At 45.6% G+C, this 125,772-nt stretch overlaps 1 long non-coding RNA gene across 2 annotated transcripts; it reads left to right on the top strand.

Annotated features, from left to right (window-relative positions):
* Nucleotides 1-15,648: 15,648 nt before the first annotated feature.
* Nucleotides 15,649-118,486, top strand: LOC131808041 (uncharacterized). 2 transcript variants are annotated; one of them, XR_009344657.1, is made up of 5 exons: nucleotides 15,649-15,948; nucleotides 18,308-18,441; nucleotides 26,093-26,152; nucleotides 26,829-26,894; nucleotides 117,013-118,486. It is a non-coding gene; the product is annotated as an uncharacterized LOC131808041 (long non-coding RNA). The 2 variants fall into 2 exon arrangements; XR_009344658.1 differs by lacking the exon at nucleotides 117,013-118,486 and adding an exon at nucleotides 63,560-63,766.
* Nucleotides 118,487-125,772: the final 7,286 nt, after the last annotated feature.

Genomic DNA, 125,772 nt, shown 5'->3' with positions numbered 1-125,772 from the left:
TCGATCTGCAGGGATATTCCAGGATGTGAATGTCTTCAGGGATCCTGGGAAAACATTTGTGACCCCATCTTAAATCTGAGGCTGAACTTAAAGAAGTCCAGTTATAGGGCTCTTGGGTGAAGCATGTGACTCATGATTTTGACTTAGATCATAATCTCAGGGTTGGGAGATCAGGTCCTCATTGGATTTCCGTGCTCAGTGTGGGGTTTGCTTAGGATTCTCCCTGTCCCTCTGCCTTTCCCCTGTTTCTCTCTCTCTCTCTCAATAAATAAATGAATGAATAAATAAATTGATTAACTTAAAGAATCTCAAAAAAAATAAGTCCAGTTATATGGGTAACGTTGTTGAGAATTTTTTTTCCCCAAATATACCATAAGCCTTAAAAATGTCAGTGCCCTTTGACCTAAAAAGACTATACCTAGGGAGCTCAACTGAAGGAGTTAATCAGAGATGTAGATAAAGATGGAGAATAATGTTCATTACATGGTCGTTCGTAATAGGGAGACAACGGACTTGTGAGCGCAAACTCTTTGGTGACGTGTCAGTTACTATGGGGGCTGTCAACTGTACTCCGTCATCTGTCTTCAGAGATGCAGACCCAGTTAATTCAAAGAGGCCAGGACTGGGAAGGAGGACAGGGAGAGGGAGAGAGAGTCGGGTCCAGGTAGAAAGAGGGGAAGGGGGAGGACAGAGGTGGGAATGGTGTCAGGGAAAGAGACAAACACCAGAAAAGGGATGGGGAGAGAACAAAGATATCAGTTCCTCGGGAGTAGCAGGTGGTGAATAAATGTTTGTGGAATGGGGTGCCTGGGTGGCTCAGTGGATTAAGCCGCTGCCTTTGGCTCAGGTCATGATCTCAGGGTTCTGAGATGGAGAGCCCGGATTGGGCTCTCTGCTCAACAGGGAGCCTGCTTCCCTTCCCCCCCCCCCCCCCCCCCCGCCTACTTGTGATCTCTCTGTCAAATAAATAAATAAAATCTTTAAAAAAATGTTTGTGGAATAAAGACTTAGAAGGAGAAAAGAGTTAGAGATAGGAATGAATTCAGAGGCAGGTTCCCAGCTCCTTGATTGCATCAGACCTCGGTGAACTTGGAGCACCCACCGTGAAGACCTTGGCGGTGTAGGAAGGAGCTGGCAGCAGGGCCAGTGGAGGGGAGGCAGGGCTACTTGCACAGGCTGCTGGGTGAGTCCCTGGGTGAGCAGGGCAGGGGGAGGAAGTCCCGGGACTGCCCTGGCTCTGTCATGGACTAAAAGCAGCAGCCACCGGGCTCAGGTCATAGGAGGGAGGAGCATGTGCTGATTACATCCCCCACCTTCTGTGAATTCCTGTTTGCTGTGGGAGTCACCTTACAATTTTAACTGAGAAATGCTGTCCCGATGTTGAAGATGCCTTTGTATATCCTTGGGATGATTTTAGAACTTATCCTTCAGTTACTTCAAGTTTGTCATTTCATGTATGATTCAGATCTCAGGGGAGACGGTGTCTTATGCTTCTCCACCGCTTGTGTGTGTAGGTGCATATGTACACATGTGTGTGTGGCGGGGAGGGGAATGTGGTGCATATTTGATGGATTATGTTTTTCTTAGTCTTCTCCGGCTCAGAGATCCTGCTTCCACTGTGTTCATCTCCGAGAGCGCCTCGTCTTCCCCTCCTGGTCTTCTGGTCTGCACTGCAGCATCGCTTTCCAAACAGCATTTTTTTTTTTTTTCCCCACTGGATCGCCTGCTCCAGACATCACACCCACGGGGGTGGGAGGAAGCGGCGTGCGGAGCCTTCGTGGAAGGCTTGGTGCAACAGAGGTTTCCTATGGCTGTGCAGTTTGGGCCCTGCTGCTCAGGGCCTGCTGTGCCTCAAGCTCCCAGCCTCCTGTCCTCCTTGCCCTTCCGAAGCCCAGTTCTCTCGCTTCAACGTAAAGAAACAATTCTACAGCCTTCCCTCATCTAAGGTTTACCTTTCCACAACTGCGGCACCGCCACTGTGCTTTCTAAACAAAGGGCTACCCCGTCTTTCCATTTTTAGTAGCGAACAAACAGTGAGGACTCTGAAATATGAGAAACTCTCAGCTTGAGTTTCCAGAAGCAGACTTGGAGAAGAGGATTCATAGGAAAAATTTTTTTTTTAAGATTTTATTTATTTATTTGAGAGAGATCACGAGTCGGCAGAGAGGCAGGCAGAGAGAGAGAGAGAGGGAAGCAGGCTCCCTGCTGAGCAGAGAGCCCTATGCAGGTCTGGACCCCAGGACTCTGGGATCATGACCTGAGCTGAAAGCAGAGGCTTTAACCCACTGAGCCACCCAGGCGCACCTCATAGGAAAAATTATTTATTTAAGCATTCTCAGAAAAAACCGGGTGGTGGGGGGGGGGTGCAGGCCTGGAAAGGAAGCCGAGCCATGACGTGACAGCAAGCAACCTCTAAGGAGGGTGGTCCTGGCTCGGTCCCTCACTCTGGGGACACCTTAACATTGCCCCCACCAGGGAGCTGGAGAGCAGGAGGACTATTCCCTGAGTTTGTCAGTCCGTGGGTGACGGCCGGGCCTAGGGGCACATGCATTCTCTGGCTCTCTACCAAGAGCTGCAGGTGCAGACGTGGGGAGAGAAAGCACAGGAGCGGGAGAGCCAGCCTGCATCAAACACAGCCCAGGGGCGCAGGCTCAGCGGGCAGAGCACCAGCAGCAGCTGCTGCCCAGCCTCTCCGCCCCTCCCTCACCCACCTGCATGCAGGGAGTTGTGTGGAGAATAATCTCCTCGCTGATGTGAGTCACCGCACCCGGTGGAAAGCGGAAGCAGCTATCCCTGCAGATGAGGGATCAGCCCACATGCTGCCGTAAAAAATACATTTGGTCTCCATCCGCAGTTCCTTGCCCAGAGCTCCTAAAACTCTTGTAATTTCCTAAGAGATAGGTGTACCTTTTGTTATTTATAACAAGGCCTTTTTTTTTCAAAAAAGATTTTATTTATTTATTTGAGAGAGAGAGACTGGGAGTGTGAGAGAGAGGGGGGGAGAGAGAGAGAGAGAGAGACCAAACACGAGCAGGGTGGGGGAAGGGCAGAGGAAAAAGGAGAAGCAGGTTCCCTGCCAAACAGAGAGCCCCACACAGGGCTGGATCCTAGACTCCAGGATCATGACCCAAGCCTATGGCAGGTGATTAACTGGCTGAGCCATCTGGGTGCCCCTATGACAAGGCCTTTTAATCACAGCTGAGTTTATGCTAATAAGGTGACTTAGGGTGGGGCCTGTCCCTAGTGAACTTGTCACCGGAAAGACTGTGGATTACAGGACTGAAACTTTCAGCTCCGCCCACCGATTCAAGGAATGGGGTCGCTGCAAATTAAGTTTCATAAAAACTCTTCAACAGGGAGATTTGATGAGCTTCTGGGCTGGCGAACACATCCATGTGCCAGGAGGGTGTTGAACCCTAGATCCATGAGGACAGGAGTTCCTGAGCTCTGGAGGTTTCCTCAACTTGGCCCCGTGTACCTGTTCATGTGTATCCTTTGTCACATCCTTTACCATAAACTGGGAGACGTAAGTAGCTGTTCCCGGAGCTTTATGAGCTGTTCTAGCAAACCAGTCACACCCGGGGAGGAGGTTGTGGAAACTTTCAATTTATAGTCAGTTGGCCAGGAGTCCAGGTGACAGCCTGGACTTACAGTGTCTGAACTGGGGGACGTGTTGTCGGACTGAGCCGCTAGCCTGTGGGATCTGCTGCTCTCTCCACGTAGACAGCGTCAGAATTGAGTTCAAGGGTGGGAGGCCCAGTTAGTGTCCACTAAGTGGAGAACTGCTTGGTGGTGTTGGAAAACGGTCCAGAGCATGCTTTTTCTTCCAGGCCCTTCTCCCATTTTCCCACCTCTTTTAGGCCTTTCTTCACTTCAGCCTAACTGCAGGGCACTCACAGCCAGAAGACTAGAGTGAGCAATCACACCTTGTCCCGGGATCTGCCTGTTGGAATTTGCACCGGCAACTACTCAGCTGTCTCTGAGACAATGTCCCCACCCCAGGCTGCTGAGCCTGGGCCACAGGGGAGAGCTGCAATCCCCTCTTTCAGACTCACCCCCATCTGAATGCAAGGGGCAGGTTAGCATCTCTCTGGTCTGTGGCCATTTGTTTCATGTGGGAAGCAAGGTAGCCAGTGTTGTTACCCAGGTTCTGGGGTTCAGGGGTGTTCTGGGGATGAGAAAGGTGCTGTTTTCCCACTTTAGGGATCTGGCCTTGGGTGCTGGAGTCATACCAGTATTCCTTGGGTCTGAGCAGGGGCTGCTAGTGGCCTCGGCTCTCCTGGGCCATTCCTTACGAGCACCAAGTATTGCCTCCCCTGGAATGAACGCTCCTAACACGGAGCACGGGATGGGGGAGATTCATCCAGATCTGGCCGTCTGTACTTTTCCAGTGGACTTTTGCTCCTGCTGAGTCTGATTCCATGTCTTCAGTTCAGCATCTCCTTTCTCTGCGGCCCTTTGCAAGAAATGCCACTGGTCTGAACACACCTGTGGAGAATTCCTCTCTATTCATCATACAACTGAATATTGCGTCTGGCAGTCAGCTAGCCATGGGGAGGCCTCTGAAACCCAGAGTCTCGTATCTAAGAAAACAGAAGAGTAAGCTATAAAAAGAAACATCCAGAGAATAAGAACTTTTAAAAATTCAGAATATGAGGGGTGCCTAGGTGGCTCAGTGGGTTAAAGCCTCTGCCTTCAGCTCAGGTCATGATCTCAGGGTCCTGGGATTGAGCCCCCGAGTTGGGCTCTCTGCTCAGCAGGGAGCCTGCTTCCCCCTCTCTCTCTGCCTGCCTCTCTGCCTACTTGTGATCTCCGTCTGTCAAATAAATAAATAAAATCTTTTTTAAAAAATTCAGAATATGATAGTAGAAATGTAAGAAGTTCGATAGATGAATTAGGATACAATTTGAAGAATTCTCTGAGACTGTGTAAAAGAAAAATACAAAGCAACAGAAAACAGGAAAGAAGAGGTAAAAATATTTAAGGCTCAGCCCAGAGGATCCCACAATTAATGTAAATTTCAGAGAGAAAATGAGGGAAAGAAATGATCACACCAGAGACATGATAGAAAATAAAAACAAACACAAATAAACCAACAAAAGGAAATAACCTAATGTCTATACCTGGAGAAGAGAGAAAGAAACTGGGGTATCTTCACTCAAGAGAATGCTAGATTACAATGTCAAGTCAATGAACAATAGCCATGTGCATAAATGGCTCTTAGGAACAATGTTGAATGAGATGCAAGCCACAGAAGAATGTCATTTCTGTGTGTGACGTCATTTCTACGGTGTTCCAAAGTCAGCAAAAGTAAGCAAGGTGTAGTTTAGCAACACATACATATACAGTAAACAATAAAGAAAAGTGAATTAGAAAAAAAAGCACATGAGATTGGTTCTGTGGTTGGTGAGCAGTGAGAGCATGGGGGCGGCAGAGGAAGGTAGGGACTGGCATCAGAGGAGAACATCCTCTATGCTCTCTTCTGAGGTTCAAAAAAGTGGGAATATTCTATTTCCTGAATTGGATGGTGAGTTTATGGGTATTCTTTTTCACTACTATGTTTCATGGTTTATATCAGTCATATTCTTTTATATAGTTCTCTTTTTCATAGGCGCACACACACACACAAGATATGAGAAAATTTCCCTGAACTAACGATATGAGTTTCCCAATTAAAAGGCCTAACAGTCCAGGGACACCTGGCCATCTAAGCATCCAGATGTTGGTTTCAGCTCAGGTCATGATCTTGGGGTGGCAAGGTCGAACCTTGTGTCAGGCTCCCTGCTCAGCGAGGAGTCTGCTTTTCTCCCTCTCCCTCTGCCCCTCCCCACCTTGTGCTCTCTCTCTCACTCTCTCTAAAATAAATAAACAAAATTTTTTTAAAGGCCCTTGCAGTCCAATGCAACAAGGGGAATAATCTATATCAAAGCATGTTTTTATGAAATTTCAGAGCATCAGAAGTGAAGAGACTATCACAAAAGCAGTAAGACAGGGAAAAACACCTCATGTACAAAAAAACTGAGAATCAGAACTGTTTGGTCTTCTCATTGACAAGACTGAAAGTAAAAGACTACGTAGCTTCTAGCTTCTGAAGGAAGATGATTCCTATTTAGAATTCCACACCAATCCATGCAAGAAAAGAGAGAGCAGAATTAAGATAAACTCAGACAAGTTAGGCCTCAAAAGTTTATCTTCCATGTACCCCATCTCTAAATGAAAGACTGTGTTCCACCAAAATGAGCCAGTAAATCAAGAAAGAGGAAACCTTGGAAACCAGGACACAGGATTCTATTTTATTTTATTTACTTTTTTAAAAGTAGGCTTCATTCCCAGGAAGAATCCCAGTATGGGGTTTGAACTCACGATCCTAAGATTAAGAGACCTGAGCCAAGATCGAGAGTTGGATGCTTAATCACCTGAGCCACTCAGGCGCCCCCAGGATACAAGGATTCTAATACAGAAATAAGACAAAAAGAGTATAAAGGGGGTTAGTCCCCAAAACAACCGGGAGCAGGCACAGAGGACAGGACAGTTTAGAGCAAAAGAATAAGAGAACTCCAGGAGATCTCCAGGAGAACAAAAAACATGCAATTGTTCACTTACCTAATATTTAGGTGAATTGAGAGATTTGCAGTACTATGCAATAGTTTCGGGAAGGATTATTGATTGGCACATAGAAAACTAAGCCAAAACAAACAAACAGGCAAAAAGAAGCCATTTATTTACTCTAGGGAAAACAAAAAGTTGTATAGGAAAGGATAAGTAAATATAATCTACACAGCTCATTAGTATATAATATTTACATAATCCTGATAATGCTGAATATTGACTGAACCAAAAATTATGATATAATTATATAGGGAGGATGAGGGCAGTAGAAGTGTTTTTGTAGGCAAGCGTGTATGGAATTTAAGAAAAGTGAATCTCTATCTTTTGTAGTTGTACATAAATGCTTGATTTCCAAAATAAAAAGAATCAACCAAAATAAGAGGATAGGGAACATTCCCAACTCAATTTGTGAGCATATCGAACCCTGAACCAAAACCAGACAAGGATAGCAGAAGGTAGGAATTTAAAGCCAATTTCACTCATAAGCATAGATGCAAAAATTTTGGTTAAAATGTTGGCAATGGATGGGAACCAAGCTGGTTCTGTTTCAGTAAAGCGAAGTTGATCTAACTTAAAAAAAAAAAAAAAAAAAGTGTTCAAGTGTTCATCTAAATCATCACAATAATAGATTAAGGAGAAAATCTACATGATTACCTTGATAGGCACAGAAAAAACACTTGATAACATTTGGCACTCATTTATGTTAAAGATAATCTTAGCCAAGGGTCCCTGGGTGGCTCAGTTGGTTAAGTGTTCATCTCATGATGTCAGCTCAGGTCTTGACCTCAGGGTAGTGAGTTCAAGGCCCACACTGGGTTCCACAGTAAGTGCGGCGCCTACTTAAAAAATAATAATCTTAGGGCGCCTGGGTGGCTCAGTGGGTTAGGCCGCTGCCTTCGGCTCAGGTCATGATCTCAGGATCCTGGGATCGAGTCCCGCATGGGGCTCTCTGCTCGGCGGGGAGCCTGCTTCCTCCTCTCTCTCTCTCTGTCTGCCTCTCCAACTACTTGTGATTTCTCTCTGTCAAATAAATAAATAAAATCTTTAAAAAAAATAATCTTAGCCAATGGGGAGAAGGAAATGTCTTTAATTTGATGAAACTCTCTACCAATATTTTATAGCAAATACTTTTTTCCCCCAATAGAATACTTTTATGGTGAAGTATTAGAAATATTCCCTTTAAAATCAGCAAGATGTGGGGCATGTGGCTGGCACAGTCAGTGGAGCCTGCTATTCTTGATCTCAGGGTCATGAGTTTGAGCCCCATGTTAGGTGTAGAGATTACTTTAAAAAATATATCATTTAGGGGCGCCTGGTGGCTCAGTTGGTTAAATGTCTGCCTTCAGCTCAGGTCATCATCTCAGGGTCCTGGGATCAAGTCCCACATTGGACTTCCCTACTCAGTGGGGAGTCTGCTTGTCCCTCCTCCTCTGTCCCTTGCCCTACTCATGCTCTCTTCTCTCTCTCAAATAAATAGAATCTTTAAAAATATATTATTTAAAATCAGGAAGATGACAAGGGGGTCCTCTAACACCTTTCTGTTCAGCATTGTATCTGGGGAGACTTCCCAGGCAGAAAAGGAAGAAAAGAGAAAGAAATAAATGATACAAAGATTGTAAAGGGAGAAAAGAGCTTCTGTCTTGTTCTGAGGAACCAAGATTCCTGTTTACAGGTCTAAAACCACCAAACTCACACATGACAGAACAGAATTAGAATGAGTTCAGACCAGATAGGTCTCATAAAGTTTATCTCTGACACGTCTGTATTAGTTTCTCTGTTGCTGCTGTAACAAATTGCCGTAAACATTGAAGCTTGAAACAACACAGATTTATTCTCTTGCAGTCTGGATATCTGAAGTTAGTCTTAGGGGGTTAAAAATCAAGGTGTCAGAGGGGCTGTGTTCCCTCTGGAGGCTCTAGAGAGTCTGTTTCTTTGTTTTTTCAGCTTCTGGGCACAGCCCACATTTTTTTTTTTTTTTTTTTTGGCCAGGGGCCCCGTCCTCCATCATCAAGGTGCATCACTGCAACATTTGTTTCCACCGTCACATGGTCTCTCTCCACCACTGTCATCACATAGCCTTCACCTTCCTTCTGCCTCCCTCTCAGAAGGACCCTTGTGAGGACTTTGGGCCCACCTGGGTAATTCAGGCAACTCTCCCATCTCAAGACACTTACTTCAGTCACCTTTACGAAGTACATTTTGTCATGTGAGGTAGTATATTCACAGGTTTGGGGGGTTGGGATGTGGACAGCTTTGCGAGCTCAATATTCTGTCAATTGCATATCACTTCCATATAATCATTTGCAGGTTATGTGATTGTTTACATTGAAAAAGCCAAGATAATTTACAGATCATTAGGATTAATATGAGACTTTAGCAAGGCAGTTCTATGGTTTTACTATGGTTTAGACACAAAGAGTTGGAAAGTATAATTTTAAAAAGATGTCATTTACCAAAAAAAAAAAAAGATGTCATTTACAACTTTAAAAAAGAAATTATACCTCAACAAATCTAGAAAAAATTGAATTCTAAAGAAAATAACATTTAAAAGGACTCTAATAAAAAGTATAAAATACTTTCCAATAAATCTACAAAATGTTTAAAACCTTATGAAGAAAATTATAAAAATGATAGAAAAAAATCTTAAAGATGAATTAAATAAACAGGAAAATATATTGGGACATGGGCAGAAAAAGTGAATATGATAAAGAGGTCAATTCTCCACAGGAACATGTGGATTTTCTTGAACTCCAGTAGAAATCCTGACACGTTTCTTCGGGAATGGGATAGGACAAGCTGAATCTAAAACGGGAGCGGAGGGGCGCCTGGGTGTCTCAGTTGGTTGAGCACCTGCCTTCAGCTCAGGTCATGATCTTGGACTCCTGGGATCAAGTCCCGCATCAGGCTCCCTGCTTGGCGGGGAATCTGCTTCTCCCTCTGACCTCTCGCCTCTCATTCTCTCTCTCAAGTAAATGAATAAAATCTTTAAAGAAAATAAATAAAATGGGAATGGAAGGGTCCAAGAATAGTAAAACACACAAACACACATGAAAAAGCAGCAGAGGATGGCAGACTCATTGTAGCACACAAGACTTATAACATGTGGCCATTAAGACTGTGGCATTGAAACTGGGGCAGAAATTGAGACCACTGGAGCAGAACAGAGCTCAGGAACACAGCCATAGATGGACCGCAGATACAAATGACAGAGTGGCTTTGCAGATCAGTGGAGAAAAGACAGTTAAAACAATGGTAATGAGTGATTGGTTATTCACAGAGGAAAGAATAAAACAAAATTGGAACTCTTGGGGCACCTGGGTGGCTCGGTTGGGTGTCTGCTTTTGGCTTGGGTCTTGGTCCCAGGGTCCCGGGATTGGGACCCACGTTGGGCTGCCTGCTGGGGGTGGGTTGCTGCTTCTCCCTCTCCCTCTGTCCCTCTCTGCATTCATTCTCTGTATCTCTCTGTCTCTCAAGTAAATAAATGGAATCTTTACAAATAAAATAAAATAAAATTGGAGCTCTTTTTGAGTGAAATTAAGAAAAAGAAAAAAAAAAACCCAAGTGGAATTCAAGAACCTAGAAAGAAAGGAAAACTTCTAGAAGAAAATATGAGAGCATATCATATGATCTTTGGCTACAGCACAGATGTAATAAAATACAAAAGGCACAACCTTAAAAAAAAAAAAAAAGAAGCACAACCTAGGGAAGGAAAAATAAAATAAGATGAAAACAGAAAGGGACAGGACGGGAGGCAAACCATAAGAGACTCTTAAGCCTCAGAAACAAACTGAGGGTTGCTGGAGGGGAGGCAGGTGAGGGGATTGGGTGATAGGCATTAAGGAGGGCACTTGAAGTAATGAGCACCGGGTGTCGTATGCAACTGATGAGTCACTAAATTCTATCTCTGAAACTAATAATACAGTATATGCTAATTAAATTGAATTTTTAAAAAAAGTACAACCTATACAGAAAAAAGCCGATAAAGTCAACATTATTTAAAATTAAAAATGTCCGAGTTTGAGAGGGAAAGTGGGGGTTTGGGGGGATAGGGAAGGAAAAAATGAAACAAGATGGGATTGGGAGGGAGACAAACCATAAGAGACTCCTCATCTCACAAAACAAACTGAGGGTTGCTGGTGGGGCAGAGGGAGAGGGTGGTTGGGTTATGGACATTGGGGAGGGTATGTGCTATGGTGAGTGCTACGAAGTGTGTAAGCCTGATGATTCACAGACCTGTACCCCTGGGGCTAATAATACATTATATGTTAATAAACGTAAGTCCTTATACAAGCAGAAAAAAAATTAAAAATGCCCAGGTATCAAAAGACATTATGAAAAAGGTGAAAAGACAAAGTGCAGACTGGGGGGAAATTTTTTGCAAAAATACATAATTGACAAAGGATTCAAATACAGAATATAAAAATAGCTAATAAGTCAATAATTTAAAAATTCAATAGAAAAATGAATAAAAAATAAACAGGTAAATCACAGAATAAGACACCAGAATGGCTAATACATGCATGAAAGGTTGCTCAACCTCATCATTAATCAGAGAAATGCAAACAAAACCATAATGAGGTACCATTTCAAATCCATCAGGTTGGGAAATTAAAGTCGACAGTTTCAAATATCGGTGGTCTTATGGAGAAATGGGAACTCTCCGACCCTGATGAAATAAGTGTGAATTGGACAAGCACTTCAGAGACCAAGTAGACAATATTTAAAGGTGGAGATGTATAAAGATGCATATACCCTTCGACTCAGGATTTCACTCACCAGTATATGAATCACATAGGTTGACATAGGTCTATATCCTAGGTTCCTGCACTTGTGTTTGAGGAGATATTTATAAGAATGTTCATTGCAACCCTGTAATGATGAAAATGGGAAACAATCTAAATTTCTATCAACAAGAACAGGGGTAGATACATTTAGGTATAATCAAATAATGAGCTCCAGGACATCAGAAGAAATTAATGAACTGCAGCAATGCATGTTATTGTGGACGATTTTTTAAAAAGAATTTTTAAAATTTTTATTTATTTGACAGAGAGAGATCACAAGTAGGCAGAGAGGCAGGCAGAGAGAAAGGGGGAATCAGGCTCCCCGCTGAGCGGAGAGCCAGATACAGGGCTTGCTCACAGGACCCCGAGGTTATGACCTGAGCAGAAGGCAGAGGCTTTAACCTACTAAGCCAACCCAGGCGCCCCTGTGGATGATTTCCAAAAACATAATCTTACGAAAAAAAGTTTTAGGAAGTATTGTGCCATTTTTATAAAACTTAAAAACATGAGAAGGCAATATATTTGGGAATACTAGATATGTCTATATCTAGTAACAATATTAAAAAATGCATGGGAATAATAAACACTGATAAAAAACACATATGTTGGGGTGCCTAAGTGGCTCAGTGGGTTAAAGCCTCTGCCTTCGGCTCAGGTCATGATTCCAGAGTCCTGGGATTGAGCCCCCCATTGGGCTCTCTGCTCAGCAGGGAGCCTGCTTCCCTTCCTCTCTCTCTGCCTGCCTCTCTGCCTACTTGGGATCTCTGTCTGTCAAATAAATAAATAAATAAATAATCTTTAAAAAAATGTTTTTTCTCTGGCAGGGGAAGTGAAATCAGGGAAGGTAACACAGAGCTTCAGCTGTAAATGCGATGCTTTATTTCTTAAGGTGGGTGATGGCTATTCACTATCAGTTATCTTAGATTGAAATACATCACTTAAGTAGCACTGTATGCTTACTGTTCAGAAATATGGACAAAGAGGGAACAGGAATTGGGAGGAGGAGGTGAAGGAAGGTACAGAAGACTTTTTTTTTTTTTTTAAACCTTGCACTCCTGGTTGACCTTTTAAACCATACACAGTTGTGGCTTCTATAAGAGTTGACATTAAAAAATAAAAACAGTTTGAGTCAGGGAGTGATATGTGATATATCTCTGTAAGATTTTCATTTGTAGATGCTTTATCTCAGTGCTATTCAAATATGGTCCTTAGACAAGTGTGGGTTGGTGATCTAGTCTGCCATGAACTAAATATAAAATCAAGCCTAAGTATTTGGAAGCTATTACAGCAATTTTATTTTGTTTTATTTTTATTTTTTATTTTGTTTCATTTTTTAAAGTAGGCTCCATACTCAGTGTGGAGCCCAATGTGGGGCTTGAACTCATGACCCTGAGATCAAAACCTGAGCTGAGATCAAGTGTCAGATACTTAACTGACTGAGCTACCCAGGTGCCAGCTTTTACATCAATTTTACGGAGATTTTATGTATGTTAAATATAATGATTAAAAATGGGATTATATTCTATATTGCACTATAATTTCTTTTTTTATTTCTAGAAATAAACTCTTATTTTACAGAAGTGTTGGAGGGCAGTGAAGTGAAAACAAACCGGTCCTGCACAAATAATTGAAGATCCATTGCTCTGCCTTAATGAAAATTGATATCTACATGATTTCTTTTTCTATAATGTGTAACTTTTCTTGTTCATTGGGGATCTTGTGCTCTCCTCGTGAAATATTAATGTTCAGTGTGGGAGTCCAGAATTGTTTGGTTTGGTTCTGGATATGTGCCTTGCATATAAAGATGTGGCTATTCTCTGCATGCATTTCCCCCAGAGGCACACATATATATAGTTGTAACTTCCTGTTAGTAAACTGTAAGTCTTTAAATTTAGAATTAGGTGGGGAGGCTGGCAGGCAGAAGGGTAACAAACTGGATGGCTTTCAAAGTCGTGTCTTTTCTGGTTAATTGTTAACTCCCCCCTGGGCTGCTTTTCTTTTATCAAATATCACACGGTGTGTGAAAACACTACAGATAGGGTTTATGGCAGTTCATGGAGTTTTTGCATGACAAATGGACCTTATACTACAGGGGAATGAAAGATATACATTAATAAAACATTATCAGAAGAGAACAACACGAAACCAAATCTCTTCACCAGTGCTTGACAGCAAACCTCCAGAGAACTTTCAGGCTGTGTGTGGCCTCTAGCCTGGGATCCAAAATCTGCATAATGGCTTGTGTAGACAATAGGAATCCAGTCTCCATGGGATTCTGTCTGCAAGGTGCGGCTGGGAGTCAGGGGTGGGGTTGTGAAATGTCCAAATATACCTGGTTTAGATCTCCTTTTCCCCTCAAGAAAGACTCCTTTTTTAAAAAATTACTTTTTCTGAAGCCAGATTACTCACTTCCAGGGTTCTCTTACACCTGCCACTTTCCAAGGGAATTTTTTGGGTATAAGCCCTTAATCTTTCTGGAAGGCTAACAAAACATTGCATACAACTGACTTTCGCCTCCGAAACACCCTATTCTTTTCCATCATAAGGGTTTTTAAAGGACTTTATTGTTCTGAGTTCATTTAACTCTATTAACATATCCATTTAGCATCTTTGCTCTGTTTTCTTGTTATTTCTCATTGCATTCTTTACATGTTACTTAGGACTTCAGTGTGAGTATAATATCTTCCACTCTCATACCAAAGTGCCATTCTAGGATTCTCATAATTAATATTTAGCTTGGCTTTGCATTTCATTCTCATGCTCTCTTAATTTTTTCCTAAAGCTCATTTGTTTGTTCCTACACCCAAGGTGGGACTTAAACTTGGGACCCCAGCTCAAGAGTCGCATGCTCCACGGACTGAGCCAGCCAGGCACCCCTTTCTCCCCCTTTTAGAAGGAGGAAAATAAGGTGGAAATCAACAAAGATAGACCTTCGAAAGCTTTGTACTACCAGAGGTCTCGGCAGCAGATTCCCTGCTTCTGCTTTTTCAAAGCCTCCTCCCCTCAGGGCTATCCCAACCCACGGAGTTTAGAGTTTAACTGAGATGGGAGACGTTGATGATGGTGTCACCAACCCGAAAGGTTAGGGGATGTAGCCCCCCTCCCACATCATGTTTCTGAGGCGACACGGTCATGGGTGAGGACCAGGTGGCAGAGGGAGAACAGGTAGTGGAAAACGTTCCCAAAGATGATGAGTTCCAATAGCCGATTCATGGCTTATTCACTAAAGCTCTGGAGCAACTCGAGTGGCTCAGCTGGGCGGCTGCAGAGGCCAGGGTAGAAGAGCAGGATGACGTCCTACAGCGCCTGCAAGTTGACACGAGGTCACGGAGAGCCAGGACGAGTTTAAGTATATGCAAACATGCTGGCGGCGCCGCGTCGGGCCAACGGGGACAGCTCAGGACCTGAGGAAGCCAGTCCAGAGGTCGAGACCAGGCGCTAGCAGGAAAGCCTGCCCACAGCTCGGAATCCCTCCTCGAGCAGGTGAGAAACGAAGCTCCAGAACGGCTGACAGCAAAGGTCACGTGACGGACCCCAGTTCGACTCTAATTGGCTGTAGTGGCTCACGGCCTCTCCCGCGGCTGTCAGGGTCCCTTCGGAAACTACATTTCCCAGAAGGCCCCGCAGGGCTTAGCTCTTCCTAGCTGGTTAGATGCGGGCCGTACCCGGTTTGCCCAGCCTCTACCGGGCTTTGAGAGGCAAGGAAGAAGGAGCCCGGGGGGCGAAACCTTTTGGATTAGAAGAGCCCGCACGCTGGAGGCAGGGAGCAGAGTCGCGGCTCGGCCCCCCTCCTTTTGCGCACAGACCTTTGGGAAATGTAGTAACACCTAGGTTTCTGGGGCTTGTGGCTTTCCCCTCTCCCCGGGGTCGTTCCTAATGGAGCGGAAACCAGTGGGGAGGCGGAGGGTCGGGGCGAGCCTTCCACACTGGCTCTTCCTTCTCCACCAGGTGGCACAGCGCGCGAACGTCTGCGCATCCACCTCCTGGTTATCCCATGCTGGGATACCCTTCTACACTATCGCCCTGAGAATTCTGCAAGCTTAGATTTCCACGAAGTACTGTTTAGAGGGATCTGCTGAGCAATGGGAAGACTATTTTAAAAAGAAACAAATGATGGCGGCCCTACATTACCCCCCCGCCCTGTGTTGCTCCCCGGACGCTTTATGAGGGGACGCTGAACCATGGCGCTACGCGTATGGGGGATCCATTTTATGTTTGGACTTCCCATCGGGCGCTGATTTCCGCTCCCCGGGGAGGGTCAGCTGGTCCTGCCGGTGTTCTCAACTCCGGGCTGCCCTCTTTTGGGCCACCACGACCGTCGGCTGTAGCCCAAGCCTGCCTTGGAGGGCATTCGTTCTGCCAGCTGCGGGGGTGACGGTCTTATTTTACAGAAGGGAAGCCTGAGGGTGTGGTGGGTAAAAGGTCGTTGACGGGTCGGTACGGCGAGTCGTGCCGTCCGCTCGCTGCGGCTGGAACGAATTCTGACTCCTGCCTCACGCCTGTCCTGTCCGCCTCGCGTGGTGGTGATCCCCTTTTCTCGGTTTTGCTGCCTCAGGTTAAGTCATAATCACGCCGGCCATTCGAACGGTCCCATCCCGCCAGTGTTTATTGGGAGTGTGCTTAGTGCCGGGCATTGCGCCTGGGGACCCGGGGTTGAAAGGGGGTGGGGTGGGGGGTCGCGGCCCCACCGGTGGGGGAGGGGGACACGCGGCCCCACCCTCACGGAGTTTACCGTCTAATGGGGAAGACACTGGTCACAGCACACAGATAGGAGTAAAATGTCAAATTGTGGTAAGTAGAAAAAAGAAACAGGGTGCTACAAGAGAGAATGATGGAGGGAGCCCTAAGTCAGACTGGGAGATTCCGGAGAGGAAGAAATACCCGATCTGAGACCTGGAAGCCGAGAAACAGGAAGCTCTGTGACACCCAAGAGACGAGTAATGTAGGCGGAGGGAACTGCAAGTGCAAAGGCCCTGGGGTAGAACTTAGTGTTTTGTGATTTGGGGACCTGAGAGGGGGGCACCTCTCAGTTGGCTTAGTTGGTTAAGCATCTGCCTTTGGCTCAGGTCATGATCCCAGGGTCCAGGGATGGGGCCACGGGGGGCTGGGTGTGGGGTCTCTGCTCAGGGAGGAGCCCATTTCTTCCCTATTTTTGCCCCTCCCTCCTTTCCCCCCTCCTCCTGCTCTCTCTCGCTCTCTCAAATAAATTATAAAAATAAAATCTTTTTAAAAAGGGACGAGAGAAGCCTTTTGTGACTGGAGCACCGTGAAGTAGGGAGCGAGTAGAGCAAATAAAGGCTGGCCTCCCTTCCTCTAGTCTTGCCTCTTTGAAGGCAAGCATTGGCAATACAGAAAAATTCTCAAAATTCAAATACGATTTTACTCCCTTTTGGAGGCTTCATTTTCCCTGCAAGTCAAACTCCTTGGGCCCGGTGCTCAAGGACCCGCATCACTGGATCTACCTTGCTCTCCAGTCTCCCTTTTTTGTCTCTGCTTGGTATGCGTTCTCCCACGTGCTTGCTGAGCAGGCTGACTTCCATTCGCCCTTCCTGTCCTGGTCACAGAATTGCTTCCTCCATGCTCTTCTCTGGTGCGTGCCCCACACTAGCTATCTAGTGACTGGTTTGCCTACTAATCTCTAAGCTGCTGCTCTCAGGAACTTGTTTTCTTTGTCTGTATGAAGCAGAAGATGAGGCCAAGCAGTTGGCATTTTTATAACAAATTTCCACGGAGAGACTGAGTGGGACAGGTAGCCATCACTAGCCTCCACGTGATACCCGATGAGAAGGTGATGTGGGGCTCCTGTCCACAGCAGAGTAGAAAGCATCCAAAGGGGGCAGAAGACATGAGTAAGAAATCTGCACGTTTCATGGCCAGGCACTGTCTCATCCACTGTCTCATTTAACCCTCAGACAATTGTGGGTCTTAGATTCTTTTTGCAGGCAAGAAAGCCGGTGAGCAGAGGCTTGCCCAGAGTTCACCCAACTGGTAATGAGGAACCTTGGATAGCACCCTAGATCTTTCTGACCTCAAAACTTGAGGCCCTTCATGCTCCCTTTTCTTCTTTTGCCCCTATTCTGGGTCCTTTCACCAGCACAGGAGCCTGAGAAGTTTTTTTTTTTTTTTTTTTAAGATTTTATTTATTTATTTGACAGATAGAGATTGCAAGTAGGCAGAGAGGCAGGCATAGAGAGAGAGAGAGAAGGAAGCAGGCTCCCAGCTGAGCAGAGAGCCCGATGTGGGGGGCTCGATCCCAGGACCTCGGGATCATGACTCGAGCTGAAGGCAGAGGCATTAACCCACTGAGCCACCCAGGTGCCCCTAGGAGCCTGAGAAGTTCAAGGAACTGACCTCCAGGTGTCTTCTATCTTAAGTAAGTCATTTTCCCCCAAGAATATCAGATCTGGAACAGTCATTGCAGTGGGGCTCCAGCCCTTCCAGAAACCAGTGACTCATTTCAGTCTCTGCTTTTATTAGTATTTACAGGGCTTAGAAGAACTGGTAAGACTCAGATGCAGAAAATCCAGGAAAGAACACTCTTGGATTTGCTATCCTGTAGAATTCTGCCCTGTGGAATTCTCTGAGATGATTAAAATGTTCTACAACTATGCTGTCCAGTGTGATAGGGTTCCTACTTAGATAGTAGCTCGATGTCCTCACTCCCCTGGAAGTCTCTGACTCCAGGGTGTCCGAGACAGCTCAGTCTGAGACTACAGACCCATGGGCTAGATCTCCAAGGGCTCTCCAGATCCAAGCTCTCTACCTTAGCTGTCATGTCTAAGAACACACATCGGGGTAAAAATGGATATGGCCAGTGCATTGTTGATCTCGCCACTGCAGCATCCTCCAAGAGACTGGCCCAGAGCGGATGCCAGGTTTACACTGGATGAATGAATTTACTTTCTCTGCCCCAGGCTTCTACAATCCCTCCCTATTATGTGGACGAAGGGCTTCTGCCTTCCAGGGAAGGTGAATGAAACCAGTGTTTCATCACCATCTCCTCCATCCTGACTTCCTGGGGTGTGTGCCAAGGTGCAGCTGAAAACCAGTGAGTAATAATTCCTTGGAAACCTGCTGGATGCAGCATTTTTATGTGACCATCTGATTTTTATTTTGAAACTATGCAAAATGAAAGCCCATATAAGCATCTGCTTTGTATGATTAGAGGCAGTGTGGTTCTGGGGAAAGAGGGCTAATCTCAGAATCACCCAGGACCTAACAGGCTCTGTTGAACAAGGGGCTCAGTGCCTCTTGAGCCCCAGTTTTCTCATGAGTAAAACCAAAACATCAGACTTGACTCTTCTTCCTACTGTTAATGTGAAGGCTTAAAAAATGGCTCACGCCCGCAGTGAGCCCACATGAAGTACCTTTCAAGTGATCATTTGCCTGAATCCGGTCTATTTTCATGGTTTCGTTTTTCTAACACCTTTCGCTTAACCCTTCTACCACCGGTGCCTTTCTCATTTGTAACGTTTTCACTAGTTTTTGGCTTCTTTGGATTCCAGTAGATCGTATTGGATGCTAGCCATTGAGTCACCTGCTCCTTTGCCCTACCTGGAGCCTCTTAAATGCCCAGCATTCTGAACTCCCTGACAAAGCACTGAGAGAGGTTTCCGGTTTCCTTCCTCTTCCATTCCTCCCATTCCTACTTCCCCGGAAAAAAACCCAACAAATCAGGAAAAATCCCGGTTTCTATTTTGGCAGTTAGCACTCTTACCACTAGATGGCGCATGTGTGCAAGTCATCAGTCTTAAGACAAAGACTTTTTTTTTTTTTTTTTTTTTTTAATGTTTTTATACTCCACCTCAATCCACAAAAGCTTTGAGAGGAATTATACAAGTACAAAATATGCAAAAGGATAAAATGAAAAGTTGAAGGGATTGGAGAAAACAGAGAAGAAGTGGGAGAGGTAACTCCAGGATGGGTCCTCGGAGGAAGGAGGACACTGAACAGCGAAACAAAACCCAGGGACTTCCCTGGATCTGTTTCCGTGGGTCCTTCCATGCAGGCCTATGATGGGATGGTACATGAGGGAACACAGTTCTCTGCGACGCGGACACCAGGTTACCAGGACCCGGTGAATTGACTGCTGCATGCCTTTGTATTTTCCAAAAGTGAAATTTGTACTTGTCCCCCACTGAGGTTTGGGTGGAGTTTGGGACCAGGAGGCTCTCCTTGAGGCTGTGGTCACAGTCCCCAGGATGGCACCCCATGACCACCCTGGCCTCCTGGTTTTCCTCTTCCCCTCCGCCGGCCACATACCAGGGGGTGGTTTGTGTGACCAAAAGAATATAAGAGGAGTGATGGCATGTTGTTTCTGAGGTTGGGTTATAGAAGACATCAGACATCTCTTGGTGTCTCTGTGTCTTCCTTTGTCTCTGTCTTTCTATCAGATCATTTGCTCTGGGGAAAGCTAGCTGGCATGTCATGAGGAGCTCTCTGGAGAGACCCACGCAGCAAAGAACTGAGGCCTTCTGGCAATAGCCAGCATTCATTCGCTAGTCATGTGTGCAAGCCACCTTGGAAGCAGATCCTTCAGCCCAACAGACACCTTGACTGAAATCCTATGAGAGACCCCGAGCCAGACCATCTGGCTAAATCCATCCTTAGTTCTGCGAGATCTTAAGTGTCCTTTTCAAGGGCTAAGTTTTAGTGGTAGTTTGTTACACAGCAATAGCTAACTAATGCAGAGGCCCATGGAAACCCAAGGTTGCACTGGAGGTAATTTTGCATGGGTGGGTCAACTTGGTTTTAGAGGCAAGGAAATATTTCAGAAGCAATGTGTATGGGCTTTAAATCCGATAGACGTGGGCACCAATTCAGGCTGTGTCTGTGGAAAGACAGAAGTAGAAGTCCCCACGAGAAATGTCTGCAAAGGTTTCTTTGCAGGGTGGTAAGGGCAAGGACCTCAATTGTCTTATTCACTGGGGCACCCTCATGGCCTAGTGCAGGGCCTGGCACGTGATGGTCATCCTACAAAGAAATTTTTTTTAAGATTTTATTTATTTATCAGAGAGAGAGACAGAGAGGGCATATGTGCAGAGGGAGAGGGAGAAGCGGATTCCCTGCCAAGCCGGGAGCCTGATATGGGGCTCAATCCCAGAACACTGGGATCATGACCTGGGCCGAAGGCAGACGCTTAACAACTGAGCCACCCAGGTGCCCCTCTATGACTCTTTCTTTAATGGATACATGAATGGTGAGCTATAACTCTGACTGAGCCATTTAATTTTCTGGAAGACTCATTCATTAAGCTCCTACTGTGTGCAAAGTACATAATGTTGGTTAAGCTTCCATGGAACTTTTGTGTCCTCTGCAGATGACATGCACTTTTCCCTCCATCATGTCTCCCCTCACTCTGTATTTTCTCCTCGGAATTCTTTATTATTTTTGTAGAGCCTTGCATGGGCTTTGGATTGCACTCTGAAAACATTCTCATGAGAGTAGTGTTCTTAGGCCGTCATGACAAGTAATTTCTGGTTAGGAGAAATTTTTCCAACAGGAGATATATCAACCCAGGTTACTGGATTTATTTTGTGTAGTTGTGTTTTAGGGCCTGCCCTAATTTTTTTCTTCTTCCTTTCACCCCTTTCTTAAAAAAAAAAAGGATCTGAAATGGCTAATGCTAAGTTATAGTAGTTCAGTTTCCCTGTAATAACTTTCTAGAGTCTATTTTCCCCCTTTCATCTGACTTGGGCACTGATTTTAACCGGATCTTCCCGTAACAGAAACATTCTGGGGGTGAAGGAGTATCAGTGATTTGCCTCAGACCCGTGTCCACCCTGCCCCCTCCCAAGTATAAACAGTCCTTCCTCGGTAGCTAGCTCTGCAGGACTTCCCTGTGCCCCCTCCGCCGCCCCCGCCCTGTCCCCACACAGCTATTATTTATTGAGTGCCCGCCACATGCCCATTCCTGTGTCATGCAGGTGTTACACGCCTTATTGAATCTGTGCTGGAGACTGTAAATTGCCTTGCCGGTTTTGTTAGTCCAGGTCCTTCGAGGAGCAGACACCAGGATAGGATTAATTGTGTAAGGATTTTACTAGGGGAAAAAAATGCCTTTCAAAGGAAATAGCGAGACGGCTTAAAGGCCAGGAGAGCCATCAGACCCCAAAGGAAGGGGGCACAGGGAGACAGTTGGGTACAAGTGTCCCAGTGTACCCTGCATTTTCAGGAAAATTCGGTCTCACGAAGTTTTGGGAAAGCTGTCAGGGAGTCCTTGAGCCAAAGCCAGTCAGCAAAGGAGTCGGGGCCTTGTGTCTCGAGACTGGGTCTGACTTTGCCGCCAACCATATTCAGTCACCGGTGGGGTACAGTGCATGGGAGGTGTGGCCAATGAATGTCAAAGCACAGCAGCTGGTGTCCTCAGCTCCAAGCAGTAGAAGTCTGTGGGAGCCCACTTCTGTGGCTGCCCCCTCTCCCTGCACTTATTCTCCTTTCTTTTTAAGTAACAGAAGCCTGATTTGTTTGGGTGGCCAAGATGTGATGCCGAACTGGGAGATCTTAGGTCTCTGCCTTCCTTGCAACAGGTTGTGGCTCTATGAGTGTATATACGAGCAGCAGTGTTGGTATGACCTACCAGTAACGCTCCTCGAGGGGATCTGAGTCAGCCGGGAGGTGCCTGCCATCTCCCCTTCTCTCTGCCAGGACTAATGACAGAATGGCTGCTGCCTCGGCGGTCATTTTGTGCCAAGAGGCAGTTTGTTAATAATGGAAGGACAAATACACAAATAGCAAGAGTCTATGTCGCTAACGAATAGAGACCTCACGCGCACTCTGGATGGCCTGGTTCCAGACTTTAGCCTGAGAGAAACACCCCCCTTTTTAAAGGTCATTGTTACCTTGTGTTATAAGCAGGTAAATCTAATCCCAGTTGGTACAGTATCTAATCTTCACCATGCCTCTTCCATGCAGGCATATTTATGCCCATTTTACAGATGAGGAAAATGAAGTTTAGAATGAGTCAGTGTTAGATTTAGAGCCTGGGGTGGTATTGAGAATCCTTTGAGCTGCGAATAACAGAACAGTGTTGGTCGGTCTTTCCGGAAGACAAGAACTGCCTGGGAACTTGCTGAACACACAGATAGCCAGTCCTCTCCCCTGGACGTCCTCGTTCGACAGGTCCAGGTTAAGGTCTGAGAAGCTATTTTATCTGCGATGGACAGCCCGGCCCATCATTACCCTCTGGCAACAGGGTGAATCCCCTTGTGGGTGAGGACCGACACCAGGTAGCTCAAACAGCGAGGAGGCAAACGCTTCCTGTAAGAAGACTTCTGTGAGCCCAAGAGTTGTGTGGGGAGCTTGACAGAAATACAGATTCTGGGTTTTCCTTTCATAGGCTGGGAATCAGTAGATCTTTGTGGAACCTGGGAGCTGGCCCTTTTCAGATGCTTCCCCAGGGGATCCTGATGCTTCTGGTCCAGGGACTCTGGTTTCACTGCCGGGAGCACAGCCCTGGAGTAGGATGGGGCTGGGTTTGAGTCCTGAGGCTGCCCTTTATTGGCTGGGTGACCTGTGTGTCATTGGTTTTGTCATTTTGGATTTGAAGAAAATGGTAAGGGGTACCTCACCGGCTGGTTGTGAGGACTCAGTGACACTGAATTCCAGTCTGTTAACTTGCAGTGTTATAGAAATTGACAGAGGGTTCAGTTATGGTGGGCAAGTTACACAAATCCCCAGGGAACCAAGGTTCCCAGGAGGGTGATCCTGGAGCTGGGACTCCCCCTTTCTCTGTGCAGCTACTTCTGGCCTTGAGAGCGACCGTTGTGCCTGTGTATGAAGAAGCTGAGTAAAGGTCTTCTAGAACATGCTCCTGTGTTCCCCCGGCTGCCACCTCCCTCCCTCTGGTTCCCTTCTCTGCAAGTCTGCCCAAGAGTCGTCTGCACTCAATGGATCTGTCTTCTCCCCTCTGGCTCCCTCCTCAGCCCACTTCAATCCAGATGCTGACATCACTGCTCTGCTGAAGTGATTCTCAGGGCTTCTGTGTTGCCAAATCGGAAGACAATTTTCATTAATTTTTTTTTAAAGATTTGTTTATTTATTTTAGAGAGAGCAAGCGAGCACACCTGTGAGTCAGGGAGGGGGCAGAGGGACAAGAAGAGAATCTCAAGCAGACTCTGCACTGAGCACCAGAGTCTGAAGTGGGGCTCCACCCCATGACTCCGAGATCACGACCTGAGCCAAAACCAAGAGTCGGCCGCTCAGCCCTCCCAGCCACCTGGGCACCCCCACCAGTGGACATTTTAAAGTCCTCATGTCATTTGAGCATTTATTGCTGCTGTGTCCTTGTTCCTTCTTGGAACTTTGCTTTCTTGGCTCCTGGCACTTTCTTGTTCTATTTCTCCTTCTGTTTTGTGGTTAGTGCTTCTAGCTTCTGGGGAGCTCTGCCTCAGTCTTTGTCTTACACGCTCTACTCTTTGCTCTTTTAATCCTCTATTTGCCTCTAATTCTTTCCCTGGTATTCTTTCCCTGATCAGAGCCCAGTCATTGAGTTCTTCTAAGTCCCAGTGAATCATCTCCCTTCATGGTCTCATGTAACCGTTTCCTTCCTTTCTCCACGGGATGGCTAAAATCAGGCCCAAAGAGTGCTCCCAGGTCTCCTTCACATATCATCCTACAAGGCCTAGTAATATCCTGGAAAATGGAAAAATGAGACCGGATTTGTTGTGGATCAGGACCCAGGAGGACCCTGAGATACACTTAATTGTTCCAACTTATACTGGTATTAGAGACAGAATCACTCTGCAGGCTGAGTACATAACCCTTCATGGCCTTAGCTGGGATTCTGAGGCTTTCTGTCCAGGTCATTACTCCTTTCAGGAATGGGAGCCATTCCTCCTTCTATCAGGGACTTGTTTGACTTTGGACCTAGCTTGTACCTTTCTGGTTTCAGTTTTCTCATCAAAGAAATGCAGGAGATGGACTAATTTTCTCTGAGGTTTCTTCCAACCACTAGCACCATCACAACCAGCTTTTTGATTTCACTCCCAGGAATCTATACAGAAACAGTCTTCCAAGGGCTTAAAGACGTATGTATGCTCCCTTGTAATAACCCAAGGGCCTATCAAGAAGGGATTGTTTGGGGGCGCCTGGGTGGCTCAGTCTGTTGAGCGTCTGTCTTTTGATTTCGGCTCAGGTCATCATCTAGGGTCGTGAGATCCAGCCTCTCTTTGGGCCCTCTGCTCTTTCCCTCTTTTCCCTCCCCGACTTGTGCTCTCTCTCTCTCTCTCTCTCAAAGTAAATAAATGAATCTTTCAAAAAACCAAGGGATTGGTTAAATAACTTATGGTGTATACACTCAACGATGGCATTGCTCAAAGTAGGCATTCTGTTTGTTATTAGTCTCCTGGGAGATAAGGCGTGTGAGCCATAATGTCAAGCAATGACTATCAAGAAGGTCTTACTAACAATAACAATATGTAAAGGCAGCTGAAGTGAATAGTGTGTTTAGAGACATAGTTGCTTTGCATTCTGGTACAAGCTCTCCCTTACTTTTCTCAGGCCAGAACACATAGGTCCTGGATTAGCACTGGTACACAGACCACACACTGAGTAGTGCTGGGGAGAAAAAAAAAATTCCCCTCAAGTCTTCTAAGTTCTTTGACTGGTTTACTAATTAAATCGACACAGGGCAGACTAACAGAGCAAAATGAACCAAAAAGTGTTATAATGTGCATACCTCCTCTATCCCTGGAAGAGACTCAGCAAGACTGAGTAATCTGCTGAAATGTCCAAAGCCATCGTCTTAAATACCATCTTCAGTTAGAGACAAAAGAAGATGATGGGGTTGGGGAGTCAGATATGGGAGGTCACCAAGAGAAGTAGAGTGAGTAAGGGTAGGGTTGTCATCCAGATTTAAATCCATGTCTTCTCCATTGATAAGAGCTTCTAGAGATCTAGACTCACTGCCTGCCCCCCACCCCCCATTTCTTGGTACAGCTAGGGAGCCATCCTTACAAAAGGAGGTTTCCCTTATACAAAAAGGTAACTTCTATTTGGTTTCAGAACTTCTCTTGTGTCTGCATTTTCTTAAAAATAACCAGTTTAGGGCACCTGGGTGGCTCAGTGGGTTAAGCCTCTGCCTTTAGCTCGGGTCATGATCTCGGGGTCCTGGGATCGAGCCCCGCATTGGGCTCTCTGCTCAGCGGGGAGCCTGCTTCCTCCTCTCCCTCTGCCTGCCTCTCTGCCTACTTGTGATCTATCTCTGTCAAATAAATAAATAAATAAATAAACAAATCTTTAGAAAAAATAACTGGCTTAAAATAATCAGTATGCTAAAGAGACAGTTCTTGGGGTGACAAAATTTGCTCCCCTTCAGCATCATCACTCAAGCTTCACAAAAATAAAGTAGCCCCACGTTTGCAGGTACATAAAGATGTCTCAGACGCATTGTTTAAAAAAATATGCTGCAGAACAGTATGGTGTTTTCAGAAACAGGGATCTATACAAAAAGGGATACCTAAGTGCACAGATGGGCCGATAGATGCATAAAGCATTTCTGAAACAAGTTTTGAGAAATTAACTGTACTTCCATCTGAGGAGTGAAGCTGTGACAAAAAATCTCTTTTTTGTCATATATCCAGACTGCTCTTCAGTGGGTCGTCTCTGGTACAGTGTCTAGAATCTGTTCCAATTGTTCTGTGCCCTTCTTGACACAGTTGTTAAACATTTTTGTCTTTTATCTTTTTTTTTTTTTTAAGTGAAATCTACACCCAGCGTGGGGCTCAAACTTACAAACCTGAGATCAAGCTTTCTACCAAGTGAGTCAGCCAGCCACCCCAGTTGTCAAACATTTTGAATGTAAATCCTCTTTTACCCTTTTTTTTAACCTATGTGTGTATCACTATCATATTTTTAAAAGATTTTATTTATTTATTTACGTATTTATGTCTTTATTGAGAGAGTGTGTGCATGAGTGGGGGGAGGGGCAGAGGAAGAGGGAGCGAGAATCTCAAGCAGACTCCTTGCTGACCATGGAGCCCCATGTGGGACTTGATCTCATAACCCCAAGATCATGACCTGAGCCAAAATCAAGAGTTGGTCCCTTAACCGAGCCTCCCAAGTACCCTTCACTTTCACATATTTTTTTTTATTTTTATAGATTGATTTATTTATTTTGTGTGAGAGAGAAAGAGCACATGGTGAGGGAGTGTGGAGAGAGAAAGTGAGAGAATCTCGAGCAGACCCCCCCGACCCCCGCCACTGAGTGTGGCGCTCAGCTCGGGGTTCATCCTCATGACCCTGACATCATGACCTGACCTGAAAGCAAGAGTCGGTGCTTTAACCAACTAAGCCACCCAGGTGCCCCCCTCACTTTTGTACTTTTAAAACAAATTAGTTACAGAGCAAATCCAGATGCTTCTTGAGTCTCTATTTGCTGATGACAAATCTCCATTTTTCATTTTTTATGAACATTCTATCTGTTCTCACCACTAGGCCCGTGAACAAGGCAGTTCTCTCCGTCCTGTGCCTCGGAGCTCTTCTCCCACAGCTATGTTCACAGTAAGTCATTTTGGTTCACAGCTTAGAGATGAAGAAGGCCCAGGGGCCAGAGGACTGATTACAGTTCTAATTTACAATTATACAGTGATTTTTCACACTGCTCATGGAAGTCTTACTTCCTCCCTGTTTGCGTTGGATAGTTAGAAGGGTCCGATTTGATTGAAGTAGTCTAGGCTGTGATTAGCGCAAGACTGTGGCAGCTTCAGTTGAACTGGGAAGGATGGGGCAACAAATGCAAATTATTTCCTCAACCCACACAACTGTGTACTTACTGTGTGCAGCCGACCCTGTGTGGAAAAGGGAACTGACTTTTCCTTTCCTTTGGAATGGGAACTGTTGGGACATCTAAGTGGCCTCATTAAACTCAAGATGCAAACAGCTGGTGCCGCTGTAGGAGTCTGGGGGGACCTGAGACAATGTCCCTGGAGTCTGAGAGTTTTTGATTCAAATGCTCAAGGCCTGTTTACTGTGGTTTTTGATGGAATTAAAAAAAAAAAAAAAGGTTTGCTTTTAAATATATTTTGTCTTATTTCTGTGTTAGAGAGAATGTGGTTGGCTCTTGCCCCTGGTTCCTGGGGAACAACCTCTCAATCCTTAGAAAGTCCTCTGAGTAATGAAAGACCCTTTGTTATCTGTTGTAGGTCCTGGGAATTTATACTTGTAAGGTGACTCAGAGTGGGGACGGGCCAACCCAGAAAGACCAATGCTGTGATTAGAGGGTGGGGCTTTGAGCCCTGTGATATCAGCTTGACCCAGGGAAGAAAAAAGGGGTGTGGCCAATGAGCCAAAGAATCATGGCTACGTAATGGAACAGGACACTGAATTTTGGCTGAACGTCCCTGGTGGAAATGCTCTGTGTATGGTCACACATACACAGAGTGTAGGAGAGGGTAACGGGTCCTGACTCCAGGGGGAGAGAACATGCGATCCTCCCAGAGGCACCCCCTCTCCTGTATGTTTCTTCCTTTGGCTGGTTCTGATTTATCCTTCTCCTGTATAAAACTACTTATAACTATGGAAGTTTCCCGAGTTTTGTGAGATGTTCTAGTGAGTTATCAGATCTGAGGGTGTAGTGGGAGCTCCTGAATTTGTAGCCAGCAGGTTAAGATGTGAGGGTGGCCTGAGGACCCCCAAACTTGTGGTTGGTTCTGAAGTGAAGGCAGTCTTATGGAGCGCTGTGCCCTTGTAAATTCTGGCCCAAGTCTGGTAGTGGGCCTTAGAAGTCATTGCAATTTTTCTATGTATTTTAAGAAATTTAAAAATTAAGATTTGTAAGAGTAGTGCAATGAATACTCATAAAGCCTTCACTTAGAGTCTCCAGTTGGTTTTTCATTCCAATATTTGCTTTATTTCTCTCCCTTCTTACATTAAACTTACCCTCCCATCAACCAGTAAAAAGTTATAGACATAACATCCCCAGACACTTCGTGGCATATACTTCCTGAGAACCAGGATATTGTCCCACATAACTCCAGTGTCATGATCACACTTAAGAAATTTAGCATTGATATCATAAATACTCTCTAATATATCGTATTTGTTTCCCTATTGTCCCCCAAATATTATAATAATGCTTTTTCTCCAGACTTATGATCCTATCAAGGGTACATATATTTGATTGTCATTTTTCCCTCCTTTAATCTAGATTCTAGAACTGCCCTCTAGATGTATTTTATTTTTGTCTTTCAGGACATATTTTTGAAGGGGCCAGGCTACTTGTCTTGTATATTATCCCATGATCTTGATCAGTCTGACTGTTTCCTCATGATTAGACTCAGACTATATATCCTTGGCAAGAATACAAACTTGGTGCGGGCCGGGTGTGCCCAACGACCCAGAGGGTGTCCCATAGGATGAGCCAAGAGGGTCCTTGGCTTTGCACAGGATAGAAAGCAAACATGAGCCAAGAGGAAGTGGGAGCAGAGTTTACTGAAGATTGAGAGAGAGAGCAGATACAGACAAAGCATCTGGGAGACTTGGAAAGGATAGAAGAGTGGGTGTCATCTTTGCTTGGGACCTGGGGTTTTTGTTGAGGATGGTGGTCTGATACACCTGTCCTTTCAGGCATCTAGGAACTGGTCAAAACACAGACAAGTGCTCGGATGTCCTCCTTAACTCACACCCTGCAACCAGGAGTTGTAGTGTCTGGAGTTGGTGGTAGAATGTTCAGGATGACCTCAACCAGTTGCTCCTTAGTTGTTATCTACTGTGCTGGAAGACTCCAAAGAGATCGGTAACTCCTTGACCTTTCTGAGGAGAACCTACATCATAGGTGTGATAAGGCATGTGTGAGATGCGGGTGCATGTCCTGGCAAGAATAGAGGCAGGAAAACGAGCAAGAAGTAGTCCTTTGTGGGGTCCCTTCAGTTTTCCTGTCTCAAAGTTACGTAGATGATGAAAGGTTTGGGCTGGAAAAGGGATAAAGTACATCAGCAGTGAAGTACAGATATGCCCCACCGGGCACGTGGGAGAGCTGCGTGGGCCCAGTGGTGTGGATGTCATGGAGCAGGAATGTTGGGCGGTCGCCGGAAGCTCCTCCTGTCTTCTCACTCTTCTGACATCATCTCATCCCTGCCCACCCCACGGTTTAGCAGGTTCTTACATGTCCACCTCCAGCACAGACCGCCTCCCCAAACCCAGTCCCCTGTGTTCATCTCAAAGCTGTCTCTAAGGTCCCTCAAACCCAACATGTTCAACACCGAACTCTAGAGTTTGTACACCAGCCCCTCACTACGTGTGCTCCTTCTCTGCTCTCCGCTGTCTCCAGGAACGGCCGCACCCCCACTCAGTTACCTGAGGTGGAAACCTGAGCCTTGTCCATGACGCACGCTTCTCTTTCCCCTCCTCCTGTAGCCAGCCCAGCGCCCACTCCTGCTGTTTTGGCCACTTAAATTCCTGTCTGATCCATCCACTCTCTCTGTCTTCTGTGCCACTGCCTTAGTCTGAGCCCCTACCCCCCTACAGTCCCCTAACTGCTTCTCAGGTTTCCACTGAGGCTCCCTTCTGAATTTGCTCTCCACAGAGCAGCCAGAGTATCTTATTAAAATGTAAATTAAAAAAAAGACTTTATTTATTTGAGAGAGAGAGAGGTAGAGAGAGAGCATGAGAGCGCACGCACAAGCGCACAAGTGCGTGGGGGCGAGGGAGAACTAGAATCCCCACTGAGCGGGGGGCACCCTTGGGGCTCCATCCCAGGACCCCAAGATCATGATCTGACCCGAAGTCAGATGCCTAACCCACTGAGCCACCCAGGCGCCCCAAAATGTAAATTTTCTGATTCATTCCCTTGCTTAGAATCCTTCATTGTGTTGAAGAACAAAAATTCAACCCAGTGAATTTGAAGATGTAATTGGCTTTATTAAGTGGTTCATGAACGATCTCCTCTAGCAAGTACGGCCTTGTTTCGAGTCGTACAAAAGGAACCTTTTCATAGATAGGAGGATGGGGCAAGAAGGTTATTAGCCAAAGAAAAGAAAGGATTATTTCTGATGAGCACATCTTTTGGGGGAGAGGGGAAGGGCATGACCGGGTTGTTTATCCTGCAGTTGACCTCACTGGTACTGATCAGGAAATTTCCCATTGAGGCTAGAAGGTCTCATTCCTGGGATGGGTTGAAACTATAATGAAGTCTTGGCTTGCTTTTGGGAGGTGGGGGCCGGGGTGGGCACAGATGAACCCACTTGAGCTTGTTTCTTTTTTGAACCAAATGGATCCTCATTGCTCTTTCAACAAAGACCGAAATCTTTGCTAAGCCCTCTGGCCTCTATGTGCCCTGTTCTTCCTGGTGCTCTCTGCTCTGTGGCTGTACTGCCCCCCTTTTCAGTCTCTTTGACCCCAAACAACTTGTCTCCTGTTCCCTGGGATGCACGCCCATGTGTCTCACATGTGTTTTCCCTTCACATCTTGTCTCATTAGCCCTTTCCCTCTGGGAGTCTTCCCTGTTATACAATCTTAGAGCACTCTGTTTTTCTCCCCTTTTAGCCCGCATTATAGATCGTGTTTCTGCGGTCCTTCCGTGTTTCTTTAGGATCTGTCTTCCCCACTGCCAAGTGCTCACGGGCAATGCCCATATCTGACCTCTCGGTCGCCCCAGCATGGAGGGCACAGTGCTGCAGTCGATAAACACCTGGGTGTGCGGGTGTGCAACCGGCCTGCCAGTGGGCCTCCCGAGAATTCCAAAGGGTATGCGTGCTCATGCAAATGCGAGAGAATTCATTCCACACTCTCTTACAGTCTTGGTAAGTTTGATAAAATATTATCTATTTTATCTGCTCAGCCTGACTTCAAATGTCCATGGGGAAATTTTTATTTCAAAGCAGTTCCTATATTTAAACTTTGAAAAGGAAGAACGAAGAGCGTTTCTCCCATCTTCCCACTACGTCTTGAGCCATCTAAGCTCGGAGGGGGGCCAAGGCAGCAAACGAAGTAAGAGGCCATTGATATGCAAATATGCCATTAAGATCGGAGGCCCCACCCCAGAACTCCATCTCTGTTCTTTCCAAGTCAAAGCCAATTTGCATTTAAAAAAATGAATCTCCCAAATTTGAAATTATTCTTCAAAGCTAAAATGCATGGAAATTAAACTATTGAAAATATTGAGCTTTCAATATAACACATTGCTATTTTGGGGGGAGAAAGCTGACTGTCTTTCAGAAATTAGGTTCTCTGTTGGCTTGTGATGGGCTACTGGGTTAGGGATGGACACTCTTGACCTAGGACGGCCCACAGTTTCTCTGGAGCATAGACACACCGAGCAGTTAAGGGAGGGGCTGCTGGAGACATGGTCACACTGGACTCTTCTCTTTCGAGTTATGGAAACTGAGACTCAGAAGATCACTTGATGTATTTGAAATACAATCTAGTCTTCAGATCACACGTACCGAGCACCTCTCTCAACGCTTCTTAAGCTGTCAAAGGGCTGTCATTCTCTGTAGAGCAGAGACCAGACCTGCCAAGGCTACTCAGGCCCGCTCTGCCCAGCAGATTTCACAGGAGCTTTGGAATGTATTTCTAATCTCATAGAAAGGAAGCAAAGCAAATTCCTTCCAGGTAATAGCAAGAAGGTGGGGGAGCCCTTCATCTGTCCGGGTGCCGAAACCGGGCTTCACACAAAAGCCCCCAGGTGCCATAAAATCACTCCGGTGGCTGGACGCCAGGGTCAGAATTGATGACTTGAGAGTCAGAGGAGTACAGCTGCTGTGATGAGCTTAGAAAAATGGGATGTGGCCGCGGAAGCCCAGAGCCTGCTCACTGCAAACCTCCGCTCTGGTCGCCAGCACTTTCCCCTCCTGCTGACGGATGATGGGCCGGGGGCTCCCACACCAGCGGACAGCTCCCATCTCTGCTTTGAGCTTGAAGCCATGTCACTTTTGGGATTAGAATGTTGTTCTCTGATTCAAATGATTGCTTTCTTCTCTGCAACAGGCTCACGGCAAGGAAGCATGTGGTAGGCAGGACAGTAAGTTATGCTGTGCACCAGCTCTGTGGTCTTTAGCAAAAGACTCCTCTGACCCTCAGTTTCCCCATCTGTAACCACAGACCCTATCTCATAGGGTTCCCATGAGAATCAAAATGAAATACTGTAATGGGAAATCTTTAGCTTGGTGCCTGGTGTCAAAGATGAACAAAGCTGGGCACTGGTTGAAAGTGGTGGGCGCCTGGGTGACTCAGTGGGTTAAGCCTCTGCCTTCAGCTCAGGTCATGATCTCAGGGTCCTGGGATCGAGCCCCGCATCGGGCTCTCTGCTCATCAGGGAGTCTGTTTCTCTCTCTCTCTGCCTGCCTCTCTGCCTACTTGTGATCTCTCTCTCTCTCTGTCAAATAAATAAATAAAATCTAAAAAAAAAAAAAAAAAAGTGGTAAGGACTGATTTTAATCAGTAACATACTATTGCAAAAGAGAAGAGTCCAGTGTGACCTAAACTCAAACTTTGGTTTGTGCAACCATGACTGGGTGTTTTCAAGGGAGAATGAGGGGTTAAGGAGAGGGATAAGCAGGGGTGGGGTGGGGGGCTCAGTAGAGTAAAGACAGTGAAAATTTACAAAAAGTTGGGGGTGGGGTTGATCCATGTGAAACCTGTTTGCTCCTCCACTCCAACCAAGGCTGGAGACCAGAGCCCTGTCTTCAGGTGTCCTCTGGAAGAAAGGGTCATTTCTTTTTGAAGCCTTGGATTTTCTCAGGCAGGCAGTTTAAGGGGATCTAGGGTCATCTCAGGGCTGCAGCCCTGATGGTGTTAGTGTTTGCTCAAGTCTTTATAGGCCCAGCCAAGGGCCTCGCCGACAAGAGGGCTCAGCTGGAGTTGGGTCGGGGAGAGAGTCTGTCACTGCTGGGCAGCGGTAAAGAGAGAAGGTAGTTATTATTCATCTGTAAGTAAGTTAGAAGAGGGACCACGTGCGGGAACACTGAATGGGGACACTGCATGGGACAGGGTCTGGAGATGCTGTGTGAGTCACTGCATGTCGCTGTGGGGGACACCGCGTGGAGACACAGTGTGGACTTTTGCCCGAGGGTGCTGTGCGGGGAACGCTGCCTAGGGATGGTTTGTGGCAAACAGCACCTTGAAAGTAGAAGCCCAAGAAGCTGAGGCCGACTCTGCTTTTGTAACCTCGGGGAAAATGTTCAAGCAAAAATATGAAAGGGACCAACGTTACAGGACAGCTTCTGATGGCCTGTCCACATCCTGGCTGAGCGGGCTCTCGGATCCAGGTGTGGCTGACTCCAGGGCTAGTGAGCGACCCATCGCCGCAGTCCTGCGGGACGTCCTTCACAGTGGAAGGTGGGAAGTCCTGGGCAGTCCAGGGATACACTTCCTGATTTAGCGGAGGAGTGGGCAGGGGAGAGTTAAGGTGAAGGAGTTCTGGCCCAAGCTATGGCAGTAGCTCTGAAGGCACATGCCGCTTCCCGGGAGTGGCTCTGACTCTTCACTGTGCCCAGGCTACCAAGCACTGGGACCCAGGAAAGCCTGCATTCGAGCTTTAGAAATAAATAGATGCACACATTGTCCTACCCAAAATCTTTCTACCCCATGGTCAGCAATTTTCGGCCACTGCTTCTAGTCCTTCTTCGGAAAGCCTGATATCCTCTGGGAGGAGCATAATGAAGTCCTTTTATAGCTCTTTCCATGTCCCAGGCCCTGTTCCAAGAGAATTATATTTATTAACCCATTAACTCCCCCCAGGAGTCCCAGAGCTGAGAGCGGTTGGTATCTTTGTCTTAAGAGTGTGGCAACAGAGGCACAGGGAGGCCTACTAACCTGGCCAGGGTCACACCTTTGTGACAGGAAGTCAGCTCCTTATCCCTGCTTTAGGCCATGGTGTGCATGACGGCTGTTGTTCTCCCCATCATGAAGTCGAAGGGTCCCAGCCCTTCTGTGAGCCAAACCCTGCCCCTCGAATCCCTGTAGAGCCAGAGAGTGGGCAGGTGGTGCCAGTTAGCCAAGGGACTCTAACCTAGGATGCGGGGCAGAGAGGATGTGAGGTTGCGGCCACGGGCTGCCCTCTTGGAACCCGGAGGGTCAGGTGTGCCTGGGAAGGCAGCTGGAAGGGGCAGGTGAATAGAGCCCAGCAGGGGTGACCATGAGAGGTGGGTCCTGACTGTATTCTTTCCCTGTGGGTCCAGGTGTGGCTGACTCCAGGGCTAGTGAGCGACCATCGCCGCAATCCTGCGGGACATCTTTCACAGTGGAAGGTGGGAAGTCCTTGTAACCAGTCTCCATAAGCTTCGTGGCTTTAATCAACACGAATCCATGGTCTGAGAGTCGTGGAGATCAGAAGTCCAAAATGAGTTTCACGTCGCTGAAACTGAGGTGTTGGCAGGGTTATACTCCCTCTGGAGGCTCTGGGGAGGGTGACCCTTTCAGCTTCTAGAATTCCATGCCAGGGCTCCTGGCTCCTTCTTCTGTCTTCAAAGCCAGAAGCGTAGCATCTTCAGCTCTCTCTCTGCTTCCCCCTGTGCCCTGCTTTCTTCTCTGACTCAGAGCCTCCCATGAACCTCTTTCTGAGGTCTGTTGTGATTACCCTGGGCCCACCCAGCTAACCCCGAATAACCTCCCCATCTCAAGAGCTTACACTCAGTCCCAGCTCTATCAGGTAACATCCATAGGTTCCAGGGTTTGGGATGCAGATGCATTTGGGGGGGCCCTTATTCAGCCTCCCACACTGACTGTCTCCTTGGTGGGCCATGCCCGGCTGGCAGGGCGGCCGCCCTGGGGAGGAGACGTTCTCATCCAGCGTCCCCTCCTTGTGCTGGGGCCATGCGGTGGAACACACAGCAGGGATGACAGTGATGCAATTGACTACAAATTCTGGAGTCCTGGCTACCGTTCAAGGACAGGCGTTGCCCTGAGAGCCACCTCCATCTGCTGGAGTCATCGTGTTGCCACATTCCCAGCCCCTCTAAGCCTAACCTCACACCTTCTCCTGAGAGGCGGTCCGGGCTATGCTGGCTTGCAGACTGTGGCCAGGTGGAACTGTTTTTGTTGCACAGAATTGAAAACGGGAATTTGGTCTCCACAGTTTCCTGATTCTCCTGCTCCTTACAGAAATGGGGTGAGGGCAAGGAGGTAGGATACAGGCTTTTCAAGGGAGCCAGAGGCAGAAAACTGGTTAGCCCAAAGAAATCAGTACTAATGCATTACAATAACATTCTCCACAACGACATAATACTGAACACTCATTGGTATTGAGTGATAAGCCCTTTATTTACATTGTTACTTATTTTCTCAAAACTGATGAACGTAAAATTGAAACAGAACAAGAAAATATACAGTAAAATATAAGTTCCTCTCCCACCTGTCTTTGTTCCCTTCCTTAGAAGCAAACGTTGTTTCTTATATGTTGGGTCTAGAATTTTTTTAAATCCGGGAGCAACCACACGTGGGCACGCCCTTCAAATAACAAAAAATGGTTGCATCTCATATATTTTCTACAGCTCCTTGCTTTTTTGCATGTAACAGTGTATCTTGGTGATTTGTCCATGTTAGCCCAAATAGATTTATTTTATTTATTTATTTTTAGAGCTGCATGGCATTCCGTTTTATGGATGCGTCATAATTTCTTAAACCACTTTCCTTTTAAGGGATTTTTATGTCGTTCCCAAGTCTTTTGTTCTTACAGAGAACAGGGCAATGAAAACCTTTCTGTGTATTTCTTTGGGTGCAAGTGTGAGTTTATCTGTAGAAGAAATTCCTTAAAGTAAAATTGCGACGTCTTGTCTCTTTAGTCCTCACAGCAACCCTGGGAAGCAGGCACTCTTGTTATTTGCACTTAATATACAGGGAATCAGACATACAGAGAAGTTAAGTAACTTGTTCAATAAATTACTAGCAGAGATCAGATTAAAACTAATTCTTTTGAGCACTGTGGAGACTACAAAAGGTATCAAGAACCTGAGTCTTCTAGAGACTCTAGACTTTTCTCTCCTTTTTTTAAAAGTAAGCTCAACACCCATCGTGGGACTTGAACTCACAACCCTGATTTGCATGCTCTACTGACTAAGCCAGTCAGGCGTCCCTAGACTTCTTGATATTAGAAATTTGTCTTTTTTTTTTCTTTATTTTTTTTAAAAAAGATTTATTTATTTGACACAGAGAGAAAGAGATCACAAGTAGGCAGAGAGGCAGGCAGAAGGAGAGGGGGAAGCAGGCTCCCTGCTGAGCAGAGAGCCCAGTGTGGGGCTTGATCCCATGACCCTGGGATCATCACCTGAGCCAAAGGCAGAGGGTTAACCCACTGAGCCAACCAGGCGCTCCTAGAATTTTTTTTTTTTTTTTTTAAAGAAAGCATTCTATTTTCTTTGCTCAGGACCATATTAATTATATTAATCATGATAGGAGAGGTTATGCTGCTATAACAAATCAGTTTTCAAATCTGAGTATTTTAACGAGACAAAAGTTTATTTTTTGCTCTTGCAAAGTCTGATGGAGCCTATGGTTGCTGTCCTGCATCGGATGATTCAGGGACCCAGGCTCTCTGAAATATTCCCAAATCCACATACAACTGTCAGTTTCCCTCAGGAGGGAAAGAAAACTAAGAGGTATGTAGGAGGCACACCAGCTCCCACTTACCTACGGGCTTCAAGTGATGCAAGTCACATTTGTTCATGTTCCATTTACTAAAACCATTCATATGGCCCCAACCCAACTGCAAGGGAGACTGGGAAGTAGTCTTCCCTTGTGTACAGGAAGAAGAAAAGGTACGGTGAGCCTTAGTTCAATCATATTTGTAAATAACCCATCCACCTTGAACAAGGAATTAAGGAATTTTAAGATGCTTTGCCGTACAATGTGCATAAAACTCCCATTTCCGTTTCCTAAGGAAACTTAAGGAAGGATTCATTTGTCTTTCAATGTCTTGAGAATCAGAACCATAGACATAAATTTTTTTCTGATGTGACACGGGTCTGAGACTAGGAAAAAATGTCCTAGCATCATTTGAGTTTCATTAACAATATTAAAAATATCAACGTATTAAGTGATTTACTTAAATTGGGACAGACTCAAGATTATTCATCCAATGTGTTTCTCACTTACTTGATCCCACAATGCTTTTTTAAAAAGGAGGCAAAGAAAGTGAGGTAACTGCAGGAGTTCTAGCTTCCTTTGTGCCTAATTCGCTTCCATCTTGTTTTTGCTATAATCATACTAAATGAGGTACTTACAGGTTCTTAATCAATAGTTTTGGAAATTACAAATTATTTTAGTGTTTTGGTTCTCTGAAAATTGTTTGTTGCTAACATTTCAGGGTCTAGCCTTCGGAGTGTGTTGGAAATGTGCATGTCTCCCATGGGACCAAGGATAGTGCAAATGGTCCCCAGGAAGCTGGGAATCTGTTGCTTGAGGGATGTATTGTTTCTTTCAGTTGCATTGTGTTCTCTGGGAGGATGAGTGAGCAAAGATGAGAGTTGAACTGAGATGAGAGTTGAACTGATTGAAGGCTGGGGTTCTCTTGGGTAGAAGAACTAAGGGGGTAGATGTTAAAGAGTTAGCAAGGATGGAGGAAGGCATGCTTCAAGGGGTCCAGACTGAAGAGGGAAGAAGATGAGGTGGAAATTTTGTAAGAAAAGCAGGAGAAGCAGGAGTCCTGGGGCCAAGGAGTGTCAGTGAGATTCAAGAAGAAGTATCATGGGGATAGGGAATGGGGTGAGAATGGAACATGGGCAAATATTGTTGAAGTCAAGGAGCAGAGTCAACATGGAGGGCTCGATGGGTCTTCTCTGCGAATATTGAATTCTCCCAAGATTTTTTCAGGAGCGCTAAAGATAACCAAACTGTAGAGGCATGAGCCTCAAAGCAGAATAGTGAAAATGTGGTGATCTGCTAAACTGTTCACAGTGGGGTTTTTTTTGTTTGTTTGTTTGGTGGGCAGAGAGCTATTGTTGGCTATTTATTTATATACTTCTCCATTAATTGGCTTGTCATAATGACCAGAATTAGCTTTTGTGGTCTGAAAGCAAATCTATAAAGGTCTAGAAAAAAAAAATTGAAGATGACTAGAAAAAATTAAAAAAGAAAATTGATGGTCTGAAAGAAGTGCTTGCCACATCGTAATTGGTAATTAGCAACATTACCACTATTGTCTTGGTTAATGGCAACACTCTTCCTGCTAGCATCTAGAGCAGACTCCGTCTCCTGATAGAATTCCTGCAGCACCCTCTCCTCTGTCTCCCAAATTCCATGCTGGTGGCGGGGAACGGAACTCCGCCATGCAAGTGTTCCCCCTCCATGCTCGCTTCATCACGCTTCGTACTGAGTTGTGCGCCTGTACTGTGCAGTGATAAGATCCTGATATTTGGATCTGGGCTCGGGGGAGAGAGAAGACGCCCTGTAGGTCCCATAAGCAGCTGTCCCTCCTCTTTGTTAGCAGACGTGTGTTGTCACTGGTAGATAGCCCTGGTTTTCTACCCAATGCCCGTTCTCTGATTCTTCTCTGCTAACAGAGTCTTGATTTTGATCAGGTGGCAATGTGCCCAGGTTCTGTCCTCTTACCTTCTGACAGGGATTGGTCTGGAGGTGGACCCTGGGACTCAGCTCTGGTGAATGAGATAAAGGGATGTCTGCCCAGGCTTCTGGAAAACTACCTCTCTGGTGAGATAGAGCGGGCATTTAGCTGTGAGCCCCCTGGGTTCTTGCTTTTGTGCTTTAGCCTGAGAGGATGATGAGGATGTGATGGCTTGTCGCAGCCCTCCCAATAGCATGACTCGAGGATGGCAGAGTGGAAGGATTCCAGGAGCATTGCTTCTTGGGGACATTGAGTTGCCCCTCCTCCAAACCACTTTTGAATTCCTTTAGTAAACCATAAACATTCTCATGGTTTAAGCTATTGTTGGGTGGGCTTTCTGTTCCTGCAGCTGAAAACATTTCCAGTGGTGCAGGACCCTGTGCTGGAGGGGCTGGAGGGGAGGCATCCAGCTGAACTGGATACTCCTCCTGCCCTCCGGGAGTTCACGTTCCAGTGGAGAAGCACCTCTTTGTGCGGCATCTGGTCCTGAATGGAGCGCATGGTCAGTGCTGAGCAGGGAGGTTTGCTGGTGCAGAAGGGTCAGGCGCCTGGCCAGTGGGACATGCAGGGGCCCACTCACCCTTGTGTCCCATCACTTGTAATCCTACCCGACTCTCAGGACGCGAGCCGTGATTGCCAAGAACTAGGTAGCTCTCTTTTTGAAGGCAGACGTTCAGTTTTCAGAGAAACATTCAGATTACACTAGGGCTACAAATTAACACATTATTTTAGGCCATTTCTGGGCCATAATTTTATCCTCCCCTTAGCTATTTACTGCAAGCAAATTTTCCACTCCATGCAAATCACTCACTTTATGCAAATCTTTTACCGTATGTTCCCCAGCCCCAGCACCTGCGCCGGGCAGAATCGAATGATTCAGGCCTTGGAGCATTAAAGTGCAAACACTTAACTCAAGTAATCTCTCAGGGGGTGCGGTGGGGGGAGAGTCATTGAGCATCGGAGGCTGGGGACAGCAACCTTTGCAAACAGCCTGCTTCCCTTCCAGGGTGTGCTGAACTCTGCTGCCTCCCCCACTGCCTCCCCTAGTTATCTGCAAGCCCATTCCAGGTGGTAATGACTATTTGGAGTAAATATTTTGATGTGAATGGAATGATTAAGTCCCGGCTGGCTCTGCACAAACCTTAAGGCAATTAGGTTTCCCAATCAGTGCAGGCGAGAGCATCATTGTGCCTGGCTGGGCTCAGCGAGGTGCATGGGGGAGACAGCTGCTCTGCGGAAGGCCTCCTGGGGGAGGGCGTCACGCAGTGACCACCTAACCTTGGATGCATGTTGCAATCACGTAGGGAGCGTGAGAAAATACTCCTGCCTGGGTCCCATCTTTAAGAATTCTGATTGAATTGATCTAAGTTGTTATTATGCCTTAGGTTTTATTTTCTGTGGCCGCATCATACAGGACACAGGAAAACGTCACCCAAGACACTTGACTGTTGTTTCTCTGGTGTTCCTCCCTGCCCTCCAGTGGCCCCAGCACACAGAGCCTCACAATGTTGGCCCCTTCCGTGGGCACTGGGCAGGAAGAACTCCCGAAACTCTTCTGTACAGCCTGTAATTTATTCACCCCAAGGAAGATAGTTTCATTTTATTGGTGAGGAGATGGGCTCAGGAAAGTGGCTCACCTCAAGCACCCCAGCTAGCAAGCTGCAAAGATGCATCTGGCAGTCAGAATTCCTGCTCCCATGTACACATTCTGTCCGTCAGTCCGGAGACTCTGCTTTTTCTACGATTTAAACCCCGTGACAGCCTTCCTAGGCGTGTTGCACATTAAAATCTTGCTTCTCAGGCTGTTGCCTTGACTCTCTGTAGATGGGGGTTCTGGGGCTCCTCTCCCCGGTCCTGCGGCCATCAGGAGGCTCAGCAGCACCTGAGGGCCAAGCCAGTGGGACGGAAAATGCCTTCCCATCAGCCCCAGGAACGGTTCCTGCAAACAGCAGAGCTGCCCGCCCGAGGAAAGGCCATGGAACCAAGGGGTCCTGTTATTGGGGGGGGGGTGCTCTGAGTTGAGGGGATTAACAAAGACAGTGGAGGAGGACGACCTTGGAAAGAGAGTTCCAATCCTTCGTATGACCCTGGAGAAGTCTCTTTACCTCTCTGAGCTTCAGGTTCCTAACTGGTAAGGTGAGGATTATGACTGCATCTTCCCTTCGGGACTGTGGGAGGTTAACCCAAGACTATGGATGTTATGCCCCTAGAATAGCACCTGGTGCCCAGTAGGTGTTCACCTTATGTTAATTGCCTTCTCTTCCTCTTTCCCCTTTCCCTTGATTTCCTTCGGTACAGATGACACAGACTATAATTTTTAGAAAGCTTATAACTATGTAGCAAGCAGGACACAAAGGACGTAATCACAGAGAAGCTGAAATGGGGACATTATTGATTTAATTCTTTAATGTTAAAAAAATTAAGCTCCTAAAAGAGCCTTTCAATCAAGCACATTGTACGGTTCTGAAAACCCCAGCAGGATGAGCACAGTGCCTGCTGTTCCATCCCACATCACAAATCTGCCTCTGCTGTGTTGTTCTTAGGACAGCAGTGAGCGAGCAGCTCAGGAAACCCCCAGCTAGGCATCGCCCCACCCCCAGGAGGCCCCATAGCCCCTTTCTTCTTTGCCTGTCCTGGGGTGTGGCCTGTGAACGTTTTGTGACCATGCTGGTGGTGGCCACTGAAAGGCCTCTGCAAGCCTGACCTCACAATACTGGATCCAGGAAGGGATGATGGAGGGAATGCACGCTTCTCAGGTCTTGGAGCCAGAGGGGAGTTTCCCCATTTCCAGAAAGACTAGGGTCCTGTGGTTTTCCGATCACAGGGACTGGCTGGGTTTGCTAAGCGTTGACATGTTCTGTGTGGGATGCAGAGGGCAGCCCCTCTCAGCCAGCCTGTGCTGGGGCTGTGCAAACAGGAGCTGCTCTCAATCCTTGCCTTCTCCAGATTCCTCTAGTCTACAGTCCTTTGTCTGTCTGGTCTTACTTGTATTTCCTTGAGCACACAGAAGTCCCTTAGGGTCCTACATCTTCCCAAATGGCCCAAGTGCCCCAGTGGCAGATCTCTAAATGACATTCTCCAGGGGCCCAGGAAATACACGCCTGACTCTGATTTACGTGGCAAGGCCAGCTTTGCTTTCCTCTGTAGAGGTGGGTGCCATTTGGGCAACTTCTCCGAGGCTTTGGCATTTTCCGATGACTGGCAATGGTCACCCGGGTGTTATGGCATTTTCCGATGACTGGGAACGGTCACCCGGGTGTTATGGGGTGGTCATGTAGCCAGGAATTGCCACAGCCATTTGCCCCCATGAAGGTAACAGTCTCAAAATAAAGCCAACGTACAGACGTGGGCGTGGTTTAGGGGGTTATGAAGGAATATAGCTTCAGCACCACATTAAGCTGGTCCTGGATTTCCTCATCGACCAGGCCAGCTTGAGCTGGTTTTTCTGTGACATGCAGCCGAAGGCATTCTAAATGACACAATGATGAGGAACTTCTGGCTAAGGACAGTGGATTCTTGATCTGTATTTATCTCTTTTCCCTTGGGGAACCCCATTATAGAAAAAGGAATAAAGTTCCAATGACTCAAAGAATGGGAGAAAGGGCATTCGTTGGGAAGAGATTTCAAGAAAGTTCTAGTAGTTGGGAAGGAGATGGCGAATGGTGCCTCAAGCTGTTGCTTGAGTCCGTGAGCCCTGAGCATGCCAGCTACAGTGGAGGGTAAGAAGGTGTGTGGCTGAAAATGGGAATTAAGCAAAATTTCATATATAGGGAAATAAACTCTCCTCCCTCTACTCAGAAAGGCCAAGGGACAAAATGGATGTTCTTTTCTTGAAAAACTGGATGGTCTCAGAGAGACGGCCACTGGCATCTGGGTTGGGTAGGCTTATCCCCTAGGCATAGTGTCTAGAGCTATAGAAAAATATTATGTTAATATTTTTAGAGGTTCCCAGAAATGTTTTAATTTTAATTTATTTTAAAAATCAGAAAAAAATAAGTATAAAAAAATGACTACAAAAATAATGAATCCATTAAATAATAAATCCATCAAAATAAAGATGAATTATTTTATCTTTATACCAACATAGTCATACATTTTAAAATAATATTTTATGGAGGAAGAGACTGGGTAGGCAAAAGTGCCTAAGGCCCATGAAAATCATAATGTGGCCCCGATCCTGGGTCCCCTTGCCTGAGGACCAGTTCCCAACCCATCACTCAAAACTAAGCCCACGCCGATGTTTCATGTCACACTATTGAAAACTGAGATCAAAGTCTCAGTGCACAGTGATGCACAGTGACACGCAATGCATCAGCACAAATAGTAGTCACTGTGGACAAGGCTGGGTTCAAAGTCTTCAAGAAAAAAATAGTCAAAGTACTATTTTCAGGATTAATAAAATATGCATCCTGGAATAAAAGAAGTGCTGTATAAATGTTACCTATAATTATTAGCTCCACGTGTTTGGACTATGGACGGCCATTTCTTCCACCTCCACTGGTGAGCTGTGAGCTATGCCCCTCTCGCCTCTGTGTCTCCCAGGACCTTACACCATGTAGGTGCTCACTAAAGGCATATTGGATTGCACAGACCTCTGAAAGGATGGTACATATAATCAGTTAGGCATTTTCTTTTCTTGGTTCTGAGAGAAGGAAATTGAGTTCCTTCCCTGGGGTGATGTCTCTTGTTGCCTGAGATGCAGGTGAGATGAAGATGAGCAGTATCTGCAGAGTTCTTCCTGGGGCCTGGTCCCCTTGCTAGGTACAGTCACACCCCTGTTTCATTTGCTCCTCCCTATAGAAGAGTGGCAGAAGTTTTCATATCCACTTAATAAAGAAGGAAACTGGGGCTCAGAGAAGCGGAGAGACTTGCCTGAGGTCACTGAGTTAAGTGGCAGAGTCAGAATTCAAATTCTAGGCTTATCTATTCCAAAGCCTGTGGGCCTCTGTGGTGGGACCTAGTATTCAAAGGCTATTCGTGGGCACAGCTTCAGTAGTCCTTCTTGTTCTTGCTTCATCTGTGCTCAAAAGACCGTGTTTAAAGATGGTCTCAGAGCTCATCAGCCCATCAGCTCTGGTCCTTTCTCAAGCTGATGAGTGTCCACTGTGGTTCACATTCCTTTCGGCCACGTTTGTTGGGCTGTCCATCTTCTCTCGACTGTGGCTTGGTTTAATTACTGCAGACTGAAAGTGGACAGGGGGCATTAGTTGTGTGCATTGTTATATGCAGATGGGATGAGGCTGCCTGGGTCGGCTGAGTCTTTATGCCCACCGGGACTATGTTAGTCAAGAGCCTCCTGGGTTTGGGGGCGCCTGGGTGGCTCAGTGGGTTAAGCCACTGCCTTCGGCTCAGGTCATGATCTCAGGGTCCTGGGATCGAGTCCCGCATCGGGCTCTCTGCTCAGCAGGGAGCCTGCTTCCCTCTCTGCCTGCCTCTCCGACTACTTGTGATTTCTCTCTGTCAAATAAATAAATAAAATCTTAAAAAAAAAAAAAAAAAGAGCCTCCTGGGTTTGGATGGAGAGATTGTTGGGATTAATAGCTCTGGACATAGTTATGGAAAAAGGAACAAATACAGGGACAGAGGCTCCTCCACCTACCAGGAGAAGTGTCCTCAGGGAGTAGGGAGCGTGGCTGGAGACAAGACAAAGGCTCCAACCTGGCTGGCGGCTCGACTAAAGAATAATTGTGAGAAAGACTCAGAATGGTGTCTATTAAAAACATTCTTTTTTTCTTCCATGGCAATCCACCCAAGTTCTTTGGCATGGAGGATTAAACAGAAAGAACCCCCGTCACTCCTTTGGAAAGTGAGACAAAATTGCCAATGCAATTTCTGGAGGGACACAGCCCTATCCCTTTGAACGGTGCCGTTCTGTGGGGAAGCTGCAGTTTCCGACGATAGCCACCAGATGGCAGAGTGAAGAGTAGCGCTGGTTACAGGATAGATGGAATTCACCTGTAAAAGAAAAGGGGCGGGGCTTGGGCTTCAAGGGACGCTCTACTGAGGCCCCAAGTGTGGTCTGCTGGCCGAGTGTGTCTGCTCAAGCAGAGAGGAGCACTTAGTTGTTCCTCTGTCCCCGGATCAGGGACTTGCCTCAGAATTCCGGGGGTTGGATTCTGGGAGACCAGCATCCCTGGGAATTTCATTGGTCCTGGTTGCCCTCCCTTCTCCCACCTCCACTGGGCTCAGTCCATTCACCAGAAGCCTCAATCGGATGAGAAAGGAGGAGCAGTTTAGCTTTGGATATGTGTGTCCACGTTGCTTGGAAACGTGTACCAGCATCTACACTCAGGCCAGCCTGTCCCTCAGCTGTCCACTAGCTCACGACTAGGGGTCTCAATTAACTGCTTTCTGATCTCTCAGAGAAGGGTTTGGCAGCCCTCTGAAGACCAGATCAACCAGACTATTTGCTTTTGTAATTTCATCAAATAAAAGGGCACGGGATGCACAGCAACAAAATTCACTCTTTCTTTCATTTGTAGAATAATGTGTCTGGAAATGAATTAGAAACTGATTTGACATGGATTTTGAAGGGAAAGGTCAAAGGCATCGCAACACAAAACTTTTCCCTGTTTAGTCAGGCCTGACAGTCTGTGTCTCGAGGGCTTCCTGCCAAGAGGGAGGAGGAGACACTGGTGCTTATGGGTCAGGCAGGGGGCAGGTGTTTCATCTGTTTTTCTCTCTGTGAAGTGGGCATTATTATTATGATCATTCCTGGAGAGTGGGGCCCGGAGAGTGTATTAGTTATCTATTGCTGTGTAACAAATCACCCTGAAACTTAGTAAGTATTTATTATCTCATACAGTTTCTGAGCATCAGGAATCTGAGAGTGGTTTACTTGCATAGTTCTAATTTAGGGTCTCTTCTGAGGTTGTAGTCAAGATCTTGGCTTGGACAGCAGTCATTTGAATGCCTGACTGGGGCTCGATAATCTGCTGTCACGATGGCTCTTCACATGGCTGTTGGCAGGAGGCCTTAACTCCTTGTCATGCGAGACGGATGAGTCTTCTGTAGAGATCCTGAGTCTTGGTTTAACATGGCAGTCGGCTTCCACCAGGGCTAATGCCTTTTTATGAATGAATCTCAGAAACCACATCCTGTCACTTCTACCATATTCAATTGGTCGTGCAGACCAACCATAATACAGTGTGGGAGGGACCCTACAAGGACTTGTATGCCAATAGACAGGGATTATTGGGGGCCATCCTGGAGACTGAGAACTTAAGTAACTCGGCCACTGAGTGTAGAGGCTGAACGTTACTCAAGATCTTCAAAGTTCCCTCTCCAGTATGAGCAGAGGTCTTAGAATGGCATTCAGATGGGCTAAAGATTTAATAACTCATGTTTTGTCCATTCTAAAGAAAAAATTGAAAAATGTTAGTAGTTCTTATTTGTCAGGATGTGGGTAAATGGTCACTTTCATTCACTGTTGGCAGAAATATGATCAAAACTTGAACTTTCCGTGTCCTTTGACTCAACTACCCTCCTTCTAAGACTATATTTATCTATTTCAGAACCTATCGACCGATCGATTGATCTATGGCAGGATGCCACACATACAACACACAAGTTTTTATAAAGGTATCATTTATAATAGGGAAAAATTGGAGACAAATCTGGTATTGGTTAGATAAATATTTGTATATTATTATAATGGAATGTCATAACCACTAATGTCCTTTTTGGACTCAGAATCCAACCTAGGACCCTGCATTTAGTTGTCATGTTTTCTGAATCTTCTCTAGTCTATGAGAGGGTTGTTTTTTTTTCCCTCTTTTTTGCCTTTTATAACTTTGATACTTTTGAAAAGTACTGGCCAATTATTTTGTAGAAACAGACCCTTAATTTGGGTTTTGTCTAGTGTTTTCTCATTGAAGTTATGCTTTTCTGGCAAGAATACTGCGCAAGTGCTGTGCCCCCTTCTCAAGGCATCCTATCACTGATGTTGATATGTCTTATTATTTGGGGTATTAACGTGGGTCTGCCAGGTTTCTTCACTGCAAAGTTACCATTTTCCTGTTTGTATTTAATAAGCATCTCGTAGGGGAGATACTTTGAAGTTATGCTCATATACTATTTCTGATTGTACTTCCAGTGGTACTTGCATGTGACTGTTGTTTTTTTAAATTTAATTTAATTTTTTCAGTGTTCCAAGATTTTTATGTGCTACACCTAGTGCTCCATGCAATATGTGCCCTCCTTAATACCCACCCCCGGGCTCACCAAAGCTCCCATTCACCTCTGCTTTCAAAACCCTCAGTTTATTTCTCAGAGTCCACAGTCTCTCAAGGTTCATATCCCCCTCCAATTTCCCTCCCTTCACTTTCCCCTTCCTTCTCCTAATGTCCTCCATGTTATTCCTTATGCTCCATGAGTAAGTGAAACTGTATGATAATTGACTCTCTCTGCTTGACTTATTTCACTCAGCATAATCTCCAGTCCTGTCTATGTTGTCATAGAAGTTGGGTATTCATCCTTTCTGATGAAGGCATAATCCTCCATTGTATATATGGACCATATCTTTTTTTTTTTTTTTTTTACCATATCTTCTTTTTTTTTTTTTAAGATTTTATTTATTTATTTGACAGACAGAGATTATAAGTAGACAAAGAGGCAGGCAGAGAGAGAGGAAGAGAAGCAGGCTCCCTGCCGAGCAGAGAGACTGATGTGGGGCTCGATCCCAGGACCCTGGGATCATAACCTGAGCCGAAGGCAGAGGCTTTAACCCACTGAGCCACCCAGGCGCCCCTGACCATATCTTCTTTATCCATTCATCTGCTAAAGGGCATCTTGGCTCTTTCCACAGTTTGGCAACCATAGCCATTGCTGCTATGAACATTGGGGTACAGATGGCCCTTCTTGTGTGACCATTATCACCATGAAGTTTGCCTACTGGTGAATTTCTCTCTCTCTCTCTCTCTCTTTTTTTAAAAAAAATTTTATTTGTTTATTTGACAGAGATCACAAGTAGGCAGAGAGGCAGGCAGAGAGAGAGGAGGAAACCGGCTTCCTGCTGAGCAGAGAGCCCGATGTGGGGCTCGATCCCAGGACCCTGGGATCATGACCTGAGCCAAAGGCAGAGGCTTTAACCCACTGAGCCATCCAGGTGCCCCTACTGGTGAATTTCTATTTCCATCATTCCTTCTATATTTACTAACTAGTATTCTTCAGTAAGGAAGAGCTCTTTCCCCTAATTTATTTATTCAGTGATGTACTTATGCCAATATGGAAAAGAAACATGTTTTAAAAATCTATTCTCGTGACACTTGGCTGGCTCAGTCAGTAGAGTATGTGACTCTTGATCTTGAGGACATGAGTTCAAGCCCCACACTGGACATAGAGTACAGTTAAAAAAATCTATCTTTGTAACATTAGTACAAATTTCAAATCTTGAATTTTGAGTTTCTAGAACCAATAATATTTGGTAAAGCAATCCCCTGTCATCCAGGGCAAGACAGAGCAGGGGCTTTGGGTAAGAGTCTAGCCCTGAGGGCCAGAACAGAGCACGGGCCTCCTTCCAGCATACCGATTCTTAATTTCATTTTACAGATCTTCAAATCTGTAGAAGTTAATTTGGAAACCATGCTGGAGCCAGGGTTAGAACCCATGTCTGTCTGATTCTAAGACTCTCACCCTTTCCACTATCCTCCTGTAAACATCAGAAGGAGGTGAGCTGGAAGGTCCCCAAATTTCTGCACCTGGGAAGTCTCCCAGCTATGTTTGCTGTAACCCCTTCTCTTCCGCAGGAGACTCAGGCTAAAGACTCACCATTTAGCTGTTGTTCCTTTTTTTTTTTTTTTTTAAAGATTTTATTTATTTGAGAAAAAGAGAGAGCATTTGCATGAATGAGGGAAGGGGCAGAGGGAGAGGGAGAAGCAGACTCTCTGCTGAGCAGGGAGCCCACATGGAGCTCCATCCCAGGACCCTGAGATCATGACCTGAGCTGAAGGCAGAAGCCAAACTCACTGAGCTACCCAGGCGGCCCGTCCAGTTGTTGTTCTATGGACTTACCTTGTCTTAACCTCAGAGACTGGTATCTTTCAAACAGCTTTTCCATTCTTCCACCTGAGCATGACTCCATCCAACTGCAGTTCTCATCCACACATAAATTAATTCCTCTTCAACACCAGGAGGTGAGAAATCAATTGCGCACCATGTGTGCAGGTGCATTGCATATGTGTGTGTTGTGTGGCGGTTATGGTGGCGGGGGTGGGTGGGGGACAGGGAATCAGACAAAACACCCCCCAGTATGGAGGGCAGTTCAAATCCTCTTGTGCCCAGCAGTCATCGCCCATCAGGCTTGTTGAAATAATGCACAGAAAGCTTATGTCCTCTCTGCGTTTCCTGGAAGCCAATGCAGACTTCCAGTCCTTGGCTTGGACATCATAGAGGAAGCCTCACTTGGGCCCCCAGGATGACATCGCTCTCCCCACCCCGTCACACTGGCTCATGGTGCCGGTGTCCTTCTTCACAGCACTGTCACAGGGAACTGTTTCAGGGATTGACTTCAGCCTGACATCCCTATGAGACAATAAGCTTCACGGAGGACAACTACCGTATTTCCTCTTTATGAGCAAGAAACGCGTGCCTCCACAAGCAGAGAATGCACGACTTGAGAAGCGCCGTCTTTCTCTGGATCGCACCTGAGAATTGCATCCCAGTGAGCTCAGCGAATGTGGATTTACTGTGGGAAGCTCTGAAAATTTTCTGGAAACACAATGGTCACGTGGCATCGAATCCACACCAAATTCGGAGATTTTTTGTTTTGTTTTGATTTTTTTTTTGATATTTGCAAAGGGTGAGAAGTGGGTCAGATTGTTAAATAGCAGGGCAGACATTCTTTTTTTTTTTTTTTAAATTTTTTATTTTTTATAAACATATATTTTTTATATACATATATTTTTATCCCCAGGTCTGTGAATCACCAGGTTTACACACTTCACAGCACTCACCAAATCACATACCCTCCCCAATGTCCATAATCCCACCCCCTTCTCCCCAACCCCCTCCCCCCGGCAACCCTCAGTTTGTTTTGTGAGATTAAGAGTCATTTATGGTTTGTCTCCCTCCCAATCCCATCTTGTTTCATTTATTCTTCTACCCACTTAAGCCTCCATGTTGCATCACCACTTCCTCATATCAGGGAGATCATATGATAGTTGTCTTTCTCTGCTTGACTTATTTCGCTAAGCATGATACGCTCTAGTTCCATCCACGTTGTTGCAAATGGCAAGATTCGGGGCAGACATTCTTATGGAGAGATCCCAAAGCGGTAAATTCTCAGAAACCTTGTGTTTGACACACCCAGACAGGTGAAGGGACTGGAACAGCCCTGGAGCATTCTCAAAAGAGCCACAAGATGGCACTGCGGTTGCTCCTCAGACCTGACTGAGAGAGAGACCCAGCAAGTCGCCGCCGCAATAATTATAGTGAAGAGTGCTCTACAAGTTAGAAGTGATTGCCTAATGGAAAGCCTGCTTGATTGGCCTTGAAGTTTGACTAGTGATGGAGACGTCCTCACGATGAAGACTTTTGGAGAAGGTTTCAGTGAAAGGCCAGTCTTGGCTGTTTGCTAAAGCCTGAGTCTTTGGTAAGAGGAGATGCATGGCTGTCTCCCCTGGAACCGTTAGGAGCAGCGAGCCTTCTAGCAATGGAGCTCCCTCCTGTTCTCTCCAGCCCAAACCTGTGTCCAACGTGTTTGCCCACCCTGGCTCTTTGCATCTTCTGCTGTGGGTCCCGCTTGCATGTTAGGGGTTGTAACACTGGGCAGGGTCCCGTTGGTGCTGTGAGGGTCTGCTCTCATGTCTGAAGTCTGCATGCCTGTGTCCATTCATTCATTCTTTCATTCAGTTTGCACTGAGTTCTTGCTGTGTGCTGGGCACCATCCTAGAAACCAGAGTTACAGCTGCAAATAAGACAGCCAGGGGTTGGGACTGAAGGCTCCCCTTTGGCTCCTGCCCTTCCCCGGTCCAGCCTGATTTGGCCAACCCTTGCCCATAGGGGAGACTCCTTTCTCTCAGCTCCAGTTTCCAGCTGGGGTCTTGCTGTGCCTGAATGGATGTCTTGCACAGTTTGATCATCTGAATGAGAGCTTTAATCTTGTCTTTGAGCTAATCCCCAGGGGCCTTGCCTATCCTTGGGCACTCATCTGGTGGACAAGAAAGCTGACCTGAGCTAGGGAGATTATGTGACCCCATTGCTCGGGACTGGGAGTGGGTATTCCAAGATGTAGAACTTTCATTTTTAAAACAAGGACTGAGGGGTTTCCTGGGATGTGAGACTTTCAGGGCTAAAACCTGGAAAGTCCTGGGTAAATTCTGGTGAGTCGGTCACCCTACACCAGTTTACCCAGTCATGGCTGGCAGGGCGGCCTTCCCTTTCCTCCTACCAGACAGGGTTTCCGAGGTCCCAGCTCCTAGGCTGGGAGAAGCATGTTAGACCATGGTGGAAGGCTTAAGGGAGCTGAGAGAGTGGCCTAGACTGTGGGAAGGCCCCTGCCTTCCCTGAACTGCAGTCTCTCTCCATCAGGCGAGCCCTGAGCACATGCCTTGTTGATCATTGGTCCCGAGACTCTAGAACACCCCCCAACCTCTGCTTCTGAGTCCTGCTCTTCCACGTTTTTGATGATGATCCCTGCTCCAGGACATGCTCCTGGGGTCCGACCTGGGGACTACAGTGGGAAAAAGATAGTTCTAGCAGTGGGGTGGGGCACGGGTACACTCAGACATTGGGACACTCCAGGCGGAGTCAAGGGCTTATACTCCCTGTCCCCGGTGCCCCCTGCTCCTGTCACCAAACCCTGGCTCTGTCCTGACAGCTGGCAGGTCTCTCCCATGCCTCCTACGCCCACTGGCCCATGAAACATGGGTGATGTCTGTGGCCTGTACTCAGTCTCCCCGCCTCCTTCCCTGCTCTGACCTGGTTCTGTTCCTTCCACTTCCTCTTTGTTTCCATGACCCTGCCTTGAGTGCAGACCAGGGTTTGTTTGTATTTGCCACCCCCCCCCCCCCAGTGTTTGAACCTCCAGATTCTGATGTCTTTTATTCCTCCTGCTGTCTTGGATAGGGCTTGCTGCTCAAGATCTGTTCCTGGTGGCTGGTGGTCACCTAGGACAGCCAGTTCCATGTAATCTATATGTGTGTATGGGAAGGGGTCTTGGGGTGTTTGTGGGCAGCACAGGACTTGGTAGAAGCAGAATCAAGGTTGGGTCAGGTCAGCATGAGGGGTCCTGGTGGAGAGCCAAGCTATAATTAATCTCTGACTGTCAGCCCAGGGAAAACTGGTGGGGCGAGGATCCTAGCAGGAATTTATCCCACAAGGGCACTCCAGGGCCAGTCAGAAACTCCCAAGTTCAAGATTTAGCCAAGTTAGGAAGCAGTGAGATGCCTGGCTGTCAGCGGTGAGGGTAGGTGACTAGTTAAAGTGACGCAGTGAGCAGGGAGGGATTTTATCAAATGCTTTGGTTCAACAGCATCTTTTCCCCTTGGACATGATGCTGGAAGGATATTAAATGGTGCCAACTCCAAAGTCCTACCTGACCCAGCTGCAAGGAATGAACGAATACTCTTGTTGTTTGAGCCTAATGAGAGAGCCGTAGCCTCAGTGGGGAGAAGCCCCAGTCTACAGCCATAAACAAAGCTCCGGGGTGCAGCTGCATGGGGCCCCTGGGAGGGGCAGCAGGGGTCAGCATCACTTTGAGATGAGATCAGGGATGATTAATGTGGAGAGCTTGAGAGCTGCCGTCAGTGGCCTGCCAGGGAGAGGGACGGACGGAGGGGCTATTTGCTGCTGGAAGGAAATGGAGAACAGAGAACCACAGAGAGGAAGGCGGGAGCTTGCGGTCCCCCACCCCCCGGATGCGCCGCCTGCTAGCCAGACCCACTCCCACCAGGCAGCCTGCGACCCCTGGGTGGGCTGCAGCCAGGCGGAGCTGCTGTGGTCATATTTCTATGGAACCACAGCTCTGCCCTTTCAGATGCTGAATGTTATGCATTATTGGAAAAGGACAGAAGTCAGCGTGGGTCCCCCGGATTCCCACCGAGGAGGCTAATTAACCTCCAAGAGCCTCAAATGTTCTCATCTGCAAAGTCCTTTCTTTTCTTTTCTTTCTTTCTTTCTTTCTTTTTTTTTTTTTAAATAAAAATGTCCTTGCAAGTTTGCTCTGAGGGTTAAATGAGATAATAGGTCTAATAGGTCTGGCCCAGTGTCTGGCTCACAGCGAGTGCCCAGATTCTAGACGTGCTGAGCTCACAACTCCCAGATTGGTTTCATCAACCTTAGGGTCACACTCATGTTGGCCTGCTGGGCAGAGTCAGCCTCACTGCCCCTCTACCCCACCCCGCCCAGCACCACAGACTCAGTCTCTGAACTCACAGGTGTTTGTGAAGGTGTCGGTGCTAACAATGGATGGGAATATCTCACATCTCTGGGGGCTTTCCAGTGTTTCCACATCTTTGATTTTAACTTAAGAAGCATTAAATCTTTTTTTTTTTTTTGGAACAAGGATGGGGTATAAGTGAACTTTAAAGCAACCCCACTTATATCATCTTTGGAAAAACCTGATTTGGTACTATTCTCATTTTATGTATAAAAAAACATTTACCTAGTTGTAAGACTGGGGGTGGTTTTGTATATCCCCCCCCCCCCCAATCCCCTTAGTTTCTCTTCCTGAGAACAAGATTCTCTGTTCCCCTTGCCACTGCTGGGTCAGTCCTCCTTGCCTCTCCTTTGGAGCATTGTATAGTCTCTGTTCTCCCAACTTCAGATTTTCATCCCTCCATCCTACTGCTCCCCGCCCCCCGCCTCCTGCCAAGCATTTGCCCCGGAGTAAAAAGTAATCACGCAACTCCTGTTCGCAGAGACACAAACCAGTCCCAAACACCCACTGCACAGAATCCACTTTTTTTTTTTTTTTTTAAGATATTATTTATTTATTTTACAGACAGAGATCACAAGTAGGCAGAGAGGCAGGCAGAGAGGAGGAAGCAGGCTCCCTGCTGAGCAGAGAGCCCAATGCGGGGCTTGATCCTAGGACCTGAACCGAAGGCAGAGGCTTTAACCCACTGAGCCACCCAGGCACCCCCAGAATCCACATTCTTTAGTATGGCACACAAGACTCTCCATGATATGGCACCTGGCTACCTTTCCAGCCTTATCTCTCATCACACCTTGCCTGGCTGCCCATTTCATCCTAGATGCTAGGGTAGACTCTGCACAGCCTGGTAGCATACTAGTTTATCTATTTTATTATTAATGACTTTTGAAATAGGATCTCTTACAGCTTTTAAAATATAACTAGTTGAGCTCTCTTTCTGTTTTCAAGTGAATTAATTCCTGTTATCTTTAGTTATTTCTCCTGTCCCCTCTAGTTAGGATTTCTTGGCTGTGTCTGCTCTCTGTTCTGCTCCCTACTTCAGGTGGGCTCGGTTTCCCTTGGCAACAGTGGGAGTGGGAAGGGCATCCTAGTAGAAGTCTTCTCTCCTTGTTTTGATCTTAGTGTTTGCCTCCCCTGTGCATGGTTACTTCTCTGCAACCACAATGCCAGGTAGAACGTCACAGCTGTGTTTATGTGAATTTTTACGTGCTTTGACTGGTGGGAGCCAGTAAGACAAAGTCCGTCTGTAGTGTCCCCAGAGTTCTGAAACCTATAGATTTGGTTTCACACATTTATAAAACCCCAAATCTTCCCATTCCCCCCCTCCATTCAGGTCTCCATTTGTATTGCTCTTGGGGAGTTTTCCGTTGCCACTTATCCTGAAACCATATTAGGCAGGTCCTTCTGGTTTCTCTTATCTTGCTATTTTTGAAATGGGGTTTGTGGTCCTAGACAACATTATTTGTGTCTCTTGGCAACCTTGTTTGGCATCTGTACAACAATAATGAGAATGCTCTAAATCCTATTTGTGTAGGATTTGGTAACAATATGGTAACAATATGGTAAAATATATGGTAACAATAACTTGGACAGGTGTACAGGGATGCATGCTTGAGAATGTTCCTTGGAGCAGGGTCTGTCATACCTGAGGGTGGAAGCAACTGAAACATCAGTGGCTAGTTGACTTCTTAAATGCATATGACTGCACCCTAACATTATGTCACCACTGAGAACAGCCTCTATTCATTAATAGGGAAAATTGTTATTTACGTGATTAAGTGAAAACAATGAATTTTATGTCAAGTATGAAAATGTGATTCCATTTCAGTTAACAGAAGATTATTACATACATACATACTCTTGTGACTAGCCTAGAAAAAACTGGAAGGAATGTTTAAACTGTAACATTAGTTAAGGGAGTGGGAGGTGTGGTGGGGGTGGAATTACAGATAGAGGACTTTCTCATCTAACTCATACATTATGGAATGTATACTTTTTTACTTATAAAATATAATATGTTGCTTTCAAAATCAGGAAAAAAGTTTTAGGTCTTCAGGAATGCAACCAAAGCTATTATTAGTGGAAAATTCATTGCCTTTAATAGTAGAATTACTAAGCAGAAAGAATGAAAACAAGTTCTAGATAAATAAACACAATATAAAAGTAGGACTCACAGTGGAAATGAATGGACACAAGGGGCTCCTGGAGGGCTCCGTTCGTTGAGAGTCCCACTTTTTATTTTGGTTCAGGACATGATCGTGGGGTCATCAGATAAGAGTCCTGTGTCAGGCTGCACACTTGTTGGGGAATCTGCTTGAGATTCTCTCCCTCTCCTTCTACCCCTCCCTCCCACTTTCTCTTTCTCAAGTAAATAAATACATCTTTAGAAAAGAGAAGTAGGTGGACATAAGCAAAAGGCAATAAAGAAAGTGCAATTACACATATGAGGACAAGTAAAAGGACCCGGGAGAAACTAGAGTCCGCAACACAAAACGAGAAGGAAACATCACATCTATCTAGTTATGCTGCTGTGCAAAAAAGGGGTTTGTAATAGACTTAAAAGGAACAAGCAGGTCTTAGAATTTGTGGAGCATATAGCCTAGCTTGCACCACTGCAGTTAAAGAAAAACAATCTGAGGGTCTTGAAGGGGCGGGGGGTGGGAGGTTGGGGTACCAGGTGGTGGGTATTAGAGAGGGCACAGATTGCATGGAGCACTGGGTGTGGTGCAAAAATAATGAATACTGTTATGCTGAAAAAAAATTATTTATTTATTTGGGGAGAGAGAGAGTGGGGAAAGGGGCAGAGGGAGAGAATATCCACACAGACTCCCACTGAGTGTGGAGCCTGACCCAGGGCTCAATCTCATGAGCCATGGGATCATTACCTAAGTTGCATCCAAGAGTCTGATGCTCAACTGACTGAGCCACCCTGGTACCCCAGCACAATTTCAGTTTTGATTTTTGTTTGAAATAAAAATTTTCTGAGAGAGTTTATTTCTTAATTATTTGGCTTTTTTTCTTTGCTTTGCTTGTGTCAACTTTTGTGTTAGTTTTTATTAGGTTTTACTGTATTATATGTGAAAAATATGCCAAGTGCAATTTCTACTTTTGTGAATTTACTAAGATGTTTTTTTTTTTTTTTTTAGAATTCTGTAAATGCTCCATGTACTTAAAAAGAATATGCTTGTTTGGAGGGTGTAGAGTTTGAAACTTACCAATGGATCCATCTTACCAATTTGGTTAATTGGGTTGTGTATAGTTCCACATTTTTTAGTTCCTCTGATCTGTCTTAGGATAAACACTCTGAGTCCCTTTTCTCCCACCAGGTTCTCCTTGTATTTACAACAATTTCTGTGTTGTGTATTTTGATGACACCTGCTACTTAGTATGTAAAATTTCAAAATGTCTACATTTTCATTACTGGATAAAACTCATTATAATTGGCCTCATTCTTACAGCTTCTTATCTTTTAACTTTGGATTAAATTTTGATCTCATTATGGACAGCATTGATTTTTGAAAAAATATCACAGCCTCACTGAGATATACTTCATGCACTATACAATCCACCCATGAAAAGTATAAAACTTGATGGGGTTTAGCGTATCTAGAGAGTCATGTAACCATCGTCACAATCCGTTTTAGAATATTTTCTTCACCCCAAAAAGAAACCCTGAACCCTAATTAGCAGTCACTCTTCCTTTTCCCCAATCCTTGAAGCCTTATGCAATCACTAATCTGTTTTTTGCCTCTATAGATTTGTTCATTCTGTACATTTCATGTAAATGGAATGATACAAGATGTGGTCTTCTGTGATTTTTCACTTAGGATGATCTCAAGGTCTATCCCTGTTGGAGTCATAAAGTGATGACACTTTATTTTCTTACTGATGAACAATGTTCCATTGTATGCATATATCACATTGTGTTTATAGACACTTGGGTTGTGCCCACTCTTGGGCCATCAGAAACAATCCAGCTAAGAGCATTCTTGGACAGGTTTTTGTGTGGACATATGTTTTCTTTTCTCTTGGATATATACCTAGGAATGAAATGTGAAATGCTAGGTCATGTGGAACTCCTTTTTTTTTTTTTTTTCCTGGTGTTGTTCATTCTCCCCCTTACTTTTGGATAAGAGTTTTCTGTCTTTATGAGTAATGGTAACCTTTTTTCTGTAACACATGTTGAAAGTATTTTTCTAAGTTTATTTATTGGTCACACAGAAGGTTTACATTTTTATGTAGTACAATCTGCCAGTCTTTCCTGTTTGGTTTCTGTTCTTGATTTGATGTTTGAAAAAAATGCCCTCGCCATCCTGGAGCCATAAAACTATTTATCTAAATGTTCTTCTGGTTTTCTTCTGCATACCCTTTCTATGTTTATGTCTTTGATTCATTTGGTTTCTATTTCGGTGTACGAGTGGAATTGGCATCCAGCTTAATTTTTTCCCCAAAGGACTAGTCAGCTGGGAGAATTTTAGCAAAGCTGTTTTCCTTTATCTTTTCCTGCATCTTGGTCCTGTGATGGTAGCAGCTTTAGCTCATTTCTGGCTGCTCTTTCTTGCATCCTGGGGCCTGAGGAATCACCCCAGATGCAGATTGGAGTGCCCTAAAATGTTCACAACCCCCTAGCTGGGCAGTGAGCCTAGCTTGTCAAGGAGGGTGCACCAAGGTTTGGCAAACCCTCTAGGGTACTTGGGTTTCAGTGGGCAGGTGACAGTGGGGCTGTCAGTATCCTACTTCCTCTCTGCCTGGATCAAGGTGAGATGGGACTGGGTGGCACTTGTATTCCATTGTGTAAATTTCAGAGAGGTCTATCAGCACCTTGCTTTTTTATTTCTTTTTATATCAATTTTTTTTTCTTGCCTTCCACAAGGCCACAGATCTCAGCATCGCCTCCCTGCCCCACATCTTTCCAGACCTCTAGTAAGGTCTGCACAGCCTGCTAACACCTGTTTCCTGCCTCAGACTATAGGGGGAATATTAGACTGTTCAATACAATGAGGCCGGGTGACTGCCAGAGAGAGGAAGTGACTTATCTACAGTCATTCAGCAAATGTGTGGCAGACATAGGGATACAGCTTAGATGCATAAATTCCTGCAGACCTAGGGCTAAAGGTTGGGTGCTTTAACTCCTAGATAAAGGGTTTCTTCTACCATGTGACACAAGCCACCATTTATGAACACACATTCTAGAACAAGTGTGCCTGGGTTCATATTCCATCTCTGTTGCTTCCTAGCTATGTGAATTTAAGTAAGTTACTTCCCTTTCCTGAGCCCCATTTTTTTTTTTTTATCTGTCTAGTGAGGGTAAAATAGTACCCATAGTATTGTTGTGAGGATTATAAACTACCTGGAAGTCACTTAGAACATTGCCTGTCCATGATCGATGTAAGTGTTAGCTCCCCCCTCTTTTTTTTAAGATTTTATTTATTTATTTGACAGAGATTACAATCAGGCAGAGAGCAGGCAGAGAGAGAGAGGGGGAAGCAGACTCCCTGCTGAGCAGAGAGCCTGATGCAGGGCTCAATCCCAGGACGCTGGGACCATGACCTGAGCCGAAGGCAGAGGCTTTAACCCACTGAGCCACCCAGGCACCACAAATGTTAGCCCTTTTATTATGTGGCTCTGGATACAAAGTACACAGCAGTGGGAGTTCTTGTCTTCCTCCTGTCCATTGTTATGAAGTTTTGATGGTTTGCAGAGTTCCTTAATTAAAAATCAACAAATATTTGTATAACTTTGAATGCCCTCAAAACAAATAAATAAAAAAAAAAGAGTAGACACTGGCTATTTCACATGCCCATTTGGAAATATTGGGAGCAAGAGATATGGATCTACACGGTTCCCTTGACTATAAATTGCAAAAGCCAAGAGAACTCATGAATAGATCCAATCAACACTACTCCTTGCTCAATTCCAAATGCAAATTGCGAAAAGAACTGGGTTGGAAAACCCTCAAGCATATGCTCAGATAATTTCCAAAGTTTGTTTTCGGTCTGCCTCCTAGAGGACTAAGCTTTGACAAGAGAGGGAATACATTCCAGAGGGGTGGGGGTGGTGGGAGGGTTGGGGGTGTGTCTTCAGGGATTAGAGGTGTCGATGTTTCCTTTTTTGTACATATGCAGCCTACTGACTGTTTAATAATTGATTATTCAACACACTTCCTATTGGCTTCCTTTCATTTTGAAATGTCCCCAGTTTCGTGCGTGAACACACGCTTCCTACCTCAAAGAGCCGAATCTGTCACTCTCCTATTAATGTCACACTGAAGTTAAGACAGAGTTCATCTTCTTACCACAGTGTAAGATCAGCTCAGGGAGAGGGGGCTGGTCTTTGTAGTAAGTTTTAGGGTAATTCTAAGACAGTCAGGGATTCTCTTCCCATAGAGGCAGGAATGGATACGGTGCAGTAGAGCCTGCCTCAGCCTGGAACTGGAGGGGCCTGTTGTAAGTGAGTTGGCGTGGCGTTCCCTTACCAACGTGTATTGTGGTTGTGTACTGTGAGTCCCCAGTGAAGATGCTGTAAAGAGGTGTGATGCGAGCTGGAGGCCGGGAGGAAATGGGGGATGTGGTTTGTGTACAAATAAAGAGAGAGTTTGATAAACAGGGGAATGATAAATGATAAAACAAACAAATGGCAAGAGGAAGTCAAGGTTCTAGGAGTTAGTCTAGCGTGGACGAGTGGGGGCAGGGTGTGGGGACGGTGGGGCTCAAGAACCCTGTGTGGGTATAGGTACAAGGGCAGCCTGGGTCAAGGGTGTGGACTCTTAGAACGCTCTTCTTTCCTTCCTTCTCCAGGACCTGAGGGGAATGGGTACTGACTGGGTCAATATGGGATTAAGGTAGGGACTCTTTTTTTTTTTTTTTAATTTTAATTTTTTAAAAGATTTTATTTTTATTTATTTGAGACAGAGAAAGCATGAGACAGAGCATGAGAGAGACAGAGACAGAGAGAGAGCACAAGCAGGGGGGAGAAGTAGGGGGAGAAGAAGACCCTGGGATCATCACCTGAGCCAAAGGCAGATGCTTAACCAACTGAGCCACCCAGGTGCCCTCTTTTTTTTTAAAGATAGAAAGAAAGAGAGAGTGTATATGTATGGGGGTGGTGGGGGTGGTGATGAGGAGGGGCAGAGGGAGAGAGAGAGAATCTTTTTTTTTTTTTTTAAAGATTTTATTTATTTATTTGACAGACAGAGATTGCAAGTAGGCAGAGAGGCAGGCAGAGAGAGACAGAGAAGGAAGCAGGCTCCCCGCTGAACAGAGAGCCTGATGCAGGACTCGATCCCAGTACCCTGAGATCATGACCTGAGCCAAAGGCAGAGGCTTAACCCACTGAGCCACCCAGGTGCCCAGAGAGAGAGAATCTTAAGCAGACTCTGAGCTGAGTGTGGAGTCTGATATGGGGCTCGATCTCATAACCCTGAGATCATGACCTGAGCCGAAATCAAGAGTTGGATGCTTAAGTCACAGGATAGGAGTCCTTAACTTGGTGTTCACCAAAGGGTCTTAGATAAACCTAATGGGAATCTGTGAACATAAGTGGGATAAAACATTTTTGTTTTCACTAACATCTAAATGAAATTTACCATTTCCTTCAATTACTGAATATAGACAACAAACTTCCATAGTATTAGCACTATTTGTGACTTTGCTACCAAAAATAATCTCTGATATCTTAATTTAATTTCACATTGAAGCTGTTACAGATGTCTCAAACATTATTCATGCTCATCACTACTTTCAAATTATTTAAGTTATTAGATAGATCTCATTGTTTAATGCATTAATAAAGGAACACATACATTTCTACACCCAATTTTAAAAATACATTGATAACTGTATTTCAGCATCTTTGGATTTTTTTTTTATTCACTGTGTTTTATTTTGTGCATTTAAAGATATTATTCTGAGGGGCGCCTGGGTGGCTCAGTTGGTTAAGTGACTGCCTTCGGCTCAGGTCATGATCCCGGAGTCCCGGGATCGAGTCCCACATCGGGCTCCCAGCTCCATGGGGAGTCTGCTTGTCCCTCTGACCTTCTCCCCTCTCATGCTCTCTCTCTCTCACTCTCTCTCTCAAATAAATAAATAAAAAATATTAAAAAAAGATATTATTCTGAGAAATAATGTACAGGCTTCAACAGATTGCCAACATAGTCCTTGGACAGAAAAGGTCAAGGAAGTGTGTTAGGTGGTTCAGAAAGGGGGCAGACAGCTGGAGTTACTGTTACTGTTACAGACACTTACTGTTGAGCCTGGGGGGAGAGGTTCTGGTCAGAGAGAAAAACAGGAATCCACCCTGGGATGCTACGACCCACGTGTCTGCACACTGGACCAGCCACTGCTAGTACACTCTGTTCCTGGGTACCCCTCAGGCCTGCCCTAGCCCCCCGAGCAGAAGATGGAGCTGGAAGGATGTAGGTCCTGGGGCCGTTGTTCAAGGCTGGTGGGCCTGGGTCTGGGAGACTGAGCTGGGGTGCTGACTATCTCATTGGTCCCAGAGTCTCCTTTTGGTGATTGAGCTGGCAAGTCTGAGATCAGAGCCAGGCTTTGGCCTGGACTGACTGCATCCCAGCTGTGGGACTCCTGAGCCTGGATTGCTATCTCTGGATTGCCATTCATTCAACTCACTTTGATTAAGCTCCACGCACTGTGTAGGAGGACAATGCCTCTTTCGTCGCTGAGGCGATTAGATGAGATGCCACGTCTGACAGCACTCTGAAAATGGATCTTCTCCTTGTAGAAGTTTTCCTAAAAAAAATTATCCATCTCTTTTCATTCTCAGTCAAGTCGCCCTTTGAAGAGAAGAGACTTGAGCCCATCCAAAAAGGGTCCAGGCTTGGGAGTTTGGTGCGCTGCTGGGCTGACCCTTCCAGTCTTTCTGATGGTGCAGTGTCAAGTGTCAGGACCAAATTCCAGTGGTTTCTACCAGATGAGACCAGTCTGCTGGATTCAATTAGGGCTGTCAGCCTGGCTAACAGGGTGTGCATTTTTATTTATGCACTGAAGTACCCTGATAATTAAACTCATTCAAAGTCATGATGATTGGTTACTTAAGAGGCCCAAGTGATCACAAGTGAGGACTGTAATTTGAATGTACATCACACTGTTTGGCTTAGCAGTGCAGCACGGTTTGTCTATTGCAAAAAGGACAAAGGAAAAAAAACGTTCACATGTAGGAGGCCGAGCAGGAATGTTAGGGCAAGTGGGGCAAACCCTGCTGTGATCCAAAAGTCACCTCGAAGCATAAAGATAGCTCATTCTCTTGGTAGAACAAAGAGGGCACACCAACCCCTAAGAGCCAATAGAGTTCCAGCTCCCCTAGGCGAAGACCTCCAGGAGCCTAGATGCTAGGACATCGCTGATGATGGAAACCCTTGCTGGACAGCACCTCTTACGCGCCTACCTTCCAGCCCTGGCCACCAGCCCCACCAGCTGTGGAGATGGACGAAGGTGATGCTCTGGGACCAGATTCCTCAGATCCCACCTCTTCCACTGGCTGGGTCACCAATGGCTAGTTGCTTGGCCTCTCTGGGCCTCAGTTTCTTTATCTGCAAAAATGGGGATATCAGGTCAATTTTACTGAAAATTAAGAAAGGGAATGATGATAAAGCACCTGGCCTACAGCACATGCTAAATCTGTCTGAGTGGTTATTGATGTCATTGGAGGGGGTTGTAGGGTGAAAGCAAACTCATCAGGCCCTCTCTGGTTGGGCGATAGTCCCCTTCCTCTTTCTTCTCAGGCAGCCCATCTTCTGCAACTATTGGCTCCCTCTCTCCATTCACGGCAAAATTTGAGCACATTCCTTTCTTGCCCGTCAGCTTAAAAACTTGGCTTCCATCCTCCCCAGGAACAGAACAAATGGATCTCTGCTTATGAGCGCTACAGGATTCTGATAGGAAAGTTGTCGGAATTTTGGGGCAAGATCAGGAAATGCCACCTGCTTATCTCAGTGCTTGGAAATTAGCATCAGTGAGAACAGGGGAGAGGAGGGACTTGGCCACTTTTTAAATTGAAGGGACCGTTGTACCTCTTGTGAGTGGTGAAGTTCTTGGATGACATGGCTAAACCTTTCTGAGCCCTGGGCTGACGTGGCTGGGCCAGCTCTTTGTCCACCACAAACTCACTGTCCCCTTTCCACAGTGTGTCACTGAGCAGTACCTGTCCAGCCAGAAATTCCTCATCCCAGTGTACTTATATGGAAATGGAGCCATATGACTCCTTCTCTCCAAAGGATTTTGAGTGGTAGTGAGGTGTGTCCCTTCTGAGCTGAGGCTCTCTTTCTGCTTCTCCTGGCAGGAGACAAAGGACTCCCAGGCCCTGAGGGATGACAGGGCCACAAAACAGAAGGTACCTGGGTCCCTAATCAACGAGTAGAGGAAAGCCACCTGTCAGCCGGGAACACTTGCATTGGCCTTTTAGGTGAGTGAGGAGTACCTTCCAAGTGGGCAAAGATGGTGACGATGTTGGGTTTGTTTGTTATAGCAGCTGGTGTCACAAGGACTAATAAAGCTGTCACGGGTAAGGTGGTTGTCCTGGTTTGAAGCGCTCCACAAACTCAGGCTGCAAATACCCCATTCGTTGATTTGTTCACCTGCCCATTTGTATAAATGAATATTTATCGAGCACCTATTCTCAGGCCCTGTTCTGAGAGCTGGCAGGTGCAATGATGGACAAGACTGACAATGACGAGGAGCAGGGCAGACAAAGGCCCTGCCCTTATAAGGAATTTATAGGCTGTTCAGAGAGAATGCAAACAAATAAACTCATGGAAGTCACTTTAGAAAATGTTCAGGGCAACGAAGAAAGCCAAAGAGGGCAAGGTGATAGGAAATGGCCATATTTGGGTAGCAGGTCAGGGAAGGGCTGTTGGAGGAGGTGGCATTGGAGCTGGGACCTGGCTGGGGGGAAGCATCTCCTTCCTCTCTTCCCATCCTGATGATGCTTCAGCCTCAGCAAATTACTTGCTCTTCTAGACCTTCCCTGGCACTTCCCTGCCTCCATGCTACTGGACCATCCTTCTCATACTGTGAACTGCGCCAGCTCATAGGCCCTACTCCCCATCGGCAGCTCCCAAGAAGAGGGGGACTCCTCTGGCAGAAGTAACAGCTCCCATCTGTGTGCCTACCTCTACAACAACCCCTGTGTTGTCTTCTATTTTTTTTTTTTTTTAATTCATCGATTCCTCCTAGCAGCCTGTGACCTCTTACTCATTTGTCTTTGTATTCTAGACTGTTGCACAGTGCTGGGCACACAGTGGGGGCTCACTGAGTATTCGTGGTGTTGATTTGACAGGAAACCCACCAGAAATGATTATTTAGTTCTATCAGGAGCCTGCGCAATGCACTATGTTTTGAAAGTGGCTTTTGTTCAGACTCGGTGTCTAGAACAGCAGCCCCTTTAACTGTGTGCATATGGCGGCTGAGCCAATTTCAATTAGTATGTGCATAAATACTCATATTTCTCAGACACAAGGCAGAATCTCTGTTTTCTTGTTTCTTTCATTTTCTTTTTTTCTGGTTGCAAAATACATCCTCTCTAGTTCATGGTAAACCTGACAACACTTCTTCAGGTTGATGAAACCATCCATTAGATCCTCTACAAGGGGGGGTGGGCGTGAGGGTTCGGGATAGAGGTAGGATGAGATGCATTTCTATCTGTGAAGGCCTAGCCTTCCCCCCGCCCCCCTTAAGTTTTTAAAAATTCTAGTTAACATACAGTGCACTATTGGTTTCTGGAGTAGAATTCAGTGATTTGTCACTTACGTAGAACTCCCAGGGCTCAGCATAACAAGTGCCCTCCTTAATGCCCATCCCCCATCCACCTCCAGCCGTCACCCCTCAGTTTATTCTTTATCATTAAGAGTCTGTCATGGTTTGTTTTCCTCTTTCTTTTTCCTTCCTCCTCGTCTCATATGTTCATCTGTTTTGTTTCTTGAATTCCACATGTAAGTGGAATCATATGGTATTTGTCTTTCTCTGACTTGTTTTGCTTAGCCTAATATACTGTAGCTCCATCCGTGTCATTGCAAATGGCAAGGTTTCCTTCTTTTTGATGGCTAAGTAATATTCCCTTGTAGATGTACACACCACATCTTCTTTATCCATTCTTCTCTCAAAGGATATTTGGGCTCTCTCCACAGTTTGGTTATAGTGGACATTGCTGCTATAAACATCAGGGTGCACGTGCCCTTTCAAATCTGTATTTTTGTATCCTTCTGGTAAATACCCAGTAGTGCAATTGCCGGATCACAGAGTAGCTCTAATTTCAACTTTCTGAGGAACCTCCATGCTGTTTTCCAGAGTGGCTGCACCAGTTTGTGTTCCTATCAACAGTGTAAGAGGGTTCCCCTTTCTGCTTGTCCTTGAAGGCCTAAACTTTGATCTTCCCTCTTCAGACTCAAGTCAGACCGGCAACCAGAGGTACATGGGTGAAGATAAAATCATACTTGAGAAATCTTCTCTTTTTCTGATAAAGATCGATCTGTTGTCATTGCCTGGGGAACCTGCTGCAGGAAGGTGGGGAGGAAGAAGTGGGAGCTCTTATCTGGTGAGAACTCCAATCTCTAAAACTTCCCAGGTGTACAGAATGTCAACAAGATAGGTCACTGCTGTGGTGTAATTTATGCTTCTAGCCCCCATGGATCAGGGCAAGGCTAGACTTGACCCCAAACCCTATCTTTCCTGGGGTCTTCTTCTTCCCTCTCTGCCTTCCAGGTTTCTCCTGAGTGCATTCCCTCAATGGGTCCTATTCATCTGAATCCCTGGCATGGGTCCCACTCCCAGGGGCACTCACCCCCAGATATCTGCTTTGTGCCAGGTGCCATGGTAGGTCCTCACAGCCAAGGCTTAAGGAGGGAATGCCCCACCTTGCCTCCTGGCCACAGAGAGGGCTTCCAGGCTCCTCTGAACCCCTTCGATGGTTTGGAAACTCAACTTGCCAGACTTAATATTCACTGGGCTATCTCTTGCTAGTGAGTGAGCTTACTGCGTGGCAGTGAGTCAGGTCTCTGCTTTGCCTGCGATGGGCAGGTAGGGACTGGTCATCCAGGCCCATATGACTGCCTGGTGGGTTTCATGGCCCTGGGTCTGTTCTGAAGACTTGGTCATGTAGCTTTCTTCCTATGGGAAGCATACTCATTCCAAGATAGAAATCTGGGTGCAGGAGGTAGGGGGTCTTACTTGGAACTCTGGACTTCTCTGTGTTCTCCAGTATCTCCTTTTCTAGAGATCTTTGCCCTGGACTCTACACGTTTATTGCAGCCAGGACTCTGTCTCTTGCCTGTTTGTGGATTCTCTAGCAGTTTGTGGATTTCTCAGCAGAAAGCCAGAGGGAGAAGAGGAATGAGTGGTAGGGTTTAAGCAACCAAGCCCTATCCTGAACGCCTAACAAAACCCTACAAAATAAATATGATTTCCCATTTGATGGCCAATAAGCCTGACTCACTGAAGCTTAGGAAGTTTAGATGGCCCAAGGACGCAATTAATATTGTCTGAGCTGGGATTTGAACCTTGGATGGTCTGACTCCTAAGTTCAGGCTTTTTCACCCACCACAGAGGCTGACAAATTACAGGTAAAATTCTGAGTTATTAGATGACAGCCCTGCTTCCTCAGTTTATGTTGTGTTATGGCCGTCCATGTGCTGTGGCAGTGGAGATGAGAGGTGCGACAGGGACCATTTGGTTTACGAAGCCTAAAGTATCTGCTACCAGGAACATTCCAGATTGCTGACCTCTCGTCGACACTCTACTCCCTTAGGAGTGTTCTTTTTATAATCCAGGGACCTCAAGACAATGAGGGATGGAAAGATATGTGATCTTAAAATCAGAAGACCTGGGTACCATTCTGGCTGTGCAACCCTAGTCAGGTCTTGATCATCTCTTAACCTTGACTTATTTGTGGAGATAAGAATAGCTGTGATATAGTTTTGTCTTGAGGGTCAAATCAACTAACAATGATAATGATTTCAGTTAAGGATTACTGAGTGCTTACTATATGCCAACAGTGTACATACAGACACTGTCTCTTTTGATCCTTGCAAGTGCCCGGCACATGGCGGACACACAGCAAGAACTTGTTGGACAGATAAATACTGTTATTCCCACTTCTCAGATGAGGAAGCTGAGGTCCAGAGAAGTGAAGTGACTTCCTCAGAGCTTGGCTGCTTGTGACAGTAGAAGCTTGGGTTCACAACAGGCATGAGGCAGGAAGGATCATGAAGGGCCGTGTTTTTGTGCTGGGGACAGGGTTTTTCCTCCTCCTGAGAAGACCTGTGACTTGGGGGAGGGCTGGTTTCCACTGGAGGTGATGAAGATTGCTTCCTCTCAGCTTCTCCTCCTTGGTGGAAATTCCGCAACTTAATCAGATTCTATTCTGTCCTCTCAGTTCCCCCTGCATTTTCTAGTGACTGGGCTTGTCAGCAAACCCATCATCTTCTTGTTGATGTGCGTCAGCAAAACAAAGATTAGCTGCTTCAGAAAAGTGAACACTTGGGAGTCATAATTACGAGACTCGCTTTTAGTTTTGGGTCCGTTTGAATGAGTTTGAGCCACATGCATGACAGACAGCGGCTTGAAAACCTTTCTCGTTGAGGCACTGGTTCTTTTGGTCATAGGAAACGAGGTGGAACAGTGACTCCACCTTCACAGGGCAGACAAAGCCACCCCTACTCACCTGCTGCCCCTTACCTCTGTGGACACTTAGAGATAGATAAGCTGAATTCCCGAGAACGGCTCAGGAATGTTGTCACTTCCATGAGAAAAGCATTTTGGTTCTAGGAGAAGGGGAAAGAATTGAGTTGATTGGGGGAAAGATCATTGCCTTGGTCTCCCTGGAAGCAGGCTCTGAGACATGGGTTGGAAAGCAAGTGCCCTGTTTAGGATGGGATTCCAGGAAACACTGGCAGGAAACAGTGGGAAGTGAGACAGGAGGGAAGGAAGCCTATAGAGGGTGCCTTCTCAAGCACATTATCACCATGGGCAAATGAAGATGAATTCCACTGGGAGCTCGGAGAGCCGGAGCAGAAACACATTTCAGAGTTACCTTCTCAAAGGATGAGGGAGCTGGGGTTTTCATAGACTAAATCCCATCAGTCACTAGTTGAGGTCTGACATTTTTAGGTTGCTTTGCTGGTAGACCACAAAGATAGAAGTTGGTTGCTATGTCCTAAGAGGGTAGAGCTCAAGGAGATGTGGTGGGCCACCTACAGAATCTTCCACAATGTCTGGATCTGAAATCAGACTGCCTGAGTTCTGACCTCAGATTCTCCTTCCTATTTGCTGTGTGACCTTGGGCAAGTTACTTAACCTCTCTAGTCTTTATCTGTGAGTTAAGAAATATTCATTTGTGGGGTGCCTGGGTGGCTCAGTGGGTTAAAGCCTCAGCCTTTGGCTCAGGTCATGATCCCAGGGTCCTGGGATTGAGCCCTACATCGGGCTCTCTGCTCAGCGGGGAGCCGGCTTCCTCCTCTCTCTCTCTCTGCCTGCCTCTCTGCCTACTTGTGATCTCTGTCTGTCAAATAAATAAATAAAATCTTAAAAAAATATATTCATTTGCTAGGTTATGGTGAAGATGGAAGGAGATAAGGCATGCAAAACACAGGGCACGTGGCATAAAGCAAACACCCAATAGATCTTAGCTATTATTATTATTAATTAGTATATTTGTTCTATGAAAATTGGTTGAGGATCCTTCAGGCCTAGAAGATGTTATTGGGTGAAAGGGTCAAGGAACAATGACCAAGAGCTATGTGATGTGATATAGAATAAAACCATGAATAGATAAAGCCCCTGGGGGTCAGTCCTTATAGAAGTAGGTTGTTTTGAGAATGGTAAACAGGAAGCAGCCATGGAAGAAAGGGTAGTGGAGGCAGGCCACATTCAGCTCAAATGTATTCTTTTTCCTGCCTACAGTGTGGAGATCTATGCACCCCCTTCTTTCATAGGGATGAAGAACCCCACCTCTGGAATCTTTTGGGTTGCAAGGAGCCACAGTGGTAATTAGGGATAGAATTAGTTGCAGTAGCAATTGGAACATAGAAGTCATATTACTCAAGAACTTCAAAGATATGAAATTGAACTCCAAAGACAACAATCTGTCGGCGGGAGCTAGCATTGCCTATTGAGGGTGAACTTGTAAACTCTTGAGCTGCCTTTCAGATCTTAGCTTGCTCGTAGTCTTCTATACAGTTAATGGTGCCCATTTAGCTTGCATTAAAAGCTTCTGTACCCATGGGCTGAACTTGTAGGTGTAGCAAACTGAGTCGTGTACTAGGGCGTGATGTTCAAGATGAGGGAAAAGAGCTGGGACGAAGGTCATTACCATGGTAACAATGGGTCACACTTACTGAAAGCTTTCTAGGTGCCAAACCACATGCAAAATGCTTCACAAAATTTTTCCTTCTCTTCATAATCAAAGGAGGTGTCTCTACTATGACACTCTGCATGTCTTCCTTCCACAGGGCATATTAAAATGCCCTTTCTTTGTACCCAGTGGCTTTCTCAAGGGCCTTTTCTCCAGCTGGCCTTTCATCACAGACCCCCCAGGAGCATTCAGAGGTGCTAGGCTGGAGAAGGAGGAGGCATTCTCTTCACCCAGCTTTGGGTCCTGCTCTCTTTCCCAAAGAGTCAATGTGCCCTACCGGGGTGGGAAGCACTAACTCATTGTCATGGGCAAATCTGAGGCAGGGGGAGGGCCATTTTGTTTCTGGGTTCAGCAACCCTCCTAGTGGTTAGCAGACAGCAGCATAATGGCCAGCCAGTGTGAAACTGTGCAAATTGCCTCATAAATAACTCGTAATGCACAGGCAACAGGGAGAGACCATAGCTTATGGATAAATGACTCCCTGCCATTTCGGGGTATTAAACCAGGGCTAATCCAGACCTCTCCATGGGGATTCATTAACTGCTATGGGTTTCCTGCATGCAGACCTGCTGGGACGTGGGCACCTCACTTGGCACTTCTCTCGGCATTGCGGTGGGGGCAACAGACTTCTGATCGGGGCCATTAGGAGGGGAGAGTAAGTACCTTTAACAAACAAGCTGGGGGGAGCCCTGCGGGAGCAGCACATTTTCTCCAGAGAACTCACTTTCTGAGGAAGTCTCTTTGTGGGGTAGAGGAAAACATAACAATAACAGCTAACATTTATTGGGTGCTTACTCTGTGCCAGACACTGTACTAAGTCTTCTCACACATTAGCTCATGTAATTCCCACAAAAATCCCATTAAGTAGGTACTATTATTTGTCTGTTTTTATAGAGGAAGGAGCTAAGGCTCGAGGAGGCTTAGTTAACTCGCTTTAGGTAATGCAGCCAGTGTCTGGTGGGTGGGTTAGTTAGCTTTGCTATGTTGTGTTAACAAATGAGCCTTAAAGCTCAGTGGTTTAAAATAATAGGATTTTTTTTCACTCCAGTCCTAATGCCACTCATAGATCAGGTGTCCTACTCTATCTGTCTTTATCCCAGCATTTAGGCTGAAAGTGTAGCCCCTATTTGGGACCAGCTATTACTGTGGGAGATGAAAAGCAAAAGAAAACTGGTAGAGCCAGCCGGGGGCTGTTAACGCTTCTGCTCAGAATGGACACAAATCACGTCTCCCATTTCATTGGCTACAGAAGGTCACGTGACCCCGGACGTTTACTCCTCCCATGGGGAGGTACTGCTTAATGAGGAGGGGGGAGATACTTGATTCTCTTACAGGGAGGCAGAGAATAGAGAATCATGTAATCCACACAGGTGGTTGAATTGGGATCTCTGTGAGTATTTATTTTGTGCTTTTTAAAAGAATTAAAAAAAATTTTTTTTAAATTTCTTTTCAGTGTTCCAGAATTCATTTTTTATGCACCACATCCAGGGCTCCATGCAATACGTACCCCCCATAATACCCCCCACCAGGCTCACCCAACCTCCCACCCTCCCCTCCCCTCCAAAAACCTCAGCGAGCTTGTTATCTCTGACTTCATGGATTTGGAGTTGAGAGGCCTGGACTTGGGTTGTGGCTCAGCACTGAGAAGCTGTGTGACTAAGAGCAGGTCTCCTCCCCTCGCTGGTGTCCCTGTTAGTTAGACACCTTCAGAAGTAGACCCGGAGACAAAGACTTGAGTGCCAGTAGTTTATTTGGGGAGGTCCCAAATAAGGTCCCAGAAAGCCCCAGTGAGCGTGGGAAAGTAAGACAGGAAAAGAAGGGAAGTCAGTAAGGGTGTGTTATGGAGCAGGCGACCCTCAGAGCAGCCGAGACCCTATTCTGCTGAGAGACACACACCTGGTGGGTGGGTGAGGGAACTCATTCCTCTGAGTTATCTCACCTGAGGCGGGGAGAGCTGGGCTGTTGATGGGCTAGCTCCCCGGCTCTCATTGGTTGAGGGCTATTTCTGGGGGGCATTTTGGCTCTCCTGCCGCCTGAATAAAGCCTTTGGGCAGAATTCTGTGTTTGGAATAAGCATCCCTTTGTGTGCTGAGGTGAGCTAAAATCCCTGTCTAAACAGTGAGCAGTGGTGCCTAGAAAAGCTTTAAGGTTTTTGCTTTTAGTCACCTGTGCGCACAGCCCTGTCCAGCCCTGGGCCACGACCTTGGTGGTCTGGCTGAATGTGGGGGCGATGGGCATCTGCATTTCCCCTGCAGCCTCCTGCGACTCACCCTGACCCCCTAGGGCTCTCCTTCTCCCCTTTCCACTGTGAAACACTCTTTGCTTGGCAGGATGCTCTGTCTCCTGCCCTTCTGTCACCTTGTGTGCTGCGACTCTTGGTGCCTCCTTGCGCGGAGGGAGCTCTTTTCCCCCACATACCATGCTTTCCGCGGTCACAGGGAGGCAGCAGCCATGATCTGCCTGGTTCCGGCCGCCCGCTTGCAAACCAGGCTCTCCCATTCTATGCAAGATGCCCTTTGGCTTTGAAGCCCTTGGGTAGCACTCTCCCACCCCTTTGGCTCTCCTCCTCCATTAGCCAACCCCCCTCTCCTGCCCCCAAGCTCCATCCACCTAAGGCTGGCTCCCAGCCTTTCTTCCCCATCTGAACCATCACCCTGGGCGTCCCCCGGTCTACAAGGTTAATGCCTTCCACACTTGGAGTTTTTGCACCCATGTGCCCTGCCTAGCTCAGGCCGCCTACACCTCCCACCAGGACGACGCAAATAGCCCCCTTACCGGTCTCTTTCTGCATGAAGCCCTGCCTCAGTGTTTGCCTTCCTGTTCATCCCCACTTTGGTTAAAATGACCTCTCTAAAAGTAGGTAGGGAAGTGAGCAAAGGATAGTGGTTAAGAGTGGGGACTCCAGAGATGGACTGACTGGGTTAAAATCCTCTATCTGCCACTTAGGGAGTTTGGGCAAGCCACTGACCCAGTCTGTGCCTCAGTTTCCTCATCTGCCAGCTGGACCTACTTACAGGATTGTTGCAGTCATAGGTGACTTGACATCCCTTACGTGCTTAGACCACCACTGGGCTTGCTAAATAAATCAAGTCTGAGGATGATGCCTTCTCCCTGCCTCAAAGCCTCCAGCCTCCCTCCCAGTCACCACAGAGCAGAGTCTGAGCTGACCAGACTCTTGGGGCTCTGGGTGATCGGCCTCCCTTTTCAAAATCAACCCCCTCAGTGCTTTAAACCCACATTTTATGATCTAACTGTTTATCATGTAAGTCTTTGGGCATGCTGATCCCTGCCTTGTCCACTTGCCCATTTCCTACACTCTCAGACCCACCTCAGGCTTTGTCTCTCTTAGAAAGCTACCAAGTCTGTTCTAATAGAGAGATAATTGCCTTCCTCCTGGTAGTGACTGGGCCATACCCCTATTTTAGGGCCAGGACCAGGGCAAGGAAGGTGGGAAACTTGCCTCACGGGAAAAATTGAAGGGGTTTCAAAAAACTCAATAATCAAGATAGAGAATATTTGAATATTGGACAAAAATTGAAATGGCTGCCATAGATCTATGTTGAACAAAATATCAAGATTTAAAATAAATAAATGATTTTTAAAAAAGATTTTAGTTATTTATTTGACAGAGAGCACATGCGGCAGGCAGAGGGAGAGGGAGAAGCAGGCTCTTGGCTGAGCAGGGAGCCTGATATGGGGCTCGATCCCAGGATCCTGGGATCATGACCTGAGCCAAAGGCAGATGCTTAATTGACTGAGCCACCCAGGTGTCCCTTGAATTTTTTTTTTTTTTTTTTTAATATAGCATTCAAGAGGGCCTCGTGATTTCTCTGGGTTTTTTTTCTCCCGCCTATGGTATAGCAGGTAAAACAGACCGTGATGCACAGGCTAATGCCCTTTTCTGGGCCCCCTCTACTTCCATGCATGCTAAAGAATTTTTCTTTGTAGCAGGGTCCACGGTCAGACCTAAACTATGATGTGAATGGCGACCCCTGGAGTTGAGCAGTGCCCAGGCTGTCCAGCCGTACATAGCAGCCGTGTCCTGAGAGATTAAGTCTGGCTGAGCAAGGGCTGCAGCAAAATGAAGGAAGGGAGATAGATTTGCACATGGGAGCTGGAGGGCCAGAGGGAGGGAGGCTCCCAGCCTCCTCAGCTCCCCTTCTCCAGCAGCTGCCCCGGTTTGGCAAATCCAAGTCCTGCCCCAGGCCCCTCAGTCTTGTGGCCCTGGAGGCCTTGTGGGTATCTCCCTGAGCATGGGATCTGCTCCTGGTTTCCTGACTTCACAGACTGTGATGGCTAACTCGTTCTTAATTCTCAGTCTGGCAAGGCAGTATAGGTGAAGACGTCTGCCAGGGTTCAAATCCCAGTGGTATCTCTCACTTGCCACACAACTTTGGGCAAGGAACTTAACCTCTCTGTGCCTCGGTTCTCCGGTTGTAAGATGGGCCTGGAGCTAGGTTGGTAGAGGGCTGCACTGGGCCAGAGCGCGGGAAGGCACGGTGGTGTGTGCTGCATGTGAGCACGGTATCAGTGTTCTTCTCCTTCCTTTCATTTTGGCTGCCCGAGGCCCTGATGCGAGGCTGGCTGTCGCAGCACCTGCACCCAGGCTGAGCCTCCTGCTTCTTGTCCGCGAGCACCGTGCAGCTCCCAGCTCCTTCTCTGTTCTTCGAAGGGCTTGCTGTACTGGAGAAATGTCCTCGGGCAGGAAGCAGGTCTGCCGACTCCATCCCCCATGCTTCTGCCCTCCCCCCTTACCAGGGCTCTCTCTGAGCCTTTCGCTCCTCGTTCAGCCTCATCAACGCTTTATTATAAAATCCTTCTCCAGCTCTCTGTCCAGAGTCATCATAATTATAATCACTGCTGTAATCACATCCAACTTCTTAGCCCCCTACCGAGGTGTGAAAGCATCGTCACCGGCCTAAGAGGCCCGTCTGTCCCACCTCGGCACCCTGGGAACAGTGTGGCTGTCCCCTGCCCCCACCCTATCCTTCCTCCTGTGGTCGTGTTTGTGGGGCCTTGCCCTCACCCTCCGAGATGCCTCCTTTCTTCACATTCTCTGTCCCCAACCTCGGCCCCCTGGGACAGCAGTGCCCGTAGGGCCTGGCGCTGCACTGTCAAACCCTCTGCCCTCTGGGTGGGCCTGCGCTGAGGAATGTGGACGGGTGTCACACCAGGTGGGGGACGACAGGTTTACTCATCCTTCTGTGACGATCTTAGGGCTTTTCTCCTGCTGTTCCTGACATGGGTGCTGACTGGAGATGTGAAAAGCAGACAGGGCTGCTGATGGGGGGGATAGGGTGGGTCTCCCTTGGGTCCCGGGGAGGAGGTGAGATCCCTGTGGCGGGAGAACATGTTCTGCCTTCACGCCACAGAATGGGGTGTGCTGGCATTTCCGGGGTGTCCAGACAGTGCTGCATCTCCAGGGTCTCTGCTCTTTGAAGGACTTTGCCCGCTATTAGGGGCTGAACTGTGTCCCCTCCAAATTCATGTGCTGAATTCCAGACCCCCAGGACCTCAGAATGTGGCTGTTTGGAGATAGGGCCTTAAAGAGGTAACGGAGTTAAAATATGGCTCATGGGGGGGGGGGCCCTCCTCTGGGGACTGGTGTGTTTATAAGAGGCAGTTAGGACACGGCACCAAAACACTTGGCCTTCATTTCAGACTCCTAGTGCCCAGAACTGGCTGGAACACAGATTTCTATTGTGTAAGCCCCCTGGTCTCTGGTACATTGTAATGGCAGCCCTAGTGACAAATACACCTGCTTTTTGCCCATTTCCCTTTGGGCAGGTAGGAGCAAGGGGCCAAGTGGGTTAAGTGTTGGCTGCAGGGAGATTTTTCCACTGGCCGGCCCACCCACACCACTCAGGATGCCCTCTTGTGGCAGAGGGTTATCTGGGAGGCAAATCAGCCATTTCTTGCTTGTAGAGCTCATTGGCAATTCTTTTTCAATTCTATTCTTTGTGCAGGGCACTGGCGCCCTCCTGACCAGCGTTGTCTGTTTCATATTAACGATCCAGTGAGGCAAGTTCTATTTACGGCCTCATTTTCTGGAGAAGGTAACTGAAGCTTACAGAGATTCAATAGCATCCCCAAGACCACCTTGGCAGGGAGTGGCAGGGCTGGTATGTGAAGCCAGCGTTGTGTCCTGCTGAGCAGGGACTACATTATTGGCACTTGGAGAAGTCCTGGAGGTCACTCCTGCTTCCCACAAAAAACTCCTTTCTGATGTTCTGTCTATGTAACTTTGCTTTTCTTTCACGGGCCCCCTGAAGGGGAAATCTCACTGAAACCCTGGAAGATGCTGGGAACAAGAGGTGGGTGGCCCAGGGGCCTGTGTATTGGCATGTGGCCAGCGGTCAGGGACCAAGGTTCTCCCCCATTTGTAGACCGTGCTATGCTGGTGGCTTTAGCTGTGTGGGGCCCTTCCATATGCAGTGGCTCGAATCCAGTGTGGCTTCTGGCCAAGGACAGAGGTCAGTGTCCGTGGGTTTGCCAGCCTAGAAGTCTCTAGAGCAGACCCTGCCCTGCGGCTGGGACAGAGGCAGGAGGTCACTGGGACAGCTGGGTGTGATGTCCCGGGTGGTGAGATTGTCACCCATTTTTATGCTTAGCCTGCTGTGGCCTGGAATTTTGGCAAATATTAATAACGCTGTAAAAACAGCTCCTTGAGCATTTGCTCCGTACTTAGCATGCCCCCAGGCAATGTGTTAATGTTTCTGGTACTAAGTCATTTAATCCTAACAGTGCTGTGCTGGGAGAGTTATTACCAGCCTCCTTTCAGAGGAGCTTAGAGAGATTTAAGTAACTTGTACAAGGTCACTGACCCGAGAAGTGAGGAAACGTCCCCATAAAACCAGTGTCTATCTTGAAAGTTCATGGGTGCAGCTGCCGGCCACACCTGTCCGTGACTATGAACCTGAATGCTGGACTCCGGGTGTGGGTGGGCTCACGGCTCCAACAATAGGAATATACCTACCGTGGGCCATATCATGCGGTTCATGCAGTCTAATCATTATAACAAGGCTCACAAAAGCTAACGAGAGGCAGGTAGTGACAGCCTCATTTTGCAGAGGAAGAAACTAAGACAGGACGCGCCACTTGCTCATAATTACGTGCGGTGACCAGCACAGCTGGCGTTCGGACTCGGGCTGTCTGACTCAAAAGCCCCCTCTCCTCCTCTCAGCCTCGTGTGATGGAAACAGCAGGGAGAGCATCCTCGGGGAGGTTTGCCAGGAGCCCCCCCCCCCCCATCACCCGATTTCTTTCAGCAGCTTTCTAAAAGACCCAAGGCAGGGTCCGGGCATCCTGCCTGTGCCGTGGGCAGAGGGCTTCCCATGGCAGCCCTGAGAGCCTACACCCAGCCCACACGTGGGAGGGCTGAGCTGCTTCCCTCTCCGCTTTATTGATGTGGAGTGAGTTGAAGGTTATTGCAATGAATAATAAATGAGCTATCATAGCGAAGCCGATTATTCCGAAGTGTTACCGATGTTTGTGCTGATAAAAATGAATAAATGGCTAAGTATTTGCAGGGAATGGAAGAGAAAAGGCATAAAGAGGAAATTCATATGTGCCTCTGATAGTTAGAAACAATGAGTCTTGAAACAGAGGCAATCAAGGAATGGGATAAAGCAGCTTTGTGATTTGTTATGTAGGGAAAATAATGACAGAATCTTTCATCTTTGGCCATGTTGGCTGCAAAGTGGAAATAGACATTGGCTTTGAACAGAGAAGATAAGAGACCAAGAGGAAAATAAAGTTCAGAACAGTGAACACGAGAGCCAAATTGTTGCTTCGTTTTTCTCATAGACCAAAGACATATAGAGGAAGGACACAGATGTGGCCGTGACGTCTTTGCACATAGAGAAGAGGGCTCCCCTGGCCCTGAATGTGACGGAGGGTTACTTTCAGGTTGAGGAGCCAAGGTCCTCCACAAGGCAGGGGGATTGTGAGAAGTCAGACTCAGTGGATGGGGTCAGTCAGCCACGGAAAGTCTTTTTGTACTGATCGCCCTTGTCCAACTGTTTGCACCTTTTCCCTCTACTGAGACACCTTCCCGAGGTCACTCCCGTCAAGCTGGCCACAGCTCTTTTTCTTTCTTTACTGCTCAGAAAAGCGTACCAGAATCTAGGAGAGTGTGGATGGGGCTATGTCTGCAGTCCCCAAACTGTGTGCCAAGGTGCCACGGATCCCCACCGCAAGCCCAGAGGGTTGCCTGGTGTATATTTTAAACATGTTGAGGGAAACTTCAGTGTCCTTTGGACATCGTGCTACCAGCTCAAGGTAATTCACAGTTTCAACAATAGGTCGCGCTACTCTCCTTTTGATGACATCATATCTTTGCAAAACTGGGTTTGCAGTTATGACTGTGATAAGAATCGGGTCTGGTGTGGAAATCGGTGTGAGTGGTCAATGAGGGTGGTGGGTGTCCAGTTTGATCCCAAGGTTGGAGAAGTCATACAGTGCTCAACAGGTACACACACCCCGTTGCTAAATAATTATAGTTATTTAGAGTAAAATAAAAAATGTGTTTTCTGTCCATTTTTGTGGATTATTTAAAAAAAAAAATCACTTACTGGGGTGCATGGGTGGCTCCGTGGGTTAAAGCCTGTGCCTTTGGCTCAGGTCATGATTCCGGGGTCCTGGGATCAGGCCTCACATCTGGCTCTCTGCTCAGGGGGAGCCTGCTTCCCTCCACCACCACTCCCCCCACCCCCCCGCCTGCCTCTCTGCCTACTTGTGATCTTTGTCAAATAAATAATAAAATTAAAAAAATCTTAAAAAAATCACTTACTAACACAGTAACGTGAGGACATAAATACTTATTAATTTATTAGAACCTAACTACTCTGTAAACTTGATTGGTAGGTACTTCTGTTGGCTTGGCCGTCTCATGGAAAAGACTGCAGAGACACTAAGAATTCTGCAGACAGACACTTTGGGGACATGTGTGTTAAGTATCAGTCAGGTCCTAGTGGGAAGCCAATGGTACCCTCCAGCTGGGTAATTTGAAGAGTTTAAGAAAATAATTCTTTCTGGGGCGCCTGGGTGGCTCAGTGGGTTAAGCCGCTGCCTTCAGCTCAGGTCATGATCCCAGAGTTCTGGGATCGAGTCCCACATCGGGCTCTCTGCTCAGTAGGGAGCCTGCTTCCTCCTCCTCTCTCTCTGCCTGCCTCTCTGCCTACATGTAATCTCTCTCTGACAAATAAATAAATAAAATTAAAAAAAAAAAAAGAAAATAATTCTTTCTGAAGGTGTGGACAACATATGGAGAGATCACAAGGAAGAGGCGGTATCTTGGGGTTAGTGTTGGGGGGGGGAAGGGGTGGGGGTGAAGGTGTAGGAGGAAGAACTACAACCTGTAGAGAGAGCTGTGGGGACAGTGAACATGAACTTCAGCCGAGCAACATGGTCAGCTTCAGCCCTCTGCGTGGAGGAACCACCAATGTGCTACGTCTCACAGAACTCTATCGGTAATGCTGGTCTGGCAAAGCCTCCTTGCGCCAGCAGTCCTCAAACTATGCCTGTAGGGAATCTCAGCTGATCACATCCTTTTGACACTAAAATCACCTCACAGTGGTCTTTTCTAAGCTCACCAATAACATCAAGGTCTCGGACTAGAACTTGCTCCGTTTTAAGTTTTTCCTCCCATACATTTTCTATAAACTGAGCCCCAAATGAATGAACAATAAATATTAATGAGAAATTTTAAAATGGGTTTTTTTTAAAGGAGCATTTTATGTATTGTTATTTTTTTGAGATGCAGAAACCTGCATGCATATAATATAGTCATATTTTCTGCCAGTAAAATTGTTCCTGACTCGTGTGACAGAATTAAGTACATCCGTTTTTTTTTTTTTTTTTTCCATGGGGTTATGCAGAAAGCATACCCTCTTCCCCATGTCTGGATGAATGTGAAACTGTTTTGATAGAAAATTTGCATATGGTATAAGATTTAAGTTCTAGAACACTGTATCACTACTAACGTTGTCTTCCCCCTCCTCATCATTATTGTATCATCTCTTTGCAAGGGAATCCTTATGTGTCCTCTCCATATTCTTCATTACATTAGTTTAAACGGTGGTTTTTATAGTGAGGCCCCTGGACCAGGAGCAAATGCAAAAGCATTCCTTGCTTGCAGGCTATAAAAAAAACAGGTGGCAGGACAGATTGGGCCTGTGAGCTTTTGTTTTCTGACCCCTGTACTAGACCATGACCTCTTGAAGGCAGAGGGAATCTGTTTTGCTCACTAGTATACACTCAGCACCCAGCACAGTGCCTGATACATGGTGGCCACACACACACAAAAAAATCTGTTGAGGGGTGCCTGGTGGCTCAGTTGGTTAAGCCTCTGACTCTCGATTTCGGCTCGGGTCATGATCTCAGGGTGGTGGGGTCCAGCCCCATGTTGGACTCCGTGCTCAGGGTGGAGTCTGAGGCTTTCTCTCCCTCTCTCTCTGTCCCCCCCCCCCCGCCCCATTCTCTCTCTCTCTAAAGTAAATAAATAAATCTTAAAAAAATGTCTGTCGAATGTTTGAAAAATGGCTAAATGAATATGGTCTGTTCTCCTTTGTTTCCTCTTTTCTAAATTTGTGCAGAAAAACTGAAGCAAGGAAGTTAAGAAGGTGTAATCAGAAGGTATTCAATGCCTTCTCTTATCTACATTTTAAGTAGAAACTTAATTTTAATTCTTCTTATTTTAGTGAAAGGAAAGATTAAATAGGAGTTTCCTATAAGGGAGCGCCTGGGTGGCTCAGTTGGTTAAGTGTCTGCCTTCAGCTCAGGTGATGATCACAGGATCCTGGGATCAAGTCCTGTGTTGGGCTCCCTGCTCAGCAGGGAGTCTGCTTCTCCCTCTCCCTCTGCCCCTCCCTCCACTTGTGCTCTCTCTCACTCTCTCTCAAATAAATGAAATCTTTAAAAAAGTTTCCTGTAAGGATTTTATTGTCAATCTGTTAGGAAGCTCTGAAACTCTAGATCCAGAGCTCAAATATGCCAGTATCTTTAAAAACCTAATAGTGCATCCAGAATTATAAAATTGTTTTGTATTTAAACCCAGAGGCAATTTTAAGGTTAGATTAAGCATGATGGTTTTCTTTGAAAGTTTGTAAAAGTGTGTTCATAATACTAAGAATTCTGTGGTTTTACATGTTCTAAGTTGTGAATTTTTTTTTTTTTTAAGATTTTTATTTATTTGAGAGAGAGACGGTGAGAGAGAGCAGGAGAGGCAAGATCAGAGGGAGAAGCAGACACCCCGTGGAGCTGGGACTCCCCCATGGATGCGGGACTTGATCCCAGGACTCCGGGACGGTGACCTGAGCAGAAAGCAGTTGCTTAACCAACTGAGCCACCCAGGCACCCTGTGAATTATTTTTTAAGTGTATGATAACTCGATATGAGTAGTTGGTATTGGGATGGGATTGCAGTTTCCCTAAAAGGTTATTTTAGGCTGTGCACTCCAGCCGTAAAAGGAAATAGTGGCCGGGCTGGAGGCTAGAGCTGAGCTGGTGCTGAGCCTTCTGGGAGTGAGTGACATCAATGAGCTCTAACCAATGAAGCATCCTGGAGAGGCATTTCTGAGAAATTGAAAAAAAAAAAGAGAGAGAGAGTTTCAAAGAGTGATTACAGACATGGGAAGAGTAAATAGGAAAGAGCCTCAAATGTTGATTTCCTTCCTGGGATAGGACCCGCGTCCTAACTCACCTATGGGAAGGGAACAGAACAACCATGGTCCCTGAGATCAGGGTTGTGGGTGTTAATAAATGTGTGCTTGTTGTAGCTTCCCACTGCTCCATGCTTTCCCTTTCTGGCTTATTCTTTTTTTTATTTTTTAAAAGATTTTATTTATTTACTTGACAGAGATCACAAGTAGGCAGAGAGGCAGGCAGAGAGAGAGGGGGAAGCAGGCTCCCTGCTGAACAAAGAGCCCATTGGGGGGCTCCTTGCAGGGCTCGATGCTGGGCTCGATGCCGGGCTGGATACGGGGCTCGATAGGGGGCTGGATACAGGGCTGGATACAGGTCTCCATTCCAGGATCCTGGGATCATGACCCCAGACGAAGGCAGAGGCTTTAACCCACTGAGCCACCCAGGCGCCCCATTTTTGGAGGCTCATTTCTTAACTACTATTATTACATTAAAAAAAAAAGATTTTATTTATTTGAGAGGGCGTGCACAAGCAGGGGGAGGGGGAAAGGCAGAGGGAGAGGGAGAAAGGACCCTGGGATCATGATCTGAGCCAAAGGCAAGACAGACATTTAACCAACTGAGCCACCCAGGCGCCCTTACTATTACATTTTAATAATTCAATGCAGTGTGTGTGTAGAAAGAGCTTAGCCAGGCAGAAGAAGGAGATAGTCACTGTGCTTATGGGATTCCCTTCTGTTCAGATCATCATTCCGCAATCCAAGGGCAGTGGGAATCCTGACTCTTTCTCCAGCACCGCCCCCTTCCTCCCTCATGTAACTGAGGGGGCTCCCACCCCCTGGGCCAGGCCAGGACACATGATCTGGTTTAGCCAATCAAAGCGTTTCACCGCCCTGGCCCTAGTGATTGGTTTAAGGGTGAGCATGTGACCTCGGCTTGACCAATGAGCACCATTCCCAGGGCTTTGGTGCACAGACTGAGGAAGTGGGGTTCATTCAGCGGCTGGGGTGGTGAGAGGACGGGTCTGCTGATAGGAGATGGTACGCCCGTGGTCTTGCGGTGATGGGGGAAGGGCCTCCTGAGAGAGGGGGCACCCCTGAGGGTGGTCGTTGTCAATTTGTTTTACCACGTGGAGCTTTCCCTTCCCAGTCTTTAAAGTGGCGGAGGATACAGCCTGTTTCACAGAGTGGTTTTGTGGATCAAATACCAAATACTGAGTAGCGGAAAGGCGTTTCTGTCTTCCTTTCCATCCCCCTCTCTCTTCCTCCTCCCCTCTCCTTCCTCGCCTCCTTCCTCTTTTCTTTCTTCCTTCCCTCCCTACCCGCCTCCTTCTGTTTGACCCGGAAAGGGAGGTTATGGGGGCACAGACTCAACACCTTTTCTTAGTCACTGCTCTCCCATGGGGCCGGGGCAGCCGTGGAACTGTCACTTTGGAGGCCTTGGCGAAGGGGGCGTTTGCAGGGCTGGCGTGGCCACCCCGAGGGTGCGTGGCTGAAATAGGTGCAGGGTGGAGGTTAAGGGGAGTCTTTGTTGATCAGAGGGAAGAAACTTCTAGCCTAAGGGCTTTACAATAAAGACACGGGCATCTTGGAGGTGGTGAGTTTCCGTTCCCGGGGGCATCCAGCGGAAGCCGGTTGGCCCTTTATCAGCGATGCAACCGAGGGGACTTAGGCGAAAGGGGCTGTTCGGACTAAGTTTCCAAGATGTCTTATGAGTTGTGAACTGTCATGTATGACTTCCTCATCTAATGTTGGAACAAGGTGTTCCCTTCAAGCTGGATTGAGAAAAATTCAGGTGGTAAGGGTATTATTTCCCTACGGGCAGTGCTGCCCAGACTCTACAGGGCATCAGAGTCACCTGGAAGACTTGTTAAGACACAAACGGTTGGACTAGGACCCCAGGATTTCTGATTTAGCAACTCTGTGCTAAAGTTGCGGGGGGGGGGGGGGGAGGGAGAGATGCAAATTTGAATTCCTAACAGGTTCCCTGGGGATGTTCATGCTGCTGGTCCAGGGACCACACTTTGAGAGTTACTCTCCCGTGGGGTCACTAGTTTTATGGATGAAAGCTGGTGAATTATTGAGAGAGCACCAGGCTAGAAGTAGGAGGAATAAGGAATAAGTTCTTGCAGCTTGCTTCTCCATCTGTCTGTGCATCTTTGGGCAAGTCACCTGCTCTCTCTGGGCCTCACTTTGCTCGTCGCTGAAAATGAGACTTGTTCATCTAGGTCATTGGTGTCCACCTTTTCAGTACAGTGTGCCTCCTGCAGCGAGCTTTCCTTTTTTGTGGGCACCACGGGTTCACAGAAGATTTTTCCCCCAGAAAAATGTAATGTGTAATTAAAGAACAGCGTGGTTAACCTTATTTCTTGGCAAATCTGATTTTTTTTTAGGGGGGGACCTTTTTGACCAAAGACAGTTCCTCTTGGATAGTAGCTCAGGCATCTGTGTCCATAACACTGAGTTAAATGACATTTCTAGTTTCTTCTCACAGTTCCAAGTGTGACATTCCAGAATCTTCAGGACACAATGCCAAATCTTGAGTTCCCTTTTGGGAGGGTAGTGAGCCTCGCTCTGGCTGTTGGCCCACTGCTGGTTGAGAATATAGCTGGAAACTTTCAGGCATTAGTGGGAAGTATGAGTGGTTGGCTTCGAAAGCCTCCTCCGCTGTTCTCAGGCTGTGGTTTTAGGTCCCCCATGACCTCTTACGGGTCATCTTTTGAGGTCCCACAATTGAGAGCTTGGGACTGGTACAGATGCAAAGGTTTTTGGGTTCATGAGCTGAGCCTGTTCTCCAGGAAAGCTGCTAGTTTTCAAAAGTGATGAAAGAATTAAATGGGGTTAGATGTTTTCTGTGAGGGTTGATTTTGCTTCTTGTTAATGTGAATGAGAGCAGACGTGTCTTATGTTGATAAGCATATCACCTGTGCCTTCACACACCCGGAAGGGATGGCTGCTGAACACGGCGGCCTCTGCTAGCTCTGCAAACCCTGACTCCACCACTTGGCAACACCTCCATACCCACATCTTTTCCAGCTAAGTGAACTGTTAGCTTACGCGGAAAACATGTGCGAGCCTGGTCATTTGCATGCAGGGCTTCGAGCCGAACTGCTACTCTCTGTTGGTAGAGAGAGGGAGGGCTTCTGCTCTGAATATCTTTCTCTCTTTGGGAGCGTGTAAGACCAGATGTGTCTGTGAACTGGCTTCCAGGCATTCCCCATACACTCGAATTGGTAAGATTCTTTTTTATGCCCTGGTTTCCTAAGCACTAACTCCCTCCCAGGCTCTGTGTGAGGTCTTGAGAAGAGCCTGTTCCCTCCTCCACGCTATGCGGCCATCCCTCAGAGCTGAGCAGGGCAGCCAGTCTCTAAGCAGACATAAGGGAAAGGCTAAGCAGGGCCTGATGAAGAGCATGGCTTCCCCGGGGCTCTCAGGAAAGGCTGCTCCTCAGATAAGCAGAGGAGCGAACTTGGACGATGATGCGAGCAAAGTAGAATGTTGGCTCTTCTCATGGGAAAATGAATTGACACCTTAATGCTGCATCTTTGAAGGAGGTGGCGTTCGCCAAGCAAGAAGCGGGAGGCTTTCCCAGCGGAGGGAGTGGCCTGGGCAAACCCACAGTCTGCTCCAAGTGGGTCAGAAGGCTGGGTGCTGGGGTGCAGATGGAAGGCGGGGAGGTGGGAGTGTGGGTGCAAAGCTCAGGACCAGACTGCAACGTTTCCTTTGTGGCATATGCCTTAGAGCAGCGGTTCTCAAACTTGAATGGGCCTCAGAATCACCTAGAGGTTAAAACTCAGATTGATGGGCCCCTCCTCGAGAGGTTCTGATTCAGTAGGGCTGGGTGGGGCCTGGAAACGTGCATTTCTAACAAGTGCCCGGGTAAGGCTCTTGGTCTAGGGGCCTCACTTTTGAAAATCGCTGCTATAGAGTTTGCATCTTTGAGCAGTTGGATGCTTCTAGAAATGTAGGGAGTGCAACCATGGGAGACTCGCATTTTAGAAGGGGCATTCTGACAGCAATTGTGGAGGCCATGTTGAGTGGGTGGTTAGGGGACAAGAAGATCAATGAGATGGTGATGGAGGTAGTTGAAGCAACAGATGAAGGGTGAGGCCTGAGGTCGGCTTCAGGGAGTGGACATGGGGAGGTGGGATGGGGCTCTCAGCTTGGAATTCGGGATCTTGCTGGCATCCAGTTTACTTCCTTGCTGGTGAGTCATTCTGCAGATGGGATCATTGAGGCTCTGAGTCGTGTACCGGGTCCATGAAGGGCTGCACGGAGGGCACAGCACTGCCTCTCAGTGACAGGAAATAGATATTATTTTTAGCCAAAATCTGCAGGATGATCTATTGAGGTTTTCATTTTCTCAGCACATTTTATTCAATTTTATTAGGTCATTTAACAAATAATTTTAATTTTCTGCTTAGATCAGAATTTCAGAAAGTAATGTACTGTTGTACTGTTAATGAGTCCCCTAATAGGCTCTAGGAGAATGCGATTTGCAAATCATTCTCGAATATAACTGTCACTCAGCCTGGTTGCCAATTAGCACAGTCCTCAGCCGTTCTCCCTGAGAGGGCCTGGAGAGTTCTGGAAGATTCTAATACCTGACTGAGCCTCCTAGGAGGCCTCTGCAGGAGGGGAAGCAGATAAGGGAGCTGGAGCTTACTTCAGTGCTGAGCTGTGACACCTGCTGTATTCTTGTTCCCTCCACAGACACTTGGTTCATAATATCAAAACTGAATGGCACTCCGGCTTTGGGGGGATCAAGTAATTGTAACAGCTTGGCAGGTTAACCATGAAGGCATCCTGGGATTTTAGCTGCGGGATGATGGTGGACAGAAAAAGGGACAAGACACAAAACATATTGAACACTGTTTTATGCTGGATGCTGGTGTGGGATACTCTGTTGACTAATATTATTTTAAATGAAAATAATACATTAAAATGTTTTTTTGCTGTAAATGATTTTTAGCAGTAAACGATTCATTTCTCACTCTGCTAACAGGGTTAAGAGGAGCAAGGTCGGCAAACTATAGCCCACCGGCCAAATCTATTCTGCAGACATTTTTTGTGAATTAAGTTTTATTGGAACACAGCCACACCCATTCGGTTATATATTGTCTGTAGCAGTTTTCATGGTCCAAGGGTAGAGTTGAATGGTTGTGGCAAAGACTGGATGGCCCACAGCTGAAAATATTTCCTATCTGGCCCTAATAGAATTTTGTTCAACTCCTACTTTAAAATATGGACTCCCTGCTTTTCTCTATTGATTTATATGCCGGGTATGTTAATAAACTCTATTTAATTGTGCACATAGGGGCGCCTGGGTGGATCATCAGTCTGTTAAGCGTCTGCCTTTGGCTCAGATGGTGATCCCAGGGTCCTGGGATTGAGTCCCTCTTTGGACTCCCGGCTGCACGGGGGAGCCTGCTTCTTCCTCTGCCTCTCTCTTTCTCTGTCTCTCATGAATAAATGAGTAAAAGCTTAAAAAAATAATTGTCCACATAACTGAGGTTGTACCATAGGCATTGTTATGATACTTGACTTTTTTTTTCCTTGATTATGTATCTTGGGAATCATTTCATGGCAGAATATCATTTTATTGATTTGAATTTTGTGGCTGCATAGTAATCTATAATAAAAATATCTTGTAATTTATTTACACTTTCTTTTTTTTTTTTTTTTTTTTGTATTTCAGGCAATTATCTTCACCAGTTTTCTTAAATATACTTTATTTTGGAACAATTTTAGATTTTCCGGAAAAGTTGCAAAGATAGTACAGAGCTCCTGTATACTTGTTACCTGGTTTCCCCTCTTGTTAGCATCTTATACTACCCTGGTATATTTGTCAAAATAAGAAATCACCAGTGGTACTATTTTTTGTTTTTTGTGTTTTTTTTGAAGTTAAGTTGACACACAATGTTATGTTAGGTATACAACATAGCGAATCCACAACTCAGAGCTTAACGCGGTTCTCCCCACAAGTATAGATACCATCAGTTGCCACACAATACTATTACAATAGCAACACTGGTACTATTTTTTTCAATTTTAATCCAATTGCCTTTTAATTTTTAATCTTTTATTCTGCTCAGTTAGCCAGCAGGTAGTACATCATTAGTTTTTTTTGTCGTGTTCAGCAATTCATTAGAGACTCTGGACTCCGGGAAACAAACTGAGGGTTACAGAAGGGAGGGGGGTGGGGAGATGGGGTAACCAACATTGGTCTTATTTATTAATTTTTAGTTACACCAGTAATGCATCAAACCCCTTCTTGTTATAAAATAAAACAGGATAGGTTAGGCTAAAGTTCTCTTTGACCTTCATCCTAACCTCAGGACCCTCACCCCATTCTCTGCGGCAACCCTGGTGTTTATCCTTGAAGACTTCTCTATGCAGTCACTATACACACAAACACATGGGTGATATTGAAGTGCAATACTGCTTTGTGGTTTAAAAATAGAAATAGTATCATGTGCCTGCTTATCATTCGCCAACCTTTATTTTCTCGAAAGGTCTTAGACATCTGTTCATGGTCATGTACAGAGATTGGCCTCCTTTTACTGGGTGCATAATATGAATACAACATAGCCTGTTGAGCCATTTTCCTATTGATAGCCATTTGGGCTGTTTCTTTTTTCTTTCTCTCTCTCTTTTTTTTTTTTTTTTTAACTGTTATGAACAATGCTGCAATCAGCATCCTGTACATTCAGCTTTTTTTTGCACGTGTGTAATTATTTTTTTTTTTGAGGGATAGATTCCTGTAATTAAAATCACTGGGTCAATGGGCATGTATGTACATTTTTCAGTAGATACTACAAAATTGTCATCTGAAAAGCTTTAGTTTCATGTATCTCCACCACTATGTGTTTAGGGTACCTTCTTCTAATAATTGTCACCAATTAAAAAAAGTTTTTTTCCAGGTTGAGTGATGCTATATTAGTAATACAGGTAAATTAGACTTCAGAATGAAGAAAATTACCAGAGGCGGGGAGGGACATTACAGAATGGTACAAGGGTCAGTCCAATGAGAACACATAGCAGAGGGCACAGTCATGTTATATGGACAGAGGGCACAGTCATGTATATGGAAAATTTACAAAAATGTAAATTTTCCAAGCCTGGATAGAGACCTCAGAGAGATGGGTGTGTACGTCCACCATACACCAAAGGCAAAGACACGTAGGAGTATGTTCACAGCAGCACTCTTTACAATAGCCAGAAAACAAAAAATCACCCAACACTGAATGGATATATAGACCACAGAATTTTCATGCATTGGAATACTACATAATGATAAAGAATGAATCACCATTACACACAGTGACACGGTCGGATATCAGATGTTACGCTGATGAAAAATGCTAGTACCAAAGGGCATATACCAAAGAGTAATTTTGAACTTATGCGAAAGCTTATGCGAAAACTTATGCAAAAACAAGGCAGGAATATTAATCTATGGTGTAAAAGCCAGTATGGTGGTTCCTTTGTTTTTTTAAAGGTTTTATTTATTTATCTGGCAGAGCGAGAGAGGGAACACAAGCAGGGGGAGTGGGAAAGGGAGAAGCAGGCTTCCTACTGATCAGGGGCCCCATGTGGAGCTGGATCCCAGGACCCTGGCATCATGACCTGAGCTGAAGGCAGACTCTTAACCAACTGAGCCAGCCAGGTGTCCCAACATTGTTAATTATTTACTTTATGCAGACAGTCCTGACCTATAGTCCTCTGCATTTCATCTCCTGAGTGGCAGTTTCCCCTCCTCCATAACCCTGAGCACACCTGCCTCAGTTTCTTTTCTGCATTCTAACTCCTTGCTGGATCTGAGTGTGTTTCTGAATTTCAGCCACGTGACTGGGCTCAGATACTCAGCCCCTGGCAGTGTCCCAAACCTGGGAGGCTCTTTGTGTCTGCATGTCCAGTCATTGCTTGGTCAGTGCTTCGAGGACATCCCATTTGTTCCTGTCTGACCATGAACATTCTTTCTGTTTGAGAGGCTTGCTGCTGATCACAGCTGTGGAAGGAGGCGTCTCAGCAATCCACTAGCTTGCATATAACACCTGGTCTAAGAGGAACTGGCCCCTTTGCTGAGGACCCCCAGCCCAGCTTACTGTTCCCACCATCTCTGCTCTCCACCTTCTCTGCTGCTGGACCCTCTCTGCCCAGTGCCTGCACACACCGTTGCAGGACGCCGCTCTCAATGATGATAAACCCCTCTCCGTGGTGCTTCACAGAGCTGCTATCTCAGTCACAGGCGTCAGCTCGAGTACAGCTGAGAGCTGAGATGGTCCCACTCATGTCCCCACTAACGTCCCTTCTAATGAGCCTCCTGATTTTAGGGGCGCTGTTTCCTGTGGGGCTAAAGAAAGATGAGATCTTTACCAAGAGACGTGCCTGAGCCTTATCATTGCTAGGGAAGCCCCCTGGGAGTCTTTGCTGCAAATGTGCCCATTGGTTATTTCACACCTTTCTTGGAGCCCCAGCTTAGCTGCCGGGAATGATCAAATCTCTTCTTGCAAAGCTGTTGCTGGAACAGGTAGCTGGAGAAATGACCCCACTGACAGCCCATTACTGTACAAATTAAAAAATGAGGGGCGCCTGGGTGGCTCAGTGGGTTGGGCCGCTGCCTTTGGCTCAGGTCATGATCTCAGAGTCCTGGGATCGAGTCCCGCATCGGGCTCTCTGCTCAGCAGGGAGCCTGCTTCCTCCTCTCTCTCTGCCTGCCTCTCCATCTACTTGTGATTTCTCTCTGTCAAATAAATAAATAAAATCTTAAAAAAAAAATGATTCAGCAGTTTGGGGATGAGAGCTCCATGGGGGCACAAAGTGTTTTCGGCCTTGGCTGTGGGGTGGGGTGGGAACCTTGGTCACTGGCAGGTAGTGCCAGGTGCTTTATTCCCGTGTTCCCAATGTCCAACAAAAGACTAGCCGGGGGACCCCTGGGTGGCTCAGTGGGTTAAGCCTCTGCCTTCAGCTCGGGTCATGATCTCAGGGTCCTGGGATCGAGCCCCGCATGGGGCTCTCTGCTTGGCAGGGAGCCTGCTTTCTTCTCTCTCCCTGCCTGCCTCTCTGTCTATCAAATAAATAAATAAAATCTAAAAAAAAAAAAAAAAGACTAGCCGGACCCACATGCGGGCCAGCCCTGCTGTCTCTGGGCTGGTGGACCCAGGTTCCTTGTTCTTAATTGCTTTCTCTTGCTTTTTTCTTGGGAAGAGGAGTGGTTTAGTAGCTAGTTCATTTTGACCAGTTTCCTTTTCTTCACTACCCTGCAATAATGTGTAGTATTTCTGGAACAGAAGCAGCAGAGGGCTCCTCTGGAATGACTACTGGTGAATCAAGTTTCCAAAACAGAATGGTTATCAGTGAGGCAGGGTAAGAGGTACGTCTGTGTGCTACAGGACGTTGGTTATGCAGAGCTGTCTTTGCGGGGTGGGGGTGGCCAATGAATGCCTATATCCTGGCAGTAATCTGCCACCAAGACACCAGTGTGCTGGGCCTGGCTGGACAAGACCAGGGGACCAATTTCTAGCCTTTCAACCTTCAATAAGTCACAGAAAGACATGTTTGCTGAGCTGGAAGGGCTCAGCTATGGCTTGTCCCTTCTGCATTTGCTTTGCTTCTCCATCTTATATCTATTTGGGTGTTTCTAAGACTGGAGCCCTCATTACCTCTTTAGAGGAGCCTAATTCTATGGCCAGAAAGTCTGAATATTACACATAATGGAGTTCATTCATTCCTCTGTTGAGTGGGTGTTGACTGCTTTTGCAACCACATCTCTAGGTTCACTGACTTGATTTGAGAACATGGGTGGGCATGAGATTTGAGGAGGAGGAGGGCTCACGTTCCTGGTAGCTCCAGCCTACCTTGTTCCCAGCAAAGGCAGCAGATGGAACAACTGGCCAAGATCAGTTCACGCCCCAGCTCTCCCTGACACTCCCCGCCGGTTCTCATCTTCTCTCTAGAAACTACCATTTCCAAATCTGAGTCCAGGAAGAATGAAACTCAAATCCATCCCAAGAGACTGAGGAGACTGGCGTCATGGATGACGTGGCATGGGACCACGCAGTGGGCACGGATGGGATAATCTGGGGCTTGTCGACTCCACGGAAGGAATCAAACTCTGCTGGCCTCGTGCCCTCCTCCATTCCACCGCACTCCTCCATTCTTGTTCACCTTGTTGTTAAAGTCTGGGTCAGGACTCCTAGAGGCACTGGCCACAGGTGGCCAGGAGGCTGTGGGACTTATTCAAGGGGATCCTAAAGCAGAGATGCCAGAGAGAAAATCTGAAGGTTAGATAGAGAGGAGGCAGAGCCTGTGGCTGGGAGAGAGGGTGCAGGTCAAGTGGCCAGAATTTGGCAGACTTGAAAGCAGGCTGGGCAGTGGGGGACAGAGCTTGTCGGGACGAGCAGTCCAGGACTCAGAACAGCAAAGAGGGCAAGGTTGTGTTGGAGGCTTCTTGTCATGCTCTGTGACCGGGAGTCTGGGTTGGCCTGAATGGTAACTAGAGCCACGGAGGGATGGACGCTTTCATTCGATAACGTACCAATCTGTCGGGTTTGATTTTGTATGTTTCTAAAGATCAGTGGGACATCCCCACACATACATCCCATATCCCTACATAACCATGTCTCCGCATAGCCCCTTCAGTCTTACATTCCAACAGAAGCCATTATTCCCTTCCTCGCGTTTCCTGCCCTGGGAAGGGCACTGCCATTTACCTAATTCCCCAAGGCGGGAATCTTTTCCTTTCTTACTTCTTGTGATCTCTTGCTAAGTCTGTTTTCCCTCCTCAATATCCTTTGAAGACCATCTCCTGCCCTCCCTGCTTTGTGTCCTCCACCTCCAATGTTTCTCTCCTGGGGCAAATCAACCCCTGAGATTTTTCTGTTCCTGCTCTCTCTCTTGCAGATCTGCCTTTTAGGTGGCCACCTTTCTGTGCCCAAACCTTAAGCATGTCACTTTCGCACCCAGGATGAATCCTTGCTGCCTTCAGGGTAACATCCAGACCTTGCAGGACTCACGAAACACTCCCAGAGTTGCCAAAGTCTCTGGCTCCATCTGCCTCAACGTCCCCCTAAGCACTCCTATTCCTCCTCCCTGCTAAAATTTATTGAGCACTTTATGCCTGTGGAGTCCTGTGCTGAGAACTCTACATACATTTTATCACTGACATCAGTAGGTCTGCCTGAGCCTGACCACCGCAGGGCGTGGCTTCCTCTCTGGCTCAGACTCCTCCCAATAAGCCATGTCTTTTGGAAAGCAAACATGGACACAGACTTTATACCAGGCCGAGTGGATTTGAATCCTGCCTTTTTCACTTAGAAGCTGGGTTACCGTGTGCATGGGATTTAATTTACCAGTGTCTCCGTTTCTCCATCTGTGTGATAGGACTGATGGTGGTCCCTTCCTTGGAATGGAGCGCCCAGCACAGTACTGTCGTGAGGACTGAAGGAGAACATACCTGCAAAGTGCTTAGCACGATGCCTGGAACACCAGAAGGACCCAGCAAATGCTAGGTGTGACTCTGTGTACTCTCTAGACCCATTCCTCCTTCGGGGCATCATAGGCCCCCTGGCCAGTGTGGTTCACTTTCTGCTCATTCCTCAAACCCATTCCCTTCCCTTGAAGACCTTGTGCAACCTCCTTAATGGCCTCAGAGGGTCCTGTGCTTACCTCCTGCACCATACTTCTTTCCCTGGGGCAGCTGTGGTTTTTTTGGTTTCTCTGATGTTTGAGTCTCTTGAGGGTAGGTTCTGTTCTTGGTCATTGCATGCCAGGGGGCCAAGCACAGAGCCTGACACAGAGCAGGCCTTGGAGAGTGCTTGCCAATGGACAGAAGGAACTAGCAAGCACTCTCCAGACTGCAGACAGAGGAGGAATGCCTTCTGTGTCCGCTGTTTCATTGAGTGCCTTGTCCTACAAACTGACGTGTGACAAAACTTGAGAGGCCTGTCACACCTCTTATTGTCAAATGTAAGGTAAGTTTAGGGCTGTCTTTATCCTGGATCCCCCCCCCCCCCCAGCTCCTAGATGTCGAGCCACATTTGCATACTGCAGCCATGATCAAGTTAAAAGAATAGTGGAGATGAAAGGAGCCAAAAGCCAGGTCTCTTGGGCAATTTCCCTGGTAATGCAGGAACAGAATTATCCAAGGAGTGATTGACAAATTAGAAGCACTCTGCACCTAATTTTAATGCATTTGGCTCCTTGAGAGGAGGAATATGTTAAACTTAAAATTATTCACCTTGCAGTAGCTTCTGTCTTTCAAATCAAAATCAATCTTCATGTGGGGTACTAAATCTTAAGGAAACAAATTGCTTTCTATGGTACATTGCACTCTTTAAATGGCTTTATTTGGAGGGCCAGCTGAACAAGTTAATTTCAGCAGCACAGCTGGCTGGCGATTGTGGAGTGGGCACATTCACATGTCGTTGGAGAGGGCCTGGTCTGGTGCTCATTAACCACCCTTGGATTAAAGAAACCGTGAGAGTAATTGGCACATGCACTGGACCATGGGGTGGAGGTTAAGATGGAGTTTCAAGACCCAAGTCGGCGTGTTGATATACAAGATTGTGAACTTGATCTTCAGGACATCTCTTTTTTCTCCAGTTCCATGGCTCCTGGACATGGCTGCTTTCCTAGCTCAGGACCGTTTTATCCCCCATGTCAATCACCGCGGAAACCCATCCTTGGGAAAGGATCTGGTAGACGCATTCACATGAAGTTGATTATATCTGATAACAGCTTTAAGGATCTTTTTTAAAAAAAATATCAGTTGATAATTTAGTATCGTAAGAAGATGAAACCAGAGGAGTTCATCTCTAATTCCTCTAATTAGGGAATTTTTGGCAAGAATTGGTGAGTAGAGACTGGTGCTAGCTCCTGTGGGGTTCTCTACTGCAGAATCATTTTTGAGTAAGAAGGAAACATCAGGGTTTTTCTAGTCCAATTTCCCACAGAATGCAGAAATTCCATTATAGAATACTTCAATAGTTACCTATTTTTTGTTTGAATGTCTTCAGTGATGGATAACTCACGGCAGCATAAGATAGCCTATTCCGCTGTTGGGTAGTCTTAATTAAAAAAAAACCCACCTTCTTTTCAACTAAATTTGATCTCCCCCAAACTTCCACCCATTTGATCTAGTTCTGCACTCTGGGCCAACTGTCTTCTGAATGACAGTCCTTCAGATGTTTAAGGGTGATTTCCGTGTCCCTTTCCCATCCCTCACTTGTCACCTCTCTGGGTAAAACACCCCCTTTCCTCCAGCCGTCTCTCTCACTACACATCTCCCAGCTGTCTTTGGGTCTTGGCCCTTTTCCTTAGGACACATTCCAGTGTGTTCCTGTTCTCCGTCAAATGCAGTTAATGTAATTTCTGTAACTGTAGCCCGACTTGGGGGGAGATCATCACATCCATGAAGCTTTGAAGCTGAGCCTGCCCATTCTGGAACAGGGCAGATAGGTTTCATGGTAGATCTTTGTCCTTATGCCTGTTATTTTTTGATTTGGTCTGTCCTGGTCATCATTCCCTGCCACTCTCCATGACTGCTCTTCCTCTCAGTGACTTGCCATCCTCACGGTTGATGAGCTTTCTTCCTGCCAGTCTCTCTGATGAAATATGAAAGGCCATTAAGGATAATTTACTTGGTAATAGGAGGAGGTGGCAGCTGCAGCAGCAATTAAAAAAAAACAAACAACAAACCTTCTTTTAAAAGTCATGTATGTTTACTTAAAACAGAAACACAAAGAAAATAACAATTATAAAAAAGCCATTTTTGTGCATATCCTTTCATAACACATTCATCTAATGGGTTTGTATATATTTTGCTTTTTCACTGAATCGTGACTATTTTCCCCATGTTGTATGTATATGTGTTTTTAATGATTTTATTTATTTATTTGAGAGAGAGAGAGAGAGAGAGAGAAAAAGAGCACGAGCTGGGGGAGCTACAGAGGGAGAGGGGGAAGCAGACTTCTAGCCGAGCCCAGAGCCTGACGCCCTGCCATTATGACCTGAGCTGAAGGCAGATATTAACCGACTGAGCCAGCCAGGGGCCCCTTTTCCCATGTTGTTAAGCAATCTTCTACAAGACCATTTTAAACGCCCTCATTGTATGGGTACACTATAATTTAATGAATCCCCTATTGCTGGGCATTTAGGTTGTTTTATAATTTGTCCCTCTTGTGACCTGTGTGCTGCTAGGGTCTTGCACTCATCTGCGATAAATTCCTAGAAACAAAATCGCCAAGGACGATGGGTAGGCAAAATTTTTGACACCTGTTGCCAAACTGAACTTCAGAAATATTGTTTAAAAGTCCTATTTTATATTCCAAGAAGGAGGAGCAGAACTAAACGCTCATCCTAAAATTCTTGCTTTAAGTATATATATTTTACTTTGTTCTAGAATATCTTTAGTATTTTAGGCTGTCATTTTAGTAAAGTTTATTTCTTTAAAATGAAAAAAGACGGTGGGGACTTTAGAACTAACATTTGAAGATAACGTTTCTCCTTCAGGCCGCATGGATGTGATGGGCAATGATACGATCAGTATTTCAATCTTCAGACCCTGGATCCTAGGGGTTTTGAGGAAGTAACCTGGAAGATTCACCTTTTCTAAAACAAACCAAAATATCCAGTTTTACTCAAAATGGGTCGTACTAATTTCTGGGTCCTCCAAACTGGAATCCGCTTTTTTTTATCACTTTTGCAAAACACAGGGAATACAGTGATTCCAACTAAATATAGTAGATCTAATCTTTCAAAGAATGAGTATAAGGCAGTCAGACAGCTGCTGATGGTCCAGGGAACTGGAATTTCTCAAGTTCCAAAGTAAGTTGCTAAAATGCAAATCACTTCTTTACACACATATGAAAACTATTAAATTCCACAGGGAAACAAATCTTTGTTTTAGCCATAAAACTCAGAAGATGTTTCTAACTTGTGGTCCATCTGACCACAGAGGGCATGGTCCAGCAGCTGGGATTGCCGGTGGCATGTAACAGAACCCTGGTCAGAGTGGTTTAACCAGCTGGAGTTCATTTTGTTCCCAAGGCAAGAAGTCTGGGGCTGGTATAGCTGGCTGAAGAGGTTGCCAGGAATCTAAACGCCACCTAACTGTTTGGTCCACCCTCTCTGCTGGGAGATTTTTATCATCTGGGTTGCAAGATGTCAGGAGAATGGGGAAAAGTCAAAACTGTGAGTAAGCTAGTTATGTCTCTTTGGATTAGAAAACTAATCTGTTTCTGGGGCACTTGGATAGCTCGGTGGGTTAAGCAACTGACTCTTGATTTCCGCTCAGGTCATGATTTCAGGGTTGTGAGACTGAGCCCTGCTTTGGACTCCACACTGGGCGTGAAGCCTACTTATGCTTCTCTATCTCCCTCTGCCCCTCCCCACCACCTGCCCCCCCATGCTCTCTCTCTCTCTCTTTCTCTAAAAGAAAGAAAAAGAAAAAGAAAAATGATCAAATAATCTGTTCCATCTCATTGCCTCAAATAGGGTCTACATGGCCACTCTCTAGCTGCAAGGGAGTCTGGAAATAAGAAATGGGTCTCCCTTGTGTTATGTCCTTCTCTGTTTCTCTCTGCCTTTCCTTTGTGATTTTTTCCCCCTTCTCAGCTCCTTCTTTCAGTGACCATGTTAGGAAATTTAGAAACCAATCTATTTGCTAAGATTATACACCAGACTTCTGTGTTTCTCATTGTAAAATGACATTGACGTGTTTTTATTTTTTATTTTTATTTTGTATTTATTTTTTGACATGTTTTTAAATCTGAATATGTAAAACACAAACCCATTCCTTTTTTTTCTACTATTACAAGTTGACTTTTACTCAAGTACAATTCTGAATCACTTTTTCTTGTCTAGTGCTTTAAAAAAACCATGAAGAACAACTTTTAATGATCTGCTAATCAACAACTCAATTAGATACTTTTTCAATCTCGTTAAAAGTACAGTATTGGAAACTGTGACTTACCAAAGGATCAGTTTCTACTCATTAGAGTCATTCACTTTTTTATTGTGGGTTTTTAAAATTAAGCCTTTTATTTTGACATGATTATAGATTCACATTCATTTGTAAGAAATAATACAGAGAAATAGAGTTTTAGGAATAATACAGGGTTACTATAGTACAATATCATAACAAAGATATTGACAATGGCATTCCTAATGCATTGAAAAATTTCAGCCAGATATCCAACATTTCATAGCTTTTTTTTTAGATATGAAGGGGAGGATACTTTTTCCATTATTAAGGTTAAGGAAACAGTTATTGGGCCCAAAGCAGATATGAGAATCCCTGCCAATTCCTGTTTCTCTTTAAATCTGTCCCCACCTTTTGTCTTCCTAGCACTTCCACAGCTGGGTCCTTTCTTTTTCTTTCTTTCTTTCTTTTTTTTTTTTTTTAAAGATTTTATTTATTTATTTGACAGACAGAGATGACAAGCAGGCAGAGAAGCAGGCAGAGAGAGGAGGAAGCAGACTTTCCACTGAGCAGAGAGCCTGACGTGCGGCTCAATCCCAGGACCCTGGGATCATGACCTGAGCTGAAGGCAGATGCTTTAACCCACTGAGCCACCCAGGTGCCCCAGTTGGGTCGTTTCTTGTTTGAGTAGAATGAAAAAGACAAGGAAGGTCTAATATCTTGCTCCTCAAAAATGTGGTTTTTGAACTATCAACACGGGTATCACCATGGAGCATGTTCAAAAAGCTGGGCCATGAGAGGCCGCTGGGTGGCCTGATGTGTGGGACAACCTGGCTGAGCCCTGAAAACGCTTTGTGAAACAATGAAAAAAGCCAACTACTACAGACCCCATGTTGTATGATTCCATTTATAGGAAATGTCCATTCTAGGCAAAATAGACCCAGAAAGTAGATTAGTGGAAGGAGCATTGGGAAGAGTGAGGGAGAGTGAACGCTAAGAGATGTAGGTTTTGTTGTTGTTGTTTTGGGGGGTGGGTGGGTTGGATAATGAAATGTTCTTTAAAACTGACTGTGGTAATGGTGGCATGTAGTGAAAGTCATTGAATTATATATTGTAAGTGAGCAATTTTTATGGCAAGTGAATGTCTCTACAAAACTGTAAAAAAACAGGGGTGCCTGTGTGGCTCATTCAGTTAAGTGGCTGCCTCTTGCTTGATTTCAGCTGAGGTCCAGATCTCTGGGTCCTGGGATCGAGCCCCGCATCAGGCTCCCTGCTCAGCACGGAGTCTGCTTGAGTATTCTTTCTCTCCCTTGCCCTCTGCCCCTCCTCCCTGCCTCGCTCAACTCTCTTTCTCTCTAAAAAGAAATAAATCTTTAAAAAACTGTAAAAAACACACAAAACAAATAAAAGAAACCTACAAACCTATGTGAGCTAGTCAGCAGTCCAAAGCAGGCATTCCCTGTGTAGGTTCTGTACCACCTTCTGCCACGCCCCACCAAACTTTGAAATCAGAGGCTCTCACCACAGGCTCTGATGCCCAGCACCCCCCACCAGTTACGTTCGGTGCTCTGGAGTGGCGCTGGGCATCAGCAGATTGTAAAGCTCCCAAGTGATTCCCAGTGTGCGGCCATGTTTTGGATGGAGAAACTTTTCCCAGGCTTGGCTCTGTGGGCTCTGCTGCCACGTATCTCTGGTCACAGGCTGTGATCTACGTGGAGCCTAAAAGATTTGGCATGAAATTTTGATCAAAGCAATTACCTATATGCTTTTCCAGGGGAGGTTGTCTGAGGCGTAGCAGTCAGAGAAATTGAACTGTCAGAAACTAATATAAGAGTAATAAGGGAATATTTCTTCTTCATTGGACACCCAAGATGAATAGCAGGTAAAATAAAAATTTAAATTAAATTGAATATGTATATGACTTTACTTTTTTGTTAAAGGACTATAACATGAATAATGAACATATTAAAAGGAGACGACCAGACCCTCAATTTCTTTCAATAATGTTAGTGTTGTATATCCTAGCTTGAATAAAACACATTTCATACAACACCTACACAGTTCTGCAATGCATTATGGACGGCCTCTCTGGAGAAATCTTACATGCCTTTCGATTTTGACATAGTGATATGGTAATAATAGAAGTCTTTGGCATATAATTCTGGAGGCATTTTTATAACTTTTAGCTTTACTGATTGAAAGCTACGGCTTACTTCACCTGGGTACTCACCTGCAGTCGTTTCGGAGAGGTGAATGGAGTAGAAATGACCCTCTTCTGCTCCCCGTATTGGTGGGATTGTGGTCAAAAGCTAAATGGAAATGTATTTGAAATCGTACTAGTCGGGATGGAGTTTCAGCTGATTGAAGAGAAACCCAGAAAGGCAGTGGCTTAATAAATGAGTTTGTTTTTCTGTCACGTGAAAAGCCACGATGGTGTGGCTGCTTTGTCCTTTTCTAGTGCTCAGGGACTCAGGCTGCTTCGACACTTGCTGCTCCTCCATTTCTAGGAAATTGCTTGTCTTTGTATGATCTAATGTAACCCCCCCCCCCCCCGCTCCCCCACTGTCTGCTGAGGGAGGCGAGCTAGGACAGAGCACAGGTGCCTCTTCCTTCTGCACAGGGAGAGGGACTGGAAGTCGCATACACTTCTGCTCACGTCCTGTGGGTTAGAACGTAAGCATCTTAGCCCTATGTCTACATCTAGCTACAAGATGGGCTAGGAATTGTCATATTTATTTTGGTTGGCCAATTATATGTCCAGCTGATTCCAGGGTTTCTATTACTATATAAAAAAAGAGAAAATGGATATTAGGGCATAACTAGCAGTTTCTGATAAAGGGAGACTTCAGGGCTTGAAATCATTTTGTAAGGGTACCACGAGTCATCTAGTGTCATCTCTCCATCATCAAAGGAGGAAAAGGATCCAGTTAGCTCCCTCCTTTCTCCACTCCCCTCACTGAAAACCTGTTGAGGGCACAGTCTGTGATGTGCCCTTAGGACAATTCCTTAGGACAATTCCATGAAATCGTTGTTATATCTGTGGGCCAACAAAGGGCGGGTGATGTTCCCAAAGTCACACAGCTGGCTGAGATTCTAACTGGAGCATCTAGGTTAGGGAGTTCCTAACTTGCTCTGAGGCAGGAGGAGGACTGGGAAGGGCTTCCCAGATGAGAATGAGGTCGATCTTTAAGGAGACCACAACTGGGGGGTTGGGGGAACATGGGGTTCCAGAAGAGGTACTAAGAGCAGGGGTAGTAAGACAGCAGAGCTAAAAGAACTTCCATAGAGCAGACATCTAGGGTGTGTGTGTGAGAGCAATGGGATATGAAGCAGGACACCCAGATGGCCTTTTAGAAACCCGCTTGAGGAGCCAGGAGGCCATATGGGACCTGGAGAAAAAAACCTGAGCAAGATATGATCTAACAGCTTACCAGCACAAGTGGAAACTTAGGGATGAGGCGACAGATACCAAAGAGGTCAGATTACAGCGCTGATGTAATGCAGGGGTGAGGGAGGAAGAGAATTGCAGGATGCGTAGTAGGATGACCTAGGTCTATGGTGTGGATGACTGGGCTAGGGGTGGTTCCATTCATGAAGAAGGCTTCACTGGTTTGTCTCCAGCTGCAAAAATCATGGTTCCAAACCCCCCCTGGCAGGACATTATACAATTATACATTATACAATTGAGAAACTCATGGGAAAAATAGGACCAGGGACCGGGGCAGAGGCCAACTTAGGAAAACGCCTATGAATGCCTTTTCTTCTCACAAAATGAAGGCAATAATAGCACCCTGAATAAAGGTGACATCAATGACATTTTTCGCATCTCGAGTCGGTCACATAGCCACGATAGGTACCGTACCATTGAGTCCCATTTAGCGCGGCTCCCTGGAAATCTTCGGTACCGTCCTTCCCTGCCGTTTGAGCGGAATGTGTGCCCATCCGTTTTGCTGCATTGGAGATAATAAGCATATTCAAAGACATCTTCTTTTAGTGTCCAATCCTCTATTCCAATGCTTAAAGAGCTTCTGATTTTATGATTTGGACTAAGTCTGCCTATCTAGCTGAAGAGACTCAGAGGTAACGACTAGTAATTCGTGCGCAAACTTGATCCAGATATCTTTTTTTTTTAATAAATTAATTTATTTTCAGAAAAACAGTATTCATTATTTTTTGACCACACCCAGTGCTCCATGCAATCCGTGCCCTCTCTCACCCCCCCGCCACTTCAAATATCTTACAGCCACAGTAGAGGCCTATAGAAAGAAGTCCATCTACAAAGGCCAGGATTTGGAGTAAGGGAGGGATTGTCACATTTTGAAGATTGTTCAGAGGACCCTAGCCCGTCCAAGTAGGCATCATTTGTTTGTTCCCCTCTGGTTCCTTGCCCTTCAGGCACCTGCTTCTGTCCCCTTGACTCCAGCTGCGGGCTCAGCCTTAGTGCAGTCCTTCAACAAGGCATTGGGAGATTGCTGGCCTGAGATCCACGTTCTGGGTTTCCACTGCCAATCCTATTACAGCCAAGCTGCCCTTGACTTTACAATCAAGCTCTGATAATGGCTTGTCTGCCTTGTTCCTGAGAAAGAGAGAGAAGAACTCAGGCTCTGCCCTCTGTTGACCTGGGGACCCTGAGTAAGCTGTCCACCACCACAAAGTCTCAGTTTAGGGGGGTCAGGGAGAGCTGTAACTGCAGCATCTCTATTAAGTCAGGGATGAAATCTGCTGGTAGCTTGGGCACAGGGAAGAGTGGGCTCGTCTTGGAGCTGCATTGATGTGGTGAACTCTCTGTTTTTAGTTTCCTTATATGTTCAGCTCAGATAAAACCACCGAAGTTTTCTAAAGGTGCATTTATTCATACTTCATATAAGACTGAGAAACATACATTTGTCTGTACCCAACAATGAGAAAATCATATGAAATTATATCAATAGACAATTCAGCAAAACAGCGATGTTCATCTCGGTTCCCTGATGGAATGATACATGGTGATAAATACCATATATTTATCTCACCTTCAAAAGGCCTGCAGAGGCTGAAAAGTTGCAAAAGTGTGATGCTTCAGTTATGGTTGGAAGCAAATGCTTCAGTGATCCCTGTGCAAGCTCTTCTCTCTTTTTGAATTTATAACTACATCAGTTTGTTCTGGCATGACTACTGCTACCCTTTAAGAAATTTTCTCATAATCGCAGGCAGGAAGAAAATGGTTTCACGTGCCATGGAAGTAATTGACAAAGTCACGCCAATGCAGGATGGCAGAAAGGAGGTGAAGTGGGGTGGGTGCATGGGGGAACACTCTCCCGCCCCCAGGTTTGTTGGAAGGATTGAACAAGATGATGCCTGTGGAATGTCCAACATCATACACAGTAGTGGCTCATCTAATCTATAATTAGAATTAATTTTCATGACCCGTTCCTCACTCATTCCCCAATTCAGTACTTACTCTTGTCTCATATTGATAGAAATAGACATCCCCAAGATCCCAAACCCCACATTCTTGACCAATTTCTTAGGAAACTATGCTTCATCTGAATCATAAAGGCTCTGAGAAGTCCCGCAGGAAAGAAAATCATGGATCTTTGTTTAACGCAGTGTTTTCCAATCTTTTTGGACCCCAAATCCATCGATCATGTCTTATTGTTTTGTGATGCACCCCTGGTTAGGTTAGCATTTTCTAGGAGAAGAGTTCTATGGAACATTTGATGGCAAAATAATAATTTTACCATCAGCAGTTCATCAACCTAGGGAATCCTAGGGAATGAGTCATTGTAAACTTTTTACGAGAAAAATTAAGTTCTCTTTTCTTCATCAATCAAATGAAGGTCGCCTGACTTTGTGAATTGTATTTTATGACAGATGAAGTGGCGTAGTCTGACTTGATGGATGGTACTGATTTCCAGCCCTGGAGGTCAAGGGGGGAGGCAAGGTGATGAAACAGCAGGCTGCACGTTGGTCTTGGCATTGCTCTGCAATTATCCTCTCATCATCCTTCACACCTGAACAGAGTTCCAAGGTTCTCAGTCCCATTTACTCTGATTCATCTTCTTTGACCCTAACAACAGCCTTAGGGAGGAGGAAGGTGTTAGGTCCTGAATGTTTGTGTCCTCTCAAAATTCATGTAGTGAAGACTTAACTCCCAGTTTTATGGTATTTGGAAGTGGGGCCTTTGGGATTTAGCTGAGGTCATCAGGGTGCAGCCCTCATGATGCAATTGGTACTCTTAAAAGAAGAGGAAGACAGATCTTGCTCTCTCCCGGTCTACACACTGAGATGAGGCCAAGTGAGCACACCATGAGAAGACATCCATCTACAAACTAGCAGGAGAACTCTTACCAGGAGCTGAATCTACTGGCACACTGATCTTGGACTTCCCAGTGTCCAGACCTGTGAGGCAGAGTGTGTGTTAAACCACCCAGCCTATGGTATTTTGTAATAACAGCCAGAGATGACGAAGATAGCCGGGTAGGAAATGGTTGATTGCTTCTTCTACGCAAGGAAGCTGAGATGCCAGGAGAGGAAGCTATGGAAGGTTAAAGAGCTAGAACCAGAACCTAAGTAAGCCCCTTGATTCAGTTGAAGTTGACAAGCATTTATTTAGTACCTACTGTGTGCCAGGTGCTGTGCTAGGTTCTGGGAGTACAGAATGACAAAGTCAGAGACTCCGCGGAGTTTAGAAGGAATAGATGTGAATAAAAGTACAAGAATAGACTCAGAGGGGATGAGACGGTTGGGGGAAAACACAAAGAAAAAGCAGCTTATGAATTGGGTTTTGAAGGATAAATAAGAGTTTTTTCAAGGGACACAAGCAGGGAGAGGCTATTTCTATAATTTTGCTATAGTCTTCCTCCTCTCCACCAACCACACCAGGGGGCTGGGTCTCAGGGGGTGTGGGTTGTGTCTGTGTTGCTGGGTGGGTGTGTTGTATGTGGAGTCTCTGAGATAAAATTCAGAGGATTTCTTCATTTCTTTCTACTTATTTTTGGACAAAATTGGAGGCCTGAGTGCTTTGTGAGAGTCACAACCCATTAAAGCATGATGACGGATGGGGGAAATTCATCAATGTTGGCTGAGAAATTCATCTATGAGGTTAAAGTTTAAAAACTTTAATAAATCAAATCTCGTAAACCTGGGATTGAAAAGCCAGTGAAAGGGACAGATTCTGGCTCTGGGCTGTGCACGGTTCCACTTCATTTGGTGAGGGGCAGGCCTTTTCCTTGGGGCTGACTTTGCTGTTCCAAAGTTCCAGCTTCTGGAACTTTCCATCCAAAGCCCCCATTTCCTTGCTTAAAGTGATTATCTTGTTTTCTTGGTAACTCAGGACCAGTATGGAACAATGGTCTGCGAAAACACCCCCTGCAGCCCTTTTTGACAGGGACCTCGTTGGGACAGACCAGCTAACTGTGGCTGGCACTCAGGGAGGCCACTTTTAACAGCAGCCATGGCAGCCGCCACGGCAGCTGGTAGCATCTCCACCTGCCCTTCTGACAACACGGGAGGCCATACAAACTCAGGGTGGCTGGACCAGACAGACCCAGATGGTCCTGGGCCTGAGTGGCATGGCTTTTGTAAGCCTACATGGAAAGGGCCTGATTTTAAGGATGCCTCCTGGGTGGAGTCAGAGAAGGTCCAGACACTGGGAAAATGAGCAGTGGATCTAGGGATGAATAAAGGTGATGCGTGCAAGCTTGAGTTGCTCACGGATATTTCTGTTTCTTCCCCCAAGGAGGCAGGAGGGTGGGTAAGAAGAGGTCTGCAGGTACCAGGTGGCATGAGCCGTGATTTGCTTCCCTATGAGTGGAAGGCATTCTGTGACTCGGGGAGGCAGCCAGAGACCAAAGGACTGGTTGAAGCCTGCCAGTGGCCCGGGAAGAACTGCTTTTAATTAAAGCTCTTTCTGTTTCATTGCAGTGGCTAAGAAGTCAACTTCTAAGAATTCCCACCATCTAGCTTGTTAGGACTCTGTCTCGGCTGGCTATAAGAAATGTTTCCTTCCAAGAACCTCTTCCTTTGCAAACTTTGGAAGGGGGGGATTTGTTCCACCTTTGAAAGAAACTGGTCACAATTTGGTCAGACCTTGTCGGCCAGCCTGGATGTGCTGGTTATTCCGTGTTTGTCTCACACCCCCCCCTCCTTCTCTCCCCCTCACAGTCCACCTTGCACACCTTTCAATCCTGCTCTGGGCCACGTGAGGCTATGTGACCTGTAGGTTGTACTTTCCGGCTTCTGCTTGGCTTTGGCCAATGAGACGAGATCAGAGGGAGGTGAGGCAGACACCTGGGTCTTTGTGGTCCCTTGGTGTGTGGGTGCCATGGCTTTGATGTTAGCTGCCCCTTTCGTGTCTGTGGCTCATGGGCCATCCCTCCTCCATGGTTCTGTTTCTTACTGGGCTTTACTGCTGCTATACCTGTACCCTCCCCTTCTGTCTTCAGGCCTTGGGTAGTGAGACTTCCTGGGATGCTGGTTGCTGGGTGTCTTTCCATTCTCTTCCCCCTCCCTCCCTTTTGGTTGGCATGAAAGCCACGTAACATATAATGAGCCATTTAGAAGTATACAATTCAGTGGCCTTTAGTGCATTCGCAAGGTGGGGCAAACACCACCTCTCTCTGGTTTCAAAACCTTCTCATCACCAGAAGAATACCCATGAATTAATCACTCCCCATTCCATTCAGCATTTCCCCATCTCCTGGTAACCATGAGTCTGCTTTCGGTCCTTATAGATTTTCCCATTTGGATATTCCATTGGATATGAAAGGAATCTTCTGGTATATGACCTTTTCTGTCCGGTTTCTTTCCCTTTGCATAATGTCTTCAGGATTCACCTACATTGTAGCATGTGTCAGCACCCTGTTTGTTTTTACTGCTGAATAATATTCCATCGTGTAGGGAGACCACAGTCCCTGAATTCTGAGCTCTGTGAACCGGGGGTTGCCAAAATGTAGTCCCCGGACAGGCAGCATCAGCATCCTGTGGAATTTGAGGGGAGTGCAAATTCTCAGGCCCCACCCTATCGGGGAAGCCAGCAACCTAGTTTTTAATAAGTCCTCCAGGTGTTTCTGATGGACCCTCAAGTATGAGCCCTGCTGCTGTAAATGAGGTCTTCACTTGAATGGTCTGGGGGTGCTTTCATGTCCTGGGGAGACCCTGACTGATAGACTCTTCTCCCTCAGCTGGGGTCACTGGCAGCATTCCTTATGTTTGGTTCTGGGGACCTCCTGAGCATGGCAATGAGGTATCAACAACCTCGGTCTTAGAAGTAGACTTGAGCCACTTGGATTTCCTCTTCCTGTTGGGTGTGTTCAGGGGGCCCATGGGCCTCTGTTTGCCCAAGACCAGCCCCTCCAGGTGGTAAGCTGTAGGCATTGCTCTGGGGATTCCCTTGTTTTCAGGGCCCAGAAGCACAAGCCAGAGCCAACCATATGGCCAGATGCTGGACTTGATGCCTGGAGAGGGAAGACCCTCATTCCCTAGAGACCAAAAGGAAGCCAGGGTGGGAGGCTGGAGGTCAGGGTTTCTGCCTGGTCAGAAAAACTACCCTGGAGAAAACTGCTCTTATGCGATGGGCAACAATTCACAGAGAAACCACCTCCTCTGCTCATGCATTTTGGAGTAACCGTGGCCCCAGCTCTATCAGAGCTGAGGCTGAAACATCGTAGACTTGCAGAAATAAGGAACCAAGACCATTCTACACTCTCTTGTACTCATCTCCACTGATGTAGATTTCAGGAGTCTCCTGCAAAAGAAAGTGAACATGGTTCACATTTGGGGTTCAAGTGCATCTAATGATCCTGAGGCAGGACCATCAGAAGCTGAATTTTCCCAGCAGGGACATCTGGTCTCCTGGGAGAGAACTCATGGGAGGAGAAAGCACAGAGCAAATGTGGTAGTCTCTGCCATAGGACAGGGAACTGGGGATCTCAGTTCCAACACTCTCCCAATCACACTGTGAGCATGTATGTTTTCTGGAAGAGGAAAAGGCTATGCGTGTAAAAAAAAATACTTAGAAGAATGCTAGCCCCTCAGAGTCCAACTGGCTCTGGTGTGGGATACCAATAAGAGGAGGGAATAAAGAAAGAGAAAGGGTGTCCCTGCTGGCAGGTTGAAGGAGGGGCACCCATGAAACCCGAAACATCAGAGAAATCTGGGGTCATGTCTGCAGCAGGGCAAATGTGACCTGAGCGTCATTCAGGTCAGTGTCTAGGCTAAAGCCAGGGGGCAGAAGGGGCAGGCGGGGATCTAGGATGGCATGGGACCTTTTGTGAGATGCTCCTTGGGAAGTGTCCAAGAGGGATGTCATTGTGTGTGTATGTTTGTGTGTGTGTGTGTGTGTGTGTAAGGGTGGGGATAAGGGCCTGATTTCATATAGGGGAGGACAGTAGAATTCTGAGTTTGCTGCTACAGTGATCTCCTTTGTACCCTCCAAATGTGGAGGAGTGGAGAGCATTTGAATTACACATGAAATAATATATGACCTCACTAGAAATCAACGAAATGCAGGTTAAAGCAAGTGTGAGATGTTTGCACATTGGACTGGCAAATAGTAAAAGAATCATGTATTAATTAAAGTAATGCCACCTGCTGTAACAAACACACCAAACACCTCTCATGGCTCAGAAATTAGTTTCAGTTCTGGGTGTCACAAAGACCAGAATGGGCATTCCCAGTGGGTGGGGAGTTCTTCTTTAACAAACAATTCGGGGAGCCCAGGTTCCTTTCATCTTGAGGTTCTTCCTTCTTCAACTTACGACCTCTGTGATCACTGGGAATTACTTTCCTTTGAGACACCTGGAGAAGAGAAAGTGTGCGGAGAATAGTCCGTGTAAGGAGTTCATGGGCTGAGCTGGAAATGATGCGCGTCTCTTGCTCCCACTTTACCGGCTAGAAGGTAGTGTGGAAGTGCCAAGGAATTAGCAGCCCTTAGGAGAGCCCTCACCCATGACTCAGAGTTGCTGGATGAATATCCCAGCCCCCTTGCTCCTTGGGCAGGACAGCTCTGTTATCTGCACTTGTCCAAAGTGGCTTCTGGAGCTCCCCGGTGGGACTGTGATTCAGTTGCCCAGAGTGGAAACTTGCCTTAAGACACACTGTCCAGTAGCCCCCCGTCCTGATTTCCTTCTTAGCGCCTCTGCCCCTAGCACACTCCTTGCACTTGAATCCTTACCTCAGGGTCAGCTTCTGGGGGACTCCAACCAAGACCTCAGGTAATTGGCCATTCTTTCAGGATATGGGTAAGAGATCTTAGGAGTCAGATAACACTCATGCTCTTGCAACCCTGAACTGATGGAAGAAGGTGGTCTTTGGGGTAAACTGGGTTAACAATGGAGTTTAATCCTGTTAAATAACTGTCTGCTCCTAGCTTCTTGGCGAAGGCAACCACATGGCCCTGTTTGGGATTCACCTTGAACGTGTGTCTAATTTTGCTTGTTCTGGGTTGCTACCATAGTAACAAGAGTAATTAACTTTAATTACTACATCTCTCTGTTTTTGCTCACCACCTCCTTCCACTCCAGTTCATTCTGAACTTGCTTTGAAGAATTTTAGTGAAGCAGTCAGAACTCCTAACTACCTTCACTGGCACATTGATAATATCCTCTTTCTGATTTTTTCCAGGCTACATCGTCCTGTTGTACGTGCATCTATTTCTTTGGTGATAAATCATGTATTTATTGCAGCTTAGGCCTTTCAAAAGGGTTCAGCAATTAGCAAACACAGAAGTGATAGCATCTGGGGCAGCGTTTGGTCTCCCCCTCCTTGTCAACTCAGAACATCTGTTTGGCCAATGGGGGCCCCTTGGTTTATTGCTGCCATTAGGAACTGTCAGCCAGAAGAACTGAGACCCGCATTTCCCACGGAGGTGTTGCATCTTAAACATCTACGTTTCCTACAAACAGTTCAGTCTTCCTTCACATTTTTTGAAGAAGAAGATTCTCAGTTTGTGTTCCTAAGTGTGCATTGAGTTCTAGGAGTCATTCAATAGGCAAATGATGATCTTTTTTTTTTAAAAAGATTTTATTTATTTATCTGAAAGAGAGAACACAACAGGGGATGGGAGGGGCTGATGGAGAGGGATAAGCAGACTTGTGCTGAGCACAGAACCCGATGCGGGGCTTGATCCCAGGACCTTGAGATCATAACCTGAGCCAAAGTTAGATGCTTAACCATCTGAGCCACCCAGGAGCCCCAGTGATGGTCCTTCTGGATAGACACCTCCCACCAAAAAGAAATAGACATGATAAATTACAGCAGGTTCTCATGGTACTCTCCTCCTGCTACAGACCCTCAGCCTACTTGATTTCAGAGCTGTTGGGGTTCCATGCTGGTCCATTTGTATCATGGAAGACAGTTCTATGTTAGTACATCCATACCATGGAATACGATGCGAGTTAAAAATATAGGTAAGTCTGCTCGTCCACCCGTTAGCATCTGACCACGTGATAGGCTCTTGGAGATAAAAATGAGTCAGGCATCATGCCTCATATGGTGTAGTTACAGTCTCATGGGGGTTGATGAACACAGAAAAGGATAATTAAAATATACTCTGACAAGTTCAAGGGTATATAGGAATTACGGCATGTTGGGATGATGGGCACATTTTGGGCAGACAGCCCAGATCACAGTATGTAAGTTGTGGCAAATATCATCAGAGACCAGACCCGAAGTGTTAAAAGATTCAGCCTCAGAGGAGACAAATGAGCTGCCTGTTGTCCATGGGGCTTTTAGCTTCAAGAGACCTTCAGCTGGTCTGAACTTCGCTTGGCTCCTCTCCACAGAATCTCTGCAAGGTCATCATCCAGCCTTGCTTGGTGTCCCCTAGCGCGGTGTATGGTGATGGTGTGTCCCCTGACTGGAGAGGACATACAGGATAAAGCGCTTCCTTGTGACTTTGCCCCGGGACTCTGGGTTCTCCCAAGTGCACCTGCTTCTTCCACATAGCAACCCTTGGTATTTGGGCTGGCACGTTGCCGAGTCCCCTTTAGAATGAATAAACCCTGGTTTCTTGAGCAGTTTATCAAATGACATTTTGCAGGGCATTCAATTCTTCCTCCTACATATCTCTTGAGTCTGGTTTCTTAACTTCACCTCCATAGTGCATTCGTGTAGAAAATAAGACAAAAGCCATCTGGCTTTTATTATCAGTCCCTTGGTTTTGGACTTCCCGCTTCTCTGGCTTGGACAAATACGGCCGTCTCCTAACTGGCCTCCCAGCTTCCTTTTTACTATAGGCAGAGCGATTCTTCCAAAAGGAAACAGGAATATACCATTTCCCTGTTTAAAACCAGTCAGTGTGGGGCATGTGAGTGGCTCAGTCAGCTGAGCGGCTGTCTTCGGCTCAGGTCATGATTTCAGGGTCTTGGGATCGAGACATGCATCGGGCTCCCTGCTCAGCGGGAAGTCTGCTTCTCCTTTTGCCCCTCCCTTTCCCCCTGCTTGTGCTCTCTCTCTTTATTATAAATAAATAAATAAATAAATAAATAAATAAATAAATAAAATCTTTATTTTAAAAAACCAGTTGGTGGATTCCTGTGGTTTTCACATTAAAGACCCCAAACCTAAACTGGCTCTCAGTGTTCACAGTGTGGGTCCTCTCCAGTCACACCTCTCAGTGCTCCTTCCAGCAGCAAACATGGTGGCCATTTAGCAAGTATTTTAGCATCTTGATCATGCCATCATACACAAAGATGTGTCCCTTCCAGATAGCTTCTGCTCCCTTTTTCAGGTCTGAGTTTATAATAATTTCCTCTGGCAAGCCTTTACCGAGAGGACCCTCCCTCTTCAGGTTAGGGGTCTATGGCAAACACTTTTTCTTTTTTTAGTAAGAAAACTTGCATATACTTAAGTGGACCCATTTTAAGAATACAGCCATTCAGGTAAAGTGGTAATGTATCCGCAGCACCTCAAAGGCCCCCATATGTTTCCTTTAGAAGCTGCTTTTCAAAAGCACCTGCCATTCTGACCTTGATCACCATGGATGAATGTTGCTTTCTTTTGAACTTCATAATAAACGGAAGCATGCTTCTTGTAGGTGGATGAAGGTAGATGAAGCATTCCGTCTTGTAGGTGGCTCCTGTGCTCATCTACGTTGTTGAATGGGATGGTAGCTCATTCTTTTGTTTTTTTTCTCTGTGTTACTCCTTTATATGACCCATTGTATGAATATGCCACCATTGTTGGATCTAGTCTACTCTTTGTGGGCATTTGAGTTATGTCCAGTTTTTGTTTGTTATGAATATCGCTGCCATGAACAATTAGCATCTCTCGCTAAATTTATGCATCAATTTTTAAGAATTTTTATTTTATTTTTACTTTTTAAAGATTTTATTTATTTATTTGACAGATGGAGATCACAAGTAGGCAGAGAAGCAGGCAGAGAGAGAGGAGGAAGCAGGCTCCCCACTGAGCAGAAAGCCCGATGCGGGGCTTGATCCCAGGACCCTGGGATCATGACCCGAGCTGAAGGCAGAGGCCCCAACCCACTGAGCCACCTAGGCGCCCCTTAATTTTTATTTTTAAATTTTTATTTTTTTATTAACATATAATGTATTGTTAGCCCCAGGGGTACAGGTCTCTGAATCATCAGGCTTACACACTTCACCACACTCACCATAGCACATACCCTCCCCAATGTCCATAATATGCATCCACTTTTTCTTATCTGTATATATTCTTATATCTTTCCTAAGTATATTCTTATATATTTCTTTCTTATATTTTTATTTTTTCAAAATATTTTCTGGCCGCTTCTTTCTGGGCTTTTCCGAATTAGACCCATTCCGGGAGGAGGATGTTAGTTTCCACCAGTCACCAGGGCTGGCCCTGTGACCTGTTTTGTCCAATGAAATGGGATAGAATATATGCCACTTCTGATTAGAAGTTTTAAGAGCCACTGCATGGTTTTGCCATTGTGCTTTTCCCTCTGACAATGCGATTGGCAGAGAGTCTGATCTTCCATTCTGGGTCCTAGAATAAAGGGCAGGTAGAACAGAGAGCCACTGTTAGCCCACAATGGACATCAATGAGAGTGTGAAGTAAACCTTTAGAGTTATAAGCAGTTGGCACCTAGGGATTGTTTGTTACTACAGCAAAATATAGCCTAAGCTGACTGATACAATGCCTCTCCTGCTCTGTCAGCACCTTATGAATTAAAAATGGGTTACATTCTAATGAGGCATTGTTTAACTTTCTCCCATTTGCACCTTTCTTTCACACCCAGTCAGTAAGAGTGGAGACTCCATGTCTTTTTAAAAAATTTTTTTTAAAGATTTTTATTTATTTACTTGACAGACAGAAATCACAAGTAGGCAGAGAGAGAGAGATTGGAGGAAGCAGGCTCCCCACCGAGCAGAGAGCCCAATGTGGGGCTCGATCCCAGGACCCTGGGATCATGACCAGAGCTGAAGGCAGAGGCTTTAACCCACTGAGCTACCCAGGCGCCCCTGCATGTCTTGATCATCATTGTAAACCCTGCACCTAGTACTCTGATGAACAAAGAGTGGGTTTACAGTACATATTCACTCAATGGGAATAGCTTTTAACTTTTTGTTAATGAGAAAGTAAATTTTCCTAGGTGTTCTTGCCATTGTGAGAGGCCTGAAATAGAGTACCTTTTCCAAGTGTGGTCTGATTAACGAGTTTAAGATAATAGGTCTAACCTCCTTTCCTGTGAACATGCTACTCCTAATAATATGGCTAAGTGGCTTTAGCCTGTACGATAGTGATATCCCACTGTTGGTTCATACTGACTTCACTGTTGACTCCAATTCTAGAATTTCTTCTATAGCAGTGCAGCTAAGACAGTTTCCCCATCCTGCATTTGGGCAGATACCCCTGATAAACTTATTGATCTTTATTCACTCTGTCAGTAAGCTTACTTCCTCATTTTTCCCTGGGGCTCGAGCTTACTTGTTTGTTTATTTATTTTAACCATGCCTTCCTCACTGTTTTCTCATTTTCTGTATCTGGTTGTTCTATCTCACCCTGTCCTCCAGCAACACCAAATCACTCCATTTCAAATCTTATCACTAACCTCTGTCCACTTCTGATTGATGTGGGCATTTATCAGCTCCTAGCAAACTGAAATTCATTGTGCTGGAGTGTAGAGGTGGTGGAGTAAGAAAGAGCTTGGTAAAAAATTAGCGCTTGCTATTTTGGGCACCTGCTCTTGTAACTAACTTTTCTTTCTTTCTTTTTTTTTTTTTTTTAAAGATTTTATTTATTCATTTGGGAGAGAGAGTGTGAGAGTGGGCACACAGGCAGGCGGAGCAGCAGAGGCAGAGGGAAAAGCAGGCTCCCCACTGAGCAGGGACCCGATGAGGAACTCAGTCTCAGGACCCCAGGATCATGGCCTGAGCCTAAGGCAGACGCTTAACCAACTGAGCCACCCAGGCGGCCCTGCTATTGTAACTTATGATTCAGGGATCTACTTGAAAACTGTATTTTCCTATTGATTGGTAGATGTTCTTTACATAGTCTTGGTATTAATTCTTGGCTGGCCGTTTGCATCATAAACAGCTGATCTCACTTTGTCTAGTCTCTTCATTTTTGTTTATAGTATCTTTTTTTTTTTTTTTCCACAGAGAAGGTTTTAACTTTAATTTGTCAATCTTTCCTTTATGGCTTATGCGTTTTAATCTCTTATTTAAGAAATTCTTACCAACCATGAGTTCACAAAGAAAATGTCCACTTTCTTCTAAAAATAATTTTTCACATTTAGGTCCTTGATCCACTTGCAATTTTTTAAAATTATACATGACATAAATGCAAAGGTTTAATTTTCATTTTTATTTCTGCACGCAGACGTCAAACTGTTCCCAAACTGTCGAATGGCTGTATCAATATGCAATGTTCTCATATACTTTGTTCACATACATGGGTAGGTCTGCTTTTCTCTCTCTGTTCTGCATAAAGTTTCCCACTTCTTGGTTTACAGTTACTCCCAGTTACCTTATGATTTTTGACTCACATGACGACTATTTTTTTTTTAAATTCTATATACATTTTCTAATTTGGCTGTATTTAGTGTATAAAAATAACTTGGGATTTTAAAAATTTTGAATTTCTTTTATTTTTTCAGGGTTCCAAGATTCATTGTTCATGCATCACACCCAGTGCTCCATGCAATCTGTGCCATCCTTAATATCCACCACCAGGCTCACCAACCCCCCCCCCCCCCCCACCAAAACCCCTCAGATTGTTTCTCAGACTCCACCATCTCTCATGGTTCATTTCCCCCTCCCGATTTCCCCCAATTCACTTCTCTCCATCTCCTAATGTCCTCCATGATATTCCTTATGGTCCAGAAATCAGTTGCTTTCTTATACACGAACATGGAAAATATAGAAAGGGGAATTAGAGAATTGATTCCATTTACTATAGCACCAAGAACCATAAGATTCCTGGGAATAAACCTAAACAAAGAGGTAAAGGATCTGTACTCGAGGAACTACAGAACACTCATGAAAGAACTTGAAGAAGACACAAAAAGATGGAAAAGCATTCTGTGCTCATGGATCAGAAGAATAAACATTGTTAAAATGTCTATACTGCCTAGAGCCATCTATACTTTCAATGCTGTCCTGATCAAAATTCCACCGGCATTTTTCAAAGAGCTGGGACAAAAAAATCCTAAAATTTGTATGGAATGAGAAGGGACACTGAATTGCTAAGGAAATGTTGAAAAAGAAAAACAAAACTAGGGGTATCATGTTACCCGATTTCAAGCTTTACTGCAAAGCTGTGATCACCAGGATAGCAGAAGAACAGACACATAGACCAGTGGAACAGGGTAGAAAGCCCAGATACGGACCCGCAACTCTATGGTTAAATAGTCTTTGACAAAGCAGGACAAAATATCCAGTGGAAAAAATTTTGAATTTAAATGAAGCCACTGAACTCAAATATCTCATTAGTTTTAGTAGTTTTTAGATTTTCTGGGATTTTCAGAGCAGCAATCAAATTGTAGGCAAAGCATGACAATAATGACAACTTTTGCTTTCCAAACCTTGTGCCACATACTGCTGCTTCTTCTTATTTTTACTTGTTTACTTGCCTACTGAAGTGACAAAAACCTTCAGAAGAACAGAAGGGGAAATACCAGGCATTTGCATGTTGTTGCTAATTTTAATGGAAATTTCCTTGACATTTAACCATGAAGTATTATGTTTATTATGGCTTTTATTATCATTATTTTAGGTATATATTTAGGTTAAAAAAAAACCCTATTTCTCATTTGCTTAAACTGTGCGAATGTTGAGTTTTATTGAATACTTTTTCTGCAACTATTGAGATAATAATATAGTTTTATCTCCTAACATACCAATGTCGTGCATCACTTCATCAAGTTTTCTGACTTTTAACCACTCTATTTTTTTTTAAAAGATTTTTATTTATTCATTTGACAGAGAGAAATTACAAGTAGACAGAGTGGCAAACAGAGAGGAGGAAGCAAGTTCCCTACCAAGCAGAGAGCCCAATGTGGGGCTCGATCCCAAGACCCTGGGATCATGGCCTGAGCCAAAGGCAGAGACTTTAACTCACTGAGCCACCCAGGGGCCCCATAACCACTCTTGCATAAACAACTTGGCATAAGTTCTATTTGACCATGTTTTGTAATTTTTAAAAAAATTAGATTCGATTGACTTTTGTTTAAGACATTCAGGTTAATATTTATAAAGGGAAATTGGTCTATAATTTGCCCATGCTATCTGTGGAGGATTGTGTTCTTGTTAGCCATGCCTGGACTCTACCTGCCCTGTAAGAGGATTACATATTTTCAGTGTGAACGTGTTGCACCCTTGTAGCTGGAACTTCCCTGCAAAATGAGCCTTTTTCTTGCAGGGGACATGCCTTCAGCCTGTGCCCCTGAACGTGAAAACACGTGGAACAGAGATGCAGACTAGGGCATGGCTCAGCTGACCTAGAGGTCACATGCAATATGAATTCAGAATAAATCTTTTTCTTTATAAGTCACAGAGAGTTTTGGATTTTCTCTGCATTAGTAAAGCTGACTAATTAATTATCCATATCTGGTTTTAGAATCAAGGCTAATCTAACTTCATAAAATTGGCTAGTACCCTTCTTTTCTCTTCCCTAAAAGAGTTTGTATAATACAGAAATATTTTGTTCCATGAATGCTGGTAAAATTCAATTATAAAACTGTCTGGGCCTGGTATTTCTTTTGGGATGTAGAAGAATTTTGACAAATGATTCCATTTTAAAAATAGTTATTGATATAATCCAGGTTTTCCATTTTTTTGTGTGTCAATCTTGATGTTTTTTATTTTTATAGAAAATTTCTCATTGTATTTATGTCTTATGTCAACATATAGTTGCTTATAACAATCTCATGATTAAAAAACAAACCTTTTCTGTGTTTTAATTATGATCAAATGAGAATATTATTTATGCCTTATCTCTTTTTTGATTAATCTTTTAATAAGTTTGCCTACGTAATTAGTATTTTCAGAGAACCAGTTTGTTCTTTGTCAAAACTTTCTGTCAAGATTGTCAAAAACTTTTTGTCAAAACTTTTTTTTTCTATATCATTAATTTTTGCTTTTATTTTTATTTTCTTCTGTTCTGCTTTTTAAAAAAGTTTTCCTTCTGGCTTTAAAAGTGAATGCATAATTCATTTATTCTCCATATTACATATACTAGAGCATTATAGCATTAGCTGCAAAGAGCAGAGACCCAAAATAACAGTAGCTTAAATAAAATGATAGTTAATTTTTCTCACACATGAAAATTTAGAAGGTAGGAAATTCAGGGCTGGCATGGTAACTGTGCTTTGCAAAAGCCTCTGGGACTCAAGAGCATTCTATTTTGTTGTTTTAGGGCATTGCTCGTGTCTGTCTGATGCAAGAGAATTCATCTCTATGTCTGTGTTCCAGCCAGAAAGAAGGACGAAGAGGATAAAAAAGGATTTTTCCCCTTGAAGAAATGACCTGGAAGTTACAGACATCACTTCTCTTCATACCCCATTGTCAAGAACTCAGAGTTATGGCTGCACAAGAGAGACTGGAAAATTTGATGTTTATTTTGAGAAGACCTATGTTCAGCTAAAAATTATGGGATTTATTACTATGGTGAAAAGGATAATGCATATGGGAACAACTGGCAACTGCTGCCACAGTCCAGCCTTTGTTACCCGAGCATCTGCATGTACCCATCTTCCCAACCGTCCCAACACCAGAGGGGACAATGCTACTGCCCATTGTCGTTACTGAATCCAACTCAGAGTTCAGAATCGCTGGGTAATGCACTGTCCTCTCTGTTGGGTCTAGATGTGGTTCATGCTCGGGCAGGGACTTAAAAAGTACATTGCACCGCTAGGTATTATTCAAAGGACACAAAAATAGTGATTCGAAGGGGCACATGCACCCCAGTGTTTATAGCAGCAATGTCCACTACAGCCAAACTTTAGAAAAATCCCAGATACCCATTGAGAGATGAATGGATAAAGAAGATGTGGTGTGTACACACACACACACACACACACACACACAAACACACACACACGCAATGGAATATTACTCAGCCATCAAAAGGATGAACTCTTGCCATTTGCAACGATGTAAATGGAGATAGAGGGCATTATGCAAAGCTAAGTAACTCAGTCAGAGAAAGACAAATACCATATGGTTTTATTCCTGTGTGGAATTTAAGAAACAAAACAGATAAACAGAGGGGAAGGAAAGGAAAAATAAGATAAGGTGAAAACAGAGAAGGATGCAAACCATAAGAGACTCTTAGCCCTAAGGAACAAACTGAGGGTTGCTGGACGAGAGATGGGGGGATGGGGTGACTGGGTGATGGGCATTAAGGAGGGCACGTGATGGAATGAGTACTGGGTGTTATGTGCAACTGAAGAATCACTAAATTCTACCTCTGAAACTAATAATACACGATATGTTAACTAAGTTAAATTTAAATAAAACTTCTGTAAAGGAAGGTCCATTATCAACCTTTCACATAGGCAATATACCATGATGAAGTAGGATGAGGAAAACAAAAAAAAAAAAATTCCATTTGGATAGAGGAGAAGGTCAGACACCCAATGGCTGCTGCTCCGTAACCATGACTATACCCCACCCCCTATCCGGCAGCCCCTGATTCTCACTCTTGGAGGAACTCTTCATTTCTTCATCCTCAATGTCTCCTGGTGTTACCTTTTTGGATGTTCTTCTCTGTCCTTTATCCTTCTTGGCCACATCCAAGGTGGGCCTTGCAGAACACATTCTCCTGGGGGATGAGAAAGCTCTTGGAGCTCACTTCTGGCTAGTATGTGTCAAGTTGATTCCATGGGAAACATCCCCAGCCAACTCTTTTGTTTATTTATTTTTAGTATTTTTAAAAAAATTTATTTAAATTCAATTAGCAACATCTAGTAGTCCATCATTAATTTTTGATGCAGCTCTCTTGTTTAGAAGTAGATTTTCATTCTAAGTGGTGTAAGGTGGTATCAGTGTGGTTTTAATTTGAATCTCCCTGATGGCTAGTGATGATGAACATTTTTTCATGTGTCTGATAGCCATTTGTATGTCTTCAATTGGAGAAGTGTCTGTTCATATCTTCTGCCCATTTTTTGATATGATTGTCTGTTTTGTGTGTGTTGAGTTTGAGGAGTTCTTCATATATCCTGGATATCAACCTTTTGTCTGTACTGTCATTTGCAAATATCTTCTCCCATTCCGTGGGTTGCCTCTTTGTTTTGTTGACTGTTTCCTTTGCTGTGCAAAAGCTTTTGATTTCAAAACCTGAAAATTCTTGTGTTACTTTTTAAATTTTTCTTTTAAAGGTGCCTTGCTTATTGCTCTATCCCCTCAATGGAGTGGGCACTAACAGGTGCATCTAACACAGAGACTTGGGTGGAAAAGACATCTCCATTAACATCTTTTTAAAAGAAGGTGTTGATAAAACTTTGGGACCATGATATTATTTCCTGCTAAGTCTGGTAGTACACAGAGCTCTCAACCTTAATAGCTTTAGTGTGGAGGTATACAAGAAATTGACCTTTTCCATCCTGAAAAGTCCCAAATGGCCAGACTCCTGGTCAAGTTAGATTGTAAACCACAGGCAGAGAGGGCTTCAGGGCTGCATTTCCTTCCATTTTTGTAACACACTGGCTAGCTTTATCTTGGATTTCTATCCATTCATTAGGATTTCGCTGAAATCCACAAGAAGCAGAAACACAGACCAAGATTCTTTCTATATTACGTATATATTTCCCCTAGTGCTACAGGCTCAGTGAACACATGGCCTGTCTTGCAAAGTAGAGCATTACTATTCTTCCAAGTATATAATCACTGCATAACAAGAATTACTAATTTTCTAACCTGTGCTATCTGAGTCAGCCATTCCTATCGCCCAGCCGGTAGTCTAAAGCCACGTAGATGTTTGCTTCTGATACATTCAGCCCTCTACTTTCAGGTATCCAAATTAGGTGGATTTCTGTTTAACAGAAGTCATGGCTTTCACAAGATAAATGTTTATTTCTCATAGAAAACACTAGAGATGGCGGTCTAGCCCTATGCGGAGGAGGTTCTGCTCCATGAAATCCTTAGGTACTCAAGATTTTCCTGTCTTTTCTTCACCAAACCTTAGGGTATCGTCCTTGTCCCCTGTCACTACAGAAGCTACACAACAGAGAGGGATCTTGTCCTGGTTTGCTTGGGACTTTCTGGTGGCACTGAAGGTCCCCTGTCCCAGGAAAACTGGTAGGGTTTGTTTGCACTACTGTATTTCCATGACAACTGGATGTATCTCAGTTCCATTCTGATGCTTACCAGCCCAAGTCAGCATCAGAGCTCCCAACTTAAGAGCTCATTCTTCCCCAAGACCACCCCCACTTTAGGCAGGTGGTGTTCCCAGGCCATCCCGAGTTTCTGACCAATTGCTTACCAATCCAGGAGGTTCCTATAACACCTTGTGGGTGGGATAATTGGCTCTCATGATCCACAGAACTCAAAGCTCTCAAAGTGAAATACTTATGATGGCACTTTTCTCCTGAAGGGAACACACAGGAGGAAGTAGGAGGATCCTGAATGCAGGGCTTCCAGGCCCTTTCCCTGTGGAGTCAGGGTGTACTACCACTCCCCACATCATGGTGGACGCCAGTCTGGAGGCTCCTCTGGGCTTAGAGTCCAGGGTATTTAATTGGGTTTAATTTACGTAAGCACCATTGATTGAGTTATTGGCCACAGGATTAAACTCAATATCCAGATCTCCCTTCCCTTCCCCAGAGGGTAAGTGGCTGAAAGTCTCAGCTCTAGTGACTATGTCTCTCCCCACCACCCCCATCCTGAATGATCTAGGGCTTACCTAGCTTCACTTATCTTGCATCAAAGAGCAGCCCTCTGGGGCGCCTGGGTGGCTCAGTCCATTGAGTGAGTGCCTTCAGCTCAGGTCCTGATCCCGGACTTCCAGGATCGAGTCCCGCATCGGGCTCCCAGCTCCTTGGGGGAGTCGGCTTCTCCCTCTGACCTTTTCTTCTCTCATGCTCTCTCTCAATAAATTCTCTCTCAAGTAAATAAATAAAATCTTAAAAAAAAAAAAAAAAAAGAGCCGCTCTCTATCGCTTGGGACATCCCCAGGGTTTTGGAAGCTCTGTGCTTAGACAGAGCCAGGCAAGTTATTTATTACATCACAGCAAACCCACTGCTGCCATGTATATATTTTGGTCAGCAGGAAGGTGAGAAGCATCAAGCAGTGAGGCTGGGGGACACGATCAGAAAACTGTATGTATTACCTCTTTTCACAATCCTTTGACCAGAACTTCAATCCTGATCATTCTAACTGTGAGGCAGGCTGGGAAATAGGGCCCGTATGGCCTGTATGGCCTGTATTCTGAAGCTATGTGCCTGCCTAGAAATCAGAGGTTTAATTACTATAGGAAAGAAGAAAGATAGATATTGAGGTGTATTTACTAGTCTGAACCACAGGTTTTTTTTTTGGTTAAGATTTTATTTAATTATTAGAGAGCGTGCCCAAGAGGGGGTGGGGAGTGGCAAGGGGTAGAGGGAGAGGAAGAGGCCGACTCCGCGCCGAGCAGGGATCCCAATGTGGGGCTCCATTCCAGGATCCTGGGATCATGACTTGAGCCCAAGGCAGACGCTTAATTGACTGAACCACCCAGGTGCCCCTAAACCACATATCGTTCTTTGATAATGTATTAAGCCTACACAGTTTCTTTGATGTCCTGCCTTAGCTCTAGCCAACAAGATTGGTGTGCAGTATTTTCATTGCTTCTCAGTTCTAAATATTTTATAATTTCCCTTGTGACAATATGATCTCTCACCACTATGTTGATCAAAACTCTGTATCTTTTTCACAAAAAGTAGAATCCTATTGTGTATATGTTATCTTGCAAATTTCTTTTTAAATTGTAATAATGTCTTATAAAAATTTCTCCATGTAAGTGCATGCGACTTGGGGCACACCCTGAATTATTTTATTAAGATAAATTCGATGCATGGGATTGCTCCTTCAAAGACATGGTCTTTAAAAAATGAATGATTGGGAGCACTTGGGTGGCTCAGTGGGTTAAAGCCTCTGCCTTCAGCTCGGGTTGTGATCCCAGGGTCCTGGGATCGAGCCCCGCATTGGGCTCTCTGCTCAGCGGGGAGCCTACTTTCCTCTCTCTCTCTGCCTGCCTCTCTGCCTGCTTGTGATCTCTGTTAAAAAAGAATGATTGCCACAATTGTCAGGGTGCCCCACCCCCAGAGAGGACAAACCAGATTTTACTCCCTTCCGTCTTATAGAACGGCACCCATTTCTTGCACCATCTTGAGCACCGCATATCATATTTTTATCTTGGCTGATGGTCAGACCAAGTCCTTTCCCTCGAGAACAGAGAGAAACTTGAAAATGTCCAGCAGCCGGCACAATAAAGCAGAAGGAACTCCAGGAGTGGATCCTGACTCTCATTTCCTGCCCAGGATGGACAGTGGAAAAATGACGAAATCCGGCTGTGCCTCTCTTTCACAACCAGAATTTTAAATTCTAAAATTCTTTTGCTCTGTCTAGCTCCAACTGGGCTGAAATTCTGTGGAAAAGATGTCCTTCTCCTGAGGAACGAATCACCCCTGCTAACATCTGTGCCTCACCCAGGACGCCGGGCTCGACAAATACTCTTTTTAGCCAAGTGTGTTGTCTTAGCTGGAAGCTGGAGAACCATCAAGTCTCTCCTTTGCTGATGTGCAGCTCAGCTGGGTCCTTATCCCTCTTGTCTCTGCCCAAATGCTTTTATGACTTCCCTTCCAAAGCTGGCAGCACTGGGGCCACCCATCTATCCCAGTTAGGGTTATCGGTCCTTTGGAAGGAGAAATGTAGCCAAAATAACAATTGAACTTCTATACTCCTGATCCCATTTGAGCCTCGCACCACCCCGTGAGCTAAGAAGGATTATTGTTTCCCTTTGGTCGATGAGTGCACTGAGGGATAAAAAAGCCTAGGGAAATTTTGTTGGCTTATGCAGTCAGAAAGAGGCCTTCCCTGACTGCTTTTACTGTGGAACCTGTGCGTTCTGTTACTATCTATATTACTCTATTTGAACATTCCGGATCGCAGTGTGATTTTGGTCTTCTTTACTTGTTTCCTTATTGTGGTAGACAGTCTCTGAGATGGCGCCCAGGGATCCTCACCTCCCAGTATTTCTGTCATTGCGTATCTCCTCCCACTCTGAATCATGCTGGGTTGTGCACCTACTGGAGTCTAGCAGAAATGACATAGGACTTTTCAAGGTCAAATAGGGGATAGCTTTGCCCTGCTTTGGGAAGACATCTGCCTTGTGATAGGGATTCCCAAGCATCCCATGGAGAGGCCACATGCAGAGTGATGGGGGCCTCCTACTCACAGCCAGTGTCAGCTTGCCAGCCACATAAACAGGCCATCTTGGAAATGGATCCATCGACCCAGTCCAGATTCCCAGGAGGCCTTCCAGCAGAATTGCCCTGTCAAGTGGCTCCTGATTTCCTGACCCCTCGTGTCCCCCTTTGAAATATTGGAATTGAAGTGTGAGATATAATGGATGTTTAATGTCATTGGAAGCAAGGAATGGGTAATTTGTTATGGGGCAATAGATAGGGAAGACACTATTTGTCTATTTCTCCTGGTAGGACTAGACACTCTGCGAGGGCAGGGCTCATGTCTCTCTGATTCACTTGCCCTCACACCTGGAACAATGCCAAGCACATAACAGCAACTTCATATTTAGTGGATAAACGAAACCCTGAAAGTGGTGGCAAGAGGATTAAAATCTTTATGCTCTAGTCTCACCTTCTCGCCCTTTCCCATGATGCTTCTCTGTTGATTCTCCCTCCTCATCGAGGTTGAGCCACACAGCCCTACATGGCGGGGTGGGTGGGCTTTTTCCTGTTGCCTACGCAGCAATTCATAGTTAATTAAACCTTTGCATAAACAGTAGAAGGAAGGATGTAAAAGTAATGAGCTGACAGCCCAGTGTGTATTATGTGGGGCTGAGAAGAGAAGTTAATTTAGAGAAGAATTATGCACAGGCGGAAGAGAAGTCCATTAAAACAAACCAACTGTCTGGAAAAGAAATAAAGCAAAAATGGATTCTGCATCCTGTGAAGTAAATGGCAAAGCTGCACATTTAGGGCGCTTTGGAATCTTTGGAGCTGAGGCCCACGATGAGTGGGAAAGGGGAACGTTAGGTTACGTAGGCGGGAGTGCAGAGGGAGCTCCTCCACTTCTGGTGGGGTGGGGTGTGAGAGGTGTCCTGCGGGAACATAGTTCTTGTTCTAGAATTGCTTTGCTCACAACCCTTGTGTCTTAGCATGGGGTTCCCCCGGAGAGGATTCTGAGCCAAAGACTAGAGTACAAGCCCTTCAGTGGGAGGTGCAAGGAACACGAGTAGATGAGGAGAGAGGTGATCCAAGGCAGGAAAGGCAGCAAATAAAGAATGAGTTACTAATCCCCTAGGGGAAATTTGGAGGGACCTCAAAAACCCCTTACCTCAGGTTTCTTTTAAAGGGTGAGGGAGCTGGGATAATTATACCACAGTATACATCATGGGGATATTAAGTTTCAGAACCAGGTAAATCAGTTCATTGGCGAAGCATGAAGGTTCAGGCTTCTGACAAAAATGTCAGTGTGGCTACTAGTAGTAAGGCTGATTTGGACAGAAACAATAAGGGCACCTGGGGATTATAGCTACAGCATTAGAGAGAATTGTCTAGACCTTTCCTAAATCCTAAAGAACGTGCAGATTTTGTTCCTGGGCCCTCAGATTCCAAAGACCCCAAAGATCTTTTTTTGACTTTTTTTTTTCTTCTAGAACTTCTTCATTATCCAACTCTGTCCCAATAATAAATCAGTTCCAGGTGCTGGCATTTCCCTTGTTATTTTTCATATTCTCTCCATTCTTGTGACCTTAATTCGTTTTACCTAGGTCACTCATTCATTCCACAGAGATTTATTTCCAGCCCACTGATCCAGGTGCTGGGGACATGGTGTGCAAACAGATGTGGAGGGAACAGTCTGGGTTCCACCATCTACAGTAACTCTTTAACAGTCTCCCAGAAGAAACAAGTTGGATTACAGGTTTACCCAAAGCCACTCAACTGTGCAGGGCTCCCAAATTCATGCTATAGACCCAGAACATGCCAGAAGAGAATTAGCTCCTGAATCGGCCATTCTGTCAGAAGTACTTGCAATAATCATGGTTTGGGGAAACCCAGTCTCTCCTTTTCCCAATGTGTCTGTAGCCTGAGCCTTCTTCCACCTTTAATACTGAAGTATTTATTGCAAAGAGACGCTACGATGCTATTACCTTTCCAGGAACCTTATGGGGCAGATAGCCAATTAATACCTTAAAATAAAGCCTAATTCGCAATGACATCTGTTGCTGCTACAATGACTTAAACATTTTTTAAGTTCCCAGACTTTGTGGGGAGAGATGTAGAAGCATCTATGATATATGCTGAAACTGAGAAGAAATTTTAAAAAATGTTGAATTTTTTAGAGACAAATTAACTCCCAATTAAAGAGCCCATATGTATCAAAGGAAGAAGACAATGTTACATTCATTTATTCATTTAATGAAGAAATATTTATTGTGCACTTACATGCCAAGCCTATGCTAAGCCCTGAAAATTAGCACTCAACAAAGCAAAGGGACATTTGAAAGGTCAGTAGGGTTCAATCACGTAGGCTATGGTGAGGCTCTTGGATTTTATTCTATATGAGATATTGTTTGGTTGATCATATTGGTGTTAATGACCCTGATGAAGATTAATGATTCACATTTATGATCCCAATTCTTCACTCCTCCTTCTATCCATGATTGTTGCCATGTGACATAGCACTGCCTTTTCATCTGATCCTGGGTTTGGCCATTGGGTTTCCATCTGATCCACTAGATTTTGCTTTGGCTAATGGTATGTTAGCAAACAAGATTCAAGGGGAGGCTCACAACACACTTGCATGATCGGGCTTATTCATTCCGCTCCTCTGCCTTGGTCATGAGAACCTGCCTGGGCTAGGGTGCAGGAGGGTGGAACCGTGGAACCGTGCTGAGGCAATCCACATTATCCCAGTGGAGGCCATCCTAGACCAAACAGCATGCAGCCGGCC

The sequence above is a fragment of the Mustela lutreola genome, chromosome 9 (assembly GCF_030435805.1).
Source record: "Mustela lutreola isolate mMusLut2 chromosome 9, mMusLut2.pri, whole genome shotgun sequence".
NCBI classification, from domain to species: domain Eukaryota; kingdom Metazoa; phylum Chordata; class Mammalia; order Carnivora; family Mustelidae; genus Mustela; species Mustela lutreola.
Note: the sequence above shows the minus strand (reverse complement) of the source record. Positions and strands in the feature narration are given on the sequence as shown.